Consider the following 112,340-nt stretch of genomic DNA (forward strand, 5'->3'; position numbering starts at 1 on the left):
TGTCAGACCCTGACTTTGGGCGGGAAACCAAATGCATGGAGTTAGGAATCGTCAGGAGATGGCATGACGTGAAGTAGCTGAAGTCACTTTTTTAACTCACCGACGTCATTCTGAACCGCCCAAAACGTTGCGTAAATTGTGTTGGATAACGTCTGATTATGTTTAGTAAGTTTGAATTAGAATCTCGAGCGATAAAAACAGTCACTACCTTAAAAAAAATATTGATTTGAAATTCATCCTTCAATTAAACACTACTCTTCAGCCAATGTTTTGGGTGTCCAACCAACATGGCGAAACAATTAACTTGAGAAGGGGGGGGGGGGGGGTGGAGGCATTACACGCTTGTGCGCGGGTCGCTTGTACGTCGCACGTGACGCTGTGCATTGGTGCATGGGGGGAGGAACTATTTGCCGAGACTGGGACCTAGTCTCTTTAAATATTTTTGGGCCCACCCGCTAGCTAGAGGCTCTTATAATATATTAATAGTATAGCTACATTGATTGTGATATGCAATGCATTAGCTATTTTCACGCTAACAAACCAGTGAAAAAATTAGTTATCTTTATATTGGTAGCCAATAATTTTGTGGTTTGGCATACCAAAAATACTGCATCACCTGATAACTTATATATATATATATATAAGGTAGTGGAGGGTAAGTGTGCGCAGGCGGGAAAGTGTGCGCAGTGATGTTTTTCAGTAATTGGTAACACTGGTGCAGCAACTGACATGCTAGTATTGTAGCGAGTTGGGAAAGAAGCAAGAAGAATGAACAGCGAAGATTCCTAATCGAATTCGGCGATTTGTACAGGTAATATACTAGTTTTCACCGTATATAATGTAATATTTTGGTATGCTAATATAAGGTGTTAAGCCTTTGAAAATAATTCATTCATGTTCTCGCAGTTGTCGCGTAAAAACTGGCAGGCGTAGCTTACGTTTGCTGTAGCTCACTTGTTAAAATGTTCCTTCTTATGCCATCTAGAGGGACTTTTATGAACTAGTGTTGCAGGCGTGCAAGTGTGCGCACCAATATTGTTAATGCGCACACTTACCCGCCTGCGTACACTTTGCCTCTCGTTCCCGAAAAATACATTCAATTAGTTTATTATTAGTATTTTGATATTACATAATTACTGTATTGGAACCATAGGTTCATATTATTATTTTTTCCAGTTGTAGAAGTTGAAGAATTGGAGGATAAAATAACAGGAGAAGAAACAAAGATGCAAGAAAACACAAACGTGTGTCACAAATAGAAATCATTCCAATTGCTGGTACTTTGTCAGGACCAACTCTCTCGGTCACAGCGTTTTATCCCTTGCCCAAAGCTCAAAAGCAAACCAAAAGAAAAAGAATTGGGCAGAAATCTGAGATTTTAACTGCAACACCTTACAAAAATTTGCTCTTAGAAAAAAAGAAACTTAATGAAGAGGAAGAAAAAAAATTGAAAATGCGAAAGCAAGAGCTGAAAGAAAGCTAATCAAGTCAAACACTCAGTTGTTGAAAAACAACAAAGAAGAAAAATGTGAAACATCGAAGTTACTTACAACCAAACGCAAACCAACATTCAATACGAGAAGTGCGTCCGATCAGCAATCTCCTTCACAAGACTACATCTGCCCTGGATGTGATGAATCATGCAGTGATGAGGACTGGGTGCAATGTTGTGAGTGTAATGTATGGTGGCATGAACTTTGCTCATCTTATGAAGGGTGCGGAGTTTTTTTATTGTGGTTATTGTTTAAAGAATATGTGATGATTTTGACTGGGTGCGAGTAGTGTGTGTAGGGAAAAGTAGCATCAGATTTATTGGTTGTATAAAAAGAAATTCTAAATGTTTTAATTATCCAAATAATATTTTACATTTATAAATAAATGTATAAATGTTCGTCCAGTTCGATTTTATGTGTAAAATTGAATACAGTGGGAACAGAAATATAATGTATACAATGCCTACAACTGATAAGAATTATGCGCACACTTACCCGACATGCTGCGCACACTTACCCTCCCACAGAGGGTAAGTGTGCGCAGATGCTGACTTTTACCATTTTGCTCATTAAAAGAGAATCTCCTGCTGTACAATTACTTGGGCTCTCCAGGACATTCTCGAATAATTATTCTATCATTCTGTATTATTAATTTTCTTCTAATGTGTATTGGTAAATATTTATGCCAAATATTCCACTAAATGCGCACACTTACCCTCCACTACCTTATATATATATATATATATATATATATATATATATATATATATATAATAAGCGCTTTTATTAAAAACCAGTAATAGGTGTTTTTTTGCACAGTAATTGTATTCTACTGAACAATTAGTCGACGAGTTGTTAGATTATAAATCTCTCGCTCGAGATTTTGTGCTAGCAGTTAAGGACCCACCCAACTGATAGAGCGTCACGTGTTGCGAGAGAAACATGGTTTCAGTTTCCACTGTTCAGAGTCGCACTTCTTTCATCTCCATCCTCGTTCTACGCATCGATGTCCCTTGTTCCTTCGAGGCAGTGTCTGCATGGATAAGGCAACGGAATACAGCCCAACTATGCACGGGGTTGCCGACGGCGAAGGTGGTGGGTTGGGAGGGGTGGGAAGGAGAGGCGCCATTTCTCGCGACCCCCTCCTGCCGCCGACGAAGTTGTGACAAACGGTAATCGCCCGACATCCATAATGAAGGGCAGCCAACAAGCGACCAGCACAGAGGACGGTCCCACTTCTTTTGTTGTATTGTGGAGGAAGGATCTTCACAGCATGAGACCAGAGAGAAACACCTTTTAGCCGGAGGTATGTGAAAACAAGGGATTAGTTTCTTCGTTTCTCCAGACCGCAAAAAAAAAAAAAAAAAAAAACCCTCCTAACCAGCTCAGTGCATTGTGGCTTGTTTAATTTTCTGTCGGCTGTAATGTGCGAACAAAACTGGTAATAGGGATGCACACCTATTGGTTCTGTCCGCCAAGACAACATCTCAAATAATATCAACCGTTCGTTGGGAACATGTTGTACGAACACAACAGTCACCAAACTTTCATCCGTTAGCTCATGCACAGTTGGAACGATTAGAAACCGAAGCCAGCGATCAAACTACGCGCCTGGCACACGCAGGAAGCAGGGTAGACACTGCTTCCACTGAGATTCGAACCCAAGAACCCGAATCTCATTCTGTCCTCTCCCAACACGCTTTAGGAACTGCCCTCAGCACAGCGCTGGTTCGAATCCTGCTTGCAACCCCGCCTGCAACTCACACACACTTCAGGGCCAGCAAACATCCTTTATTTACACCACCATTAAAATCTGATTGCTATTCTCACAACTGGAGGCAGTTGACAATCCGCGGCTAGGACAGTCGGACCGCGTGACCCGCAGTGGCTGTGACGATGCGCAGTACATTTGATCTGATACAACCTTGGATATACGCCATTGTAGTTTTGCACTGTTTGCAACGCGGAAAAAAAATCATGAATGCAAAATAAGAATTAAAAAAATGAAAACATAAATCCACATAAAGCAAGCCTAAATCAGCTTATGTCAAACAAATGAACCCAACGATGAACCTAAACAGGCATTACGGACAACACAAAGATCGACATCACAGATGAACACATTCAAACTTAAATATCAGACAGATAAAGAATTCCGTTTAAAGAATTTAGTTATTAAAAAAAAATAATAACAGCACAGAAGAACGATGGGACAGTTTCAACAATAACAGCAAATGCAGCCAGACAACAAAACCTGAACACAACGATGAAGATAAACAGATATTATGGACAACACCGACGAAACACAGTAGGTTTAATTTGACGTGTCATGTCGTTGATAGCCCATGGCGTTGTTGTCTGTGCTCTTATTATTTTTGTATGACAATATTACTTCCACGGAAGTCTTGTGCATGTTCTCTGCAGGTGTTAAGTTTTCATTTTTTAGTTCTTGTTTTGCATTCATGAATTTTTTCCCGTGAAAAACAGTGCTAAACTGCAATGGCGTATGTCCAAGAAATAGTATTGAATCAAAATTCCTCAGAGCATAAATAACTTAAACATACATAATATGTAGTGATGTTGCTGATTGAGCAAGTATGTGAACTTGTTGGTTTTGGGAGACATACATGGGTAAAGACAGAAACAGATACGCCATATTGATTTCAATATTTTTGTCTCTCACAAGATTTATATTGACAATTTACCTGTTTAAAACGAGGTCCATAATTTCATGGAACGCCCGAAGTTTACAATGATTAGCTTCAACAAATATTGTAGCCTTCGAATTCATCGAGGGTGTAGAATTTCATTCATTCAGAGAAGACAATGACCGTAGAAATATTTATCATTAGGCGCTCTTTTGCAGTGTATTTAATTTTTTTTTATGTATTTCGACTTTTGTTTGGTGCAGTTAAGGCGTGTACGCTTTCTCTTACACTGAACTATAATAAGTTATATCTAGGATTCAAACATAAAATTACATACTAACAAATTACAAATTACAGCAAAATATTGATAAAGAATGCGTTTAATATGAAAATATAATTAAATACTAAGCTAAAAAATATTCAATATGGCAATACGTAGGCAAATTTTCAATAACAAATCCATATTAATAAAATAAAGAGTTCTTCTGTCTATTTCGCTTAGCGTGGAGACGTAAAGGCCTAAGACAGTGAAATTTGGTACATACATTTTCCAGGGCGAATAGGGAAGGGGCGTTTACACCTCTAAGCAATTAAAAAAAATTGTATTTTTTTTTGTTGCGAATTTTAACAATTTCCCGATAATCTTCTGGCAACGGCTATTTCGGTTAAATAAATTCGAAATTTATGGAATTTTACTGTCAAATTCCAGATGGTGTCTTTTGATTATTTTTCTTCAGGTTATCTTAGATGAGACGATTTTTCTTTCGTTGGTTGATTTTCAAATGTTGACTTAGTTTTTTTTTTGTATAACGAGCAGTGCAAAAGCGTTCTGCTTGTACATTGCCGTAGCAAAGCGCGGGTATGTGAGCTGGTTATGAAACATTCTTACTACCTAAAACACTATTGAATCCAAGATGACGCCTCTCTGTGTTTCCCTTTCAAGGGATTTGTGCAATTTCATGTAATTATTTTATATTTACATTTAACATTGGTTGGCTTTTTGAGGAGCTTAAATTTCACTTAGAGGAATTAATTTACAATTCATACTTTTTCTTTCCCATTATTAGCCACCAAATTTAAATTTTTAATCTCCTTAAACACCCACGTGTGTTTCGAATTTTTGAAGATTCGTTTTGGGATGTAAACCTCGGCAATTTCTGTTTTCGTAAGGCACGATTCTCGTTGGCTGGTTCCGTCAAACATCCAAAAAATTTAGGAGCCAGTCATATAAACAAGTTTGATGGTACCTAAAGTCATTCAACTTATTAAACAAACATGACTGCGTTATTGCCTTTTTTGGTGTCGTCATAACCCTCCAACTCTATAGTGCTTACTTTGTTTGAAGTTGTTGGACGCGAAAGTTTAACCATGTGATAGGGCCTTAACTATATGAATTTGGGGGGGGGGGGGGACGTAATGATTATCTGTGGTGGATAGAAAGTATACGAATTCGATAAACCCATGGTCTATTGCAGATATGCTGTGTCTTAGGTGACAAAAAATTTTGTTTTCTTGTACCACAGCAACTTTAGTGCTTTCGTAATGTCCTGTGCAGAAAATCTGATGCGGGTATCGGTTCGAAAAAAAAAAAAGATTACAATAGCTCTGTTCATCCCGCACACAAAATGTTTTGGCCAATTCAATTAAACCTGAAGGCGTTTTTGTTCCGTTTATTCGCCGGAAAAAAAATCTTGAAAAGGCACGCCGTCGTGTTTCGTTTTCTTTGCTCCGGTTGGTTGAAAAAAAAAAATCTCCACCCTCCCACAAGAAAAACCAACAACAAATGTTATTTCAGTAACTGACGCATCAACAAGCCCGTTATAAACGCACGATAAAGAGAACAAATTTTTTGAAGGTTGAGAGGAAGATTTGGACTTTTTTTAAACCTTTTTTTTCCCTTCATTCTGGAGAGGATCCCTTGGTAGTGCGCCTTCAGTCGGCAAAGAGGAACACGGGAAAGGCGATGGAGGAAGGGAGGGAAGGACGCTGAAGAACTCGAGGAACTTCTTCAGCGCCCTTGGAGAATGGTCGCCCGAGGGAATTCCTGGAAGACTCACGCCGGAGCGCACCCTAATCGCGGACCTGTCGTTGAGACTCAGCGTCTGGTCGAGGAGACCGCTAACTCCTCCCCTCCCCCCATCATTCATCCTCGTCCACCTACGCCAGCGTGGTAGTTACGGGGGGGGAAGGGAACTAACTCCCTGTACTGCGCTGGCGGACATAAAGGCACTCTGCGGGCGATTGTCCAAAGGCACTAGGTTTCCCTTAACACTTCGCCCCCCCCCCCCAGAACCCTATGGTATGGCTGTCCCGTGTGTTCTCACGTCTCGCATCACCTACACAGTAAAATAAATTTTTTGACGTGAATTCGATGAACGTCTTATGTTTCGTACGGGGTGTCACGGCAGAATCTTGGCGACACGAAAATAGGATACTTTGAAACGCCCACTACGGCCAAAATATACACTCGGAGCTAATAATAGCTATACCATCGTAAAACCCGCTCTGACGGCGACGGGAGACGCTGATGCCGACGCTCCCCTCGCGGACACCACAATGACGTCACCGCGTGGCAGCGAACGCTAGAATGCGCAGTAAGCGCGGCTAGCGTTCAGTCGAAAGCGAACTAGCAACGCAAAAAACCTGGGTCGATTTGCACCGAACGTTCTTGACGTTAGAGAGTAAACTATGTTTTGTAAAAAAAAAAATATATATATATTTTGTGCAAAATATTTTTTTCGCACAAGCAGCAAGGAAAATGTCCAAAACAAAAGTGATGAAATCGAAGAAGCAACGAATGACACCTATTTATAACCAGTAATCTAGACTTTCCGATGCAGATATATGTCTGCTCTAACGATTAAGAAAGAAAGAAGCCCAGAAAAATGAAATGAAATTGGACCAGGTGTCCCAAAGTGACAACGTATTCGTTCACTCTCACATTATTCCACTTGTGATGTCGCTTCCGTAGACACGTAAACGTAGGTGAAAACAAGTTATCTTGAAGTTATGTTGAGAAAAAGACAAGGGCTGTCCCACCGTCTGGCCATTTAACTGTTCTGTAAGCCGCAAAAACCTGTTCCACTGCACTAATCCTCTTTCCAGGTAGACTCCACCTCAGGATATTTAGGTCACAAACCCACTTTCGGAGTCTGCCAGAAACACAGTTAAACACGTCTTCCTGGATTCCTCTCAGCAACCAGATAAATGCCTCTTTGAAAAATAATTTTCCACGTTGTTCCCCAAAAAGGTCAAAATAATTCATAAAACGACCGCAGAAAGCAGAATTTTATACAAACATTTCAACTCGCAAAAAAAAAAATAAAAAAATAAAATCGCCTGATTTGCTGCGGTCATTTATACAAAAATGGTTTTATGTTCTACATAAACATCTAAGATATTCACACACCATCATATATATAAATCATCTGGGAGATACGCGTTTTTAAATCTTGTAACTACTCATATTTTACAGGAATCTAGACGTTTAATTTTACGCACGCTACAACTGAAAGGTTTAAATACAGTTTCTTTGACATACGCCATTGCAGTTTTGCACTTTTTATTTCATGAATTCAAAATAAGAAATAAAAATAAAATAAAATCACAGAAAATAAGCCTAAATTAGCTGATGTCATAACTAAATTCCTTCTCCTGAATTCTTATGCGGCTGATATTTAATTGAATCAGTGTAAAAACTGTGAATAAAATCTATGTTGTCATTTCATGCTAACAATTTACTTATGGACAGAAAAACCGAAATTTAAGAAAAAAATATAGCTCTATTTACCAATACTTTCAAAAATACAGTTACTAATTTAAAAACGCGCTTAGTAGAGAAAAAAAAATTAACGAAATGAAATTTTTAGAAAAAAAGAATTGGTGTCGCAGAAAATAGGCTTGTTATTATAATAACTTCTTACTTTTTTCATTGCTTCGAGTTAGAAACGTAATAAGTGTATTTTTCAATTCTCACGTTTTCATTAAAAAAAACTTAGCGTTGTAGGCCTATATTATTCTAAGTTGATTAGAAAGTCACATAGCAAACAATACATGCATTGGCACTTTCTCTCAATGCAATCAAGTTTTGCTCGAATGCATTAATTGGCCTATAAACGTTATAGTACTTCGGGCAAAACTAGGCGCTCTAGAATCGAAGCTAAGTTTTTTTGTTTATTAATAATAATTAAGTTTAAAATTCTGTGCAGTAGGCCTAAATACTTGCATATTTGAGAGTCTTGATAGCCGCTATCATAGAAGACTATTTGGAGAAGGTCGGGGTTTTTATTCAATGCACGAGCGTAACTCATTTACGAGAACTGATTCAGTCCCATAGAGATCAGTGGCTGAGGTGTTAATGGTCTATATTCGACCACATCACTTTATACTGGACCTTAATTTTTACATATATTTTGTAATTGTAAATTAATGGAAATATACTATATTTTCGCCGTACATTTTTTATTTCCCCAAGCGGTTCATTCTGTTTACAAATAGATAAGAAGATAATATTAGGAGCAACACATTACGTGTATTGAAAAAAAATTATATATATTTGCGTATCTGAGTGTTGGCACAATGTGTTACAAAATCGAAATAGGTTTTTATAAACAGATAACTGGACCAAGATTGGTACAGTGTCTCAACAATGTGCTATCTCTCTGCGGATTGATTTACTAGAAATGTTTTTAATAATTGTAGTTTGATTTAACATGCATTTTTTCACGATTTATTTTGGTTGATCTATCTTAACGACGTAGTAGTATGACGTAAACTATGCGTAGATATCAGTGTAGCATTCAGGAATGGGAAATTCTTCTGGGCTGTGTTCACGAAGCATTTCACACCACTCTAGTCATACGAAGACTGCTCCTGCTTGCGACGAAATTACGCATATCGCTTGGCAGAGGACGCGAACATAAAACAGCGCAGAGGCGGATGGGCGTCCGTAAATAACGGGTGGGCGCGAAACGGGAAGGGGAAAAAAAGAGGAGGTGAAAAGTGATAAAAGTTTAAATGTGTTTTTCAAACAACAAAGCGGGTTTTAATTGCTGTCGCTTTTGATCCACACGCTCTGAAAAAAAAAATTGTAATGAATAACAATTAACATCAAGTGTTATTTTTTCGCCCCTATTTTCGTTTTTATTTATTTTTCCAAGCTCCCAAAATGTTTTTTTCCTCTCATCGTGCCTAGTTCATAACTCATTACGGAACAAATTTGAACTACGATTTATCCTGTGCATTAAAAAAAACTGATGGTTTTTCTCCTGTGATGACTATATGAAAAAAAAAACTTGGTCATTAGCTACAAAATATGGATCCGAAACTGATAATTACCCTTCAGGCATTAAGCTTTGCGCGAAATTGCTTGAGATATTCTACTGTATACCGTGGCTACTAGCTACTAAAAATTGGTCATCACCTTAGGTCATAGAACATTTTAGTACATTTCATTACTAGCAAATATGACATTTCATTCACGATAAATTGTAATACACGAAAAATGGGCTATTAATTAGGAATGACGAAGAGGACGCTTCAAAGCCAACGTCTCATACTACTCATGTAGCCTAGCTATTTTCGGACTTAATTGAAGAATAAATCGTAAGTATTCAGTTTAACTCACGTATACCTAAACTCATTTTCTAGCAACCTTATAATTATTTAATAAATTAATATTTTTATAATGCGCCTGTTTCCATACGACAAAAATACTGTCGTATTGTTATATAAAGGAAAAATAAAACTTTTCTGTTTGTAATATTTGAATGAAATTCTGGTGGAGATAATTTTTGACGCAGGCTAGCATTCATTTATTGCATATTTCATTTAGATTTCCCAGGTAGTAGTTCCTTCGAAAATAACTGAAAAGTTATTTTCAAAAAACATTCAATACTTCCTAATGCAAACAGGACTCAGTCCTGATTTTTGTATTACCTAAGACATTTGATGTTGAACTTAAAATTCATTTAAAAGTACTAAGTATTCTAAAGAGGAATATGTAATCCGTTTTACTTTCAATATTTCGATATCTGATCAAAGTATTTATTGAAAAATAAGGTCTGAATATGACTTTTTAAGTCCCATTTCTTCACTTAAGCTTGCGATATTATTTGACGACTAAGAGGCAACACATTTGGTAATGATCTATTTTCATCGCACACGATCTCCCTTATTCACTTTTTCGAGTTCAGTTATTTTAACAAATCATAGCAGTGTAGAGAGTTGGTTGGGTAGTAGTAGAAAATGGATAGGCGCCACATATGTAATTAGTTTACAGTGCTCAGTTTTTTCTTAGTTTTGTCCCAAGAGTTTCTGTAGTGCTGTTGACAACTGCAAGGAAGATCATGTTCTTCATGCATGGCGCCGTGTACGATCTTACATCTACCACACAGTTGATTTGCCATTTATGACGCCTTTTCTTCTATAAAAATCAACGTTTAATCCTTTCATGAGGTTCCAACAGATACGCGGTTTGGATTCTTTTTTTCGTCTCAGCTTGAGAAAGCTGTAAGGAATACAGAACTGCCAGGCAGAACCGTAAGGACGACAGGCAGTTTAAGAAAACAACAATTTATTTCAAGCAGGTTCTACGTACTGACTGCGTGGATATAGCCCACTTCCGCTTAAGATTATGCTTAACATTAAGCTTGGGGCTTGGCTTAACACACCATATTGATTTTTTTTTTGCTTATTTCTGATGTTTGCGAAGAAATATTTAGTAAAATGGCGTGAAGCAAAACTTGTGTGTGACGAACTCCAGGAGATGAACTTCTCGTGAGTAGTGAGTGACAATGACGTAATTATGCAAAATGTTGAAGAATATTTGTCTGGGTTAACACAAATAGACGATAACATGGAACATACACATGTCAACAAAATTGACTGCAAAACTGAAAATGCAATGCTTAAATAGTTCAGTATCCATAAAACGTTTCCTGTACAAATAAATTAATAGCAAGAAATTGCAATGTACTGAAATGGCGGGTGGGATCTAAAACATTTTTGGACATACAAAATAGCTGCTTTTCACTGTGTGTCATAGAGAAACCACAAGAATGGACAAGGAAAATGAATACACAGACACACAGAAAAAAAAAAGCCAAAATCAGCCGATGTTAAATAAATTCACAGGGGAACCACACATAACTTAGAAAGTCACAAATTAGAACTGTCATAACTTAGAATACTTGGAAAAATCCACGTAACTTAGAACACACAACTTAGAAAGATCATAACTTAGAAACACACAACTTAGAAACACACAACTTAGAAACACGCAACGCAGAACCACACAACTTAGAAACGTCGTAACGTAGAAAGTCACAACTTAGAACTATCACAAGTTAGAAACACACAACTTAGAACTGTCATAACTTAGAAACACGTAACTTAGAAACACGCAACGCAGAACCACACAACTTAGAAACTTCATAACGTAGAAAGTCACAACTTAGAACTATCACAAATTAGAAACACACAACTTAGAACTGTCATAACTTAGAAACACGTAACTTAGAAACACGCAACGCAGAACCACACAACTTAGAAACTTCATAACGTAGAAAGTCACAACTTAGAACTACCACAAGTTAGAAACACACAACTTAGAACTGTCATTACTTATAAACACGTAACGTAGAAACACGCAACGCAGAACCACACAACTTAGAAACGTCGTAACGTAGAAAGTCACAACTTAGAACTATCACAAGTTAGAAACACACAACTTAGAACTGTCATAACTTAGAAACACGTAACTTATAAACACGCAACGCAGAACCACACAACTTAGAAACGTCGTAACGTAGAAAGTCACAACTTAGAACTATCACAAGTTAGAAACACAACTTAGAACGATCATAACTTAGAAACACGTAACGTAGAAACACGCAACGCAGAACCACACAACTTAGAAACGTCATAACGTAGAAAGTCATAACTTAGAACTGTCATAACTTAGAAAATTCTAAGTTATGTGTTTCTAAGTTGCGTGTTTCTAAGTTGTGTGTTTCTAAGTTATGACAGCACCCCAATTCACAGTACAGAGGATTCCATAAAAGAAACACAGAAAAGAATATCACGGCATAGAAGAACACAGCGGGCTGACAAAAAACGTGACAGCTGTAACAAGAACAAAAAAGACAAGAAACAACTTTAGACACAACAGCGACAAGCAGACGAACTCAACGATGAAATGAAACCGATAATCTAGTCAAAAAAACAACACAGCGATGCACAGGTGAAGACGGCGATGAAACTAAAAATATATTCTGTACAACACAGTGACGATGGCATAGACGACCACAGTAGGCTTCCTAAGCCAAATTAATATCTATTAATTTTGACTTGTATTTTTGTGTTTTTGTGTATTCATCTTTGTTGTTCCGTCTTGTAGTTTCTCTATGGCATAAAGTGAAAACCAGCAATGGCATGTGTACACAAAAATGTTTTCCATTGCAAGAATCATTCAAAGAACATATCATGGATAAGGTCCAGAGAGCCTTTTTGTTTGAGGGGTTGGGGGGGGGGGGGGGGGGTTGCTCTAACAAGCAATAAAAAAAATTCGCTTCACTGTATCTGAACCTGACTTTTGAGCAAATAACACTCACTTGTCATATAAAAAGTTCCATAACTAAAAAACCGTTTTTAAATGCGTAATATTTCATAGAATGGTAAATATTATATCTCCGGAGTTGTAATTTGTTGTTAAAATGTAAGAAATTTAAAATGTTTGAGTAATGCGTCGATAGAAATGTGCGAATAGTTGCTATTCGCCTAAAATATATATTTAATTATTATGTGTGTTTTTTAGGTGTGACCTCAATTTTTCTACTTGTGGTAGGTTAGGAACTACTGTAGCCAAGTTTCGCCACACCATAAATCGCAAAACGAGAACAGTTAGAAAGTTGTACAAAATTTTACTCAAACGATATATGTACCTACAAACCTTAAGATACTTACACCGTCATTTAAAAATTCTTTAAATTATTACTTTTTATATAGACTACCGTTGCTTTTTATCTTTTCAGCCCTCTACCCAGATTTCCTATCGCACGTTCTTTTAAATCAAGTATTGATTCAAGCGAACACACAAAACACATATTAATTTTTGACGGCCCTTGTTCTATGGCAAAAGGGGAAATTAATGACAAAACGAATAAAAAAAAAGACCAGGAGAGGCACACGGGACATAAATAAAGTGAGACGCGTAGCGTCCCAACATTTTTATTTTTTCCAATACCGTCGCTCTTCCAACCTCCTCCCACCAGAATAATCCGAGTCCGTGGAAAACATTTCCTGCAGCCAATGAAAACTGTTGGGTAGCAGATCAAGCCTTTTGTCAACACCTCTTCCCCCCTCTGCCTACCCCTGTCGGGAACTTCGACCGCCAGGGGTTGAGCGAGGGTTAGGGAGGGAGGGGGAGGGGGTGTTTTTAATCAGGCCGGCCGCCCGTGCGTGCATCGCGCGCCACTTTCGCGAGCTCCAAGCGCGCGGTTGCCATTGGTCGGCGCGCCAGTCTCACGCATGCTCGTTGGTCGCGCGCCCGAGCGACCCTCTTCGAGGAGGGGAGGATCCGGTGGCGAGGGAAGGGAGGGGGGTGGTGGGAATTTGTATCGTTTTTTTCCCCCTCGCTGCTCCTAACGTGGGGGGCAAGGGGATGATGGTTGTGAAGCCAAGGCTTGCGAGTCGACGGGTGGTACTTGGATGGAGGAGCGGTGAAGGGGGAGGGGAGCGGAGTTTAGGGTTCATTATCTAAGTGAGTGTCAGGGAAGGAGGGGAAGCAGGCCCTGGAGGGGAGGGGGAAGAGGAGAGGGGCGGTCGCGGCGGGGTGTAATTGTGTCGCGCCGGAGAGCGGTGTCAGTGCTCGGTCCGTGTCGGTGGCGAGTCGCGCGACTAGCGACTCTCTGTAGGCGGCGCGCGCGGGGGGGACGCAGCGATGATGGACCACCGCCAGAGGGCGCCGCTGAAGACGGAGGAGGCGGCGCCGCGACCACGTGGCGTCTACAGCATCGACCAGATCCTGGGCACGGCGAGGCCGCCGCCGCCGGCCGACGTCAAAGACGGTGAGTCGGCGCCGGACAGCGGCGTGAGCGTACAGTCGTACATCAATTACACATGCGGAACACAACCTCAGTTACGCGAACACACTCGAAAAAGCTTATATACACAATTTATATCACTAACATTCAAAAGAAATTAATGTTCTTAATATAGTATAAGATTTAAAAGCACGCATATAATTTTTATTTGATTGGAGCCTTTTTTTCATCCTGTGAAATTTTCGTTGGATGGTGCACGCATATCATAAAAATTCACTCATAATTTTTTTTCATAACGCGCCTAAAATGTACAACTTAAAAAAATATTTTAATCTTGCATTTTATCATCTGGCTATAAATATTTTCCCACTTGTATACTAAGAATAATGGACCTCTAGAGTTTTATTTTTACAATATATTTCAGTATAGTAGAAAAATTGTTTTGTTGAGAGATAAATGTTGGTATCGTAAATAAGAAAAATTAACCTGCAAAGATTTTTTTTTAAGGTTACATCCGTAAAAATCGTATTAAAATGCAAATGATGGCGTGAAAATTAAAAACCTAAACATGAAGTGTGAAACTGAACACGTCTCTCTAACGATTGCTTACGGACAATTTAGAGTTAGTAGTTTCCTAAGTTATAATATGTAAACAATAGAATGCGTGATGTACAAAATTTTACTTGAAAAATCTAGGCACCTATTTTTATTTTCGCTGGACGGTTAGTTTATAAATAATTGATTGTAAAATCTGAAACTTTTTTAAAATAGTGTATTCAGTATCCTCCTTACCACTGAATAGACCTCAAAAAGTGATGCAAGTTGTCCATATTCGGCTAAGACACGTCTAGTCAAGTTTTGAAATTTTTAATGAACTGAGGGAGAGTCTTAGTTGGCCAATATTTTTCATGAAATTGTCACGTAATTATTTATTTTTATTCTATCAACGATACTAAATAATGTTTTTTTAATATAATATATTAATATTGTCTATAATATTTTGTTTTTGATTTAATTTTAAATTAAAACGTAAATACGCCATTGCCATTTTTAATTGAAATTTTTTTGCGTTAATATTAAAGTATTTTGAATTTTTTCTTATCCAACAAAAATTAATAAAATATGTATTTACTGAATACGGTGGTGTTACAGATTTTATCATTAAATTTAAAAAAAAATGAAATATAATGTTATTAAAATAACTTTGAATATAAGAGTTAGGTGTGATGATAAAAATAAACTAGTTTAAAGTATTTTCTATGAGGTTTATTTAAATTTTTTGAATATTATTTTAAATATAGCTTCTTTCTTTTTAAATAACTTTTTGAGAGGTTCGTAGGTGATTTTTATAATAGCTTGAGTCGAAGTATTTTTTATATTAATTTATCATGAAAACAAGCACACAATATCAAAAATTACCAAATTGCGTATTTACATGTTTGAAACAACTTGAATTTGAATTTGTGTATTTAGTCAACAAAAACGAAATAAATAGAAACAGACGTGACAGTGGTAGTAATACCATACTAAGATTTTAATATGATTACGAACTATAACAAATGTTGCTGATAAGTTCTACTTTTTTTTAACTTAAAATATGCAAATAAATTCTTTTTTTCAAGAATATTTGTCGTAAGTTTCAATTAAAACAGTTTTGCTGTTCGAACATTTCCCCTTTATTTTTAATTCGTCTGAATTCGTTTGGTACATTTACATTTGGAAGTACACTGGATTGCAACGACTTATTAAAATTACTATAAAGATATAATTTTTTAGTGTGAAAATAAAATAATTCTTTGATGTGTTACATTTAAGTACGTGATTCTTAGAGTCTCACTATAGGTATATAATATTACATTTTAAAACGAAATAATATACATCTGCATGCTTCAAGTGAAATAAATATTAAAACCAAGACGTAGTCTCATTAAGTTTATACTCGTGAGCACGTGGAATGCCTTATTTGATTTTCTGTATTGATTGAAAAAATTATAAATTTACTGTCCTGACTGTATTATTATACTGTCACGTCAATTATTTCAAATCATAAGCTCGGGTCATATTCTGTCTCTATTCGTTTTGTCCTAAAATGGTAAAAAAAAAAAAAACACATCACTTATATATTTATTTATTGACAATGGCCAAATTATAGCTTTCAACCTTATCTTACACTTAAATAAATTACAACCGAACCACACAAAAACAATACTTCGTAAATTTACAACACTAAACTAACCTAAACTAACATATTAAGAACTAAAATCCAGATATTTTACAATAATAAATAACGTAAAAGACACAAAATTTAATAAAATTAAAAATTAAAAGAACTTAAAACAGGAATACAGCAGAACATACAACACATAAGTGTTTGTGGTTGTGGAATGACTGGAGACACAGAACCATGTATTTGGCACCCTCACGTTTGAACCTGGAGAATGTGTCTGAGCCTCTTCCAGTCGCGCGCCGCAGAGACAGCGAAGGAACTGGAATAGAGCTGCGTCGTGTGGGCGGGGATACAAAATTAAGGTCCGATTTCGAGCTTGTATTAGAGTTGTGGGTATCACTTAACGAGACCAGTCGGTCGCACAAATAATATGGGGTAGAATTTTTACAAATTCGACTTTAAAATATAATATAAAATTTAAAGCAAATACTCAAATATATATATTCTTAAAAAATAATATAAAGTAGTCAGAATCAAACTATCAATCATAAAACACAAAAATAAATACCAGAACTAATTAACAAATAAAACAATCAACACAAACTTAAACATATTGAAATTTATTCAGCCATTAGATCCGCATATGATTCAACAACAAATAAAAAAAAACACCATATAAAAACAAAAAAATACTGACTCATATTGGTCCAAAAATACACTGTTTTTCATTTTTTTAACCACACTTAATAATAACTTCTAGAATAATAAGTGTTTATTAGAGGTTAGATATTAAAATGCAGTCAGATATAAAATACAATATGCTGGTCATAATACCCAGACAAAAAATATCCAGGCTTCAAGCTTAAACTCAACCGTAAACATGTGTTCTAGATCAGGGGCGCAACAACTAAATTTTCAAAGGGGGGGCAATATACCTTTTTATAAAGAATCATCGATCCCCTCTTATTGAAGCGGGGGGTCCGGGGGTCCTCCCCCGGGAAAATTTGTATTTCAAGGTGGAAAATGGTGCTATTTAAGCAGTTTTATTATCGAAAAATTGAATACACAGCTAGTGGAAATAACATATCCGACTTGTACAGCACTTTCTTTGCCCCCGTTTACCCCCACTTCAAGGTTTCAAGGGGGGGGGGGCAAAATACCCTTGCCCCCCCCCCCTGTTGTTGCGCCCCTGTTCTAGATCCTCTGTACCTAACTTTGATGCCAGATTTTCTGTTAAATTTTCGTAACCTACATCACATTAGTCAATGATGGGCAGCACAAGAAACTCCACTAAAGTCGCCTTTGCACGAAGCGGGAGAAAAAAAATATTTTTTTTTTGTCGGCGAATCAAGTCTAGTACAGAGAATGACTTTTTTTTGCATAAATTACTCACATTCCCAGACAGAGATCATTGTTGAGGAAAACAACTAAATTATTTACTTATCTTTGTAATTTTATAGGAATGCCCGCTAAAGAGATTTCTGGTGGTAAGGCATACTCCAGTCCATCCAACATATGTTTTGATCCTATCAGTATTATCTGGATGAACAGTCAGAAAAGATTCCCACGTGACCATCGATGCAAGGGTTATGGATCGGAGATGGTGGCATCGACAGCCGCACGGAGCAGGTTCGCAGGGACTGGCGAGTGCATCTGCAGGTCGTCAGCTCGGAGATGGTGTCAGCACGCATGGTCAGCACTAGGGGGTAAGTCACTGACGAGCAAGGAGAACAGCAGAGGCCGCATAACCGAGCCCTGAGGCGCTCCAGAGTCCACTGACCGCCACGAGGACCGACTGCCGTCTGTGGTTATCAAATTAAAAATAATAAACTTAACCTCCAACTATTCAGTTAAGATTACAAAATATTTAACAACTTTTAATTATGACTTTATGGTATACTAGCTGTAGTACCCGGCATTGCCTGGGCTGAACACCGGGTGATATATTGTCCGCAAGTTACAGCAAAATGGATAGCGATATGTCCAGTGTGGTGGACATTAAGAAATGACACATAATTACTGTTTGTGTATCTGTGACCTATGGTTTTCTGTTTACCCATGGCGATCGGTTGAAAGGTCAAGAAGTTGATGCGCTACAGCGCCATCTAGCGGCGAGTTAAAAAAAATGGTTAGCATAAAAACCTTCTCCATGATAAAAACACTTCGATGTGCCAACTTTCATGGCGATCAATCAAACGGTGTAAGAGTTTATCGACGTCATACATGCCAACATCCAATTATATAGGTATATTCTTATATTTCGAAATTTTGGGGCTATCACTTTTGCGGAAAGTGGATGTTCAGGACCTCGAATGGTTTGGAACACTCCATCTCGAAAGAATAGATATTTGAAATTCCTGAAATTGTCGAAATTTTGGGGCTTTGTTCCCAGAGGGCGGCCGGGGGGGGGGGGGGGTTTTCGAGGACCCTGAATGGCTCGAAAACACTTAAAATCTAAAGAGATAATTTTTAAAAAATTTTAAACTTTCGAAATTTTGGGGCTTAACCACCTGTGGGGGGGGGGGGGGGGGTTGATGTTGAGGACCCCGAATGGCTCGGAAACATTCCAAATCGAAAGAAATATAAAGGAATATAAGAATGTAGGCATTTACTGTACTCCTATCTACCATAATAACAATATTGACAAATAGAAAGCTTATTACCTACCTATGAATAATTATCTAAATAAATTAATAAATAACTGTATGTTTAAGAATTTACGTACATACATAATATTAAACTTCAAACTATACACACCAAAAAAAACTAAGGATGTTTTTGAAACTATTTTTTATTTGTCATAATGTTTAAACTATTTGTAGGATTTGTTTATGTGTAAAACTGTGGTGGCAATATTCCGCTTATCCAAAGGAGTATATAAATTAATAGAGATATCACTCCCTGTACACACCACAAAACTTTGAATTAAGTAAAAAAAAAACATAGTCCAAAATGAAACAAAAAGGATAAATAACAACTAATTTGACAAAAAAATGTATACAACTGGAATGACAATGTTAACATCCGCCTGAAATTTAATAGATGTAGGTAGGTAAGAAGATGTATAAGAAATTAAATGAAATTAAAACATACATAAATAAAATTATCTCAAACTCAACCAAACATAATGTTTAATATGAAATAAAGGAAGCTGGCAATTACACGTAACTATTCTAATTAATAAAAAAAAATCAACTTTCCTGAAATAGTAAAATTCAAATTTTTCAATAATATATTACATAATTGATAAATATTTCTGGTCTTCGGTCTCGGCAGCCCTAAGACTCTTGACGCTCAGCAGATAAATTATAAACACTAAACCACACTCCTTGCATATAAGTAGGTACTGTAAAAAAATTACAATATTGACAAATAGAAAATATTAGTAGGCCCTACCAATCTATGAATAAATTTCGAAGAAATTTATAAGTTTAAAAATTCATGTACCTACATAATATTAAACTTGAAACTATCCACACAATAAAAACCTAAGAATGTTAGTGAATCTAATTTTTTTTTATTTGTCATAATACTTAACATACGTATGTTTCCAAAATGAAACAAAGTATAAATAATGACCAATTTGAGAACAAAAATTGTACAACTCGAATGACAATGAAAACATACACTTGAAATTTAAAAGAATTATGAGTGCCCTAGGTAGGGAGAAAATATATAAGAAGAAATTAAATTTAAAAAATGGGTGCGTGTACTTAGGTACGTGCATGAGAAGTTATACTTATTTGGCATCATTAAAAAATAGTTTTTAATTGCATGCAAAAATATTGCGTGGAGTCCCTCCACGTGGAAGAAGTGAAACTTCGTAATGTGGAAATGAAAATAGGAAGGGGTAGAAATTGATTTTTAGTGAAATCATATTGTAAAATAAAGGAAATAAATTTGTAACGATTCATAGATTGATCTTCAGAGAGAGAGAGAGAGAGGCCTATTGAATGTCTATAAAACTAACTTTTTTATGAGAGAAGATTTTCATGAAATAAATCATGAAATCATTCAACGATAAAAGCTGTTTATTTAATCAAGCGGACGGGTTCGCCCCATGGAGAAAATTGACGCGGCGAGACCTCGTGGACATAGAGAAATGACACACACTCACTATTTATGTGTCTATGAAACATGATTTTTTTCTGCAATTTAAATTGTAATTATACAAAAACGGTATTGAAAATTGAAACAAATATGGCGACACTACAAACTGTCAAGATCTTTATTTTTTTCTTACTCTCTACTTATTTCCTTACAATAGCAAAACGTAACGTAATGGCTTGAAAGCTATTGCTCGGCAGACATAGAGGAATGACACTAACAGTTTGTATATCTATGACACACATTACATAAAATTAAGATATATTTTTTAACCGGTTTAAAATTTATTTTTTAGACAAAAGATAGCCTATGTCCATCCACAGGATATAATCTATCTCCTTGCCAAATTTCATTACTATCCGTCCAGCCGTTCAGCCGGGAAAAGGTAACAAACAGACAAACAGACAGACAGACAGAGTTACTTTCGCATTTATAATATTAGTAAGGAAGTAAGGATACTTTCATGCACAACGGTTCAGCGAGTGACACTTTATTGAAAACACGCACATAACCAGAGAAGCAAATCTGTTGGATTCTAAAAGGGGGGGGGGGGGGCACGTAAATTCGTTTTTTTTTTGGGGAGGGGGGGGGGGACCAGAGAGTTTTGCACGTGGGTTTTAACCGACACAAGTCAGCTCTGTATACAGCGCTTGTATGTAGTGTACTGCTCATATGTTGGCCTGTACGCATTCAATAAGCAGAAAACGTTAAAAACGTTTTCCATAAAAAAAAAAGGTTTTGACGTTTACGTATCAACCCAGTTTCACAGTCAATATTTGGCAAGCGCAAGCTGTCTCCCTAAGTGAGGGGGCTTCTTAATTCCAGGAGGGGGCCGGAATCTACGCCCATGCACAAAACCACACACACACATACGCTAGTATAAAAGTATACATTTACATACATTAACTAAAATTTGCCGTTTAAAACCCATAAAGAAAAGGAGAAAAATAAGAGAATAATTAATTTTAAAATAACAGAGAAAGTCATAATATGAAGGCTGATTTCAGAGAAACGGACAACCTATACCGCCATTGAACACTGGACTATATCATTTAAGTTTTTTACTTAAAATACAAGATATACACTATTATATCTAATTGTTTTAAGTTTGATATTTCTAATATTTTCCTGGCAATAAGACAATTTATGTCATAAAGTAGTAGCTTGGCTTCTGGGTTACTCCCTGATGATGGCGACTGCAATGTCAACCAAAACGTCGGTGAATTATTTGCCAAGGACACGGATACAACCCAGAAGCCAAGTTACTTCAGACAATGGCCGTGAAAGCCTGCGAACATCATTAATTTATGTCATAATTTAAATTTTTATACTTGTATAAAAAATACGCCTACGTTTCCAGCAATGGTAACAAAATGAGTTTCTCTTTCAATATCAGACAATTCGTGGTCATCTTGCGCCATTTCTTCTCATATTTACCTTCGATAAATATTTGTTAATCGGAATGGTTAGGCGCTGGATAAACTATATCATGATAGGCAGCCGATCAGCAACTGTTCGGTAATCGGAACACATAGCGTACACATATCTGTTCATTTGATTAATTTTGCTATGTACCTTGTTTAGAGGTTTCATTACACTTTTAAGTTTTAATTTTCAAATAAATTACTATTCAATCTATGAGCAAGTTAGACAATATTAAGATTTGTGAAAACTTTACAACACTAATCTTGCAATGACTTCCTAGTTACATGGTCATGTTTGGCCATGCTGTTAGCTTAACTTAACTCGATACTTCGTTAAATATGTTTATTTTTTCAAAACAACCTTTAATAAATTGGAAGATTTTAGCAACAATTAAAGATACGGTTAAAAAATATCATCAGAGATAAGCGCGACACGTGTTTTATCTATGCTAGAATCTACCTCATAAACAAATACAAGGCGTGTAGACTTACAGGCATTCGAATTCCAATGCAAACAGAAGTAGCTAGTGGGAAAATTCTGTAAGCCTACTACGTATTCCACATCTCCGAAAAACTATCCAGGTTTCTGTCTCGTTAACGGCACTGTTTCCGTTAAATTTTCCGTTACTTCGAAGTTATTCTTGACAGCGCTGCAGAATATAACCCACTAGCGGTCTGGAAAGGGACAATACACACTGCTTGTCTGCAATAGGTGCCAGAGCGACCAGAAACAACGCAACATCGATGACAGTGACTCGACTGCAGATCGTGTGACGGACACAATCTTCAAAGTTGAGCTTTATAAAAAAAATGGTTCTACCGCCTTGAAGAATAATTTTATTTATAATTAAAAAAGGTTCTTCATTTCATGTCTGAGTAGAATCAGTAACCGGCTTTGCACGGGTGGATAAAGTGATATTAAAATATTATCACAGGGTAAATAATATCCGTTATAAAACCAAGTCGTTCAGAGAGTAGACATTATATTACGAGAACTCACGGTGAAACGGGCCACAATAACTATAGAAATAGGAGTAGCCTACTACCTATGTTTAATGTTTCAATATTACAATTTCCTTTGTATTATTTTAGGGTTCAAATTTTATAAAAAATAACTCTATAGTTGTAACTTTTTACTCAGTGCCAACAGCGTCGTTTTTATCTTTTTTTTGTATACAAATATTGCTTTTTCTTATGGAACCATATTTTCTAATAAATAACACGAAACTTCATCTAAGTTTGTCAGGAATAGTAAAGCTTTATCTTTATAACTATTAAGTAATTTTTGAAGTAATTATAACTTATATAGTTATAACAAGCAAACTTATACACTCTATTTATAACATTAGCAGATATATTTTTATGTACTAAAATCTCGCAGCACATCCGCAGTGTTTTAGGACTTTTTGTGTGCCGTTTAGTTGTGGATCGGAAACCCTTCTAATGCAAAACAATTTTTTTTTAAAATAGACAACTAAACAGGGAGGTTAGTACTAAGTTAATACCCAATTCGGGTTCACCTTTTCCAGCCCGTGTCTTCTGACTGAGCTTCGTGTTCCAGAGAAGAAGGCCGAGATCGAACCACGGAACTCCCAAGTGCGAGACTGACACGCCTCCGCACATGGGCGTAGATCGCGGGGGAGGGAGGTGGGGAAGGGGCCCGGGCGCTTGAAAAATCGTGACTGTGATACGGGGTTGATAAGCGTAATCGTCAAAACTATGTTTTATGGACTTTCTGTGTACTTTTAAATTTTCTACTTTAGAATTTGGGACAACATATGGGCAGTATTCAACATACAAGCACCCTTTCCAGAAGTGCCTTTTGTCGATTAAAACCCACGCTTGAAACTCTCCCCTTTTCCCTTTCCAGAAAATTTCCACGGGTGCCCCTTGCGAATCCTACAGAGAATCTCCGCACGAGAAACACTACGTGAATTGCAGCGGGCACAAAACCACTGGACCCAGGAATGAAAGAGTTTCACTAAAAAATATAAAAACAAAATAAAACAAACGTTTTTGAAGCTACAATTTTTTTTTTTGCTTATACTGACTTTGGCAATTGATTAGTTATGAGACGATAGCTGTTTTGTATTGACCACGTAACCGGCTGTAAGTGATTGATATAGACTGCTAGTTTTATAGTCACTACAAAACATTTCTGTAGTATCTACAAAACCATCGGGAGATCGCTTCCAGTATGCAAGGTAGAAATTGATTTCACAAGTGTACTTTGTAGGTATCAAAGTTGCGGTTTAACAGTGGGTGTGTGTTCCTATCCTTTTATTATCGTGGTCCTCAGGTTAATATTTCTAATGAACTTATATAGTGAAAATTAGGATTAATATTTTGGTGCTGAAATAAAGTGTATGAATACTACTCCAAAGGAAGCTGGAGTTGGAACCGGATATCCTCTGGTAGAAATCAGCTCAGCAATTGTCTGGAGTGACTGCACGATTACCGGAAAACTGGAATTAAAAAGTCTAGTATATGTATGCTTTTATGAAATACTTGGCTCAATGGTGGATTTCCTCTTTATTGACGTGTTATTGACAGTTGGACAGTTTTTGTTTTGCAGTTTCATTGACTTTTATTTTTTGCGTAATTAATTCAGACGATATGAATCTACCGCCACTCCTTACCCGGGACTCGAACCCAGAAACCCTCGCACAGAAAGCCGGCGTGCGTCCGACTGCTCTTCAGAGGTCTGCTCCCTTGCACTACCTCGCTTCAAAGGCGATGCGGATTTATCATACATTATACTGGTAGTTTATTTTTCGAGATCTATATTTCAGAGGTGATGGAAGGCTGAATCCCCGAGAAGATTCCCAGAGGAATAACATCGCGAGAAGAAATTGAAGTTATCTTGCAGATATAAAACAATTCTTATATAATAATAATTGTCTTCTTAACCCCTTAAAAAAAACAAGTATAATGATAGTAAAAAAAAGGTTTTCTAAGGAATGTATTAGTATTTAACGGTATATTAAGCAAATTAATAGTGAATAATTTAAACAGAAAGCAAATAATTGCTAAAATAAAAATAATAATGTTGTTTCTAAAAACGTGCGAATGTTTGCGAGGCAAAATGAGAATACCGTTATTGTTCACATGCTCACGGTCCGTGCACTCACTCGCCATGCTTCCGTCGAGTATTTAGAGAACCGATGCGTCATTTGAGGCTGTGGTCATCCTTTTTGTTTTCCTTCCGTCCGCCCGCGCGTGGGTCGCGGCACCGATGACGTCACACACCTGCGGATGACGGCCCGCCAGGTCGGGAACAGTAACCGAATTATTTTTGAAAGATTTGTGCAATGGGAGTACATGGCTTGATGTAGGCTTTTGGACATACGCCATTGCTATGTTCATGTTTGTCTGTAGAAGAAAACTACAAAAAACACAAATGACAAAAACACAAAACACAAAAAAAGCAAAAAATTGCTGTTGTCATGATTGTGTGGTGTTTATATCCTGACAACGGCCATTTTTTGCTTAATTAGTGTTTTTGTCATTTGTATTTTTTGTAGTTTTCTTCTACAGACAAACATGAACATAGCAATGGCGTATGTCCAAAAGCGTACATCAAGTCAGTAACCGAATTATTCTCCGTCTGCAACGAACTATATATATATATATATTTTTTTAACGAGCACGGGACATCTCCGGAGCGAATCTCACCCGTTGAGTTCCAGCGATGGACTCGTGTTCTGGAGGATGTTTTTTCTATCCCAGGTCCGCCCATACCGGGTTCGGTTTACTGCTGTGTCCTGAAGTCGCTTCGGGAGAAAGTTGTTAACCGCGAGCTGCGTGGCTGTTTCCTTCGCAGTCATCACTGTACTTCGTGCGTTTTACGCGTCCCGTCTTTAATCACCTCAATACCGGCAAGATTTAAGCTTATATTAAACTGGCTGATAACCCGCAGCTCTGGATGGTTCCAATACTTTTTAAATGAACTTGGAACCTCTAGGAAAGACGCGAGAGACGCACCGAACGATAGCGCGCTTCAAATTCAATGCAACGCCATCTATTGAGAAAATTTAAAACCCGTTGAGAAAGTTGCAAAAGTACCCGCGCTTCGCTACACAGTCTGCAGGCAGAACGCACTAGCTCTGTTCATTATACATGCCCCTCCTCGTGGATACGCCACTGTCTTATCAAAAGCGGTTGCCATGGATACGCAGAAGGCATCATCAATGAAATGGCAATATTTTATCAAGAATAATTAAATTCTTCTTTGGGGGTGGTTTTCTCGTAATATCACCTAGACCTTCGTGTTTCGAAAGTCAAATGTGCAAAATTTCATCGAGATCGGAGCAAAACTGTAGATTTGTACGATAAACAACCAACGGAAACTCAAGGAACGTTTTAGGAATTCTTCAGAATTTTTATTTCATTTTTAAACTTTTAATCTTTTAAAGTGTATTATAACTTCGACCACGTGGAATCTATTGCAAGGGTCACTCAAGACTAACCTCACATTAATATGAATGAACTTGGATCGGGAGCTCACATTTTATTGGTTGTACTTGGTTGTGAAAAAAAACTTGTATTATTGTTATATATCTGACTCCCGTCATCGTAGCGAGATCAAATATAATTAGACTTACAAAACTGGCGTACCTACAGGCTTTTAAACACAAAATGTTTCATCAAAATCGGTCCTGTAGTTTTTGCGTGGTGCTCGAACAAACAAACAGACAGATACAGTTTTATAAAAGTATATATTAAATTATTAAACGTAAAATAAGTTCAATAAAAGTTTAAAGATTGTTACCAACCCCGGTAACTAGGTGGGTCGCCATAAACCTCGGAGTAACAGAGCATACGCTATGTACCAGCACAAGTTTATTCATCAGAAAACGGTTGCCTGTGCACCAGAATCATTGCAAGCTTATTTTCAAACAACGTGCTAACAGCTTGTAATTTTCAAAAATATCTGCTCAGTAATTAAATTATTAAACGGCCTACAAATAATTAGAGGGCAGAATCCAGCTAGAAAATTTACAAGAAAACCCAAATGAAGCTATCAAAACAAACTACAATAATTATTTGCAAATTAGCCTTTATAAAAATATTATAAATTTTACACTACAATATTATACAAAGTCTTTAAATAATTTACCCAAGTAATATTTAAGCTCCGATTATTGTTTATGAAATCACAAGATATATGTGCACTATATTGTAATGGCATGGCCCATAAAAATATTCAAATAAAAATTTATTTACAGTTATTATGAAACAGGTTACAGTACTCGCTAAATTCGTAAAAGCGTAAGACCGAACGGGTTAGAAGCACTCGTCACCAGCGGCTAGCAGTAACTAGCGACGCCTGCCTTGCGGTCCGCGACTCGCCGGGCGAGTTGCAGAGGCTGGAGCTACGTCCGATGCTACTCGCTCCTCCGGCAAGGCGCACAGCGAGTGAAAAGCGAGTTGACGGATCCTCCGCAAGCTCGCTGGAGACTCGTGTCGTCCCGCGATGTCTTGCGTCTGGTGGGCGTAACTGTAGATATGCTATTAGTAGGGGACATGGATGCATTAAGCCCCTTAAAAAATTCATCAAATCACATGAGGTATTCTCCATCAACCATACGCACATCGTTACTCCACTGATAACAGAGTTCAGCACACGTGTTTTCCTCGAGTGTCATGATACGTATCTACGTATCCGATCGTAAACACAAATGTGCACTTTCGAATTTCGACGCGAAAAAAAATGTCATTTGCATGTTTGCCCCTTTATGCTAGGGCCGTATCAGTAACCCTAAGTGTGGTTACGTAAGCTACGTAAACCAAGAAAGCGCTTTTGTCTCCATCGTGAAAAGTGGTAAGTCCAAACCAGGATGAACACCACCGACACCCAACACCGACCGCCGACAAGCTCAACGAACAGACACCGCAATAGTCATCAATAAGCCGACCACAAAATATGCTAACTCCCCACGTGGTTGCGTTTCATAATTTTACAAGTACGTTACGACTCTCGTCCAGAGTTAAAACTCCGTTCGCGACTTTGAATATTTCCCAGCTATGGCTGCGGGACTAGCGCCTGAAAATATTCTATCATCAAGTCGCTTTCCTGGAAGAAATTCTAAGTCCAGAATGGAGTTGAGTTTCTGGCTGACATACCCAGTATCATGTGGTGGCGATGACGGACAGCGTGATGGCCTCACGAAGAGGGAGACTCTGGGCTTCTCCCATTTCTTTAGGTCCCGCACGGCGGGTGGCCTATAGGTCAGGCATCAGCTGCAACGCTGGTGGTCTAACTCGCAGGCTTCGTAAATGCTGGGCAGCATATCGCCGGTACGGCGAGCGTCCACTCATGATAAGTTAGGGAGGATGCACTGTATCCCATAACAAGAGATATATTTATAAATTGATATTTAAAATATATATTGGCCGTAGAAAAGACCAATGATGTTTATTCGACACTTACGACTGCAAAAAAAAATATGTTCTGTTATTAGAAAAATTATTTGCAATAGCTTTCACTACATATTAAACTGAACGGATCAGATGATGCTTTCACGGGAATCTTTGGTCATCAGTTATCGTCGTAACCCTTCCGAACGTGATTGTTACGTGGTTTCTCCGTTGTCTTTCGCGGAATGGGGGTGACATTTTTGTGCGAATACAAGTGCAAAATGCCTGGAATTCGTAAAAATTATTTTCATACGAGAAAATTCCGAACTCTAAACAATTACCTTACCACTCATAGTGGATTTAGTTTTCTGACGAAGCGGTTCATTTGTTACATCAATTTGATTATTTTTCATTATTATGTGTAATTGAAAACATTAATGTGTTCATAGTAGACATAAATATTTATAGCAAGTCATATTTTGTTTCACTTAGTAGAAGAGATTTTGGTTTCTACAACGATCCTGAGGAAGGGGAAAGGTTAATTACTTTTGCAGAAGTTAACTAAGATTGTTTTACTGACTATGTTAAAAACTGATTTATGTTTATTCATATTCTCTTTTTAGGTTGTTTCATTCGAATTACAATTTAAATAAAAACTAATTTTTTCCAATAAATATAACTTAATCTTAATCACCACAAAATAATTAGAAGAGCTTTTTATGATATGAATAATTAAAGCTCCCTAGGCAGTAAATTCTCATTCACGCAAAACTTAAAAGTAATTGAGATATGATCAATCTTCCTTTGAAAACTGCATGTGCATTCTTGAAATTAAATTTTGAATACCGATTTTTATCTTTTGTCACGTTTAAAATTGTTTATAAATACAGTATAAGCATGTTAGTTTATATTTTATCAAGTTATAAAGCTTTAGTTAAGTGTAATGTCGGTCCTTCGAGCATGACACAAATTAAGGTAATTTGAAGGTAAATGAAAAAATTATGGAACGAACATTTGTTCCGGAAAGAATAGAGTACGTGAGTTATTTGCTAAATTTTCTGGAAAGGCTTTCAAGGTTATGCTTCTTTCACAAGAATAATTGAATATTTGTCATCTTAATAAGTAATTATTACATTGTATTTATAAAAATCATTGTGTCATTGTGAATACATAAGGTTGGCAAAAAGCTAACACAATAAATTTCAGCTACCGCATAAAATTTTATATGAGCCTGCCTTATGTGTGATAGTATTGGTAAGTAAAAAAATATATTTAACTTAATGAGACCCTATTATTAGTGTATAAGGGTTCAAGTACAACATGTAGAGACATTCAAAATTCGCGGTTTATTTGAGGACAGACGAGAATTTTCCATCGGTCCACGGGTAGTTGTCACGTACCGAAGGACAATAAACCTCCAAGAAAATACTTTAATTAATGTTATTCAACCGTATGCTATCCGTACAGAAGAACATACGAGGTAGCAGCAATTTTAAAAAAGGGCGTGTGTACTTATGTACACGCATTGTAAGTTATAATTTGTTTTTATTTAAGACGCTGAATTATTTTGAAATTTACAGTAACAAATACTATTCAAATAAATACTCAGTAGTCAAAATTAATATAAACATGTGTTTAAGTTAATTCTTTAATTCAGTAAAATAATCGAGAAAAATTTAATTAATAATGAAAATCCATATATGCTGAATGTTTATTCTAATTTATTGATTATAATTATTTATTAAATAATAATAAAAATTTATTATAAAGTAAATAATACATGTGAGAACATAACCTTACAAACACTCCCATGAAAACGGCCAAGGGACTACTATACCTTCCAGACACTCCCTGCCAGCGACAATGGAAGCTTACAGGCAACTTGAGATCGTTTTACATACAACATAATCTCACTTATATTAATAACTTAAAAACACTTGAAAATGTTTATAAACACAATTTATATCACTAATATTCGCCATATATAAGTTTTTTATTATATGGACCAGTATTCAATATCAATCATAAAGTATATGATCTGAAAGCACTTATATAATTTTTATTTGTATGTCATTTTTTTTTCATCCTGTGAAAAGTTCGTTGCATTTTGCACGTGCATCGTAAAAAATCTCTCTCATTATTTTTTCATAACGCGCCTAAAGAAGTATTGCTTCAAAAAACATTGGTTTGTGTCCAAGTGCATGGGATCTAGTGTGGCACCAGAAAATATTGCGAACTTTGCAGGTCTCCAACAGTAACTTATGTTATAACTCAATATTATGAGTCCTTATTTAATAATCGGGCCGTTAACAAACTAGGATGCCTTGTTTTAAGATTTTCTGTCTATGTAAATCTTAATGGTAAGAAAAGCGTATACGCAAATTTACTCTGGTATTACTGATAAGTGAAGGCTGCCAATTATTGTGATATGCGTTGAAAATTTGACCTGAAACGCCGTATTTATATACTGCAATATTTTTGAAAAAGAACTTTTAAGTTTAACTTTATGTGTTACCAGTAGTGAAAACCCGGAAAATTATTTTATAATGAGTGACTATGGCGCAATAATTAAAACTAAAATTTATAATTGTAAACTAACGACTGTTTACAGGCAAGGTGTAGTATTAAACAGGGAAAAAAACTGCAAAACGTTTAGCTTAGTATAAGTACAATTTTTAAACAGTGAATCATCAGAAAACTTTCAATATAGCAAATAAGTTATATTAAACCTAGAAAGCCCAAAATGGCATATGAATATGTATTACGTATTCCTCAACATTAGTTTTTTGTGAACCCATATTTGAGTTTATATGTAGCTTTATCTGCCAGTTTTTTACACATTGAAATTAATAATTTAAATAAAAAACTTTGAAAATTCATGAATATGAAACGAATAAATATTGTAAGAAAGTTGTAAATTATTCAAGGCCTTCACTTTCTCATGCATGACCTCTGACTATGAATATACATTCTGTGGGTTGCTTAAGAATTTCGTATTTCCCTTAGAATACTTGTTATGAAGTTTGAGTTCATAAATAGACATGCAAAGTAATCGATATTATTCATATAATGAAATACACGAGAAAAGCACTAGCTAATTATAGGCTAGATGACTAATTCCTGTTTATATTCATTTCCAAGTAATTGTTTTCCAGTGGCCAAACCACAAAATGGAAATCGGTTCAGGTGGGTGTAAACAGCAGGATGTTAGGAGAAAGCTGTTTTCGACTGTGGAAACCATATCGAATAGAATGAAACAAGAATGCTATGTTATTTGTTATACTTTTTCGGAATACTTACGATTTCTTTGCAACATCATTTTGTAAAATTTTGATAATTATAAGGTAGATTGTTTTTTTTTTAAAATGCACGTGATCTCATCTACTTCAGCGTCTTCATATTTTAACTGTACAAGTTGCAAATATTCAGAATTTTTAAGTTGGAAAGTAGAAATAGTTCTTTAACTCTGCAAATAGTTTCTAAGGTTACTGCTGCTGTCTTCTTTTACTACACATTTTTAAATAATGTATAATTTATTTTTCTTTAAATAACTTATAATTGCTATTTTAGATATTTTTAGCTTCTCAGAATTTTTTTCCCCTTCTGTCCATGTTACTGATTATTAAAAAAAAACTATTTCCAAGATTGTCAATATATTTAAGATAAATTATTGCAATAAGTGAGATGTAAGTGTAGTAGCTGATAGTCTTGAGGTGTAAATTATTTCTCACCAGTCATAATGAATAGTAAGTGAGAAATGTGCGAAGAAGCAAAATTAATATTAAGTAAAATTATACCAATAATTTTATTTGTGTTTGACAAAAATATATTTAATATTGATGCCACTAGATATTTATGGAACCAAGTTTCTTTGATTTTTTTTTAACAATTTTGAACGCCCCAGCCTCACTAATGCTCATACGTGATTACATACACACAGTCTATATTTTGCAGGTTAGGTGGGTGGGATTATGCCCTATGTCTAGTTTTTTTTCAGTCGGCCGTAGCTTGCAGTACATCTGTTTTATTTGATTTTATGGTTGAGTAACCACAGGACAGAACGATTGTTGATGTCAACAGATGTAGCCTAGTGACACTCACGTCAAATGAAGCTGCTTACGTAAAGTGCTAAGTGAATTTCTCCTGGGTTTTGCATGCTGGGGCCTGTTAATTAATACCACATGATAAGATTTAAAGAGTGGAAAAATATTTATTTCTTGTCGGTTAAATAATTGGTATAAAATTATTTCAGAATGTAATTATAACGAAAAATTGTGAAATTAAAGATGGTGTAGTATGTTTCTTCTCACACAAAATAATATTAAGCATGTGTCAAATAATTGAAAACATGCGATATTTGATTCCATAATTTTTTACCATCCTTGATCATACTTAGGCTCAAGACTACTTATTTGCAACTGTAAACATACAAGTGTGACTATTTTAATGTTAAATTGACCATTTTATTTCTTTGCAAACCTTGTATATTACCTCAGCTAAATGAGTTACTCCCGTATACAGAAAATGATTTCATCAACAACTGTGGTAAATTTTTATGTTATAGGATGAATTACGTTTACTTCGTTATTAAATATGATAGCTATAGACCTAAAATAAAATTCATGCAAACCAGCCATTTGGTTGGTGATTTTATAAAAAGCTATACCACTTTCATCAAATATTTTCTTCACTCACAAATTAAACCACTTGAAAAAAATTGTTTTTAAAGGCTGGTACTGGTAAGAACAATAGTTACACGTGCCCTAAAAAAATAAAAATAAATATAATACGTACGATTGACTTCAAATAAAATAATGTTGATTATTTTGTTGATTTTTGAACACCACAAAGTGATGTTTGAAATAAAAATAAATAAATAAATAAATAAAGAATTAAAATAGATTTTAAATAGATAAAAGAAGATAGAGTCTTTTTTTTTGTGTGTGTAAAGTCATTGATGAGTAGTAAAACCTATGTAGGGAATTCTGTGGATTTTAAAGATATGTTCAGATCACACGAAATTTTTAGAATGACGCCCACAGAAATTATATTATCAAAAAGTTCATCTTTCTCTAGCAGTCTCAGGAAGTCTTTAAGTAGGGTTTGCCGTTCAGCGAAGGTGTAAAATATGAAGTATTCATGGTAGATAAAAGTTATTGAAAAAATTAATAAATTTAAAATGTCCATTGTCTTCCCTCCCATTTAAATTACAAACTGTGTATATTTCAGAGGGGAATTTTTAAGGTGCTGAACTTTTTTCACCAGAACGAACAAAGTAAAGTAGTCAAGTAATTTTTGTCACGCTTTATGTGGCAGATCCGACGGAGACTTGCTCGGATGTTTGGCACGATGCATGATCTAGTGATCAGTTGTGCGGTTAGAGAGTTTTTCGGTGCCCGCTATGATCTTCTGTTCCTTAAGCCTTTCTGTCCGTAACCACGCGACGTAAAACCCTTAACTTGTTTAGCCTCGCCGCAGGCTGGTTGGTGAGTTCTCCCCAGAGACGCGGAGCTTGGAGATCATTCTTCAGAGCATCTCCCACATCGATGGGCGAACACTGACATAAAGACGCTATTTGCATGTCGCGGGTTGGTCGGCAGGCTAACCACCACCTCCCTCCCCGGAGTGGGACCGGCAGTCCCCTCTTACACCGCCATTCTTGCGGCGAGCGGGGAGCAGGTATTACCCCGTCAGCGATTCTCCCAGTGTCAAGCCTGCATCACATCGTGAGAGGGGCTCTGCTCAAGAAGGCTTAAGGCTGAAAAGAGCGGTGGGATGTTTTTTAATTTAAATTCATTCCTTTCGCTTCCTTGCAAGCGAACGTTTCTACCTCCAGGCACCATCGATTTGTCTTGCACAATGCACAGGCTTGGAAACTATACAGCCATGGTAAAAAAAAAGCGAAGGTTTAAAAACCCTATAAAATGAAAGTTTGAATGATATCTTTCCTACATATTACTGCGGGGACCAAAAATTACAAGATTTTGCATTAAAAATACCTTTAAATGGAGTGTTTGTTGGGGAAAGGAAAGATAGCCACAATTAATTTAGTTTATGAAACATTATTTCACTGAAACAGAGGGTAAACTTTGCATTGAACAGTAGTAACTGTTGCACTGAATTAGCTGAGACCTAATCTCTTTCGAGATTCAGCTGTACTCATAACTACGAATGAGTTGACCTAAACAATTTTTTTTTATTTACGATAGTAGTTGGCAAACTAACAAAAGCTATTCTACGTCTCGATATTTCGTTAAAAATGTAATACTTAAATTCAAATATATTGGCATCGGTTAAAAATATTTCAGTGAACATAGTAGCAAGAAAATTTTTTAAGTGAAACTTCTGTGCTGAGGGAAATACAATTTTCGAGCGTTACGATAATTCCGATTGCATGAGGGTGGGGGAACCGGTAGAACAGGAGAGTGCGTCAGCGGCGACGCCACTCCAACGCACGCGCTACCGGTCGAATGTGAAGACGGGAAAAAGGGTAAAGGGGTGTATAAGTACGTAAGCGTAGCATGTAATATGCTAGTTGTAATGGCCGGGTGGGGAGACGTCTGGGGAGAGATAGAAATGACGCAGTTACTGATTTGTGAAATTAACTTTGTATCATTCATGTTTATGTGAATAGTTTGATTAAGAATGGAAATAATTTATCTCTATCAATATCTAATAAGCAAGAAGTTTCACTTCTGTCGCGCGTGGACTCCACACACACACACACACCTGTCTGTTGTTTGGAGAAGGGAAATCACAACACAAACCAGGGTACATCAGGATGTACGGGTCAAGATTAGAACCAGATTCTTTCAGGATGCGAGTTATTGTGCTTTACCAATGCAACGCCTCCCTCCGTAAAAAAAAAAAAAAAAAACAGCGCGATGTAAAATATTCCAGCCTAAATTTTTAACATCTCCATTATCTTCAAGTGATCAACGCAGTGCTTTATCGCCTCCAGGCGCAAGGCTTTTGAACTGGGGCGTAGTCTTTTCGTCGTGAATAGGGTCACTACGACACACTGATTTTCTAAGATAATGTACATAGTTTAGGAACTGTGTGATGTATACCTGTGACACTTGCAAGAAACTGTACTATGACTTACATACATTACTATCGAGCAGGGGCGCAAATATGTAGGATTCGCAATGAAGACCCCGCAAAAATTCGTTTAGAAGTAAATGGTTGAGGGGGGGAGGGTGTTTGTTCGCGTGGCTCGAAAGGTTTCCCGTGGGTTCTAACCAACACACGTCATCTCTGGATAGGGCGCTTATATGGTGTATACTGCCCATATGTTGGCCTATATGTAAGCATGAAATAAGAGGAAAACTTTTTTCATGTACAGAAAAGTTTTCCACGAAACATAGTTTTGACGTTTACGTTTATCGAACCCGTTTCACAGACTCGCTTTTGCAAGTCAACTGACCCCCCCCCCCCCCCCCAGGGATCTACACCCATGCTATTGCGTGCACTCTGAAAAGAATCGTTTTATCCATTGTCACTTGCCCAAAAAAAAACCAGTTTACGACAGAAATACGGACTCAAAACTTCAATCAATCTTGACATCACCATACGTATTAATAATTGCCGGACGTTAACAGATACCACTGAGATATATTGAGCGATTGTTAGATTTCTTGTGAAGCTCTACACACGGGCTTGTTGTGACGGGGTCCTGTGTTTTTGCCCCTCTCCCCTCCCCGACCAACAGCTGACGGTACTCGGGTACTCATTCGGCGTGAACTGGAGATCGGCAATGGCGCTCGCTAGGGAGCTGGCACTCCGAGACGGACCGACGCGGAAGGGTTGCGCGCTGACACCCTTCGGTGACCACAGTCGCGGACAATACGCCCTCAGGCACCACTCGCCAGCGGTCCGCGACGAACGGCGCGCGCCGTGTGGCGTGCAGCTCGTTCCGTTACTTCGTTCGTGGGCCCTGTATGCGCGGCACAGTTCTTGCTCGCTTGCAATAAACGGTGCGTACACAGACTCTTTCACCGAAGAAATCAACTAATTTATTGAAGGTTGTTCTTCCAGATAGCTGGCTCCAGTAGAAGCTGCACTGGATACCGACTTCTAAATTTCGTGTTCCGTTGTTAAGATAGTGAACAGGCTCACCAAAGAAAGAATATTGTGTTTACTTATAAACTTAACAAGTCTTTGAAGGATTGGTTAACACTTCAGAAAGATAAATAATTGTGAGTTTACGTTCAAAGTTAAGGACGGTACTCGACGGTCGTGATCGTTAACAGGTCGTGCTGATGTGACGAGGGTCGTGGGTTCGATCCTTAACAAATACTTGATTGAAATTAGTGAACGCCGAATTGGCAACCTAGAGGTTCGGAGCCCACTATGATATTGGAGGTCCGGTAGTCTTAATCCTCTCAGCATAGCTGTGTGATGTAAAACCCCACCAGAATAAAGTATACTTACTAAACACCCTTAAATTTATGAAAATCCCTGAATATTTCTTTAATGATTCTTTTCGTAAATACTATGAAAATTTTTATCTGCGTACGGCCAACCTGGTGTTGCGTAAATTATGCTTGCCATCTTGAAGATGTAATAGGTATTCCTGATAATTTCTAGCAGAAAATGTAGTCTAAAAGTGATGTTCTCTCGATAAGAAATTAATGATTCTAAGCAGATTGCGCCAGTTAAAGTTGCTGGATTTTATGTTTCTGATTTTTTAAGGAAATATTACTGCTGAATTTTGTTGGGTAGAAAACGTATACTTCACAAACAAAATAACTTTCAAAATAACAGTGAACGAATTAAATTACTTTATCAACAAACAGCTGCTTCAAAATCTCAGTCACTCGTGAAACATGTTACAATTTTTAACTCGTCGATATGTAAAGTTATATTTTTTGGACGGTTGGAACTTTAAAAGGGGAAACTATTTATTTACAACTGATAAAAAAGCGATACATGTTACAAATATTTTACTGTCCTTCAATGTAGTCACCAGAATTGTGTAGAACCCGTTGCCAGCGATGTGGAAGTCGTACGATAACTTTAGCAGCGCCTGTTGTGCTGGTAGCTCGAATGGAGCGGTCTACTGCCTGAAGAATCTCTGGAACATTTCTGAAGCGAATGCCACTTAGTGGTTCCTTCATATAAATAATCAAGTCAAAGTCGCAAGGTGGAGTGTGGTGGATGGTACAGCACTTCCCAGCTCCGTCGAGCGAACAAATCAGCCACAGCCTGCGCTGCGTTCGTTGCAAGACGAGAAGTGGGTTCCGCAGAAAGTGTGGCCGCTCCTGTGAGGCAATGCAGATTCCCCGCAAGCCTTTTCAAGACTTCGCTGACACTGTCCTGCTGTACGACCTCTGGCAATTGAATCAGGGACGTCGGAACGTTTTCATGAGTTTGGGGGGGGGGGGGCGAATAGATGTATCACACTTACCTGAGTCCTGAGCGGGGGTCCGGGGGCCCTCCCCCGCAAAAATTTGGACTTTTAGATGCATAATTGTGCTATTTAATGAGTTTCCGAAACAAAATATTAAATATACCATTCCAAAAAATTTGATGACAAAGTATGTATTAAATACTACTCTGACAGTAGATGTAGTACAATTTAAATAAAATACCATCTAGGAATTTGCAATCATTTTACAGTATATTGACAATCATAAATTTGATTTTCTAATCAATGTGATCACCAATGCAACGTTTGTAACAACTGGTTGAGAAAAATACTACTAGGACCAAACATTTATTCTGGGAAAAGGAGGGGGGCGAAATGCTACTCTCGCCCCCCCCCCCATGCATAACAGCACGGGGGCGACTCGCCCCTGCTGCCCCACCTGTTCCGACGTCCCTGCATTGAATCTTTATCCAACTCCATCGTTCCTGTTTCGAAAACGTCGGGACAACGCTACACTAGACCGCCAGCCAACATGGGGCTCTGTTCTTCTCGTCGGTGCGCATGCGCGTGATGTGGGAAGGGAGAGCCGATTTGCTCTTGAGGGTAAAGCAGGCACGTAACTGATGTGTGGTATAAGCAAAATTATTTGGTTCCGTTGCATGGCGTCTCTCTGCAGCAGTGCTGCCAATTTGAAGTTACAACCTTCGTAGTGAGTTGTGTTTGTTCTCGTGCCCTCAGCAGTGAAGTCATTGTATTTCATTCACGTGGCCATAACATCTACAACTTATGCTACCAATTTGCATACGTACGAACAATAACTTGGCGCCTCTTGTTACCAGAAGTTGTACTCCAGTTACCACAGCCAAATTGTTGTACTGGTGGGTGTGCCTGCAACTTCAGTAATAATCGCATGGTATTCGTAATATTTAAGAAAAAAATGTTCATAAAATATTTAATTAGATCAATCGAAAAAAAAACTAAACGAAATAAAAATCAAAGTTATATAATACAAAAATATTAACCAGAAATTAAAATACATACAACTATGTAACATTTTAGCATAAAATAAATGGAAGGTTATTATGGTTATTTTACTACATATATGTTCTTTTATTAGCACTTTTGCGTTCAAATTGAAATATTTACAATCTTGGCACTTTCTACACCCACAATAGTTTTCCCTCTATCTAAACTTGTTACACCTCTCTCGTTGCAGAAGTGTTAATAAAGCTCGTGGCCGGCGCGAACAAAGCCCCTGTGCTCGTAGCGGCGATATGCGAAGCATGGTTTGGGGGGGGGGGGAGGGGGGGTTGCCGCAGCTGAAGAGCCGCCGGCGACCCGCAGCGACACTTCTCGGAGGAGGAGAAAACAGGACGCAGCGAGGTCGAAACCGTCGCCCGCGCCGCCATCAATATTTACCCCTGCGTGATTGTGGGGCGCTGCCTTTCAGCGGCGTTCGCCTGTGACGGCTCACCGAGAAAGGGGGGAGGGTGTCGGCCGCGACCAGCGCTCTCGAGAACACCGCAGAGAGCGTCGCCCGCCCCGGGTGGCGCCCTCTCCCGGACCTGGAGGCCGCGGCGGGTGGCGGGTCCTCGTCGGGCAAGCGAGGTGGAACGGGCTATGTTGTGCCCCGGCTCCAGGCCGCTCTCGCCGGCGAGGTGGAACGAGCTATGCCTCGGCCACTCGTCGCCAGACCTACTGAGTTGTGCCGGGGAGGGGAGGGGGGAGATACGTAACTCGTGACCGGTGCTGTCGGGAGTCTGGGGTCACCGCGGGAAACATATGTCTCATGCACGATTATTGCGTCACTGATATGAAAATTGTTGCATCAAAACGACCCCAATTCAGCGGATGGTAATCGTGATAAAAAAAAAAAGGCTACTTGTCAAAATACGGAAAAATGAAAACAGGAGGGTAAAAAAAAACATAGCAATGTTGTCTTTCATCTCCTTGTTTATTTTCGTAGTGTATTTTTTTTATACATTCGCATTTTGATATTTTTTTCTTTTTTAGAGAGTTTTAGTTTTATTTTTTAGTCCCTTTTTACCCACGAGATCCATTTGTTAGGTCATTGATTGTATTTATTTCGATGCTATATCATTTAAAAGAATGATAGTACAAATTTATGTTTTATTATGAATTTGCTGGGTTTTTGGGTTTTGTGTGTTGGTGTTTTTCCCCCAATGAATATGTGACTGCGAGTGAATTTGATGAATTTCTATGTCAGTGTTGTTGTTTTTTTGTCCTGTGTGTATTTATTCAATTGTGTTGTTCTGCCGATTGCTGGTTTTGTCTAATCGTGTTATACAATAGGAGAACGTCAAATAAATTCATATTGCAGATAATTTTCATTACATTTCAAATAAAATTTTTTAAATTAAATTTGTGGTTCTCATCGAATAAAATATTGCGTTATCTTTCTCTGATAAAAGTACTGTCAAATGCTCGTCATATTAAGTGTTGCTACCGTATTAAATCATTATTAGTCATTTTATCAGGATTAACAGAAGTTTCGAACGATTTACTACAATTATTAGTACAAGCAAACACAACGCACAAGGAAATTATATGATCGCGGTGAGGTAAATATCTGATTGTTTCTCGTTTATCATCTCTCGATGAGGTGCCTGAAGGTTGTATACTGCCCTTATTTTGACCCATTTGCAAGCAATAAGCTAAAAAAAATAATAATATACAGAAAGATTTCAATAAAATATTGTTTTGACCATATTGAGATAAATTATCAACCCCTTTTCTTAGTCACAATATTGCAAGCTCAAGCGCTGTCGTATTGCCAGCCCACTCACTCCCCCCGCCCCCTCCCCGCATCACCGCCCATGGTATCTAGGAAATTTATTTTGAGGAAAATTGAGATTAAATAACTATGAAATTGAAGAGCACTATCTCAATAAATCTACAGAAGAAGCTCTCAAATGATAGCAATTGCAAGAAAATGTAAATAACAAACATGGCCTGTATGACCGACACATACACTTCCTTTCTAAATAACAAAGAAATTTTGTATTGACATCCCTGCTTCAGTCGTGTGTATTAACGCTTTCTGAACTGACTGCACAGCTAACGACCACCAGTGTCTCGAGATGCTGTTATGGACATGGGCGTTGGTATTTTGACACGCTTTCACCAGCGACCGCTTACAGTTATTCCGTTAACGACCTCGGTATTTATCTGAGACAGTCATTTGTCATACGTTAACTCAACTCTCTTGCCGGCTAATGGCTTGTACTTAAATCTTATTCTGTTTCAACCGTGAACCCGATGACTTGCAGAACTGCGAAATACGGTTCCGATAACCAACAGTCGCAATACTTTCCCGGGGGAAAGGAACAGATACGTTACACGTTGCTTTAGGCGAGATGAAAAATAAAGTAGAAGAATTCAAAAATTGACTTTTTGACATGAATTTCCGACAGAAAACTGAATGTCTTTAATCTCGGGTTAGGTGTCACTTAAGCTGAGGATTCGACACCGCTTAAAACTCGTAAACTATGAAAGCTACAGGGTTGAAATAAACATATGTTAGTAGAGCAGACTTTGCTCGTGGTCGTTACGTATAACACATCCGGTTAACATTAGCAGTGATGACGTAATGAGCGTTGGTGGGAAGCACCGAATTGAATACAATGAGAGCTGTAACTCTGAAAGTAATTGGACGATTTGCGTCATGTAAAATAAGTTGCTCGTGAGAACGCACTGAGTGGTGATAGTTGAAAGAAATAACTATAAAGTTAAGTTACTAACTTAGCCTTGAATCAAAGTTAGCCTAAGTTAGCTAAGTTAGCCTTGAATCGCAAAATGCCTAAGCGAATACCGGTTATGTTGGAGAAAAGAAAGAAAACAAGCTAAATAACCCGAGTAGAAGCAATACAAAATGGATAGAAGTGTCGCAAGTATCGAATGAGGCAAAAAGTAGCCGAGAGAAATGAGCCAGTGGGGCAAAACGAGCCCCCGATCGAGGCGCGAAATTTGCTCTCGAGCGAGCCTCAGCCGACTGCCTCGCGAGAAGCAACGGGGAATGCAGGAACTTATGTGGTCTCTTATGATTCTGGTGTTGATATGGATTGAGTTGAGCCAGAGGTTGTGAGCGATGGGCCGAGTTTGTCACGGTTTGGTGTAGCAATTATTTTTTGTCAGCCGCCAAACTCTCAAGAAAGAGACCCATTAAGCAATGGAAGAAAGGCTGATAGATTGAGTCCGCAACAAATAACTAGCAAATAATTCTTGCAGTCGTGAAGGCCACTTTCCGTAGTTTTGCAGAAACTCGGAAACATTATATCGTTTATAAAAAAAATTTCCGGCGTGGCCGCCCGACCGTCAAGTAAGACGTTCATTGAATTCACGTGAAAAAATGAAGCAACATCTATTATATTAAAATTATTATATTTATTTTATACACTAAATTCCCGTTCAGCGCGATTTAAATCCACGAATCAAACCCCTGGCGGCCGTAGTACCAGTACAGCCTACCCAGAATTATTTTTAAAATTGTTGCTAACGATCACACTTTTGTGCTGGCTTATTTGCTTGATTGTTTGTTAGGGTTATACGTCGCATTGTTATTTATATATTTATTGACTTAATGGCGAAGTTAAGGTGTTAAAGGCTTCTTTTACACTTAACCACAGTACTACATAAATACACAAAACTCATTCTTTATAAACTTACAATTCTAAACTAACCTAACCTAATAGCTTAAGACCTGAAATTCAGAATTTGCACTATAAATAACATAAACAAACATAAGTTAATAACATTGAACATTGAAAGAACTTATGGCGATAGGACCTGCAAGATTAATGTAGGCGCCGAACCAATTGGTTGCAGACTTGGCTCTCATTAATGAGAGCCATGCTGGCTGTCGGGATCGAACACAAGACACTCACTGAATGAGCGTGACTCGCTATCAATCATGGCCACCTAGAATCACCATTTTTATATTGATATGGCAACGATTTAAAAAAAAAATAGTTTCCTGGAAAGATCAATATAAGTTTTGTTTTTAAAGAGATACTGATAAATTTAAAAACCGAGTAAAGAAAACACACAAATACGTACCTACATGATTTTTCAGTTAAGTTAAAAACACTTGTTTGATAAGAATTTTATAACACAATTTGCATAAAGCAAGCATTTAAAAATGGACATGGTCACAGCATTGAATTTTGTTAAATATACAGAAAACATTTGTTGGATTCAATCACGATTACGCCCAACCGATACTTTATTCAATACGTTACGTACTGAAGCCACATAGACCATGAGCCACGTAAAACAGTCTTAAGGCTAAGTCTCACACGTCACGTCGGTTTCTGTTTTAATTTTATTACCACTTCTATTATTTATGGGCTGTTTCTGAAATCTTACCTAGATTATTAACTTAAATATTAGTTGGTTATTCTGTCACCAATATTATCAACAGATATTCATTAAGTAATATAAATGATGTAAAACGTCGCGCAAGTGATAATAATATACATTATATCTTAATATGTTTATATTTAAAACAATATTTAATATGGTTTAGGCAAGTATTTAACTAAATTTAATATTTTAAAAGTTAATTTAATATTTTATATGGTTCATGCTAGTACTAAACTTGGATGCTAAACTGGTAGAGGATTATCAGTAATTTCTGTAATTTGTTAATATGTAATTTCATGTTTGATTCCTAGATAAAGCTACGTCTTATGGCTCAGTGTAAGAAAAGGCAATAAATTAACACTTGCGCAACTTTCAGTAAAATATCTGTTGAAAATATTAGTGACAGGAAAGAAACCCGTAAGGGAGTTATCGTGTTAAATGTTTCAAAAAGAGCCCTTAAATAATAAGAATAATGACGATAAAATGAAAAACAAACCAACATGGCTTGTAATACTGAGCATTTAGCCTCTGTTCGACGTTAAACATTATTTAAACCACACTGTTAGGAATTACAGTAAACCTAAGGACTTTTAAACGATGAATTTAACTCAAATAAACAAAGAGTTCTTTGTAATTTCAAAAAACTGAATATTCGTAGAAACTGAATCGGATTTCGACTTCCGAGTTGGATGTTTCGTTCGAAACGAAGGTTAACACACGCGTGGACAAAAGCAGAATATTCTTGCTGTAGACTTTTATAGCCCGTTTCAGAATGTTTGGTTAATATACCAAGACTATTTTTGGATTCATTCCCAAAGAAAGAGAGCTCGTTGTTCGTAAATTTAGGACGATAGCCGTAAATTGACGTAGATCCTTGGATAATTTGTAACCAGTGTTCTTCGTAAGCTGAAGGTGAAAGTTTTCAAGAATTGCAGAATCCCACGAGCGACGCGGGCTTGAGCACGCCTCAGAAAAGTGAGCTGCTCCAACGAGACACCACGCCGTGTGGACAGAGCAGTAACCAGCCCAAAAGGGAGCTGAACTCAGCCACGCCATTATGATAGCACACCCGCCCCACGAAGGTGTTGCAGAGTTAACGATTCCATTCCTCACAAATGAAAGCTAAAAAATTTGAATTCTCAAACTGATATTCAACCCAGTGAATTCCTGTTTACAAAAATTCCGCTTAAGAATAATCTGTTGATTGATTGTCAACTCGCAACGAGTTAACGAGTTAACGAACCGTGAACTTTTTGAAAATCTATGCCTGGGCGTGTGTGTGTGAAACGTACTGCAATAGCTGTGGAAATCACTGCTAACTTATTGAAATCACAGTTTATCGGGTTTCCGTATGTTTTAATTTTTTTTAGTTTTATAGAAGTCATACAAGAAACCTACATGTATTAAATTGTCATACCTTCTTTGTGCGCGACGTATTTATACTAAGCTTGTGGCAAAGAAACTGAATGAGTGATCAACTAATTACTGACGCTGGATAGTTTAAACACATATTCCAGTGGAAAAAATACTATAAATAAATTTGCACAAGTATAGATTTATCCAAAAATAAAAACATAATAGAACTTTGCTATAAAAATTTTTACTTACCGCAACCTAGTCAAACTTTCAAATTGATCTTTTGATTTTTCTAAAAGTAACGCGTTTCAACCAACAAATTCTGCAAAAAAATTACTGCTAATTACATAACATATATTAAGATAAAATATTTACCTCGATGAAGGAGCTGTGATTTGAACCCAGGGCTTCCTGCATGCGAAGCAGGCGCTCTACCACTGAGCTACACCCCCTGTAGTGTGATCTATATCCTGTGAGTTTGATCGATTACTTTGGACTACGCAGGGCCAGAGTATAATAGATTGTCAAGCCATAGGAAACATAGCAATCATTTTCTCCGTTGATGTTAACGACATATTTAATCTTTTATCAACTTAGGCCTGCTCAATTCACCGCACACAAAGAACTGTTTTTGAAATTAACGTTTTGATGAAAAAAGCCCAAATTAGAGGGAATAAGTGGTAATTTACGGAGTAGAAATTTATAAAATAATGGCTGTCTCTAATTTGCAGCAAAACTTTATCCTCTGATTTCAACAACGCTGTGCACTCTTTCACCAAACACAAAGCATTCCTTTTATCCGTTAAGCAGTTGCTTTAAAGTATAAAATATACCCCATAGGTTATTTAAGCACTCTTTAGCTAGATATAATAATATCGTTCCTAGATAAAACTGATGCTATAATTTATTATTGTGGACATAATTTATCTCTCTGTGTCAGTACACTAATTTAACAGATGTATGAGTTCTTTTAAAAACGGGATGAAATACAATTCTATGTAATTTTTAATCAGGAAAAACCTCATTGAAAAACATTGGTACTAATAAAACTTGATCCTATACTATTACAGCTTTGTAAAATATATAATTTACGTTAAGGTGCAGATATTTACAATGACCAAGTTATCTTATGTGCATTACACACACGAGTAAAATACGGATATATATGTATATATTATTTTAAGTATCTAGCAAGGATAATATGATGCTTTTAAACGATCTGAATGAATAAACTGTGATTTATACATTATAGAGTTCACCTTTGCTTCTTTACAAAAATGTTTAAAGTAAGTTAAACATTTGCTAAAGTTAGCATTACAGCTAGTTAATTATTGAATTAAAAAAAATCACATTTTAGCCAAAAAATTAATGCTTTTATATTTTTAATGATAATATTTATTCATAAATTACTTCATTGATAATTTCTAAAATTTATAGGCATGTCCGCACATGTTTTAAGAACTTTTAAAAACATTTTTTTAAACAAATGATGGCTCTGTGTTAGACTTATTTTGGGAAGCACCTTAACCGGCATTGCTGAGCTTAAAATCAGCAATATTTTACCAATTATAATGTACCTAATTTCTGGGTGGGATTTAACCGTAAACCATAAATAATAATTACTACGATAATCACCTCTAAACTCCTCTTTCAAGTTCATTAACGCTTTAAGAATGTTATTATGATAATTATAATTAATACATAACCCTCTTTAGAATAAAATATATTGAAGATGTAGCCTAATAGTACGAAGCAGATGAGTTTATCTATGAGCTAGAAATCAGCAATAAACCATAAATTACTTCGCCAATCACTCTGTGTACTTTCCAGGATTGTTGGTGGTTTAAATAATGTACTCGTGACAATTTAAATCAAAGCTTAACCATCTATAAAATAAAATATTGGAATGAGTTACCTAAGCATTCTATAGCAGGAAGCAGTTTATCCTATATGGCTACGATTATTAATAACAAAAAAACACCTATGTAGGTATATATTAATGTTTAAACATAATAACAAGAGCTGTAGCTTGTGTTAATTGGAGGTATGATTTTGTATGAAAAATATGTAAATTTCACTTTAGACTTCTACTAAAATGTTTTGAATCTAGTGTGACTTTGTTTGGAAAGTTTAATTTAGTAATCTTCTGTACGTTTTATGTGGCTTCTAAAAAACGTTCGTGGCACTGTATTTTTATGACTTTTAGGCCTAAATGTTAAATAATTGTATTTCCTTATTCTTTAATTCAGTTTATAAGTGACTGAAGGAAGTAGTTTAAAATTGTGTGATTAATTTTCTTCATGAATTTTGAAGATAATTTACAACTGTGAAGTGTGTGATGGAGTTGTGCGCTTATAAATTAGTAGAGGGACATAACTACATACGTATTTCATCCTCCTGATAACTCTTTAGTGGGATGAATAATTTGAAGCTGTTCATTAAAATATCTACATCCGCACAATTGAAATTGTATTATTAGTTTGTAGCAAAGTTCGTTATTTAATATAATAGTTATAAAATAAATAATATTTTATTTGCAAAAATAATTCTTAACTTAAACAAACGTTATTTTAAAAATATAAACAATAAGTTATATCGTATGTCAGATTGTAAATACATTAACAAGGTAAAACAAAGGACACAATTTAGTAGGACTCGTGTTCAAGTCCCCATCTGGCCATCCTGTGGTTTCCCGAAGTCACTGCAGGCAAATGTTGCGGTGGCTTCTTACTGTTGGCCGCGGTAGATTGTCAATTCGTATAGTTGCAATGGACTGCGTTGTCTTTCTTTCTGGTTCAACGAAGCGTGAAGTCATGCTAATGACAATCGATGTGAAACCGGGGAATTTCAGTGTATGCGAGCTATTTCTGTCTGGTCTAATCCGGGTTTTCTTACTAGATGACTTTACAGTGTACTTTTCTCTTTTTTCTCTCTCTCTCTCTCTCTCTCTCTCTCTCTCTCTGTGCGCGCGTGTTTCTGTTTCAACTCGCGGACGTTAGGAGACCGAGAGAGACGGTCTAGACTGCAATGTCCAGGCGGCCATTTAACCGTAAACCCATTGAAGCGAAAGCGGCTTTTTTTTTGTCAGCTCATTCATTAAATGTGAATACTAACTTTCAGACGATGATGCAAAGCAGTTTTCAATTAGTTCGGGTCTCCCTCCGAGTCCCTGTGCTAGCGCTGCGCCGACGGGATTGGCGGACGCACCTTTTCAGACACGTGCGAGCTCCACATACATACATGTCCGTGTATTCCAGCATGCGTGTGTGTGTGTGTGTGAGCGGGTTTTCATCAAAAAGGGTTTAGCGGGATGTAGCTAGGGTGAGGGGGTGATGGGGGGTTGGGAGCGACACACCACCTTCTCGTGCGCGGAACCACCCCAAACCCCTCTCTTCGTCCGCTCTTCGTTCTCCAAATAAGAAGCGAAGGGGTGGTTTTTGCCCCGAAATTAGTTTGTTCAATGGATTTCTGACCACTGGCTTTTCCATTAAGTCACATAAAAAAAATTCGGAATTAGCGGAGCGGGAAATGGCGGAATTGAATTTTATTTATTGGAGCCAACAAACGCGGGCACAGACGGGGACTGCGATTTTAGCCAAGCCCTTCCAACACCCCTCTTCGCCCCCAATAAACGACTCCCCCTCCACTCTCCATCACCCTTCCTCGTCCTAAACCCGACTCCCCCCTCCCTCTTCACCCATACCGGGCGTTCTGCCGAAAACGTAATCGTGCGGTCGTTTTCGAAAACGTAAAGCCGAAGATTAAGGCCTGTTCTGTTCTCGAATTTTTATTTTTCTCCCCTCCTCCCTACCCAGCATTCACATGCTCGTTTCCATGCCAGCACTTCTTTCTCTCTCGCTCTCTCTTGCTTTATTTCTCTCTCTCCTACAGCCATTCCCTTTTCGAATATGTTTTCATTAATTTATATTGAATACTCATCCGTACACCGGGGAATGTCATATACAGATAGAGGCACATGTTGAGATTCCAGGGATTGAAATCGCCAGTCGTATTATATTACCGGTTCTTTTATAATGACGCGCTATTTTCGTTTATGAAAAAAGTAGAGACAATACACATAAAATTTTATTTACTGGAATAAGTTAGGCCAAAAAAAAATCCACGACTGGGAAAACGGAGGTGGGACGTAAAACATGATATTCCTATACATTTTCGGAAAAATAAAATACCGTAGTATGTATTATTCACGAAGATATAACTACGATTAGGGGAAAAAAACACTGCAACATAAAGTTTCCAAAACTTTATAATGTTTATAAATTATTAACAAAATTATAAATTAGTTTGTGAATCACTTGGTGAATTGGGATGGCTGTTTTAATGCAGCGAAATTAAAAGTTTAGCTATCTTTAAACTCCTTGTTATTTTCTAGCTATCGTTTTGTTTCCCCCTTCCCTCAGAAACATGACCCCCAAAGATTTTTACAGATCGTGATACCAAAAGAAATTGTATGAGAAAAGTTTCTTTATTTCCATTGTATTGCATACTTAAACCACAAAAAAAAAAAAATGACCATGTAAAGACTAAACGAAAAAAATTTCAAGTTACTTTGTCTTTCAAGTTTTAAATTTAAATTGGGGAGTCTTTGAGGGTAACTTGAACATTGAAATTAAACATAGGTACATTTATACGTGGACATTCGTATATGTATTACGCAGTGGGCTAAAATATCCATACAACTACAGGTATACTGTAAATAAAGTGTGAAAAATTAAGTATTTGCTGTGACCTGTGACCTGTGACCCAACGTTTAAATATATTTTCACAATTATAATAATGATTCCTTCCAATAGGCTTAACTTTATTTTTTTAACTAAGAAATACACGGTGCTCTTGGTGAAATAAAAATTTAAAAAAAAAAACTTTGGAAGGATCAAAGGAAGGATATAATGACGGAGTTAACTGTCAGTTATTTGCAACCATTATAATGTAGTGTAAAATATTTACCAGTGGAAAGGTTTTGCGTAAAACACATAAATAATGTATTATTAAGTGTTGAATGAGTGTGAAAAAGAAAAGAAATCCAAACAGTCATCAAAAGCTATTCGACAAGTTTTTATAAGCATGTGTTTGTACTTATATGTGTATATATAATGTATTTAGTTAATGTCATGTAGTTGCTATTAGTACAGCATTATCGTTGGTTACGCCCACTGACGCGCATAGCTCGTGAAGCACTGCAGAGATCGGTATTGCGGCGGTTTGTTTCGAGATGCCAATTTATTGAGCATTTAATTATTACGAATGCTCGCAGTATATTCTCAACAATTTTGAGTTTACAGTTTAACACCAACTACAGCGTACCATGGCAACGTCCGCCAAGTTTTGCCCTTTGAGAAAAATCCTGGTTTGACCCCGCTGGAATTTGAACCCGGATCGCCTTGGTTGGAGGCGAGTGACGTGACCTTTCAAACATGTATTTTTTTTAATGCTTGGTTCGTTGATGATTCCTTTTCCTGCCCTCTTAAGGAACCCACCTACGTGGACACACATGCGGTTTGCAGAGCTTCAGGAAAAAGAAATCAACGCGTTTTGAAACCTGCTCATGATATCAGCGTGGTGTCTGCTTACGAAAAACTTTTAAGAATACTAATGAGTAGTTCTGTTTTCATATTTCGTTTTTAGACTGTAATTTTATAAGACTGAAGATGGCCAAAACGCATATTTTCACGATAGTTTTTAGGCATGAAAAATCTGGTACAGATTCGTGAGATCTCTAAAGGGACTTGCATTACGCCTTCATCTTCATTTATCCGTAATGCATGATGTTATGGTAATCGCTCGAATATGATACTTGCCATATGCACGCAGAGAAGACTATCTTGCGCTTAGAGGCGATACCACGCTAGAATCACCAGCGAGCGTCGCACTCTTCGACAAATCTGTGAACAATTTAAGTGATGCAAATTTACACTGACGCCATACGCGGGACTCGAAAGTCAGGACCCCTCGCACCGAAAGCCAGTTATGCTGGCTGTTAGTTCATATAACTACAAATAAACAGCATGCACATATCCTAGACTCGTTAGTCCGCTGCAGCTTACGTATTAGTGACGTAGTTGTATCAGCAGTAAGTTTTTTTAAAAAATCAAATACTCTCTTCTCTTCGGTTCGTACAGTTTAAAACGCCCTTACTTCTCCCTTGGATGAACGCAACACCGACCAAAGGATTAACGTCTGCCCACATCGAAATGTACATGGCAAACGTAAAATAATCCCTTCTTCCCAACGGCGCTTTCGAGATACATTGTCGACGAAGGGTATTATAGACTGTTCGGCATTTTTTATTGCGTTGTATCCGAACGTTCGGCATCAACCAAATTGGTAATGCCTTGTTAGGGTTTGGCGCCCGGAGATGGGTGGCAAGCCGTGTAAACGGAGGACGGGTAAATAAAAAAAAAACAATCCGTCGTGATAAACCGGCAATTATTTTTTGTGTTTTACACAATTGGCTCTCGAGCAAATGAAACGACGTAATACGACGATTTTTATAAATCCTTCGGGATCACTAATTGGGTCATGAGCATTGAAGAATCAGCCGATTTGGTACCATTACGAAACAACAAATTAAAGGATTGGCATTTAAGCAACATATACGAAGAATGAAACATTTCACATTCACGCTAGTGCTTCATTTTCATGATTTTTTTTTTAATATGCTGGGCATTACCTCGTTTATGGTATAAGGCCGGATGTTAAAATTAACCACCTACAAAAATAACATTAAAAAATGTATAGTCGCTTTGCTAGAATACACGTCAAAAGAGAAAACAGGTACGTGAGCAGAACATGAAGGGGAGGCAAAAATGTCAGTGAACATAGTTTCAAAAATGCTTCTGTTTATTGGTAGAGCCGTTCCCGTATTCAGTTATATACACTGGATACGTTCTGTGTGAAATGCCATACCAAACATTTTATGCACGGTACACAAGAAACTGTACGTGTATATAGATATCTACAATCGTGTAAGTTGTATAATTTATATATTAATATTATTTATTTTTAATATTCATGTTTGTTGAGAACCATACGTTCAACGAAATGATGAAATTTTGAGAAGTTATTGCTTTCAGCCCCTTCCAAGAGTTGTGAGATGAATTCAGCGCTTTATTTTGTACGTATGGGAAACTAACAAACAACTATAGCCTGTAGTCAAATTATAATAGTAGTAGTGGGTCTGAAGTTAACTAAATTAACTAGGTACTTTCCTTGAAGTTTAGTAAACTACATTCCAGATGCCACTGGAGTGGTCGTCTAAATTCGTCGCATGTTTTCAGGTGTAGTCATATAGCAGTGAACAACAAGCAGGATTTTAGAGTGACTAATAACTAGAATTAACTGTCAACAGATCTTGCTATTCGGCGTGGTCAACTTAAGTCAGTTCTTGAGTTCAGGAATTGCCACTAACAGTCACCCGAAACTGGACTGTATGGGTACTACAGTTTGGATATTCATTTCTAGGAGTGGTCAACGAGCAATGAACCAAGCCAAGATTCGGAGTGATCATCTAACAGTTAGTAAATAGTAACTAAGGGTCTGTTTTCAAGAGTAAAATGCTAATCATGAACTAAATTAATTAGACGTTCTCTTTTAGGTATGGCGTCGTCTATATTTATTAATTGAAAGGGCCAGTTAACCATGCGGTTAATGTCACCAGTTGCTCTATTTCACGATTAGTCATCACAATTGATTATTTTGCTTTCAGAAGTCACCAGATAATCACGAGATAAATGCAACAATGTGATTTCTTTCAATAGTTATTGGCTACATTCAGAGCTTGCTTTAATGTGTGTTTATCAAAAGCTAGTCAGTTGTAGTTATTGGCTGAATTCAGAGTTTGCCTTCAGACATTATCATCTAATATATATATGTATATAATTTCTATACATCTTAGCTCAATAGAGATAAATGTAACGATTCGCCTTATTCCAGACATGGTCATCAACTCTTATTGATTGCCTGCAACCAGACGAGACGAGATAGCCGTTAAATTAATGCTAAGCCCTCTCTTCCAGTGTGTGTGTGTGTATATATATATATATATATATATATATATATATATATATACACACACACACATATATATATATATATATATATATATATATATAGCCGGTGTAGAGGGTTAACTAACCGTGATATATAAAATGCTAACAGGTGCTCTCTTTCAGAAATGGTGAACTTTGTTGATCGCTTTGTGTCGGGGAGTTCCAGCTCACAGTGAAATAAATACTAGTATTGTGAAAGCCATTCTGACTCTGGGGTAGAGCGTCTGACTTGTAGGACTCGGGTTCGCGGCTCGGTTCCTCCAAGGCGGATTGTCTCAGGCAAGTGGTGGCATTTGTCTGATTATGTTTTGATGTATAAACTCAACAACATCTATTGCCGGATAATGTATTTTATTTTCACCACAACTAATTACAAACCACTAACACAAACCGCCATCTTGCTAGACTCCTTGTTTGTTTTCCCACAATGCCAAGCACTACAAACAAGTCAATATGATGAAAAGAGAAAGGAGAAAATTGTCTATGTCCTGTAAATATTCACACATGCGTGCACATACCGCCCACCAAAAAAATTACATTTTTTTTTTCCATACTTCATACATAACCTTGATATTAAAACACAAAACGAATAAGATCCAACATCACAAAAGCTCCTGATTATGTCCATAAGTTTAGGAGATTGGTAAAGGGCAAATTTTTGTCACAGGTCTCACAATTTCACCAGTAGAGGTTCTCAGTGTGACAACTCTTACAACACCATCTCTACCCGGGTGAGTTTTGATAACTCTGGCAGTTCTCCATTTCAAGGGTGGCAAGTTCGAGTCCTTCACTAACACTAATGCATTCTCCTTAACATTGGGTACTGCAGTATTCCACTTTGTCCTTTGATGGAGCATGTGGAGATACTCGGTGCTCCAGCGTTTCCAGATGCACTGCTTCAGTTTGGTGATGAGCTGCCATCTATCCAAACGATTCTCCAAAAGGTGGGATAGATCCTGTTCCGGTATGCCAACAAGAGGAGCACCAATCAAAAAATGTCCAGGAGTCAAAACATCAAATTCTGAGGGATCTGCTGACAAAGGGCACAATGGTCTTGAGTTTAAAATTGCTGAGATTTCAGTAAAGAGTGTGGTCAGTTCTTCAAATGTGAGTATTTGATTGCCAATAACTCTTTTCATGTGCACCTTTGCCGACTTGACAGCTGCCTCCCATAGACCTCCAAACTGTGGGCCAGCGGGAGGATTGAAGTGCCACACAATGTTGAGGTCAGCTAGGTGATCTTGCAGCATCTGCCAGGCAGGCTCAGTAAACAAGGCTTGACGAATTTCTTTCATGTGTCTGTCAGCACCAATAAAGTTTTTACCTTGATCTGAATGTATGTCAGATGGTGTTCCTCTCAGAGATACAAATCTTTTTAGAGCAGCTAGAAATGCTTCTGTACATAGTGAGGACACAACCTCCAAATGTGTTGCCTTACTTGACATACACACAAACAAACAAAGATAACTTTTACTGATTGGGGCTTTACGTGTTTTGGTGGTCTTAGAAGAAAAGGGTCCAGCAAAGTCCACACCAACCTTCAGAAAAGGACGCACTTGTGAGAATCTTACACTTGGGAGATTTTCATTAGAGGTGCAGGAGACCTTGCAGTCAACCTGAAACATGAGATACACCGATGAATACAGTGCCGAATGAGATGTCGAGCACCCACAATCCAAAACTGCCTTTGAATGAGAGATTGAGTAGCTTGAGGTCCTGAATGGAGATATGTGACATGGTAAAAGGTTACAATAAGCTTTGAAAGATGGCATTTTCCTGGAAGCAATACTGGGTGTTTGGTACTTTCAGGCAAACAAGCATATTGCAAACGTCCGCCCACCCTGACAATTCTGAGGGAGTCAATAAATGGATACAAACTCCGTAAATTACTGGAACATTCGTTGCGCTTCAGGAGTTTGATTTCTTTCATAAAATACTGATGTTGCACTACATGGATCCAAAACATCAGTGCAGACTGCATCTCCTCACACTTCAATATCTTAGAATCACAATGCGGGAGTTTTGAGAATACACTTTTGGCTCTGAGTATCCATGCTGTTACTCGCTTAAGTTTTGAAAATGATGAAAATGTTTCCAACAATTTCACCAATTCATTTTGTCTGTCCTCTTGCACTGCAAGGGCCTGACTTTGCACCGGCTTGCATTCTGGAAGCTCTAGGAAAGGTGATACCTCAAATTTGTTTACAGGCCATTCTGTGTCTGAATCTACCAACCAATCTGGACCATGAAACCACAGAGAACTCTCAATCAATTGATCAGGATAAACACCTCGGGATGCTAAGTCAGCTGGGTTGCACACTGAGGGAACATAGCGCCAAATGCCTGGGGGTGTGATAGCTTGAATCTCGGACACACGGTTTGCTACAAAGGCCTTAAACTTGTGAGGAGATGATTTAAGCCATGACAACACAGTCGTTGAATCTGACCACATGTACATAGTAAAATTGTCCAATCTGCTCTCAAACAATGTGTTCACATATAACCACAATTTAGCAAGCAGCATAGCACCCAATAACTCAAGTCTGGGGATGGACAATGTCTTTAGCGGTGCCACCTTTGACTTGGCGATTACTAGATGGGTTGAGACCATACCAGTTTTGTCCACAAGTCTTACATAAATCACTGCATCATATGCCTTTTCAGAGGCATCACAAAATCCGTGAAACTGAATGCAGCAGGCATCCAGAAAATGGATATATCGTGGAATCCTTACATTAGTCAGGGAAGACAATGATGTTCTGAAGTGTAACCACTGTTGAGCAACCTCTGCAGTGACTGGCTGATCCCATTCTAATCCCAGTGTCCAAAGAGTCTGGAGCAATATTTTAACCCAAACTATAACTGGGGACACCCATCCACATGGATCAAACAACCTAGCAATGGTGGAGAGAATTCCTCGTTTTGTGACAGATAGATGGGGTACATTGATGTGGTACATAAACTCGTCAGTGATGGGACACCAATGAATGCCCAGAACCTTAACTGCTGGACTTGTGTCTTGATCAAAGCTTCTGAGAGTCTCGCAATGTGCTACAGGCATATCCTCCAACACACTGGAATTGTTGGATGACCATTTACGTAACTCAAATTCTCCTTGAGCTAACAAGTCCACGAGTTCACACTTAAGTTGCACTGCCTCTTCTACAGAATTTGCTCCTGTTACAATGTCATCTACAAACACATCTCTTAACAATGTTTTTGATGCCTGAGGATATTGCTGGGCTTCGTCCAAGGCCAATTGCTGCAAGGTTCTCAAAGCTTGGTAAGGAGAAGATGCTAAACCATATGTGACAGTCTTCAGTTGATAAACATGGACACTTTCTTCGGGAGACGGTCGCCATAGAATGCACTGGTATTTCCAGTCATCAGGATGGATTTGAATCTGTCGATACATCTTACAGATGTCTGCAGTGAAAACAACAGGCCTAGTTCGAAAGTTCAAAAGAATATCACCAATGTTTTTATGAAGTTTTGGACCAGTAAGGAGCAAATCATTCAATGAGATGCCTTTAGAAGTTGCTGCTGACCCATCAAACACCACACGAAGTTTTGTGGTAGAACTTGATTCCTTGAGTACAGCATGATGAGGAATGACATAGGCTATTTCATCATCTTGACCCTGAATATGCTGAATGCTTGTCACGCGGGTCATGTGGCCTAAACATTCATATTCTTTGAGAAACTGGCTATATTCCCTCGCGAGATCAGGTGACTTCTTCAACCTACACTCTAGGCACTCAAATCTTGATAAAGCAGAGTGCAAAGAATGACCCATGTCCTTCACCTCCTGATTGAATGGTAAACGAAGTATGTATCGCCCTTCAGCATTGCGTTCATGTGTTGCAAGGAAGTGGTCTACACATTTCTTGTCATCATCTGATATAAGGTCGACTGATGGCACTTCTTCAATTTCCCAAAACTTCTGTAATTGTACATCTAGGTTAGTTGTTCTTATCAAGCATGACACAGGTGGGTTCACATGTGTTTCACACTTGGCCTTACCACTCACAACCCAACCAAACAGAGAGTGGAAAGCATTAGGCTCCCCTGGTAATTTAGCTCCAGTCAGCACTTCACTGACGATATCAGCTGAAAGGAGCATGTCAACAGGCCCAGGTTTGTCGAATGATGGATCTGCTAATTTTAAACCCTTGAAGTGAGTAACTGAGCCTTGTGAGATTCTTGAACAAGGCATGGGATGTGTTATTTCAGATAGAACTGTGCCCTTTACATTAAACTGAATATGTTGAGAATCCACTGGTTTTATTGAACAATGGACAATGCCTCTGGCCCCTGGCACAGGAGTCTGACCAACACCAGCAATTTCGACATTCTGACGATGACGTTTCAATCCCAACCGCTGTACACAATCTTCAGTCAAAAATGTAGTTTGTGAAGCACCATCTAGCAAGGCTCTTACCACTTGAAACTGTCCACTTCCATCTCTCACATGCACAAGAGCAGTGGTTAATAAAATGGTAGTTGATTGATCCTGATTATCACCTGACAGATGTAGCGATTGTAATTTATTTACAAATGGTTCATAAGCTGGAGTATCATTTGTATCATTTTGAGTACTCTCTGGCTGAGTTGGGTGATTGTTGTGGTTGAAGTGCAAAACTGAATGGTGTCTCTTTTGACAATGATTGCATGAAAATTTTGATAAACATCTCTGAGCATAATGATGTTTTTTCAAACAATTAAAACACATATTTTGCTCCTTCACAAACTGCATCCTCTCATCAATGTTCTTAGACAAAAAATGTTCACACTTACTAAGTGAATGATTTTCGTTACAAAATGCACAGCACAGAACATTTCCAACTGCTACGAGGGCAGTGCTTCGGCCACTGGTTGGTCTAAAGGGTGGTTTCACACTAAATGTTGCAGTCCTTTTGTAGCTACGACCAACTGTAGAGGTTTTAACCTCATGATTCCCTTGAACACTAAGTAGTTTAACATTTTCATTCGCCACAGCACGACGCTCTAAGAATGCAAGGAGATGGTCACAAGTGGGCAAATCTTGCTCCACAGCTATTTCAAATGATTCACGTAAATTTGAGTCTAGTTTCTCAAGAAGAATATTCAGTAGGAGAAAGCTCCACTCAGACACTGGAAAATTATCAGCCCTTAATGCATTCAAATTTTCTTGCACCACACTAACAAAGCGGGATAATGAGTCTGGTGGGTTAGAATGCACAGATGGAAGATGAAGTATTTTCTGAACATGAATGGTAGCAGCAATGCGTAGATTCTGGTATTTCTTTTCCAGCAATGACCAAATTACTTCGTAATTTTCGTTGGTGAGGGGTAAATTACTTACCAGCTCTCTTGGCTCACCTTTCAGGCATCCAATAAGATAATGCAGTTTCTGCACTTTGCTGAGTGACACATCTTGATGCACAATGGATTTAAAAAGCTCAGAAAAGGATGCCCATTCTGCCCTGCTTCCTGAAAACACCGGCAAAGGAAGTGGAGGCAGGACTGCACGTGAGAATGTTGCACGAAAGGTTAGGTCTGCCGCTCTAACTGTACACCGATTATGTTCAATACGAAGCTGCCTAAACAACCTTTCGAACGTCACAAAGGCTGTCCCCAATTCATCAACTGTTCGTACTTCTGGTTTCGGCGGTACTGCACACAAAGCAAAGTAGTTAGCCAGCAATTCGTCTTTCTTTTCTGAGACTTCTTCAAACGCAATTGCAAATTCTTCAAAAAGATCTGGATTGTTGGCTGTTTCCTTTAAAATTGCACTAACTTCGTTTACTTTGTCCATAACATAGTCAAAAATGATAAGCTGTAACTCGGTTGTTGAAGCCGCCATGACACCAATAGCACACACACACAGAAATGTTTTTAAAACTGGTTGCTCATATCTTTTATCCGGCCCGGAGGACCAAAATTATGTTTTGATGTATAAACTCAACAACATCTATTGCCGGATAATGTATTTTATTTTCACCACAACTAATTACAAACCACTAACACAAACCGCCATCTTGCTAGACTCCTTGTTTGTTTTCCCACAATGCCAAGCACTACAAACAAGTCAATATGATGAAAAGAGAAAGGAGAAAATTGTCTATGTCCTGTAAATATTCACACATGCGTGCACAGATAGGAATACAATATCTTCAACAAGTCAGACTACCAAACAGATGGTGAGTGAAAATAAAAAACCTTCTAGGTAGGCTTCCAATTGGGGAGTCCGTTTCTTTTCTAGGGCTCCCCATGCGGAGGCCATCCGGGGGTTTCTCCGGGGTCGTGGAGTTTATCAAAATCCCACCATGTATACTTCTTTTTTTTATTCAAGACAGTAAAATCTGGCTTTATTGTAACAAAAAATATTCATTAATTGATGCAATTTCTATTTGAAAAAAAAAAGCTATTCATACATATAAATGCAAATAAAAAGACTTATAAATACACTTCCATAAGATTGTAAACACAATTTTTACTAATAATTACAATAACTACACAATAAAAAAAATTTCTAATATTTAAAATCTTAAAAAATATATTACTTCCTAGATTTCGTACACGTTTGACTATTTGTATTTAAAATGTTTTAATTTTACCTATGCGAAACGTAATAAATTAATGTTACTTTAAGTAATGGACTGAGCTACATATTTAATAATATTTTAGCAATATGATAAACAAAACGTACTTGCTTAAAGAACACTTTGTATGTTCTAGTAAATAGCAGTGTGAAAATTTTTCCACTACCGAATTTAGAACCAAATCCCTATAGCTTATTAACCGCGCACTTTAACCACTACGTTACGAAGCCTAACGGAAGATTTTTAGGTTTGTTAAAAGTTTAAATAGCTCTTTACTATGGCTATTTTAGTTTCACTATCAGAAAGTTTCACTTGACACACAATAATTTGGTTCCATGTTCATACACGTGGATACGCCATCTTCATATGAAAATTTCCTTGCATGTAGCGTGCGCATCGTGCAAATTCATTCTCATTATTCCATAACGCGCTTAAAGAAATATAACTTCAAAAAATTTAAAGGACAAACATTGTAATAAAATGTTTTTTTTGACTCTTTCGTTCCAAATATATAAGTTAGTTCTATTAAGTAGACAGCTTATAGACACAGCTTAACCTGAGTTAAAACGGTGGTATTCTAGGTTAAAAGCATAAATAAAAGAATTCCGTATATTTCAAACAGAGTGTTACATGGCTTATATAAATGTCTAAAAATCCAAAAATCCAAAAAAAACGTTTTGGCAAATTGTTGCTCATTGATATAAATATTGACAATGTTGCATTGTGTTAAGGGTAGGCCTACTGGTTTTCCGTCTCACTCTTATGCACTGAGCCTTAACACGAGAGGGGCTGGGCTTGGACCGACGGAAATCGCCTCGAGCGAGCCTCATCATTCATGGCCGTCAAGGAGCTTACAATAATTAAATTATTTGAAAATGGGAATTAATGAGCGTCAAATAATAAATTCAGTTAACGACTAAAATTCTACATAAAGGCTGCTGCATATAAATATTAAGCATTTGAAAGTTATTGTCGAGTTTTGAACCCCGCACCTATCTACATACTCATTCATATTACTGTTAATTGCAGAGATGACTAACATAATGTTCTGTAAATATCTACATGCATATTGACAAACACGAATTTATAGTTATATTCTCGTCGTCATGCCGGACTGCTTCTATTCGACCCCCTTCCCTTCCCCACCGGTCATATCCCTCCCCTCTCCACCTAACGCGCGGCCAACGAGAGCACAGTCCAGGTGCGCGTCGGCGAGTCAGCCTAGTGTTTGGAAATGCGCAGCCAGCAGGGAGTTGGGTGGCAGAGGCGCGGCTGGGTGTTGCAGACGCCGAGTGCGGCCGCGCCGAAAATGGCTCCACGACGTCAGGTGACCTGGAAGCGGCGGACGCGGATGCCGATGAGGCATGCGTCGGCGAGTCAGCCTAGGGTTTGGAAATGCGCGGCCGGGAGGGAGGTGGGCGGCAGAGGCGCGGCTGGGTGTTGCAGACGCTGAGTGCGGCCGCACCGAAAACGGCTCCACGATGTCAGGCGACCTGGACGCGGCGGACGCGGATGCCGATGAGGCACGCGTCGGCGAGTCAGCCTAGGGTTTGGAAATGCGCGGCCGGGAGGGAGGTGGTGGGCTAAGGCGCGGCTGGGTGTTGCAGACGCCGAGTGCGGCCGCGCCGAGAGCGGCTCCACGACGTCGGGCGACCTGGACGCGGCGGACGCGGACGCCGACGATGCACGCGGCGACGACGCCGGCAGCAAGCCGCGCAAGGTGCGCCGCAGCCGCACCACCTTCACCACGTACCAGCTGCACCAGCTGGAGCGCGCCTTCGAGAAGACGCAGTACCCGGACGTGTTCACGCGCGAGGAGCTGGCCATGCGGCTGGACCTGAGCGAGGCGCGCGTGCAGGTGGGTCCCGCCCTGCCCGTCGCTCCACGACAGTCTTTCGCGTCACATTGTGTGACGTACTTGCTCTTTGCTCTTGGCGGCAGTGATCCCGTGAATGGAACGGTGCTGCCATCTGTTACTTTGGCGCGAACCAAAGTTCACAAAGCCACGGGGAAAATTAAAGTAGCCTACATGTTTAATGATTCAATATGGGCAGATTTTAATAACATTTCTTGTCGAAAATCAGATCCAAAGCCAGGGTTTAGTATCTTTTTCAAGTCTTTTTCAGCTTTATCGGAGTCGTATTGTCACATAGTTTCGAAAATCTCGGTCTGCCAATCAAATCATTCAATAGCCGACGTAGCTGCTCCGGCAACGAATTCTAGCAGAGGGTGAGGAAACTAAGTGTGATTCTAGTCCAGAAATTTCGTTGGAAACACAATTTGCGTATTTTTTTTATCACGCTCGGCATTATTTTAATGAATTCTACGTTGAATTTCGTGTCAGAGTGTTTTTTTTCTCGTTAACGAGGTTAAATTTTTTTTCTCACTTTTTTTTTTATCAGATCAATAAATACTGTTAATCAGTAGGGGAATGTATTTTGCTTGAAATAATCTGATCGCTCATTAGACTGCAATAAGGCATGCCCGCGCTAGCAATTGTTATCTTGTAATCGACAGCCATCTGCCTTCTGTCTCTTTTTAATTTAATACTGAATATAGAGATTCCCCGAGTCAAATATTCCCACGGTCTGGGCTAACGTCTGTCTCTCTTACATAAGATACGATAAACTATCGTGTCGCTGTGTCACCGCACGTCTGTTTTTCGTTCTACAGACAATTATCAATTGTCTTACATCCCCTATTAAACACATGTTGAAATTACTATTGTAAAAAGAACATTTAAATGAAATAAAACACCGAAATTCGATAAAATACTGAAATTCATACTTCCACAATTAATACCCAAACCAGCAAAGTGTAAGCCAATAAAATTAAACTCAGGAGGCTTTTCAAAATGAAATGCAAAATCATTAAACTTAATCACAAGAATATTATCAATAATAAAATTAATTAAAAACAGGAACCTAGGTAACTATTACCATCTGATCCCTTCTGAACGACAGAATATAATACATAGTTATTCTTTTAAGAAATACTTTTGAAAGCTTGGAAGGGCAGGGCCTTGCAACGTAACACCTTCTTTCAGTCCAGACACTGCCGTTCATGAAAGGTATGAGTGTATGAAATCCTCCCAGACTCATGGAAATAATCTCAGGCTATATTTCTCACAACTTTATGTATCTACAATGGTTGGTCGAAAGTAACACCAAATTGTGGCACCTTGCTGCTGGCTATCGTTGGAAGCATCTTGTAAGGCTGTGTACACCGTGTTGTAGTCACTTGATGGTTCATTAATAAATGATAGGAAAGTTAATGAACTTCTTCCGCCATTAACTATGTTACTGAAAAACTGCATAAATCCCCTCCATTCAGGAAGTTCAGGCAGTTTTGAAATGGACTGCAGTGAGTGGAGCCACTTAAAACAAACACACCCACAGCTTGTATTGCAAAGTGGGTGTAAATATGTCGGCTGGAATGGGATTGATAATGTTTAAGTCGAGAACAGTAATCTGCTGTAATGCACTGCTTGTCCGATATTAAAAGTTCTGAAGTTACATAGCACTTAGGTGGCCTACTTTTGGGACAGAGAGAGAGAGAGAGAGAGAGACCATTTAACATTAATTTCATACCATTCAGACACTATTTATAATAATCTTTATATTTAAATCCCCTGCATTAAAAAATTATGCATTATAGAAAAATCTTAGTTGGACATTTTTGTAGTAAAGTTTAATTCTGCACAAGAACACGATTTCGTAAGCGGTCATTATTTTCGTTTTATTCAAGAAAAACGTGAATAAATTAAATTTGAATGCTCCACAACCAATGGTCAGGATTTTTAGTAATGTGGTTCATGGCTCCCCCCTACCACTTTACAAAAATTTGTGACTACATGAATTATTTCCCTTTTTTGACCTTCGTTGACTGGACTACTAAGACTATTCGGAATATAGGAGAATATGTATTATCACTATTCTAATGCGTGTTTTCTTAAGTATTTTAAAACGTGTAATTCCATTTTACTGTGACTATTTTAGCTTACCAAATATATTCCATGGTAGTCTCACTATCATAAAGTTCCATTTGGCACACCAATACGTTTGTCGTGTTCCCTAATGTTTGCGAAAGTGACCATATACTGGTTTATGTGGCGACACGTGGGTCCGCCATCTTTGTGAACAATTTCCGTTCATCGACTTCCGTTCCGTTTTTATGAATTTGCTCCAACCGAATGCCGTATACCAAGATCTAAAATGTTTACAAATAAAAAGGTTTCTAATAGTTGACATAGGTACATGGGAGTCACTGTAACAGCCCTATGGATATTTCGACCTATTCATGCATAGAGAGCAGTGTGAGTGTGTTACATCTGTTGTCTTTCATAGATAACCACGAGTGCATCAGCTAGTGATATATAGAACGTATTTCAAAAAAACTGTAATATAAAAATTTTAATGCACCACTTTTAATGTTTCCACAAATATTTGTTTTCACCATTTGATTTTTATGGTACGTAATATTATACTAGATCTCTACTCCCAGGTATCAGTTAATTTTCATGTTGACATAGAAAAACACAGAAATCTAAAAAAACAAGATGAACGGAATGTAGTCTCATGTGTCTCAAGAACACTTTATCCTAACTTTTATTTCGCAGGCCCGAAGTAAAGCCACCGTTCGTCCGTTGCGAAATGTGCCTGAAAGATAAAACAAAACAGGGTTCCTACAATCTGGAATGTCAGGGATAGTCAGGGAAAGTCAGGGAAAGTCAGGTAGATAGCTATAAAGTTAGTGAAATGAAGTGGAAAGTAAAAATTCGAAAAATAACTCTGAAAGAAATATATATAATCAAAAAACATCATAGGTCTGGCTATTAGCTATGTACATACATCATCTCTAGTTGCAATAAATTCTGTTCCGCTCACTGTATCTTTTGAAGGTTACTGCAGTCTTCTGCATGCAGTAGTGAATGAAGATGTGAAAGTAGTAAAGAAGTTCACTAACTCGGCTTGTATGTCTTAAGTTTTGAGATATATTAAGTATTATGCTGTATTTACCATTTGTAGTGTTTTGCCAAAACACTTACTAGTTAGTTTCAAAATACAGTGGAACCCCTGAATTACACTTTTCAAGGGGAAAACTGAAAAAGGTGTAATTCGGAGGAAAGTGTAATTGAGGGGAAAGTAAAATTTTGATGTAATAAAATTTTACAACAATAACTACATTATTTTTGTTTGCAATAAACTTTAGTATTTAATGGCAACCCTAAAACTTAAGTAAAAATATGTTATAGGCCTAACATTAACAACTTGATATTTTTAAATTTTTTTGCCATTGGTCCACATTGTTCTGCGGCATTTTCGATGGACGCTCGATTATGAACAATTGTGTTTAATGTAGACATGAGAAATTCTTAATGCCTTGGCTAAGGCCACACGCGATCCAACGCGGTTGTCAAACTAACTCAAAATAAGTTATTCAATTTTTGCCTAACTGTTAACAGCGTTTCTTTCACGACCACTCGCCATTGCACGAATATCGTGAAAAGTAATCATAAACGTGAATAAATTATCTGTAGAACGTGTCAATAAAGCACGAAAATTTACGTCAAGGTAAACAAAAACAAAGCCCAAAATCACTGGTACCAAACAGAGTGGCGTGTAGTATCTGTTGCCAACTTTTGCCAAGGAGTGAGAAACTGTATTTGCTACGCGGACGTGTTCCTTTCACTACATGGAACGATCACCCTTGAAAAACACCATATTTCAAGGATTTATATATTTTACGGTGATATAGGATGTTAAATAACGCGAACCTAACTTAACCTTTCACTTTGGTAAACTTCGGAACTGTTCGGGTTGTGGTTGTAGCTCTCTTGCCTGTGAAAAGAAGGCTACCTGTTTGTTGCATGTGGAGTAGTAAGCTTTTGTGTGTAACCATCCAACTACTTTGTTTTGTTCCAGGTTGATTATGTAAAGACTGTTACAGTGCATTATGTCTGACAAAAAAAACTGTATTTAATCAGCTGTGGCTGAACCCAGCTCTGTTTCCAGATTTTTCAGCATGGGTGCGTCCTGTAGATGGGCATAATACTCAAGCATTTTGTATTGTGTGTAAAAAGACTGAACTTGAGCAATATGGGAAAGCAAGCATTAGTTTCTCATGGGAATGGACCAACCCATTTGAAAATGGTGGGAGGTGCAACAAGTCAGACTTCTTTGTCTTCTTTTTTCATAAAGACGCCAGGTAATATTGCAAGTTGTTCTGGATCAACGGGGATTTCAGGCGTTAACCTAGACAAGGGACAGAGTAGTGATTCTTCTTCCTCAAATAGTGTCTTCGCGTCACAATGCACTCAGGTTCAGATAAACATGGTCACTAGTCTACAGAATGTAGTGCCTCAAAGAAATCTCAACAGTTATGTTTTAAAATAAGATGCAATGAAAGCAGAGATTATTTGGAGTCTGCAGGTTGTGTGCAAGAAAATGTCTTTTAATTATTGCAGTAACATAAGACCTGTATTTAAAATGATGTTTCCCGATAGTGCAGTTGCCAATGCATTTACTTTAGGAGGAGATAAAGTTGCCTATGTTCTTGTTTACGGGCTAGCACCGTACTTCCAGCAGAATATGCTAGATCGCCTGAAGTTGTGCGACAATTTTGTATTATGTTTTGATGAAGCATTGAACAAAGTAATTCAGCGAGGACAAATGGACATAGTAATTAGGTTTTGGGATGAAGAAAAGCAAATGGTTATTACCAGATACTTGAACAGTGTGTTTCTTTATAGAAGCACAGCTGAACATTTGCTTAGGAATTTTTTGGATGGAATTGCTCCTCTGTCACCTTCCAAAATAATACAGGTGTCTATGGATGGCCCCAACGTCAATTTGAAATTTTTCAAATGTCTCCAAGAACACATCAGATCCACCACAAGCAATGAAACTTTCACATTACAGAATCTGGGAACGTGTAGTTTGCATGTGGTTCATGGTGCTTTGAAAACTGGCATTGAATCTGTTGGATGGGACATTAGTACCTTGTTGCTACACTTATATTTTCTTTTCCATGATTCTCCAGCTCGACGAGCATTATTTACAGAGCTGACAGAATGCACAATATTTCCTTTGAAGTTCTGTAATGTACGATGGCTAGACAATGCCAAGTGCCTTAAAAGAGCGTAAGAGATATGGGATCACATTGCAAAATTTGTTAATGTAGCCAAGCTTCCGAAGACAAAAGTTGCAAAAATCTTTGAAGCCGTTCGTGATCCATTTGCAAAGTGTAAATTGGCATTCTGCAAGACAATTTCAGATGAGTGTGAGCCTTTTCTTAAGAAGTTTCAAATTTCAAAATCCATGAGTCCATTTATTTTTGAAGCAGTGCAGAAACTTCTGAGAGAAATTATGAACCGCTGTGTAAAGCCTGACGTGATGAAGTGTACTAGTACAAAACTGCTCTCTATTGATGTAAAAAAATCAGACAATTTGATCCTAAGCAATACAGTTGATGTTGGATTTGCAGCAAAACGCTTTCTTGCAGAAGTATCAACCTCTGTAACGGAAAGAGAAAAGCTTGAGTTTATGCATGAATGTCGGGGTATGTTGACAGCCATGACTGCCAAACATCAAGAAAGATGTCCTTTGAAGTACAAAGCAGTTAGAGAATTGTCTTCTCTAGATCCCTCGATTATTCAACACTCAACTTCACTTGGTCAGAAAAGGTTTTCTTTTCTTTTAGATGAGCTACTTGCTTCAAACAAAATAGATGATGAAGTTGCAGAAAAGGCTAAAAAAAATACTGTAACTTGTGTGATATGAAGAAAACTGTACTTAGTGAAATGTTTCAAGAACACTGCAAAAATAATGAGGAGGCAAGACTCGATAGTACCTATGGAAACTTCATGAGAGGAAGTGAAGTGTACAAAAACCTGTGGGAAGTTATTAAGATATGTCTTGTGCTCTCCCATGGTAATGCAACTGTGGAAGGGGGTTTTTCAATTAATAAGTCACTATTGGTTGAAAACATGCTAGAAAAGACAGTGGTAGCACAACGCCATATTCAAGATGAAGTGCAACAGACAGGAGGGATCGAGAATGTGAAACCAAAATTAATTTAGTTCTTCAGTGATGCTCGGATGTTTCAAGCCCCAGTTAAACACGTACTGTACAAGTGGTTAGAGCCTGCTTCTAGTCGTGGTCGTCTAAAAGTTACTCATTTGCAACTAGATGTCTTGACGTAAGATTACTGTTCTTGTTTGCTAAAGTGTTCAACTAGCTTTGAGCCAGGTAAGTTAACACGTCAATTTCTTTAGTGTTTGTAAAACAACAGTCAACTGCACCGTAAGATTTTTGTAACTAGGTGTTCTTTACTGTCGGAGAGGTCAGCTAGCTTTGAGTCGAGGAGTGGTCATTTAAATACGTATGTGACTCATATAAAAAAAAATAGTTTTTCGGCGAAAAGCTGATGCCTCTGTGAACACCCTCCCCTCCTTCCGCAAGCCAGTGGAATGGACTGTGGGCGGTGGCTCTCCCACCAGCTGCGGAGGATCCGCCGAGCCCTCGTAATGCCCTCTCGTTACAGAATATTACGTGTCCCGCCGGCTAACTAGGGCCATTATCCGTCGCAGGAGCCGCATTACACCCTCCCCCCACCGTCGACCCTCTGGGAGCCGAGCTTCCTACCCCTCCCTACCCTTCCTTCCCAAACCCCCCCCCCCCTTGCAGCTTCCCGTCGCCCTCGCCGGCCTCTTTCTTCTCATTTCCTCCCTCTTGGCCAATTTGGCCGCGGTTCTTCATCTCCATCTCCTGCCAATTACACCCTCCCCTGTCCCCCGGCGTCGCTCTGGACGGGGCCCCGGTCTCTGGCCGCGTACCTGCGCGAATTAGCCGGGCATTAGCGCCGGCCCTTAATCCCCGCCAGTCGGGGGAGGCGCACCCCCCCCCCCCCCTCCACAACCACGGCGGCGGCCCCAGCCTGCAACAATGATCGGCCGGACGACTCGCCCGGGGTATCGCCAGCTGTTCTCCGCGATGATTTCGGATCATTGTCATCAGCAGTCCCGAGCGTTCGTGCGTTGACAATTTATTGTAGGTAGATTTCCAAGAAGGACTACCTAGTGTAGCCGTTACCATGGTGCGACTTCCGGAAATTTTTTATGTAGTTTTTCTTTTCATGGTCCGTAGACCCCAAAACCATCATTAAATCAAAAGTAAAAATCTCTTCCAAGCTGATACAAAAACATTTATAGTAATGCCTGTAGAAAATCTCGGTCGAGTTCGTTAATGGGCAAAATCTGACCAAAGGGGTAGAAAAAGGGGAAGGTTTTTTAAAAACCTTTTTAACTCGTAGGAGTAAAAAAAAACATTTGTCTAAATAATTTTTTTATGACCAAATGTAACTGCAGTGGTGGAATAAACAAGGGTTAGAGGACAAAGAAATTCATAACCCCCTTAGTAGGCACATTATCGAATTCGTTGAAATTGTTTGTAAATATATTAATATTTATATAAAAATTTTGTCCGAAACAATTTTCGATAAGACGAACCATTGGTGCAAGGGTTTGAAAAAGACAGGGGTAACATTTTAAAGAATTTCATAGTTACGATATTAAATCCGTTCTTATTGATTGTGAAATTTTAAAAATATTATCTACGACTTAACTTCTATAAAATTGTTCTGTACGATCAACAATTAGGCAAGGGGTGGACAATAACAGGAGTTGAAGGACAAAAAATTAATAACTCCCTTAGTAAGTACACTATCAAATCCGTTAAAATGGTGTCAAAACCCTTTAAATATTTTCTCAAACTTTTGTCAGAAACGATTTTTGATTTAACAAACCATTGCTGCTAAGGCTGAAATAAAGGTTTATAAAAATTATAACTCTCTTAAACTATAAAATCTATAACAATCAAATGCAAATCTTCCAAAAAATTATCTTAAATTTCTGTCTGAACCATTTTTTTATAAGACGAACCATTACTGCATCATAAACGCTATCAAATCCGTTCTTATTCATTTTAAACTTTATAAATACTGTATAAAACTTTTGTATTACTTAAAATTGTGTTTCAAGATGAAAGAAAATTCATAACTACTTTAGTAGGCATAATACAAAAATTGTTGTAAGGTATTCAATGCTGGATGCATTTAATTAAACTCATTCAAGACATTTTCACAGCATGGAATATGATAAAATGTTTTATTGATCATTTTGGAATTTCAGAGAACATAGGCTATAGGATGTCATTAAATTGAGTTTTTAAACTATTCCAGAAATTCCACAATATTTCCAGAAAAAAAAGTACCTCGAAATCCACCTACACCTGTAGACTGTGCCAACAGGGATGTTTTAAAGTTAGGCTTGTACTAGCGGGACGGCATTGATGTGGATAGTATACTAAATATACCGCACTTAGCATGAATAGACTAGCAGCAATCACGCACAGGCTTGCTTTCGTTAGTGCAAATTTTCCAAATTAGTGAGACTGTGTATATATTTACAAAATTAATGAAAAGGAAATAAATATCTAATAATTAGATATTAAAAAATTTGGAATTTTGTATGCATTTTAAAATGTCATAATACTAAGTGTATTGAGAAAAATAACTTACTATTTGGCTATAAAACGGTAATTATGATTTTTAAAACAGTTTTATTAACGTTTTGTTTCACGTATAGTGAATATACCTAGGGGTTTAGTGCTGGCCAGGCTATGCAAGAACTAAATGTATCATCGTTGGGTTCGTCTGTTTTGATACTGTGCTGTGATATTTTTTCCCGACAATTTCCTACCACGGAATTCTCTCTGTGCTGTTTATGTGCTGATTTTGGCTTGTTCTCTGTGTGTTTGTGTATTCCTCTTTCTTATTAATTCTTGAGGTTTTATCTGACATACATTTCAAACCAACAATGGCGTATGTCCATTAAAATCTTTTTAATCTATAAGCTTATGAATCTAGGTATATTTTCTACATTTTTAAAAGAAATAATTAAATGCCCACGTCACTTACCACGCCGGTATTTTTATGGTAAAATTTCCATACAGTGCAAGCAAATAGGTTAACAACTTCACATATCTTTTTCTGCGTAGACAACGCGCCTCTGAAATACTTTTAATTTGCAATCATGCGATTTTACGCGCGATAATTAAGTATAGAAATGATGCACCACGTTGAATATTTTATACTGGAATCTTCAACCCTAAATTTATATGAAATCAAATTAAAGTTCGTTTCTTAAAAATATTCGTAATGAACATTGGTTTATTGAAGTTTCGTTGTGGTGAAACTCAAACTGGACATCAATTAAGTGACGGAAATCAGAACAAGTAAAATGTATTTACTCTGGAAGGGAACAAATTGAAATAAAATAGGAGAGTTGGAATTCCGGTTAGAAATATAGTCACAGAAGAAATGGCAAACACGCTTCACGTATTGAGCTGTTGAGTGTTTTTTTTTTGTATCCACAAAATACTTTGTGACACTTTACAGGACCAAATATTTCGCGGTGCCTTCAAATTAATTGAACTGTCCTAAAAAAACACACGTGGATGTCCTTAAAACAACTATTATGTTTGCCACTAAGAATAAGTTTTTGTTTTAAAAATGTAATTCAATTCTTTAGGTATATATAAAAAAAATTACAAAAAATTTTAGTTAATCAATTTTTTTTAATGAATAATTAAAACGGCTTCATTTGTTACACGGGGGGTAGTCATTGGGTTTGTCTCGTTTTCGGAGTCCTGGGAGGACAGTTTGCTGCCGGGACTCAGGTTGAGCGCGCACCGGGTGTGCGGCCCAGCTCTCGCCGTCAGGTTGAGCGCTGCGCGGGTGTTGCGGGGCCGTTTCCAAGCCGTATCCAGGGGGGTGTCGACCCACTATTGGACATCCGATTACCCGCGCCATTGTGGATTGCCAACAATAGTCGCAATTACCGCGAACAAAACACTAAATGATCGAGGGCCGCAGCCCCTAGCTGCGCGACTCGCTAAAAAGGGGGTTTGGGTTGGTGGAGAGGGCAGAAGGGTGGAGGGGGGTGGAATTTGCGCCCCGCAATTTTCTCATTTGTGCAGATTAATTAGCGAAATTGGTTTCAATTAAGATGCAATTCAGAAGGCCATTGTGCACTCGGTCGGGCCGGTTGGAAGGAGGAGATAATGGGCGTGGCCCTAGACCAAAGGCATTATGCGACGTGATAGTTGACTTGTTACGGAGATAATAACTTTTTCTTTACCCCTGGAATATTGGCAGCGCTCTAGAGATCAACGAATCTGACAAAAATACAGAAATTCTATACTTGCTTTATAGAATAAATGTTTTTACTTGAAATCAAATGTGATAGGATAAAAAAAATTCAGATGTTGATACTTATTATTATAATACTATAAAATTAATTTTCGCCTCAATGATATAATTCGTAAGTTGTTTTTCCAAGATTGCGTACTCTTGTAACACAATAGGAACGAAAAACCTTTTGTTAAAACCACAAATCACAGGAAAAGAAGAAAAGAAGCTATCCAAATTTGTACTAAACTGTCATTAATGTTAATAACTTGGAGTGTATGCATTTTGAAATTCTGTACAGATGATAAAACACCCTTCCTTGTGATAAAATACCCTTCCTGAATCTTCAAACTAAACGTCTTCTTCTTATTATTTCCTCCCTCCCCTTCTAAAAATCCATCCAACGTTTGACTAATTAGAATTCTTGTGAATATGATTGCTGAGCGAATTATGCACTTAGCGTTAAATATTTAACTGTAAAATTTCAGCACAGCGTTAATTAATTTTGATCTTTATCCAGTTGGAAGGTCTGAAGTGAAAGGGTCTTTGTCCCGACTCGGAGTCAGACGTCCGCTCTGAAAGGAAAGTTTATCACCGTGAAAGGTATTACTTTGCAATACAGTCCACAGATGGCGGGGCTTTGCAACTGTGCGACGTGCCTTTTCGCCGTCGTTTGAGAATGAACTCACGAAACCTTGTAGACTTCTGGACTAAAACAAACGTTAGTTGAATCTCTTTCCAAGTCGAGGATAAATACACTGAATGGACACAGTTATAAAAAAAATGGGTGCGTGTACCTACTTGGCGTAATAAAAAACTAACTTTAATTTTGCATGCAATTAATTGAAAATAATATAATTACGGTTGTAAAGTATAAATTAATCAAATTAAAAAATTCAAATGAATACTTATTATTCAATACTAATATTAGCAAGAGTATAAAATAAATTATTTAATTTAGTAAGGTAAAAGAGAAAATATTTAATTAATAATAATAATCATTAAGTAGGACAAATGATTTTCCTAATTTATTTATTTTAATTAGTTATTAATTATTAATGTAATAATTTATAATTTTCAATGCAAATAAATAATACATACGGGATCAAGACCTCCCTTATATAAATACAACTGAAAATACACTTGAAAAGTTTATAAACACTATTCATTTCACTAATATTCTCATTAAATATATGTTTTTTTTTAATTATATAGACTAGGATTCAATATCAGTCACTAAAGTATATCTACAATTTAAAGCATTCATATAATTTCTATTTTAAATGTAACCTTTTTTTACCCATTCAATTTTTGTTGCATTTGCGTGCGCATTGTTCAAATTCACTCTATTGATTTTTTTATAACGCGCCTGAAGAAGTATAACATCAAAAATTATTGTTAAGAATTTATTTTTTAGAATATTGTGAAATATCGTAAATCTTTTTAAAGTATTAAAAATTGGTCTAGTTTACATAGCTAAAAAAGGATCTAAATATTGTTTATACTTAGCATAGTTCTCGCGCGATATCACCCTTACTCAAGGCTGTGAACTGGCGCAGTCTTCGTGCATAGGAATGAAGTTACAGGTGAAATACAAGGTCTTGGGTGCTTTCAAGATTACATCCCCAATAATTATTCTGAAAACAAGGGTTTTAGTCGTTGTCACGCTCTAATAAAAAACAGCTTTTAAACGAAACACGGAAAAATTAATCATCCGCCCTCATTGTATTCTTAAATGCTTTGTTGTAAACTGATCCGACAGATATATTGAGGAGTTTTCAAATCACGTGTTTTTTATGAAGCTCTGCACACAGTATGTATGCCGCGGTAGGTGGGGTCCTAACGGTCTTGTCTGTCCAAAGACCAATACATGGACTGGGATATAAAGTTGAATTTTCCATTGTCGCTGGCAAGGAGTGTCTGTAGAAGTTTAGAAGTTTTAGTAGTCTCCTGCCGTATTCTAGGGAGTGTTTGTGAGGTTATGTTCACGAATGTATAATTTATTTGCATTATAAATTACAACTTATTATTTAATATAATTAATAAATTAGAATAAAAATACATCGTGTTTTGTTAATATTGAATATTGAGTATTTGTTAAAAATAATTTTATTTAATTTGTACTTTACCATTTGTATTATATAATATCACTACAGTCCTTTTATTATTTTATTTCTATTAATTATTTGCATTCAAGTAAGTATAACTTCAAACGCGCGTACGTAGTACACGCAACATTTTTCTAGTTTTTATATAATGTTACATTTTTAAAACACAGAAACAATATAATATATTAAATATACTACCAAAGATAGTAAAATAAAGGCACCAGCTTCCACCATAGTGAACTCTTAATGTGAGATAGTGGTATCTGCTCCAAAATGGGAAAGATTTGACTGCAAAACAGTTTAAGTCAAATTGTACGTATAATTTCCGTGAGTGAATCGCACAGCACTTCATATATCATCTGCTAAGTTGTCAATATTTTCATTAATTTTTTTCCCCACTAATTATTTTAGTGAATTTCACGACCTTGGTGATTCTGTATTTATGCAATTTCTCCACTTTAACTTTAATTGTGAAGTTTGAAGATTTGCGTTTTCTGATAAGCCTTTGTTTCATATCCTACAGAAATGTACCGTAAATTTAAATTTGTATACTTGTATAGAGTCATTTTATCTCACTAACGAGCGAAAATTTGAGGTAGATAAGTTTATTATCGTATTTAGATTAACAACGGAATATATTTCCAAAGAGTCTGAGAAAATTTATTTACTACAGTGTTAAAAGTTTTCATTTTATATTTACTAGGAACAGTGGTTACTAATTATAAAGACAAAATTTACGTGTGTGTATAGGTAGGTACATATTTTTTTACGAGCGGGAAAACAGGTTCGTAAACGACATCCCAATTAATTAAATCCAGTTTTATTTGTAACTTATATGTACACTCTTAATTAAACTACTCATAAACAAGACTCGAAATGTGTGTTCACTAATTAATCAATATTTGGTTCAGTCCACAGTTGACACCCCCCACTGGAGCACGGCTCGACAGTGGCTCTGCGTACCGCTCGCCTCTTACCGCGCAACTCTGTCACAAGCACAGTCGTCCGTTGCACACGCACAGTCCTGGGGTACCCATCGCCGCTTTTACACCCAATGCCATAGACCATTATTCTGGAATGGTCTCGCATAAACATTATGACGTGTCGCGTCATGAGGGTCGACCAGACACCCGAAACTCCCGGAACAGTGACGTCTCAGTCACGCCACTCCACGCTTGTGGCCTCCGGGAGCGCCCAGAATTCCCCCGGGCGGCTGCAGGGTCGATAGCAAAGAGTCGAGGAATAAGGTAACGCGTGGAGAAGGGGGAGGAGGTGGCAACGACCCTTGTAATCCAACGAGGTATGCGTTACGCCCCGTCCGGGGACCTCCGGGCCAGATCTGCTGTTTCGCCTCGCGGTTGCGGTCCCTAGTAGGCTCGTAAGAATATATACGGGTAAGCTTCTGAGTTTAGTTAATTTGAACTCTAACTCATAGAAATCACGTTGTAAACTTAACGAAAATTTCCAAAAATTCTTGTATTCAGCCGAAAACCATCTCCATTCCTCCAGCGACATATTTAACATGTTTAAAAAAAACATAGAATCCGAAATAATGATCGAAGGCTTTCGCGGTCGTTGCCTCAGGTTTTTATGAATACCTTCTTCATAAAGCTGAAATCATAATAGCGTGACGCGCTAGACGCCACGTGAATGAAACATGTATATAAGTAATCACTTGGGACCGGAAAAATTCGCAGGTTCAATGACCTGTAGGATGAACTCCATAGTTCTACTTACACTAGGGTCAAATGTGACCCACTCATTGGCTGCTGTATTGTGAGACGTCCCAACGTAGCAGCATGTGATTCGATACAGCTTTGGTTGGGTGTTTCTCATTGACCCACAGTCATCTAGGTGTGTTGTGAGCCAATAACAGAGGCTGCATTGAGGTATAACTATTTGTATTTTAGCCTATCGCGAAATGAACTCGCGAATTTTTCCGGTCTCTAGTAATCACGTTCAACGCATCTATGGCGTCCACTCGAGAAATTTGTGGGTGCCAAGGGCTTTTCGATTAAAAACATTTTCTATTTCCATTGCGTCGCGAGGAAGATGGTTAGCTTGGTGCACTGGTAATACTAATATTATTCATATATATTTAGTTCTCGGTATACGGCATTTGGTAGGAGTAAATTCGTAAAAACGGAACGGAAGTCGATGAACGTTAATGTGTCACAAAGATGGCGGACCCCCCTGTAGCAACATAAACTCGTATGTGGTCACTTTCATAAATATTAGGGGACATGCCAAACGTATTGGTGTGCCAAATGAAACTTTATGATATTGAAACTACCCTGGAATATATTTGGTAAACTAAAATGCTCATAGTCAAAAGTAATTAGAATTTTTAAAATACTTAAGAAACTGGCAGTATAATAATGAGAATACACACTCTCCTTTTATATTCCATTAGGCCTAGTAGCACAGCTGTAGAGCATGCGTTTACTGACCTCAAGACATATCATTGAAGTATTTTTTTTAATAAGATATTAAAATATAAGAATGTTGAATCAGCTCAATAAGATTACGTCTTCTTTACAGGAAAAATGTACATGCTAATTTCGGTAATTTAAGCAAAATTAATATACATATACTTAGTGTTTTAATTCTAGTATTATAATGTTTAAAGTTAATATTTTAGTAATGTCATAGAAGTATAACTTCTAACGTGTGCCAAAACTTTATAATATTAAAGATTTAGTGAATTTTAACCAAATGAGTAATTGAATAAACATTTATTGTCAAACATTAGGTCCAAAACTGGGATTTAGGAATTTTTTCAAGTCATTTCGCTTTTCTCGGAGCCGTTTCTAATAGTTGGTGGCAAGCAACGTTTATGATTCAGGCAGTGAATTCTAGTGGCGAGCGCAGAAACTAAATGTGTGATTCGCGTTCAGAAATTTTGTTTCTTGAAAAGCAAATATATTATTTATCATTATGTACATATATGACGCTATGTATTATTTTAAATTATTATACGTTATATTACTTGTCCGAGTTTCGTATTATATGTTTTTTGCAACATGAACATCGTGAGAACACATGACTTTGCTCATTACCAAAGTTATAGGTATGTTTAGCTACACCTTACTGACAAGTACTGAAAGACTAGCTGACATTTTTTTAACGTTGTGTGCACAGAATGTATCCGTGAAATATCGAAATGTGTTTTGCGCAAAATGATATTTTTTTTACAAATGATTTTTTTTTAATTTGAATGAAACATATTTCTTTTTAAACATGTTGTTAAAAAAAATGTCTCTGTAAACATTCTGTAAACATGTTTGTCGCGTACTGAATGGCTAAGAACATTATTTTATCTATAATCGTTCACAACGATGCGCCATTTTGCTGTCGCATTGTGCTATTGTGATTCTATAGCATGCCTATACCTACTCGGCGGACATAGCACCGCCATCAGCTTTACTCCGTTATGTTCGATCTGCAGAGCTTCAGATAAAATCCGCGCCATTTGAAAACTGACGTCTGTGTTGTCTGTTTACGGAAAGCGTTTGATAATTGGGTTTGGGGGGGGGGGGGGAGTAGTTATGCTTCCGTATTTAGTTATTAAACTGTATTTTCAGGAGAGTGAAGATGGCTTTAAACCCGTGTTGACAGAATAATTCTAAGGGCACCTTTCATATTCTTTTCTCCGCCACGTAATGCGCCGCTCAGATCTCGTAGTTGGCACGTCCACAGCCGACCAGAGAGAGAGAGAGAGAGAGAGAGCCAAGTACACAGGCCCCTAAAGGCGCCAGCAGCGCGCGATGCACCGGGAACAGACAGCCGCAGACACACACAGACTGGGATCACGGAGCGCGGTGGCGGCGACTCCGCCGTGGTTGGTCGCGACGCGCGCCAATCAAAGCGCGTCGGCAAACAAGGCGCACAATAATCAGCAGCAGTAATAACCTCGGGTGGCGCCCGAGTCGCACGGCTCGGGAGAGGGGGGGGGGGGGTTGTGGGGAGAGAGAGGCGCGCGCTGACCGGCTGAGGACGCACACATCCGCGCGTCGACCGCGCAATCAAGCGATGTGCTGATTGTAATGAACTGCCGGTAATCACCTTACTGAGCCTTATCGCGCCTGGCGCGGGGTCTCGCGTCGCCGCATTACGCCCCTCGCAGGGAGGGAAATAAAACGGCGATGATATGCTAATGGAATGACTTCAACCCGGAAAGTACGCATTATGACAACTCAGATTACACATTTATTTCATTCAAAGCATAACATCATTCGTGTTGAATTACTGGCACATGAATTAAAATTTAATTTTCGCAGTCAACACTATAGAAATTTAAAAAAAAAACCTAATGACTAAAACTAAGGCTCAGACCTAGAGATTAGACAAGCAATTAGCAATCGATATCAAGGCAGAAACAAATATACATATAACCACTAGAACCAGTTACATTCACAGTAAATAAAATCATACAAAAATATCGTGTCTAATCCCGAAATTGGGGGGCCGAAAAATTCAACAGGTTTCGAGACCATTTGAGTTGATAATGGAGCATAGACGGAACGAATCACGGGGGACGGAGAAGAGAGTGTCCTAAGGAAATACATCGGACCATGGCAACGTCCGCCACAAATCCAACTTGAGAAATTTTCGCTGGGGAGACAAGTGATGTAACCACTCAGCCACATTGAACCACTGTGGCCGCATTAAACAGAGATTACGAGAGTTTATCCGCGTCAACTGAATCGCAACGTAACAACACTATAGTATCGACCCAAACAGTGGAGATCAAAGTGAAAAATAGGGACAAAATAAATTAGCAAAGAAGACAGGAAGGAAATAAACAATGATGATGTAAAACTTGAAATACAACTCAAGATTTCACGATTGTGTCTGGTAATATGTATCTTTATTACGTACCTGAGCGACATTATGAATAGAATAAATAAGAGAGAAAAAGAAGAAAAAAAATGTGTGTGTATTTCTCAGATCAAGCAAAGTATTTTTAAAAGATTAGTTTGAGTTTAGGATCAGTGTATTTTCAAGGAATTTCTTCCCTTTTATATCTGCGCAAAGCCTTAAAAGAAGGGAAAAAAAGCCTGCGAGGGCATACATTTCCACAAAAAAAAAAGGGGAGGGGACAGTAATCTCTCGTTAGGAAGCTTGTTACTGGCTTGCCAGGAACATAACGTCCTGTTTATGGGATTACATTCCGAGGCTCGTGGCAGCCATTGTGCGATTCTCAGCACCAGCGCGCGAGAAACGACAATAAAAACATTCCCTTTGGAAGAAAAATGTTCTTTCAACAACAACGACAAAAAAAAAATTAGGAAGATGGTCTTCCGAAGTCACGAGAAACGTGTGTCATTTGACATCATTAAATCGAAGAGAAGATGTGACGTCTGTGTTGTATTCCCTACACTGGGTACGCGGAGTAATAATAATAATAATAACGTATTTTCACCTGCTCTCTTTCTCTCTCTCTCTCTCTCTCTCGAAAAAAAAAAAGAGAGCAAACAGAATTTCCTGACATTTCGCGAGGGAGATAGATATAAATTGTCTGAGCTCTGAATTGTATGTCGCCTCTCTTGATTCCTGCCATCGTTCCACAGACAACTCCCCCCTCCTTTCTACTACCATTGTTATTTTCTCCGCTACACCCACGCGAGTGTGTGCGACATTGTTAAAAGGAACGCGGGGGCATATTGAATCCCGAATTGGAACCTGGTAAATGATTATAGGCACAGAATTTTTTTTGGACTAGCTACTCTTTGCACGTCCTCGTTGTCATGGCAACCATGGACAATCAAACGAGGAAATGATTTTTTATAGATTTTTTTTTTTAATTTCGGAGAAGTGCTTTCTAGCGAAACGTGACGTATCTTGTTTCGGGGAACTACTGAGAAGAGACGCTGTCGCCATTGGTGACAATACGGTGGCGAATCACCGAGCGAAAACAAACAGACAATACAACTACAGAACCTCGACATTTATTTTAAGCAGTAATGCATAAGCAGGCAAACAAATCAGTGAAAAATAATTTTTTTTGCTGCTACATATTTTGTGTTGAGGCGTACCAGAAATATTTCATCTCGTAATCACATGTTTTTTTTTTATTACAAAACAGCATTAAGTATTTCTCGCCTCTGTTACTAGGCAATTTGGCTAGCCGTCAAGTAGTTAAATTAACATTATAAACCTAAAACTTTGTATTTGCTAGTAGTTATGAGCCCACCCAACAGATAGCGTCACATGTGGAGAAAAACATTTTTTTCAGTTTCTACTGTAAGAGTCGCACATATATACCAAATACACTAGAGACTAATACCGGACAGCTGCAAGAATTATTATTATTATTTTTAAACCTGCCGTTGTTTTCACGTCAGTCCGATAGGTGGCAGACGCTATGCCCAGTATGATAATGTATCTGTTTAATACATGTGTTATGACAACAAAAATAACTTTCTTTTCTTTTGGTTATAAACTTTTTTTTTAATATGGATGCAGATTTATGGGAGGTATAAACCTCAAATTCTTAAAGTTAAAAAGTTAATAATGTTTGAAACACAATAATATTATATGTAATTATAACATGTGTCGTATAACATATTTGTAGTCGCACCTCTTGCCGCTAGGTTATTTCTCACACTCTCGCCTCTGTTGTTGGTATGGATCTGTACGTTATTAGTGTATAGTGTATGCGTCTGTACCTATCTCCCTCCTTGCTCTATGGCGCCGACCGCGAAGGTTCGTTCCCTTTTTGCAGGTGTGGTTCCAGAACCGACGCGCCAAGTGGCGGAAGCGCGAGAAAGCCATGGGCAGAGAGAGTTCCGGCTTCATCCACGCAGAGCAGTCAGGTGAGTAGCCCGACGAACAACTTTGAATCTCTGCCGGCAGTTCTTAAGATGGGTTTCCATATGTTGCAATTTTATCCGTCGCGTGGCATCGTTACGTATAACCCTGCGACACGTCACGGTGCAAAGATGTTGGGATTCCCAACGTGTAATTCATCCGTCACATCGTACCCGTATCAAAAAACAAATGTTACGTCTCGTTGGCACACCAGAAGGGCAGTTCATTAGTTATTTATATACCTCAGGCTTAAAATAAGAAATATGAGAAAGTCACATCTTTGGTGGATGTCAAAAGTATTCAGAAGTACGGTGGTCCGAGTTTTTTTTTTTTTTTTTTTTTTGGCTGATTCGAAGTTTCAGGCAGCGAGTAGACTGTACAATAACTTTATGCATCCAATGGAATTCGATTTTATCTTCTGTGTTTGTTCAATTGGGCTGGAAAATGAAGAAGAATGACTCGCCACCCGTCCACACTGGTTGTTTCTTCAGGCCGTGACTTCCTTTGAAGTGACGGCGAAAGACCGACACATTACTGATCGAGCCCGTTGCGTATCTTCGTGTCAAGTTTTGTCACGCAGCGCTGTAACTATTCCCGTCCACACGTGCGCATGTCGGTTAAGCAAAGGGGCTACGTTACGGACGTTTGCAATATGTGGATACCCAACTTTAGCCGTCGCGTCGTCAGCGACGACCCACGGAGGTGGTCCCCTTTTTTAATCCATTCTCAAACACTGTGAAATTATCACAGAAAACACGTGTCTGGTACTTCGAGGAAGCCTTCTTTTTTTTGAGAAAGTGCATTCTATATTGAATCGTTCGCAAACAACCCTCACACCCCAGGAACGACAACCATCCAAATCCTAGGTACTAGATACTTTTTTTTTAAATTATTTAGCACGATGATATGCGCCAATACAGCAGAGGACGTAGGGCATGCTTGGCCGACTCGCTGACCATAGAGTATTGTCGTTAAGCCCCCACGGGCCGGAGGGGGCGAGGGGTGGCACCGGTCCTCGCTGCGATAATGCAAAACTTCGCACAGTCAAGCGAAATTGCACAGTTGAACTTATGTGTGTGTATCTCGGTGGCATAAACCACAAAATACACTTTTGGGCAAAATGCACTTTACCATAAAATTGACCATCTTTTGACTATTCTTTGTTTACATACAACATTAAGAGCGACAATATGTCAAGAATTTACATATTTTGGATAGAATAAGTTGAGTTAAGGGAAGAACTAATTTAAATACTTAAAATTGCTTTCTTGAAAAAAAGTTTTTTTTATGACATAATTTATTATGCCTCCGAGGTACAGATACATATATACACACACACTTTTAAGAACGCGTTGCCAGTTATTTTCGCACCTTTTAAAATTCCAAATAAATTGCAACGGTGGTGTGTTTTCTCAAAAAATAAAACGATCAAAACTCAGACCACACAAGAGTAAAAAAAAAAAAAAAAAAAAAAAAAAAATCCTGCCACCGATGTGTAACATATATTTGAGTATCAATTTAAAACGAAGAAATAAAAATATCTTTAATTTCATCACATTAAATGAACTTCCCTGCGGTAAGTTTTGATGCTCTATCACAGTATACTGATTTACAATAATAAAAGAGTCTGGAGTAGCAAAGATTTTTTTTTTTTTTCGGTTAGTGGAATTCATAGGAGTGTAGTGGGCGTTAGGGCCTCAGTGTGTAATTTTTGTTGCCGCAAATACATAATGATGTTTTGTCATTTCACAGTTTCGGTTTTCCCTAGCCTTAGCTATGGGTTTTACGCGCCCCGACTGAAGCCGGGCGAGGAAAGGTGCATTCCGAGACTAGTTGCGGAGCACCGCACAGCGAACACAGCGACGCTCGAGAGGCGAGGCCCGACCACGGCTCTTCGCCGGCGGCGTGACAGCCGATTGCCACTCGCTTGCGTCACACAAAGTGGAGGGGGGTTTGCTGGTGGGGGGGAAGGGAGGGACGGGGGAGCGAATAGAAACGACGAGAAGGGCTGGGGCAGATTGGAAAACAGCGGTAAAAGGGGATTGTGTAGCGTTGAATGCCGTCGAAGCAGAAGTTTTCCCGTGTCGTGTTCGGAACTGATAAGCCGTTTGGTAAAAAAAAAAAATCCGGGACGTGTGTGTGTGTGTGTGGTTTGGAGGGGGGATAGGGAGGAGGAATTATTTTTTTAAAGGGTGCCTAGGTAGTGGTGGGGATGCAAAATACTGGGTTGCGTCAGAGGGTCCCCCCCCTCCCCCTGGCGGTCGAAACACGGCGTGGCGCGAGTAATTAACGACAGTGGACGGGCCCGCGGGTAATCGCGCGCTCCGCATCTGTTCGGAAACCGAGACGGCCAATTACGGAAATGAAAGTATTTTGCCATCGATCTCTCGTGTAGAAGGGGTTGAAAAGGCGGTTGTGGTGAGGGGGTGGGGTTGGGGGGGGGGAAAGGGTTCTCTACTGTCAATTGTCGCGCGACATGCACTCGCGACAGCGACACGCTAGTGCCGCGTATCACCCCACCCACCCTCTTAATTTTCCTTGGCGAACCCAGACCCACTTCGCGTCGTCGAGGGAGGTTTCTGGCACCCGCGTGCCGTGTAGGCTTGTCTCAGATTCGACAGCTCTCGAAAGCAGCAACGGTGGTCAACATATCCTTCCGGCACTGTTGTTCTGTCACCGGTATATTTTGTCAACAACTTCTTTTGGCTGTCGGAGTTCGTAAACAAACATTATGGGTCGATTTGCAAGAGACAGTTGAGAAATAGGTACCACTAGTTTTTATAACTAAATTTTTTTAGACAAGTTAACATGTCACAGACTTTATTGACTGGAAGGAAGGAGACAGAGAAATTTTTAATTATTTTTGTTTCATTACATAGACTAATACATCCTCTCGCATTATTTCGGTTTGGTAATTAAGGGAGTGCCAAAGCATTATTTTTTTGTCTATTACAACTCTCTGTCATTAGATTTACAAAACTTGTCATCGTTAACGAGTAATATATAAATTCAATACCTTAATTTTATGGTAACTAGATACTTCAAATAATTTTTTTTTGTAAAATCATTGAATTTAGCATGTTACTAATTTCTGAGAACACCAACTGTAATAATCTCCTAATTTTGCACTTTTAAATGAGATTTTAAAATATGTTTATATTTAATCTCTGCTTTAATGAAGGAAAATTTTCATTATTCAACAATACAAAATCATGTTTGTTAAAATCGTTTTAATGCTATCCCTCACTCTGAAACATACCTATTATGTGTAGGCTACACTTGTTCCAACTGAAAATATATTAGATCATACAGATCTAGTTTTCAACACCTGCAAAATAATTTCTTCATCAATTTCACCCAAATGACTCTTCTTATTTGCAATGAATACCAATAAACTTTCATAAGAAAATCAATTTCAACATTTTAAAACTAGTATCGCTATTAAACATACCTAATAAATACTACTGGGTGATACAAACATTTTTTTTCAAAATAATATTAAAAAATGATATGAATATTTTAACGCTCGGTTGGATATTAAATTTGTATGACATTGCTTTGTCTTAAGGGTTATTTAAGTAGATACTTACATATTTGTATAGTCGTGAATTGCCGCACCAGATATTTTCTAAAGTTAATTGATAGCTGTGAAGTGTCATACAAGTGATTGTAGCTATGAACACTTGGATGTTTCTTCACCGATATTAGATAACACTTGGAAAATATCTAGAAAAAATATTCGTGAAGAGTCAAGAAATGCAAGAGAACTACTGTGAAAAATTTACAGGAATAAAATCAAATAAAATGACGACATGATAGAGCGACACCAAAGAACGGTCTGCATTAAACCTAGACAAGTCCGAAATAGAATGCTTTCGGAATAATACGCTACGTGTTTATATCCCTGACTGTTTCACTTCTTCCTGCGATGAAGCAGCATGAACGGGCCGTTAAAGGCAGCTCACAATCGTGCGCGGCGGGCGTAACCCAGAGCTGACCATAGAGTGCGCGCCGATTGACCGATTGACCGAGCCTCAGAACCGGCCATCTTGGTTTCAGTCTCCTGACATCTCCTCGAATACGCTGTTGGACGTGTCCTTGCCCCAGCACTTCTCCAACCACGCCGACTGCGTCACTTTGTCCGCGTCATTTATGACGTCACTGTTCATACTCTCACAGCGAAAACTGCGTGACGGCAATATTTCACGCCAGTTAATAGTCTTGACCGAACACAATCCGCAGTTGATGCAACGATACAAACGATTGCAAACATTTTTTTATTTTTTATTATTTAACTTTGCGTGATTGTGTACGAGGGCTATTAGTAGAGTAAGCTCCGTTTGGACATTAAAAAAATAAATAAACTCGTAAGACAAAGGTTTTACTGGCAGTTTTATTTTACTACAGACCTACTTTACATTTTCACCTAATCGCCATTCATTTCCGAGTACTTTCCGTAACGCTACACCAGTTTCTTTAACCGCTCTGCAAATAAATTCGCCTAATGGAAATAAAACCAATTGACATTCGTAATTTTGTAATTTTTTTCTATGATTGCTGACCTATGTTTCATTAAATAAACCAAAAAGAGACGCCCCTTTTTCCTCCCCATAAACGGTATCTATAAATTTTCGACTCGAGTACGGAGATGTTTACTGAGCGCCTGTACTCAGGCTACACGCATTACGTATTCGAAGTCCATGATGCATATGTCCAAGACGTCCGTTCCATTCCCATTTGACTAGCTCAGCGCTACTAGCCTTCACTCGAAGCAGATAATAAAATAAATATTTTAAATTTTTTTTCATGGGCTATGTGAAGGCGTCTAAAACTCACGTTGAAAACAAATTACTTTCGCGCTTGGTTGAAGCAAACAAAGAACCCAGGCAACTGAGACTAGCCAAACTGCTACACATGTAAGACTGGCTAAAAAATCAATGGTAAACATTACGTGACCTTTCTCAGTTTATACACGGCTGAGGCGATAAAACATAACCAACCTGCTATTGCCTCCACAATAAACACAGCGGCCACGACCGCGATACGATTCCAATTCGAGGCACAAGATTGTTCCGTATTTCCACAATGCTTTGTTTGTATTCTCTTCATCTTCATGCGGATAAACATTGCGCACCCTTCTGCAGTAATTAGGTCTTCTCTAGTAAGTTTTTTCCACGAGATATTATTAAATAAAAATGATGTCTAATAATAACATAATAAAAAAACTATTATCTCATTAAATGTAACAGGCCATAATATTTTTTTTAAATAGCTGGTTTTATAGGCACTAAAGGCTTATCTTGAGATCTTGGTCGTAAAACAGTGATAAAAATAACACAAAACGGCACCCAGTCGGGTACTTTATTCTACATATACACTAAAAACCTATTATTAATGAATCGAGGTTAAAGATGTTGTTATACGTTTTATGATGTTTTGTGTTATATGTATTTATATTTATGTGTGTGAAGTGTGTGCGTGGAGTGAAATTTCAACAGAAGTAAAACTTCTGGTTTATTAGGTATAGAGAGGGATAATAGTATATTTACATTTTCAATCACACTATTCGCATAAAAATGAATGATACTTGTAAAGTTAATTGCACAAATAAATAACTCTTTTCCATACGAATAAACAAATTATAGATACTTTAAATTAAATAAAAGAAAGTTACTAAAACTGAGGAGTAGACAAACACAAGCAGCGTTACGAGAATTCCGTAACATTACTGCTGCGACATCTCTACCTCTCCCCTGCCGTCTCCCCCTCCGGCCGTTACAACTAGCATACATATAGCATGCAACGCTACGTACCTATTCCACCTCACCCCCCTTCCCCCATTTGCCATCTTTCAATTCGACCACTAGCGCATGCGTTGGAGTGGCGTCACTGCTGACGCACTCTCTTCCTTTACCGGTTTCCCCACCACCTACCTAACTATTCCTCTCATGCGATCGGAATTCTCGTAAAGCTCAAAAATGGTAGCCCCATAAGCAAAGAAGTTTCAATTCAAAAAGATTATAATTTTTAATTAACCTAAAAAAAATTACTGCCAATATTTTGGACTACACTTAGCATGTTCATTTTTGAAAAATGCTGCGGTACAGAGTTTTGAATGCCTTTTGAACTTTATGGAGTTTGTGACAGTTTTTGGTGCAGATTTGTAGGTAAGCTCAACACAGAAAGGTTAGGAAGGCATAAACATCACGCAATCCAAATCACTGAAGTACAGTACATATGTATGTCCATAAAATAATGTCCCGGTTATAAATTTTAATAGTATCAACTGTAAGCGTTGTAGAGTTTTAGATCGAGGTCACAATTAAAGAGTAACTCAAATAGTTTTAGATAAGCGCATACGCGAGTTCGGTTTTTTTTTTTCGCTTGCAGAGTCACCTACGCAAAGTGGCGCCTCCTGAGAGTAAAGCGTTTTGTGTTCTGCAATTTGCTGAGAGTGAATATGTTATTTCAGCCCTGCCCATTTGATTCTCTTTGTACGAGAGTGGTTGGACGTCGAAGTCCCTGACCGTTGGATTGGTCATAATGGTCGAGACGACAGAGCTCTTATTCACTGAACTCCACCATCACCTGATATAACGCTATGCGATGTTTGGGGCTTTATAAAAGATCGTGTCTATGTTCCGCCGCTACCTAATGATTTGCCAGAGTTGAGACACAGAATTGAAGAGGCTATTGCTTCCATTACTCCGGACGTGTTAACAAAAGTGTGGGAAGAATAATTTGGACTTACAGTTATATGTGTGCCGTATAACTAAAGGTGCACATATTGGACATTTTTAAGAAAAACTAGTTTAGTTTAACTTAATTTGATGTATGATTTGTTCTAAATAGTCTAAATTAAACTGTTATAATGTACCATTGAAACTGGGATATTCTTTTATGGACATCCTGTACTGCCACCATAGTTTAATTATGTATATTTCCCAAGTGCACAATTTATTGGTGTGTGTTAACAGGGTTGCCAGACTTCGGGATGCATGCCCAGCTGGGGCTGCCGCCACTGCCTCCTGACCCCTTCTGGCCGGGCGCCGCTCTGGGGTTCGGCCCCATGTTCGGCCTGGGCGGCCTGCCCCCAGGCGCCGCCGCCGCCCTCGGCCTGCCCTGGGGCCCCGCCCCCGGCGGAAAGTCGCCCGCCGCCTTCCACAACCTGCTGTCGCAGTACGTGCTGGCCGGCGGCGGCCTGCCGCTCGGCCTGGGCTTCGCGGTGCCGCCGCCCCCGCCGCCCCCGGCCGCCGCCTCGCCCTCGCCGCCGCCGCCCTCGCCGCCGCCGCCCGCCGCCGAGTCGCGACGCTCCAGCATCGAGGCGCTGCGCTCGCGCGCCAAGGAGCACCAGGCGCTGCTGCTCGGCATGGGGGCGGCGTCGCCGCCTCCGCCGGCGCCGAAGCACTCGCCCCAGGTGCACGCCAAGTCATAGGCGCCGCCCAATGCCCTCTCCGGCACGGCCGTACGATAGTTCTGGTGCGAGTGCTCTTTCCGGCACGGCCGCAGGATAGTTCTGGTGCGAGTGAATAGCGACCGAAGTTAGAAGGACAGAACCTATTGATTCCTTTTTCAAATTGCGATTTATTACGTATCAATCTGGGTGCAAATATGTATTTCCAAGACACCTTCGTAAATATCACACGTTATTGTATAAAAAAAGAAAATTATAATTTATTAAACAAATTATTTCAGTATTGGAAAATAATTTTACTATCATAAATCATTCACAAATAGGTATTTTATGAATCAAATTGTGATGTTGGCACTTTTTTCTTTATTTAAAAAAGTTTAAGCTTTTTTGCGTGTAGAAATTGTATGCCTAAACCAGCACCTGTGATGATAAGATTATTTATAATTTACTAATAGTTAATTGGTTACTTATACGAAACCCCAAATTACGACACATGTCCCTCAGACTTTCAGCGACTGCTGTAAATGGCGCTGAAAGCAGAGAAATAAGCAGTCACTGTACGTTGGCGGTTTCAGTGACTTGTCTTTTATACACATTGCAATAATTTCTTCAAGCGCTTACTAGCGGTTGAACTTTAGAGAAACCATCTTTTATTTCGTACAGGCGAGTCAGCCAGCAGAAATTCGTTTTTGGATCGTTGCTACTGTAATAATTTTATGGGCATTATTAAAGAAAGTAGTCTTCTTGTCATATAATGTTTTGTCTTTGCCACTAAACCCTCTAAATTGCCTACATTATAAGCCTAAATATTCAACTAAAATTACAGACTATTATATTTAACGAATATATTTTTCAGGAAGGACTTCGACATTCTTTACGCAAAGGTAGAAACTGTGTTTTGTTATAGGTGATTAGTAAAACTGATTAGGCCTGTTATTTTTAAAACTGACTTAGTGTCATTAAAGTGCAGTCAAAATATCTTGGAAAATTTGTGAAAGTAGCTCGTAAAAATTACCCGAACCTGAATACAACCTGTTACTGAGTAAATTTGAAAAAAAAAATTTTTTCTATGTTTAATGTGTAGTTTTACGGTTAATATATATAATCATATTAAATACACAATTATGTTTCAAGCATTTATGTTACCGTTTCGGTGATGATATCACGTTTTAAGTAAGTTTTACGATAGGTATGTGATGATGTATCTTCTGGATGCTACCTCTTGAAAGTGAATCGGATGTCACTAAATGCAAGCTAAATGACATAATATAATTAAGTAAAATTAATTTACGTTTTATTTATCTGTAAAACTACATTATAAATAACTTTCTCAGTAAAGCACATTTTAAAACTGATACAAGATTAAGAACATATTTAAATTTATCTTAAATAGATTCTTGGTTATATGATGAAGTAACCAAATATAAGTCATGCATTTATTTTTTAAATTTAATTAAAATAATGTCTCCAGAAATGTCTACAAGTATATCAATATTCCACTAACTTTAAATAGACGCCAAACCTTCTATGGCGTTTATGCATGGTTGAGGGATGAAAACTTTACCTTCAATTTATATATCAAATTTCCTTTTCGGCTGGTAGTTCTTCAGGGTGTGTCGGATACATATTCGGGGCCACAGAAAAAGTAGAGAGAGACGGTGACGTCACTCCCGTGTTGGCGAAACTTCCTTATTGGGTAGTCTCTTCTGGGAGTGGCGTGTGGGTAGTAGGCGTCTGTATGCAACCAACCTCAGTCAATACAGACGGCAACCGAAACCATTAAATAATATGTAAAAATTAGGTATATCCTGCATAATAATGTTAATAACTGATATATTTGTATTAATTGTTTACTGTATTCCTTTTGTCAAAATACTGTTGTTTTATTTACGTGCTTAAAATTTATTTTTACGGCCATGCAGAGCGACATTTTCAATGTTTTTTTTTTTTTTTGTTTCACAAAATTGCTTTTTACTTAATAGTATTTCGTTTTGGGGAGGTTTTTTGTTTGCAACTCAAACCCAACATCTTTTCCGGCCCATTTTCGATTTTAGAAACAAAATTTGATAGTTTTATATATGACCTCAAAATACGTAATAATATTAAATTACTACAATTAAATACATTTATAACCATTAAATACCTAAAAAAGCAGAACAAATATTTTAAATGATTGAAAAACACTTATCGTTACAATACAAAGCACACCCCAACTCTTAATCGTGCTTACTATTTGGTGGTTTATTTCAAAGTTGGTTATAGCATAGGGACTAATTTCAGATAAGAGCTTGGAAGCACCTATCTAGTGCCAGGGATTCGGGAGTTTAGTCGCTGTGCCGAAATATCAACGGAAATTCCAAAAGTCCTTACGGTAATCACAAAGCTTCAAGTTAATGCGGATCTTAAGTTGGTGGGGGAGGGTGTTTTGGGGCTAAATCCTGCCTCGTTGATCCGTTACGAGACCCTAAATTTGACCCGGAGCTCGTCCCTGTCTGAGGTGATTGCCACCAGAACAGCGCTACCGTCTCATTAACCGCGACCCCTTACCTGCGCCCTCCCGTAATGAGAGTCACTCGCAAATAACGGCTGTTTGCGCCGAGCTCAGTCGCAAAGGGGTTTCCTAGTCCATCAACACTCTGGCCTCCTCGCCGCTCCCTGGCACTTTCGGTGAGCGATATTAGCGCTCTCTCTCTCTCTCCCTCTCTCTCTCTCTATCTCGCTCGTTATTAGATCCGCGCTATTATTTATTGCTAGCGGCGCCGTGCGCGCGCCTGGGAACAGCTGCAGGTGCGCGTGAGAACTGCGGCTTGATTGCCTCGCATCTCCCTGTGCGTTCTCTGTACGGTCCGCACTCGGCCGCGCGGGGTTGCCACGTATCCCACGACGTGTTCTTGAAATTCAAATTTCTCTCTGGTTGGGCCCGTTCTACAATGGCACGTAGACTACCACGTCTGCTGCTTCCGCAATGCACGGGAACTTAACAAATGGGCAACCAATGAGATTGCCTTTCAATGTTACGAAATATTAATTTAGAAAAATAAAATAATTATGCCTCGTAACCATAGCACTGGCAGAATTACATAAATAATAAAGAATTAACGGCAAATCAATAACAGAACTCTAGATATTTTTTTAACTTGAAACAATATTTAACGCATTTATAACATAAACAAACATGGCTACCACCGCAGCCATGTACTCGGCTTCTACTGGTCGCACGGAGCAACGTAAATGGAAGAGCTCATCACTGACGAGCTAATGCGTACGTGTCCGTTTCCGGCCATTGTAGTACGGGCATTGCAAAAGGCCGGAATTACAATAGCCCGTCGCCTCCGTCCGTAAAAAGTTTGGAAACTGCATACATTTTACGGACGGATGGGTGAAATTATAACCTCCAAGTGTCAGCTAAGTTTTTGCGTGTCAAACCTCATTTTATTAGATGGTTTTAAAATTTGTTAAATTTTTTAGCTGCGTCCAAAATTATTTTTTAACTTACCTTTGAACACATTTCAAAAGCTATATATATATATATATATATATATATATATATATATATATATATATATGTATGTATTTTTTTTTTCAATCAAAACTGGTCTGAGTCACAGAACGGAATCACGTATGGTAACCCTGAAATTGTGAAAATAAATACCAGAGTGAAAAAAAAAAATCGAGTTTAATGAGTTTTAAGTGCTTAGCTTACATATTGGTTTAATAAAATTACATAAGATTATTTTTTTCCAAAATTTAAGTTTTCTCAACAGTTTTCAGCATTAAAATAAAATAAAAAAATACCATGACGTACGAGCGGAGTGTTGTAAATCGCTAGGCGGCTGACGGATATACAGATGACGAACGGCGGGCGTAAGACAGACGTGACAGGCTATTGTAATTCAGGCTAAAGAAATCCTATGCTTTATAAAGCTTGATAATAGAAGTTTATTCAATAGCTTGAAATTAACTCGCTAGGAATAATAGTAAATTTTTCCATCACAAGTGAGTATTTTTATTATAGTTTTTTAAAACAACACATCGGTAAGGAATGAGCGTTTAACTTCATTAAAACAAAACAAAAATGTTAATTTTTATTTTATCCGTTTGGAGAAAAAAGTATGTGTGGAATCGTTCTAATTTTGTCTTCCATTATTGACATGTCAAAGATTGAACATACTTATTCACTAACTTCTTACTCCATGGTTTTAAATTTTTTTTAAATATGATTTGTCGTCACGTGACTTAAAGTTACTGGGACTCCGATATAATACTGGGCTCCGAACCTCTAGGTAACCAACCCAATGCTCGTAAATGTGAGTGTTGAGTTTGAACCCACTACCCTTACGGTAAGACTTTTTAAGAAGGAGTCGCAAATATAGAAAGGAAAATTTCACCCAACTTGTTTAAAACCCGTATTTACGTATGAAACCATGTATATTAAACATTCTTCTTCGAAACCAGTAATTATACAGTAGGAGACTATAATTTTTGTTTTATTTTATAATTTTAATTTGTAAAAAAAAATGTTGTTAGTAACCAAGTTAAAGTTTTAAGCATTTATTTTTCTTCACAAATATTACGGACATCGTCTGCTGCAAGCACCAGCAGTCTCTCGATGCTTCTGTATCGTATCCAGGCTCGGCGATAACTTACAAAATGAGAGAGGCATCGGGTGTAGGAGGTTATCTAACCTGATTACACACTTTTTTCATTTAAGGCCCAAAAAAAAAATTTCCCTGCGTTAAATGTACTTATTTTCCCTGAGGTAAACTTTGATTAAAGTGTGCTTCGAAGTTTTTTTTCCATTTAATTTGTAAACGCAGTGCTGCGAAACTTTATAAGTGTGCAAAACCTTGTGCCTGGACCTTACGTTATCATAAATGAAACAAGTTAATAATTGAGAATAATATAAAAATATACAATAATTTTTTTTCTATTATTGGTTAAAAGAAAAGCCTGAACGATAAAATATACCACGTGTAGTAGTACGCGGTGTATCCTGTGAAACATTGAAGACGTAAAGGCCAGTTTTGAAGAATTTTTTTTAGAGTTGCTATTATTCTTCTGAATTCCATGAAATTCTGAGAATTTTTAAATAAATGACAGGTTCAGCGAATTTGCAACCAGATTTATCTGAATTCGAGAATTTATTCATATTTAAAATCTTGAGACGATTTTTTTCGCTGAAATGCTGTGAAGCCTATGTAAGCGTTCACTTTTGCAGTACCTACGTTCACCCTTATTAAAATTTACAGTGACGTGGAAACGATCTTTCTAGTTCACGCAGAACATCGTTGACAGCTTACTATACATTTCATAATTTACACGAGATTAATAACTAACAAGCGTGCAAGTTGGGCTGCACACCCCAGCGTCACACAGGGATACACACCATCGCTCGGGAGCTAGCGGCTGAAACGACACGATCAAGGCCGAAATTGACACTGGGCCCGCTTGAACCGCTGATTGTCCGCGCCGGGAGCGAATCCGCATGATCGCCGGCGTTGATTTCTCGCGACGCGAATATTTTGATTTCGTTCCCGCAACAGCAAACACGCAAACCGTTTCCCTCCCGCACCACTTTCACGCGCAGTCAGCCCGCGCGACTGAACTTCGTTACCACTAAATTCCGTGCTCTCATTTCGTCACATGAGAAAGGGGGGAGGGAGAGAGAGAATGGAGATAAATAGCGGGTAATAGAGAGAGAGAGAGATAGAGAGAGAGAGAGATGAAAGGGATAAACACATTGGATTTGTTTTTGCAATCGTGTTTCTAATCGCCCGCGCGCCTGACGTTGGGTGGTTTGAAATTCATGACGAATTTACCGAAGCGATCACAGTAGGCACGTGTCTATTTGGAAGGGCATTAATGTTCGCGCGCGCTAATCGCGGGTGAGTGGCGGAGCTCGCGGTGAGGGGATGATGATTACAGAGGGCGCGGAGAAAGGGGTTGGGTCGGGATATTTGGCAAATCTGTGGCCCGAGGGGCTTAAACTGCTACAGTGGCCAGGGGCCGGCGCCACAGTCTTGGACACCCGCGCATCATTTCGTCAAACGCAAACAGCACTAATGATCAGAACACGTTTCAATTGTTTGATAATGGTTAAAAGTATTTTTGTCTAAATAATTGCGTAGTTATCAATGTAACACACAAGTCAAACAGACGGACATATTATTTTTCAAAGTACTATAACTAATTTAGTTTTCAGTTATATAAATTATCTAAATAGTGTTTTTTTAAATATAACATTAAATACATGACTGTCACAAAATTTGTTTAGGATATAGCTTTATAGATAACTACGTGAAGCTATTTCCTTCCTGATAAAGACTTAACATTGGATCGTGTTAATTAACACTGGGCTGGACTGCTAAATGTACATATATCAGCTGCTCAGACAAAATAGTTTATGTATGCCATACTGTGGAAATCATGTGAAATCTTAACAAAGTTTATAGCAATAAAATTTATAAAGATTTTAGGGTAGGGATAAAACCACAAACAATAAATCGTTTCTACGTTGGTTTAAAGACAGCAAGCTTCAACAACGAATAGGCTATTAAGATAATTTCCCACCCAGGACTAGGTTTTGTAAAAAAAAAAAAAAAAGTTATTTTGTTTATGAATCGGCATAGAAACTTATTTCAATTTATATTTTTGTGATATAACTTTCAGAAATTGTGTACTTAAAACTATTGATTGGATGCAAGGATGTGAATTCAAAGTCACGGACGTAATTAGAGATTTCTGTTAATACAGAACCGAATAAAATTCAAAACGTTTCAGCAAGGACGTTTTGGTAAAATATTATTTACTCTTTTATAAATTTTTATAAATTTAACACTTCACAGCCACTTATTGCCTCACAATTAATTTTGTTTTAAATTATAAATCTGTAAGATACATTTCAGACAACAGTAGGTATTCTTATAATTTGAGGAAGTTAAGAACTGGTCATTATTTACCTGTAAGTCTGGTGTTCTGTTTTACCTTTCTCAAATGCCTATTACTTTTGGTGTACTATTTATAGTATGTAGTTTTTTTAAAATGACATATTTTTTCACTGTATTCAAAAAACCTAAATACGTACAATATTCTGTCAAAGAATCCGCGTAGTTTTATAATAAATGACACCATGTAACACTTACCAAAAAACTGGGGCTTCTTTGTGAAACATTTCTTAGGGATGTATTCAACAAAGCCTTCGATATTTTTAAAGATAATTTACAAAGTGTTAAGATACGGTGCGGAGCCAAGTGGCTGTCACTCAAATTATTAGCTGTTAATTAATACTTTTTAATTAGTGCTAGCACCAGGAAACGTCCTGCATGTGTAAAGAGTAAATAAACTTGACTAGTCATAATTAGTTAAATAATATTATACCACGAAATGTGTTTTAAATTTAAAAAAAATTATGCAGCTTTTGTATTAAACTAATATGCCAATGTACTGAATTTTGTCAATTTTTTAAGAGAACCATTCATTACATCATTCTTAAAATCTTGGAAATAAACGTTTAAACAGTTGAAGTGTACATAGAGCAGTTGCAAAAGAAATTCTTCTGTGACAATAAGAAACGAAAAAAATTGTAATAAATGATATGGACATATTTTAGTGTTGTGCAGACGCACTTGTATGTATTATTAATGTTTATATATAAGATTTAACGTTATTGTAAATATTATAATATATTAATCTTGTGACTACTGTTGAGCAATCAATAAAATCATTAATTGATAACATTTTGTTTTTCAATTTATTCAGTAATTTTTACCCATGTGTTCTGTATAATTTTTTTTAAGCGTGTTTGTTTCCCTAGTGACGTGTTTCCCGTTAAAAGTTGTTTCTCATAAGTCTCATAAATTTAAGCAGATTGTGAAATAAGAGGTACTTTATTACGTTTCGCCTCAACCCTGCATGTACTTCACATTCGTTTCATTTTACCGAGAGAGGAAAACTTCAAGTGGATATAGACCTGGTTCATTTAGCCTACAATGAATGCTTCAGGAGAAAAGTAATCAGTTTACAAGCAATTTATGTATTCAAGTGGTTTACTTCTGCGCAAGAATCATATACATCATGCGTTATTAAATTAATAAAATAAATTATCGCGTCAAATGGAGACAAGTTTATTATTTTTACTGTAAGGGACAGAAAGGTCGCGAATCGCTTATATTGATACTTATTAATTTTAATTTTTGACACATGGGATGACAGCTATAAAATCTTATCTTCCGCAGAAAAGAAGTTTAATCTTGAATTCTGCTCAAACTAAAAAAAAAAAAAAAAAAAAGCCTGCAGCCTTGGTGACGTGAAGTTAGAAAATTACGTACCACTTGTGGTATGACACTCTCTTAACATTACTATTTTTCTAACGATTCTGTGTATCAGTGCCACGTCATGTGTCACTTCTCTCTCAGCAAATGTAAATAAAATAAAAAATTGCGAGATGTAGTCGATGTTTGGCATGCAGTCGTACCACATACGAAGGTGGGTGTACTAGAATTCTGATTATTTATTTATTTAATCAAATTTTGTTTGGCTTACAAACCATGAAAAATAAAAAATAAAAATTTATATCTAGGTATCAAGCCTAAAATCACAGACTATCATATTAAAAATTACAGCAGTTACTGATGTCAAGTACTAACTTAAACCATTTAAAAAGACTGTATTAAATATTTTAATATAATGAAATACTAACCTAAAACCTTAAATAAGATTTTAAATTCTAGAGTACTCTGGGGAAGATTTCCAGTGTGGGCCACACCCTGAGACCCTGGAACAGTTGCGGCCCATATTCTTCTGGCTTTCTTCCTCTCCAGGCCTCCCCCCCCCCCCCCTTGATCGCCGGCGGAGAGAGAAAAGTGGAGGTAAAATGGCGGTAAAGGGTCGGTCCATTACCAAACAATTACTGGTAAATGGGTTTGGCGGAGATTGCTGCCTGGAGATCCTTGCGGAGCTGTTAGCGGCGCGCAGAAACCGAGAGCGCGGCTTCGCCCCTGCCCCTCCTCGAGCGAGCTGCTCTCTGGGGAGTCCGCACTCGGCGCGCGCGAGCACCGGGTGTAACCAGACTGCACAGTGGGGAAATGTAAGGAAGTACCCCGAGCCTTTCTGTTCGAGTTCAGCTTCCCCTGATCGCACTCCGCCGAAGAACAGCTCATTTTAGAATAACTGCTTAAAGCTTCTCGTGACTTGATGCAAGCTTTTGGACATGCGCCATTGCTAAGCACATGTATGTCTGTAGAAGAAAACTACAAAAAAACACAAATTACAAAAACACAAGTTAAGCAAAAAAATTTCTGTTGTTAACTTGTGTTTTTGTAATTTGTGTTTTTTTTTTGTAGTTTTCTTCTACAGACATACATGTGCTTAGCAATGGCGTATGTCCAAAAGCTTACATCATTTCATGCACTCCCATTGCACAAATCTTTCAAAAGAAAAAGCTTCTAGTAATATCGAACTATACCATTAGAGCTGCGTTCGCAAATAAACGAATTGGTCAGCAGCCAAACCAATGCTCTACCTTCCTCGTATACGTGCTTGGCTACAGCGCGCAGAAATGCCTCGTTGAGCTGCTGCTATTATTCATTTAATTTCACATCGGTATGACGTCTCGCCCGGCAGTTGGGGACATTAGCGACAGTTACGTACAAAAAATAAATATTGTGAAGCAATCGGCAATTGCATGTGGCGATGAAAAGTCCTTGCTTTTGCCTAGAAATATTTCGGGAAAAGAATGGAAAACAAAAAACCAAGATGTTTGGACCGACATCATTTGCCGCATCTTTGCCGAATGCCGGTCCAATGCATTGTGCCTGAACCACCTCACGTCCTTGCTGGTACTAGTTTGATCAAAATTGGGAGCTCAGTGTATGTATTTGGAGGGATAGTTTAAGGTTAAAATTTCACTTTTAAAATGAAAACTGTGAATATGTTTAAAAAAACTTTTTATTTGTATGTTGGTTACCATAAGGAAGTTCAGTGCTACTTGTGTACGCGTCCATACGCAAAAATCAATTTTGCTTTGAAAACTCTGTTCATATTCGAACTAAAAACAGTTAATCATTATTCTTCGGTCGCAGCGCTACAAAAAAGACGGATTATATAGGTACTCAATAAAACTCAAACACTGACTGACAGACAACACAGCCTAAACCGGTGGATCTAGAGATTTTAACTTCGGAGGAAATATTCCTTGACTATACCCTAAGTGTGCACTAAGGAGGGATAAAAATGGGTGGTAAATATGTATGTAGCGAAGTAACACTGGATGACTCACTCATCACGAATTCTCAGGAATTATAGGACCTACTTGAAATTGGACACGTGTATTCCTTTTGCTATGTAGACATTCGCTAGGAAACAATTTTACGAAAATCAGCTCCCAAGGGTGATTTAGCCCGGGCAACGCCAGGTAATTCATCTAATGAATACATATCTTCCATAATAAGGTAATTAAAGTGGTGCAATCGTAGTTACAAGAACAACTATTTCTTTCTTCCCTGATAGGGCCTAGTACAGTATCACGCAAATAAACGCCGACTTATGACTCATTTGTTTGTTCATCTATTGTACAGGAGTACTCTAATATGTAGCATAATTATATTATGCCTGTTTCCAATATTGACTAACAGTTTGATACTGCTCTCAGAAATGAAACTGGAATACGATGTTCCCAGCAGTTCCTACTTTGAATTCAGCGTGGCCTACTTGAAGAACCAAAGACATTAAAATGTCACGCCCAGCTGGTGGAAAAAAAAAACACATTGCAATCTCCAATCTGATTGGATTTATAAATGTGTTAGCCAATTTGAAGTAGTACTTTCAGGCCCAAATTTATTTTGCACACTTACGTCTAGTTTCGCGATCCCCTGCAACACTGCGGAGTCACTTCGCAGGTGTTTCTTCACACTGATTGCAGCTGCGGGAGTGCAATCGAGCTACAATACTCTCAACGGCGGGTTTCATCCACATTGGGGCCAGCAGCTCATGCTTTTTCCAGAATATTTGTAATGTAATTTCAAAAACGAAAACTGTATCTTAAATTTTGAAGAGCACACTTGGGTGACAGATTCAAGATTTTAACTTATATATTATATGATCCAATTTTCAAAGTTGCTAATAATTCGGCTGAGAATAATAATTAAATATATTGATATTCGTCTTTATTGGTGTGGCGATAGTCAAAATTAGCTGATATGAGTAAATAACGATATTTTGTTTTAAATTAAGTATTCCAACAGACATACTACTTCAATAATGTAATTACATTTTAGATTATGACCTAACCATGTGCATATTTTGATGAACTAGCACAGATTTTTAAACACTCTCTGCATTTAATTGTGGACAAACAAATTTCTATGAGGTTTCATGCCCTCGAAAATCAACCAAGAAATGGAGTGATGCCATATACACCATTTTGGCCGTTATACCTACTGAAAATAAAGCGTTTAATGAAACAACAAATTTTTACCGCGGAGCATACGTGTTCGCTTAACCAATATTCACCATGGAAGCACACTCGGAGATTCCGGTGAAGTCCTGGAGCCGGGCGGAGTACGAGAGGAACCAGCCCGAACCTGACTCAACTTTGCTCTCCCATCTTTCCCAGTCCAGCGTCCTTCCCCTTCCCGCGTGGGGTCAGCGTCGCCTGCCGTCGCGACACAAAGTCGCGAGAGGAAGACAAGAAGACAAAGACGGGTGGGTGACAGAGACGGAGAAGCAAAGGGAAAAGAAAAGGGTCAATGAGAGAGGTGGATAGAGAAAGGGGGGAAAAAAGTCGAGAGAGTCCATGAGGAAGACCTCATGCATGAAAATGAGCGTAGGTTTATTCAATAAGCAAGATCGCTCGCCCCTTTTCAAAGTTTAATATAAAGCACCTCTCGGCAATCGACGGGAACCTTCCTATTGTGCGGCGTCCACTGTTCTCCGGACCCTGCAGGGGGCGCGGCGGCCGTGGGAGGGGTGAAAAGAGTCTTTGACGGGCGATATAGCGATTTAATGATGGGGTGGGCAGAGATCACGTGGCTCCGGCTCGGGGGTGGATGCTGAAAAGGGGCGAGTGCACTAGATTGGCACCGGCTCTCCTGCGCTCTCCCCTAGTCCGCGCGTAATTCCCTCTTAATTGTCCATTCGGGGCCAAACAAGGCAAGACCACTTACTTTCTATGTACTTGGTGTTTTCAATTCACTCCTCGTTTCGGAGCTCCATTCAGAGTGTTTACTCTATAATCTCCCTCGTACGTTCTATATCTCTCTCTCTCTCGCTCTCTCGTGTGCTCACGCGCAGGCGAGTTGAGATCTAATATTGAGACTGTGAGGGGGTTGGCAGTTGAACCGACTCCAAATGAAGAGCGCGTACTCGTGACAACGGCAGGGACTTCAAGAGAAAGGATAAAAAGTGGCCAGTGTGCCCCACTTATATCCGCAATCAGAGGAGATTAAATCTTCTTAATTAAGCTGATTAGAGTGTTCACTCATATTGACATGCTCAGGTTATCGCCACTGAAGTGTCTCGTTCGTGTAAAGCTACAGAGGGATTTTTTAAAAAAAAGGTAACTGCAAAGACCAAGTTCATATTGATTCAATCAACTCTAAGGCAACATATATGACAATATGATGGTGGTGGAACTCACGTTAAGAATACTAGGAGAAAAATGGAAAATATAGACAGTAGTGGATACATTCTCTCGTCCTCCATCCTTTTTGACGTGAATACGTCTTAAAAATCTGGATGCAATTTTGAAGAGTTGAGTGTAAAGAAAATAGGATGGATTTTGAAACATTATAAAATAAACCGAGCTTAGTATATTTGAGTTCACAAGTGCGTCGTTATAAAACTTTTTGTACATTTTATAGGTCCCTTCGAATAATAGGCAAGTTATAGAACATTACATTCCGGGTAATTCATCTATGTACATTGAAAGCAGATATTGGACGCACGCGTAAATAAACTTCAAACAATTAATTTTGTGCAGAAAAAAGTGAATTATTTAAACCACTTTTGAATATTTCAAAATAATGTTTATGACATAATAACTGTGCAAATAAATTACGAAGAATAGTGTTAAAAAATATTACAATGTCGAGGAATATGGCTAATTTATACAATCGTTGTTACAAGAAGAAAGAACAGCTTGTTAAAATTCCAAAAAGGCTCTACTCAACGGTGCCGCACGGAACAGGCTCTGCTGGGAGAGGAAGAAATCTAAGATGGCGGACGTCACCCGGCCTAGTTTTGAACTTCCCTATCTACACGATACGTTAAAAATTTGCCTCTGTGTTCCGACACAGTCCACCCCATTTTTTTTTAGTGACCCAAATACAAAATGATCTTGCGTGCGTCAGGGAAGTTTCTATTTGTCACGTGTATGCTATTTCCCCTCGTAAGACTCCGTACTACAGTATGCTTCCTAAATTGTTATATTTAATTTTTATAACAATGGTAATATAAACCAATTTCTAATACACCAACTTGATTTTTGAAAACGGTGCTAGTAGCTAATCAAACACTGAAACCAATTTTTAATACGGAATGATTCTTAAGTCCACGTAAAAACGTACACAAAAGAAGTGAAAAAACATAAATTGATTCATTTAATTACGTGAATATTAAGTGAATATTGGATATCAAGATTCAATTAAATATGGTTTTAACATATCCCGAAACAACCAATTTAATGTTTTCTTGAAATGAGACCTGCTTTTGAAATTAATTGGTGAGTAGTAAGTATTACTCCCTTTCATTAATAACACAGAATTACATTTTTAAAAGTATCAATATAACCGTTAAAAAACACCAACGAATTACAAATTAAGTTGCTTTTAATTCGAAAACAGTTTAATATGAGTTATTAAGACCAAAGAATAATTTTTAGTAAAACATTTTTTAGGTTCTAACAAAGTATTATAGGTTTTTAAAATTATACTTCCGTAAGATAGTAGCATATAATTTACAGCAATACCCGAAGTTAACAGTTATTTGACTTCAATAAATATATCCTGTGATATTATTGGCAATCAGTGTGGAATAAACTTTTTGAAGGGTTTTCTGCTGTGGCACTTCCTCGGAAAGCATACAACGTCTGCTTTTTCCTTTCCGAAAACAAATATTACGTCCTAAAAACCATTTAATCCATGCTAGCATATTTCCGTTCCTGTCTCCCCCTCCCTCTTAAAATGTTGTTATTCTTTCTGTAAACCTGAAAATTGAGTATACAAAAAAGACAGATTATTTAAATTTTTTGTGGAGACTTAGCGCATGTAGAACGCTAGAATCACGCACTGATTCCATAACTATGCTGTTGCACTTCAAATCAATTCTTACACCAGCTTCATTCACTACACGCTTCAGTTGCATAAAATGTTTAAAAGGTAGCCAACTTGTAAATGTTCGCGGAATCAATCAGCTCGGCCCATTCATGAGAGGCCAGATCAGGAGTTAGTTAGGTACCTTTCAAAGGTGGCCGATTTAGGTTTAACATGAATGAACACAATTAGTTCAACACAATCATGAAAAAACTTATGAAGTCGATCAGGAGTTACCTTTCCTGGCACCGTTCACCCGGTCATGACGGTTCACACTCTGATGATTCACGCCAATGAGAAGAAAAATGTAGAAGCTTTACTTTTACGTCTATCTATTTATATAAAATAGGATGTTGGTATGTATGCATTATCTTTCCACAAAAACATTCACCTGAATTAAACGAAGGGTTATTCGTAGTTCCACATAACTGGAACTTCGTGGAAACTACGCGTTCCGTCGTAAACATGTAAAACAGTCACGAGGAGGGGCCAATCACCAGTTTCTGCGGGTTCTACATCAAGATGACTTTGTAGCAAGAAACTGAAAAAAAAAAATTATAACCCATTATTTTTTGAAGGCATATAGTATAACTGGTAGATGTACGGTGAAGATATTTAATAGTGTATAAGCGTAAGCTAAGGTAATATAAATGAATAAACAATCTCAGAAAGACAAGTTTATGAGGAACCAAAGAAGAAGGGTAAAATAACTTATGCAGGATTAGATAGGGCATGTCTTTTTCGTGAAAAAAAAAAATCTGATCTTTCATTAGGCTCCAATTAAGTAGGCCTATGCCTACGCTAGCGAATGTCCCTTTGTAATTGGTGGCCGTCTGCAAGAGAAGCGATTGCCCTAATTGGTGACCTGGTCATTCAGGACGCGATTGCTTCCGCACTGGATGGGGATAGGATTGGCGGGCTGACAGTAGATATGCGCCTCAAATAAACCCAGCCAATCACGAACCACAGTCAATGCTACATTGTTTTTTACAACACATCTGGAAATCTTATCGTGGAACAAAATGCATGGCGCTAGGAATAGTATCATCATTACTGAATGAGTGCAAAAGGGGGGTGAAGTTGGGTTTGTGGTGGGGGGGGGGGGGGGGGAGAGAGAATTTCCAGAAAGACGAGCGGCCGAGCCTCACAGCAGAGGATGATGATGAAGTGGCGGCTCCGACGACGACCGCCGATCTTCTTTTGTTCCTCGCCCCGGCGCGGCGCTGCGTCCATCTCGGCGCCATCCGCCGCCGGGTTGCCACGGTAACAGCTTCGGCGTCCTTTCCACCCTACGCGCCGTTTCCCTCCCTCCACCAAGTCGCGCTCAGGACATTTCATCGCCACCTCTCTCCCCTTTTCGCGATCACCACCGGGCACCTACTGTATGCCAGATGTTCTGGGCTCGAATATCGGGCAGAGAAATTCTACTGGAAATTCTTTTTTTGAAGAGGTAGCGCTGAAAAGAGAGGTTAGTGGCCTCCACAAATTTTATCGTCAAATATTTTATATTTTATGTTTACAAATAAATAATTTCGTAGTATTTACCACAAAAAAACATTCTTTTTTAATAACAAGCCACTTAATAAAAACTTAAAATTATTTTGCCATTAATAGAATGTTTGGTAAATATCTATTATTTGGTGGACACAAAACTCCTTTTCCAGCGAAAGGTGAGGTTTTGCGATAGAGGGCTTGGAACCACTTGCATACCAACTCTGCGCTCATGAATAATGAGTCTTGCCGGGGTTTGGGATGGAACATGGTACATTAGCGCTTAGCAAGCGTTAGCGCTTAGGACCACCGAGGACCGCTGATGCTGAGATCAGTTCGTCACCAGTTCACCTCCTGCGGCATGGCTCGCGCCAAAAGAAAGAAAAAACTCTCACTCTGTCACAAAAGTATGCGGTGGATTCGAAACATCCTAAAGTAAATCAGTGTTCGCAATACAATTCCTTTTTTCCCCTGTAGTTTTCAGTCAATACAAAACCATTTAGGGTTGTAATTTCGATAGTGATAATGTTCATAGGCCTATGTTGTGTCAATTCCTCAATTTTTATTTTGATGTATTCAAAGATAAATTTATCGTGCATAATATCACACTCTCCTTTTACCAATTCCATGATGGGAGCAAATTTTGAAAAAAAAAATGCTAAAACACGCTCACCTTTATTTTAAATGTAGATTGTGGTAACTTTCACATTTTCAGTTCCATTATATTTTGACTGCACCCATAGACTAAATAAAATCAAACCATCCCTACTTTCACCTTATTAGAAACAAAATTTTAATGTAGTTAAAGTTTCTTCTATTCTGTTTTAGTTGATTAATGGGCATGCTAAGATTTAACGAAATACTTCCTATTTCTTCAATTTTTTCCCAGTTATCAAAGTTAAAAGAAAAAGTTCCGTCTCTATATTCAATCAAAATAAGTTTGTGAAAATTCATGCCTCCCACGGTAGTACTAGGCGTGGAGTCGGAGTGTGGATTGTGGAGGGGGGTCAGTGACCGACTGACTTCTGACGTCACGGCGGCCGATTTTGTGTTCAAATTTCATGAAAATTCCTCTAAAAGACTCAAAATAACTCAAAAATTGCAAAAAATTTTCCTATTTTGAAGGAATTACTCCCCTCTTTAGGAAAAATTTCCCGTTTTATTACAGAAACAATCAAAAAATCAAAATGTCCCAATTTTGGCTTAAATTCATCATGGGAAAGCCTCCAACAAGCCTCTGGTAGAGAGCTTTGACCTTGACCTTTACCTCAACCACCATCGTGGCACTTTTCGTTACGGACACCATATTAAAAATCAGTAAATTTTATGCTATCAAATCCGGAAAAATTTTAAAATTCATAAAAATCAAGTAAATAAACTTTTATTAAAAAAATCCACCATATTGAATTAAGACTTCACCGTTGCACTTTTCGTTATGGTCGACATCTTGTTTTAGTCTGGTGGAGGTTGCCATCTCATTTTCGACTGCTAGAAGGCGTTGCCACCAAGTTAGATTAATTTTTACCCGCTAGAGTGCAGTATCTATTTATTATCGTTGCGTCCGCCATCTTGTCAGCCGTCTTGGCCACCATCTTAAAATTTTTAAATTTTAAACAAAAAATTTGGCAAAAATTCCAAAAATCATTTTAAAAAAAAATCACTTGTTAAAATTATGGTTGATTCGGTCGGCTCAGTTATATTTTTTTTTATGCAATAAAAGATAATTTAATCAAAAAATACTATTAGAGTGACGGGTTTGTTTTACAAACTGCTCTGTAGTGTCAGAATTGTAAATGACAGTGTTCATGTTTGCACGTCTTGAAAGTAAATTTTGTCATTTGGTTCTCACGTGGCTCAGTACATACAGTCCAACCGTGAGTTATATTTTAAAGCTCCATGCGTCGATACCTCATCCCTAAGCTGATTAATTACATTTTGCTTGATATATTCAAGAAAAGTACAAATGCCTTTTGCTCCGCTTAAGTCATTAAAAAAATACGAGTCTTTCAACAGACCACAAAATGCATATTTTGCCGAGTGGACCCCATTATCTTTTGCCTGTAATGAGCCAAGCACAGTTTTAGGTTGTGGATTCATGTCCAGGTATCATTGCAATAAGTTGATGCGCTTCTACTTTACTACTAGAGCATGCTTGTACACGCGCGAATCTTCAACCTTAATTGAGGAGTGGAAATGTTTACAGGTTGTTCCACAGTATGTAAACGAATCTCGACTTTATATTTTTTTTTTGCATGTCTTCTCAAACTGTCAATCCTAGTAAAACACTTGTCACAGCAAAACTTCGTACGAGAACTCTCGGTCACTGGAATGAGCTTGAATTTAAAAAACTACAATTTTTCATTCTATTAATTATAAAACAATAATTGTGTATGAATTTGAGATTTGCCAATTAGAGTCTGCAGTGAACAATAAGGCAACTTTAGGTTCCAATTAGCACAATTAAATTTGGCTCCAACTGACTCAAATGGCTCCAACTTGGCTACTTTTGGCTCCAAAAATCACAAAATATTGACAGACAGTTACAACATTATAATATATTTTCACTGCATGAGCCTAAATCATGGACTTACTCTAATAAATTAAAATCACACGTTGTCTTTATCACTCTCTTTCCCACACATAGTTGCCTGGCAGAAAGGACTTTGAAGAATCAATCACCGGAGATCTAGCTCCTCATACATGCAGCTAATAAATCGAAGCTTTGCGGCAGCGGAACTTAAACTTTGTTTGCAGCACGAAGGAAAGTCAATGCAGGATGCAGAAGGATTAAATAATTGAAAACCAAATCGTAAATGGTTGCGTGGCGGCTGCAATACGTAGACACTTCTACGTCGCGTCGATACACTCTGTTCAAGACACAGCGAGACACTTTGAAAGACGCTTCAGCAAACATGCAGACCTTAACAGCTGAATATCGTTATACATCAAACTAAACAAATAGAGATTAATGTAACACCAGAATAGCTTATCATGTAGGACTTTCATTTTTTTAAAATGAGTATTACGCTTATTTATCGGAAATTAACTTCTAGGCCTTGTGACGTAAGGCTAAATGGAAAGGAAAGGACAGCTTTCAAGTTGACTTATGGTAATAACACCCACGGCCGAGGTGGGGTTCAATTCACGACCCTAGAGTTTGAAGTCAGGTACTCTGATCCTCAAACCATCAATGGAGCGAGTTGGCTCGGTGATAAGACACTGGAGTCGCAATCCATGGGTCGCGGGTTAGAATGCCGGTCTCCATCCTGATTTATGTTCCCAACAGTTTCCCGGTTTCACTCCACGAATGTAGAAGCTGGCAGCCTTAAAATATAGGTTATGACAGATTCTGTCTCTTGAGTTAGGCTGGATTCACAATTGAAAAAAAAAAAAAAAAATACAGTGACAGTAGGTCGTGTGCACAATATTTGTCTGACATTTTTTTCTAACCTACTGATTCACAACTACGCAGGTGCAATTTTTAATCCGGCCTTACCCTCTGTAATGACGTTGACGAGGCGTTAAGTCTCAATCAAATAAAATAAACCTTCCCAAGACCAGTTGCTGCGGTTGCGTGGTTGCTTCGTGCAACGAGCGGGCGAGACGGGGCTAGCGAGACGGCGGACAGAGGGTGAGTGCTTCTGAGAGGGCCGGTGTGGTGAGCGCGCGGAGACAATGGCGGAACTCACCTCCCCCCCTTCCTGCTCGGCCACCCTTGTTTGCCAGGGGGCTCATGCCGCCGGCGCGTAATCCCGCGGCAAACCACTTGGTTAAGATCCTCCTCCTTCTGTTCTCCGTCCGTCGTCGACAACTCCCCCCCACCCCCCTCTTTTATTTTTAATTGGAACCCGCTTAATGCTATTAAGGCAGCCCGCGGGAGGTTCCGCGCGCGTAATTAAGGCGGCGTTGGGATCCCCGCTGCCGGGAAGTCGTGTTGACGTTTTTACTCAGGCAGAGCCCCGAGCGCGCAGAGCTGCGGACTGCCCGCCGGAAAGACGACATGGCTGGTGCGCAGTGGCTTGCTGGCACGGCTTAGAAACACAACTTAGAAACACACTAGATCGATTTTTCAAAGAAATGACAGTTCTAAGTTATGATTTATAAGTAATGACTTATTTTACTATTCCCGTAAAAACATTTGGTGGGGCAGGTAAAAACAAAAATAATTGTAGATTTCACAGAACTGTTTTTTTTTTCAGTGGGAGGTATGGCACCGTTTTTTATTTTTTTTATTTTTTTATGGTTAGTTATAAATTATATTGCAGTATACTTTTCACGACTTAAACCGCAGAAGTTAATTTGTTTGCACTTCCTACCTCTGGAAAAAAACAAGAAATAAACTTGTAGTTATTTGACGTCACGTATTTAGTCAAACCGCACCCTGCGTGAAGTGCCGAAGATTTAAGATGTGTCCTCTGTGGCGTTTCGGCGTCCTCCCTGCTTTTCCCCTCTCCCCCTCCGCCCTAACACGCTCGTCGTCCCTCACTGTCTTTTTTTTTTTTTTCCCCTTCCCTCTTCAGATTTAGCGCATGCCCACTGGATTTAATTTTCTGCACACGAAAGTCCATGTTACGCTTAGCTCGACCTTAATTCGGATTTAAATCCACTGATGATATCTATTCTTGTGCGGGGCACGGGGTCGCTCTGAAGTATGTATTGGTAGTGAGTTAAGTTGAACTTTATTTTGCAGCCTGGCTTGTGGTGGACATGCTCGTATGCTCGTAACGTAACTGTGTCTTGTCTAAAATTTTGTTTAATTTCCACCTTCCAAACGTCAATTTGACTTAGTGTTGTTCGTGCCTCTATGGCCGTTGACGTAACTTCCTTCTGCGTATTTCCTGCCATGGCAAGTCTGGACCCGCCTCTCGGGCGTGGAAAAAGGGGGGGGGGGGGCTTCACATGTTTTGAATTGCAGCTTAGCATCGCTGTGTTTGCTTAAACTCATAACTGAGTCGACTACTAATTGTAGTTTTTCGATCTTCACCGAACAAGCCTTTTTCAAAGAGTATTTTGTCCGTCATTCTAAAGTGAGAAGTAATTTTCACCCTGGATAATGCATGTGCGCACATATTATATTCCTTATTTACATACGTATTATTTTTCCATTTCAACTTTGATTTTACATAAATTATTAACGTTTGAAGTATAATCCTTTGTTGAAAGGGCCAGACCCTTGCAACTTGTTCGTTGCATTTATAATGAAGCAACTGCTCTTAATCCCTAACTGGATTATGCTTGTGCGCTTATTATATATTCTATATTTTTATACGTATTATTATTCCATATCAACTTTGATTTATTAAAAAGTATTTACATTTGAAGTATAATACTATGATGAAAAGTCCCAGACCCCTATAACGTTCCTTGTGTGTTTGTTTGATTTACCTATAACCAAGCGATTGCCCTTAATCTCTAACTTTGTATGCATGGTGCTTGAACTATTGCTGTTACTCCTTTGTTAAACTTTCTATATGCTTAAGGCACTTTTGTCACGTTACTAACTGTTGGTTAGGTTAACCTTTGCTTTTTCTTTAACGTAATATAAATTATTTACATGTGCAACGAGAATTATGATCCTTGTTATTTGTAATTACTTAAACTTTGCTCTGCGTATCAGAACGCGATTTCGTTCCTGCGCCGATTTTCGTCTGCTGTGCCTGACCAAAGCAGAATGTTAACTTATTGGGTTCAGAGTAGACTCGGTACGTTGCAAAATAAAAAGTCTGAATCATCAGCACGTGACATCGTTTTAAAAAATTCCATATACTTGAAATATAGTACGCCACATTTTTGTACATTTGTATGGGCATATGAAACATTTGTAGGAATTGCCTTAGAATAAAAATAATAACAAGTAAATGCTCTAACCCAATAAGTGAACCCTGCTGAGACAATTATGTATGGGTTTTTTGAGGATGTCATTACTGACGCAGACTTAAAGGAAATAGTAATCGGCAATGGTCAATGGAAAACCAAAATATGAATGGTAGAGCTGGGTTTTGAACCTGGGTCCTGCCAAACACCAGTAGGCTTGGTCAATGTAGTTTTAAAAATTAGCTCAAGTTCATTTTTAATTAGCCACTTAAAATTCTAATTCCATAAAGTTTAATGTAAATGTCTGAAAAACTTATTAAAAGATTCTGGGTGAATCAGTTATCCTTAGAATTTCGTTTCTCGGTATTCTTGGAATTATTAGAATATGTTTTACTTCCATTATCTCTCAATTTGAATATTTTTTTAGTTGCGATTTTTTAAAAATTTTCAGATGGCGTTATACAACTGAAAAATAAAAAACCATGAACATCAGGTAAGAAATAAAAACTTATCTAAGTACCTTGCCGGTTGTACTCTAAGCTCTACGTAAAGCACGAAGAAATATTTTTTTCCTGATTCCTAAAATACGTCGACTGATTCAAAAAACAATTTTTTTCTGGGCATTGAAGTGTAGGTATTACTGCGAAAGTGTTAATGTTGCATTTATTAATTGATTATTTTTTATATTAAACCAAACATTATCTATTAACTGATGTAAATGACATTTTAATATGAAACGTTTATCTTTAATTCACTATAGTTATTCTGTAACAGCAGTTCTGACTTTACTTTTAAAATATATGTTTTTCTGGAAAGAATTGTTCAGTGACCTACGTTCGGATTGCAATAATAATACTTGAATTAATGTAACTTTCAGTAAATTGGCTTATAACTCGTTAAATGTTTTTCTGGTTTAGAAAACGGAACTTTGGAGAAAAAAATGTTACTTTCAATATCAGCTTAGTATTCTGGATATAAAGCAATAAAAATTTTAGTTTTTACTATTTGAATTTAAACACAATAGTCTAATAGAAGATAAGTTTTATGAATACATTCTGCAAATCTGATTTGTAGAAGTTTCCTGTCCTTTGAAGACTTAAGTGTGTTAGTCTCTTCATTCCGGTTTGTGCAGGAGTTCTATAGATTAAAGTTTAGATTAATATAGCAACGGGCATCTTCAGGCTTCACAGTTGAAGGAAGCGTCGTACAACTACTGGAATTCGCATCGTCGACCCTCGAGACCAAGAGACCTGCTCCTGTTCTTCACAAGCTCGTCGACATCCACACTAGCCGATGTTTCACCTGGGGAACACCACATAACTTAGAAAGTCACAACTTAGAACTGTCATAACTTAGAAAACTTGGAAAAATCCGCATAACTTAGAAACACACAACTTAGAAAGATCATAACTTAGAAACACACAACGCAGAACCACACAACTTAGAAACGTCGTAACGTAGAAAGTCATAAATTAGAACTGTCATAACTTATAAAATTCTAAGTTATGTGTTTCTAAGTTGTGTGTTTCTAAGTTATGGCAGCACCCCTTTCACCTGCACCTGTGAGTAGTGTGAGGGCTGGAACCAGGGGTTGGCCACGTCTGCGCGATGACCATAATTTCATGAAGCTGTTTTGTTTTTCCTCCAAATAATTGTTTTGCCATGTTGGTTAGGCGCCCAAAACATTTACTAAAGTGTAGTGTCTCCGTTGTTTAAAAAGTCTGAAATAACTATTTTTATGAAACTGACTTTTATTAACGACGGAAACTCTAACTCATCCTACCAACTAACCATCATCTGACGTTATCAAACACCGTTTCCGTAACGTTTAGAACGTAACAACATGGCGATGGAAGTGTTAAAAAAAATAGTGACTTCAACTACGCACGTCACAGCATGTCGTCTCTTGACAAATTCTAACTTTCTGCCCAGAACGCCTCAAAAAAATGCCACTAGTCATAGAGATCAGACCCAACGACCACACGTCTGGAAGACCGGAAACTGAAAGTTTTTTTTCCGTACCCGCATACATTCAACCACTCAAATACCGTCCGTGAATATACAAATAAAGTAACGTGATCGAAAGTGCATGACGATAGAATGTACTGAAAAAAATACATTGTCAACTTTTTTTTTTAAAAGCTCGAACGGAGAAACTATATAATTATCAGTCTCGCATTGTATAGTATTTATAATGAAGATCCCAACAAGTGCATTTAATGCCAGGAAACTCGACGCTGAAAAGGTTCTTATCATTATAAAAACAGTTCTTCTTCACCTTATGCACTATATTGTTCCAGCTAATTGCATCATTACCGTAAAAAAAATATCACATTTAACAGACAATATTGAATAATTGTTATATAATTTCTAATACTATCCATTATTTAATTCATGAATTTAAAACCGTCATAACATCTTCATTATTATTTAATTAAAAGTATTAAAGCTCTCCGTGAATAGACAAAATATCTAACTAGCTAAAGTAGTGATAGCTATGCTAATTGGTCAGACGTAGGGCTATTTGAGTGGCCGCCCGCTGGTCGGATCTGCGCTCCTGAAATGACGGAGCGCAGCGGAAGGAACTCCCGCCGGCGCGCATGCGCGGTGGGAGCGGCGGGGAAGAAAGCCGAAAGGTGCGCGAGGGGTACGGCACCAAGGGTAGGGGGAGGGGCGCATCGACGGGCGAAAGAGAGTCACCGGTTCGAACCAGCGCGCCCATTAGCGCCGCAGCCAGCCGCGTGGACGACCCGGGTGCCCGCTGACGCGCTCGGCCGACAAAAGAGCCGCCCCCCTCCCTTCCCCCCCCAAAAAAAACCCCCACCGGGACCGACCTCTTAGCCTCGCAAATGGGGCGCGACGTAAACATATTTAGCTCATTTTCGCCATTATCCGGGGAGGGGAGGCGGACGCCTTGGAGGCTCGCGTTGCAGATTGCGCGCCCAACGCCGCACCGTCGACGGTTCTTGCGCGAGACGACGTCTTCACCGCGGCGGCCTCGGCCGCCATCTTGTATTGTTGCGTTCTGATCTCATCACGTTTCTCTTGTTGCACTTCGTATGAGTGTTCCGCTATGAACCTGCTGCATGTTTGTCCCCAGGTGTATCCCTCTAGTTTTCAAACTACTTGTAAATATTTTGCT

The 112,340-nt window shown here is 38.2% G+C and overlaps 1 protein-coding gene and 1 non-coding gene across 2 annotated transcripts; one reads left to right on the plus strand and one right to left on the minus strand.

Annotated features, from left to right (window-relative positions):
- The first annotated feature begins 14,081 nt into the window (after window positions 1-14,081).
- LOC134531271 (paired mesoderm homeobox protein 2-like) lies at window positions 14,082-87,608 on the plus strand. The gene is made up of 6 exons (XM_063366963.1): window positions 14,082-14,208; window positions 60,289-60,375; window positions 60,450-60,536; window positions 60,611-60,861; window positions 80,088-80,178; window positions 87,151-87,608. The coding sequence occupies exons 1-6, from the start codon at window positions 14,082-14,084 to the stop codon at window positions 87,606-87,608; spliced, it is 1,101 nt and encodes a 366-aa protein (XP_063223033.1).
- On the minus strand, window positions 44,731-44,802 carry Trnaa-cgc (transfer RNA alanine (anticodon CGC)). Its single transcript has one exon. It is a non-coding gene; the product is annotated as a tRNA-Ala (tRNA).
- Window positions 87,609-112,340: the final 24,732 nt, after the last annotated feature.

Source organism: Bacillus rossius, chromosome 3 (genome assembly GCF_032445375.1).
Source record: "Bacillus rossius redtenbacheri isolate Brsri chromosome 3, Brsri_v3, whole genome shotgun sequence".
NCBI classification, from domain to species: Eukaryota; Metazoa; Arthropoda; class Insecta; order Phasmatodea; family Bacillidae; genus Bacillus; species Bacillus rossius.

Coding starts and splice junctions, on each gene's coding strand:
- LOC134531271 (XM_063366963.1), top strand. CDS start 14,082: ATGATGGACCACCGCCAGAGGGCGCCGCTGAAGACGGAGGAGGCGGCG. Junction 60,376..60,449: donor TGCCGATGAGGCATGCGTCG/GCGAGTCAGCCT, acceptor TGGGTGTTGCAG/ACGCTGAGTGCGGCCGCACC. Junction 60,862..80,087: donor TGAGCGAGGCGCGCGTGCAG/GTGGGTCCCGCC, acceptor CCCTTTTTGCAG/GTGTGGTTCCAGAACCGACG.